The 144,179-nt window shown below is 29.9% G+C and overlaps 3 protein-coding genes across 8 annotated transcripts; all 3 read right to left on the reverse strand.

Annotated features, from left to right (window-relative positions):
- Window positions 1–7,447: 7,447 nt before the first annotated feature.
- Window positions 7,448–95,292, reverse strand: twz (BTB/POZ domain-containing protein twz). Its single transcript, XM_088188311.1, has 5 exons — window positions 95,049–95,292; window positions 36,122–36,235; window positions 34,265–34,483; window positions 15,871–16,076; window positions 7,448–8,115 (listed from the first exon to the last, which is right to left on the reverse strand). Exons 2-5 carry the CDS (start codon window positions 36,172–36,174, stop codon window positions 7,712–7,714), a joined length of 882 nt encoding a protein of 293 aa, XP_088044437.1. The 5' UTR covers window positions 36,175–36,235; window positions 95,049–95,292; the 3' UTR covers window positions 7,448–7,711.
- A 16,177-nt stretch (window positions 95,293–111,469) lies between these two features.
- Window positions 111,470–133,034, reverse strand: LOC148234550 (uncharacterized). Of its 6 annotated transcripts, none has more exons than XM_088187852.1 (18): window positions 132,818–133,034; window positions 125,371–125,559; window positions 121,371–121,512; window positions 121,224–121,301; window positions 120,810–121,153; window positions 120,558–120,731; window positions 120,142–120,393; window positions 119,827–120,069; window positions 118,262–118,414; window positions 116,858–117,028; window positions 116,563–116,795; window positions 116,389–116,490; window positions 116,164–116,318; window positions 115,894–115,977; window positions 115,649–115,827; window positions 114,765–114,926; window positions 114,270–114,330; window positions 111,470–113,303 (listed from the first exon to the last, which is right to left on the reverse strand). In XM_088187852.1, the coding sequence occupies exons 1-18, from the start codon at window positions 132,962–132,964 to the stop codon at window positions 113,278–113,280; spliced, it is 2,895 nt and encodes a 964-aa protein (XP_088043978.1). In that variant the 5' UTR covers window positions 132,965–133,034; the 3' UTR covers window positions 111,470–113,277. The 6 variants fall into 6 exon arrangements, with proteins under 6 accessions (XP_088043978.1, XP_088043977.1, XP_088043980.1 ...); XM_088187851.1 differs by having other exon boundaries at window positions 125,359–125,559; window positions 132,818–133,011; XM_088187854.1 differs by lacking the exon at window positions 118,262–118,414 and having other exon boundaries at window positions 125,359–125,559; window positions 132,818–133,011.
- A 2,893-nt stretch (window positions 133,035–135,927) lies between these two features.
- LOC148234551 (phospholipase A1 VesT1.02-like) lies at window positions 135,928–138,948 on the reverse strand. Its single transcript, XM_088188201.1, has 2 exons — window positions 138,727–138,948; window positions 135,928–137,765 (listed from the first exon to the last, which is right to left on the reverse strand). The coding sequence occupies exons 1-2, from the start codon at window positions 138,881–138,883 to the stop codon at window positions 136,876–136,878; spliced, it is 1,047 nt and encodes a 348-aa protein (XP_088044327.1). The 5' UTR covers window positions 138,884–138,948; the 3' UTR covers window positions 135,928–136,875.
- Window positions 138,949–144,179: the final 5,231 nt, after the last annotated feature.

The raw sequence follows: 144,179 nt of genomic DNA on the forward strand, positions 1-144,179 counted from the left end.
GTTTCATTACAATATTTTAATTTTTTTTTAAGAATAATTCATCAATTAAATGAATATTTATATTGTTAAAAATCAGGCGAATAATTTAAATAATCGAATATTTGATAGAAAACACTAATCGCAATCCAATAAAAGTTGGCCAGCCCTGGTGAATAATGTAGCATTTTTATATTTGTAAATATATTGACTGACTCTATTTTAAAAAACATTGGTTTTACAAATTCACTACAAAAATACCGATGATTCGATTTATTACGCTTTTAACACGTATTTGCGATCTTATTAGTAGCTGCAATTTAACAAACGTAATTATACAAAGATCATAAAATTTGTGGATTTGAACGTGTTGCCAAAATATTAGAAGGGTTTATTAATATAAGTAGTTGCAATAAGGGACAAGGATCTACTCAAAATGATCCTACTGATTTATTAAGAGCTTAAAAAAATTCGATAAATTAAAAACACAAAAAATAACTCTTTATATTAGGGCTAAAAATGTGAGTCACGGGTTTTTAAGTGAGCTTATATATTTATGATCACTTTTGACTATTAAAAGATATTTAATTTTAGACGCAATTAAGTTGTCGAAGATGCAACAAAAAATGGCCCTTAATTGGTTATAGAAACTTATATGCAACTAGGGATTGTAATACCGGTAATACCGGTATCAGAAAAAAAATATATTCGCTACTACCGGTACTACAAAAAAAAATATCGGTTGTATCGAATATATTTTTTTTATTAGCACATTTTATTTGCTGAAATATTTATAGCTTAGAACTACTGACGATACAAATTAAAAGCGTAAGTAGTTTTATCGGAGTAGGATATCAAAGTAGAAAGAAATTATTCATTTTAGTCCTAAAAAGCCAAATCGGCCTACTCCACCGGCAAAGTTTTAAGAAAAAAATTTAACACGAATGGAATACATTTGTTTTTTTGATCATTACCGGTATTGACTGTTTGAATACCGATATTATTGCAATCCATATATGCAACAGCATTTGAAATTTTTGCCAGTAATATTTTTAAGGGATAATTTTTATGCGCTATGAAGCTAAAATCATCTTTCCGGCTCAATTAATGATAAAAAAAAAATTAAATTAAAAATTATCTTTAAGCATATTTTGTTTGATTGTTTTTTGTGCAAAATGGCGTTAGACTTTACAAACGCTAGAAAATAACAGCATTTACTACCTAAATCCCTTTTTTTTATCGTATCTGGGAGATCATTATTGATTATTATATAATTATAGTTCTAAGTTGATCTTCACAGATTACATTTTTATAATTTCATGGATAAATATAATAATTAATTAAATTAAAATCGAGTTGAGTAATATTTTTTTAGTAATAAAATAAATGTTACTTATTTACAGACTACGATGCACTTAACAGAGAACCTGCGCCCTTCCAAAGACGTCAACCACCCCCAGAACATGCGCCGCTGGAGACTAAGCAGCTATATACAATAGCTATAAAATGGTTCTCCACAATAATGATTTATAAAAAATAAAATTGTATTTGTTGTAATAAAAATTAAATGGACTTTTGAAGATTGGTCTTTTAAAAAACCGATACAATATAATGAAATAAATTATCCTACAAATAGCGGCTCGCGTTCCTCCGGTTGCTTACCCCAGTTTCAACGCACTTGTTCAAACTACCAAACATTGCCACTGCAGTTGTTGCAAAAATGATAACATAAAAGTTGTATGTTTGTATTAATAATACTTATTAACCGAACTCGAAATCTGCTGAAAGTTTGCTATAAGTGCATTGACCCTCAAAAACCTTACCGGTTTTTAGGTAATAAACTGCACGTTTGTTATATGCAAGGCATTTATATATTTTAAATTTAATATGATTTATGATTCAACATAAATTTTTCTCACATTTCTCCCTGTGACAATATTTGAGTCAGTATTTATACAACTGTATACATATATACTCGCATAGGATAATATATCTCTTTATTCTAGCACACCTGAGATTTGTTAGTGGTTGCCAGCGCTGCTCAAGTAGCTTCGTAGAAATTCGACTAGGGTAGGGTGAAAGAGTGGTTGGAACTTGGAATATCCTCAGGCAGTCTTACAGCGCTTGTGATGACCTGAGGTGAGGAAGATAAACAACTTTTGTTACTAGAACTAAAACAGGACCAACAACCAACAATGCCTAATATAAAATTTAATATTTATTCATGCGCAAATTTCATATTTCTAAAATAAAATATAACATTTAGAGAATTATTTTAAATTATCATATTCATTTTAACAAGCACGAGAGATATTTGGGAAAAAATCTTATTAAAAATGGAAGCGATTTAATGAACAATATATACATACAGTGGCGGCCACCTAAATAAGACAACTTTTGTCCTGTTTATCAACAGGACAATGACAATATTTCACATAAGGCAAAAAAGTCGTTCATAGACATTATTATGGATGTTTTGGAATGGCAATCTTTCAGCCTTGATCTAAACCCTGTTGAACACTTATGGAGACATTTAAAACACAAAATTAAAAATTAATTTGTCACAAATTTTAAATAAATAAATTAAATTGTAAAAAACGAGTGGGAACTGATTCCTGCCGCAAATACCAACAATTAATCGAGTCAATGCCTAACCGTTGTAGGGATATTATAAGGACAAAAGGTCACTTTACAAAATATTAATGGTATTTTATTTTAGTTCATTATTTTTATTTGTTTTTGAATTTTTAGAATACACTCATATCTATCTCGCATATAGGTGAATTTGACTATCAATTTTATAAATTTAATTTTAAATTGAAAATAAATATTTATTACGACATAGTATTATTCACGATTATGTAGATTATCTAGATAAAAGATAAAAAGTTGAAAAGTTTTAACAATTTTATGTAAAATTTGCACTTTATATCGCATTTTTACAAAACTTCAAAAGTGTCTTATTTAGGTGGCCGTTACTGTATGTATATATGTATATAGTAGACCCCCCCAATAACACGGTACTTTTTGTGTGAGCAACTTATAGGGAGAGTATCTGAACACACATACGTATTGCAAACAATTGTTTGAGTATTTTATAGTCCCCCAACTACACGCATCCAAATAGCACGTTCCCAATTTACCGTGTTATTGGACGTTTTTGATAACAATTACACATACTAGGTATTTGATTAAGTAATTAATATTAATTCTATATTAAATTTAATAATATTTTTTTACATCTATATATTGTGTGTTCATGAATAGTTCAATCAAATTAAACACTAACAATTATACATCGGTTTTAATTTTATATTCCAACTTTTTTTTATTTTTTAATTAAATACTATTTAGGCAAAATACGAAATCCGATCCGTATCCGATTAAGTAATGAAAAATATTCGGGAACCGGGTCATGAACTTGACTGAGTATAAATATATATAATTAAAATGTAAAAAGAGGCGATTTCGCCATTGTGTATTATTTATGTAATATAAAAGGAAAAACTCACTTTTCGGCCTAGGAGCCCGGCGACGGGAATTCAAAATTTGAATATTTCGTTTCGAAGATTGTTTTATGATCTAGTTCAGGCCTCGGCAACCTTTTTTGACTGCTGGTAAGAATAATTAAAATGTGACTATTAAAAAAACTATTTGGGTCAGTGAATATTTTTGGTCCTAACAACCATATATGTGTTCTAGTCCTGACATCGTAACACGTTAAAAACAATCATATTTGCAGAACTGAAATGGGTCACTTGGTGACCCGCGGGTCATAGGTTGCCGAGCCCTGATCTAGTTTAATCAATGTATTCTTCTAATCAACACACACCTTGCAATCCGATTATTTGTATTCAGTCAAATGACGAATTAATGAAAATTATTGTCGCGTAGCAAAATTTTATTATTAAATAATAATTATTTAAAACTGTTGTCATTGTACTGACGGCCATCTTGTTTTATATTTGAATGCTTATTTTTTATTGGTCGAAACAACAGAACGCATTACCGGTGCCTCGGAAAGCAATGAAGTAAATTCAAATTTTATTTTTATTATTATTTATTATTATAATTAAATATATTTCTTTTGTTTACGTGTATTATTATTATACACCGTTCATACAAAGCGATATGATTTACAGAGTAGAGAATTGAACGGAGAATGATTCCGAGATCTATAGTGGAATTCCCTTCCCACCGAGATCGTATGAATAAACTGATGGCGAACGGGATCTAGAAGATGTCTAATATATTTTTGCCATAAAAAAATATTTATTTATGTGAGATATACATATATCGTTTAAGTAATGAAAAAACATTATTTTTTGATGTGATTTACAAAACATCATTATATTTTATTAATTTAATAGCTTTATAATCGGTTACAAGTTTTGTGAGTAAATATGCGCTCATTTTATAGTATATTACATATGGTTTTTGCTAATTAAGTTACAGTATTTAATTATTAAATGATATAATATAACAAGTTCGATACCACATTATAATATACAAATATTTTTGTTAAATAATAACATAATACATACATACATAGTATAATCTTATATAATTTATTTACAATGTCATAAATAAACCAAATATTTTAAAATCCGTATTATGAAAAAAAATATGTTACCTATTATTATTTTCTTTTACTTAATATTTAATTTCAAAGTTTAACTTAATTGTAATCAATTATTTACCATTGATTTATACTGAGCGTAAACTTAATAAATTCGCAAGGTAATGACTAAGCCGGAAATATGCTTAAAAGTACGATTAATATATTATATATGTTTTATATGTATTATAATTAGTGATTAGGATAAGTGGTCCACAAACCGTAAATACGGTTGCCGTTGTTATTAACGATTGACATTTTAAATTACTCACTAACAGCTAGAACGATAATATACAGTTTAAATTACGCAAAAATCTACAATTAATACTATAGAAAATATTTACAAATAATGTCACATTAAAGCATTTTCTTCATATTGTCTCGCATAAGTCTTACTTACACCCTCTTAACGTTGCAAAATTAACATACGTATATAAATAATTTTATTTATTCATATTTTATTAAATAAACAAATAATATGTTTTAAAATGGGAATCCTGCAAATTATTTCTAGAACAGTATGCTGATTTGATAGTAAGTAGTCGCAAAATTCAATGAAATTTATTTGATAAAAATTTAACTAAAATAATATAATTTATATTAAATAATATTTTTAAATTTATATTTATTTCTGTGAAGACAGCGGGGGCAAACATGTGACAGGCCATTTGGAGTGGCAAGCGGCGCGACGCAGATCGCGTACTCTCCCAGTCTCTCATCGACATACTGATGTGAAACCGTTTTTTTAAGTTAGTTGTCATTAAAACATCAAGAAGATGACTTAAAATATGCGATTTCTAATACAGTTTCAAACTTGAGTCCTTTGCAAGCGCATGCATTTGTATAAATAAAGTATTTTACTTAAAAAAAATTAAGCCCACGTACATAAATAAAAACATTGTTTCATAAAATAATATTCAATTATCGGAAGGTCGGAAATTAAACTAGTTTGCGCACCACTATTTTATGTTATTAATTTTTTTAGTTTTGACTAAGCCAGTAGATAAAGAGCTCTAGAATATTTTAAAAATATCTGTAAAAAAATTAAAATATTTTAACTTTCATTTATTATAATATTAATAAGATACATTTTCTGCTGAAAAACAACATGATGAGACTTTCGCGATTGACTGAAGTTAAATTTATGTAGTAAATAATACATTGTGTATTGTGAGGTTTTGGAATCTGATCAAATAATTACAATTGATCTCACGTATCAAAACATTCCTTTTCACTCGCTCGCGTGTTAAGTGATGAGAGTGAGAGAGAGTGATAAGGGATTGCTTTGCATGCGTTCCGCACGCTCACTTCTTCTCAGTCACACTCGTAAATTAGCACGCGAGCGAGCGAAAGGGAATGTATCGCGCCATACGCATCTGCATATAACGATGTGTCAGAAAAAATATAATTGTTTTATTGTAATCAAGCTAGAGCTTCTCTCTGGATTTAGATAAATACGTCAAAACATTTGCATCAGAATGACAAAGAGGAGAGCTTAAAAACTTCACAACTTGACACAGAGAACAGCTTTAAAAGTCAATAATTTCTGTGAGGTTATGTGAACTGTATTTAGTGTCACAAACTTTTTTTTGTTAATTTGTTAATCTATGGCTTTCGAAATAATGACACAGTGAACAAATACTAACATAAGAAAAGCGTAACACTGAAGCAAATTCATAAAAACAGGAACATCTTTTCCTTCAGAGACAATGGTCTGAAATTAAGCTTCTAAATATAGAATATGAAATGAAAAGCTTCAAAGGTTATCTGAGAAGTACGATATGGTTTGTACTAATATCTCCTGATTCTTTCGATATATAACCGTAAATGTTAAAGTTGATTTAGAAATAATCTAAGGGAAAACTACGATATCAAGAATAGTCCTGAATGTAGGAGTTCAGCATAGATTCACAAGACAGTAAAATTAGACTGTTCTTTTCAATATAAGGCAAATAATTCTAGAGCAAAACAATGCGCGTCCCTATGTGACAAAATTAAAAAACTTTTATCTCATCCACATCATTCTCCAGACCTTGCTCATTCCGACTACCATTTATTTCGACCAATGCAACTATTCCTAGCCGGGAAAAAAATAAAATGTAAATTATATGACTAGGAATAAAATGAATCAACCATGCATCTATCTTTGGCTTATCATGTGCCATAAAATGTGACATTTAAAATTATAAAAATTAACACTTTTATTATGGACCATCTTGTAGAGTAAACTGTACAAAAGATTTCTTTCGCAAAGATTAGAAATCTCGTAAAATTGACTACAATCTCTTTTTATACATTTTTTTCTGTAAGATTCGATTTTCGAGTATTTTTTGTATATTCCAGCGGTGGATTCTATTTAATAAAAAGCACATCTTAAGCGCAAAATAGCTGACATCTAAAGCGCAAAATAGCTTGAAATAAATCTAACACGTTTTATGTTGAAAAATAAGTGTATATACTTTTTACATTGAAAATTGCCTAATAATCTATTGTATGTATTTTGATAGAGTTCGATGAAAAATGTTTGGTAAAGATTAATGTATCACTAAATTAAATTTACTTATATATGTCTGATTGAGATGGGATTTGAAGACGAAGCGCTCTTAGATAAAGCTTAAATTGATCATGTTGTAAAAGTATTCAATCCAGAAGAAATTACTATAAACCAAAGAGAAGCTAAGAAAATCTCTGTTCAGATTTTTATTATATTACTCAAGAACTGGTAGAACATATAATACATGCAAAGTAAGAATATACTAAATGCAATTGTGTATAGAAGATAGCCTTATAATTTATGTTAGTTCTTCCATATTTTTGCCTTGGGACTTTTTAGATAAAAAAATTAACACATAATCCGTTTTGTAGTATATTTTAATCTTAAGATATCAAAAAGAGCTTAGAATCCAAATCACGAAAACGAGATTTAAATTCACTGCTTAATTTTACCTTATCTTTATGTCAAAAAAGTACAAATGTGCACAGTGCTATTAGTCTTTTTTGTGTCGCTAAATTAGCGCTTTTTGAATATAATTATTATTTTAACGTCCCCACATTTAGATAACAACCATGGACTAGAGATGTTGTTTATTTGACAGACGAGATTTACTCGAAGTGGCGTCAAATTTTGGGCGATACTTTGACGAATAGATATTCGGAGAACTGTTGACCTTCCACGCCCCCACCGTTGGAAGCCATCAGCTTGAAGCCGGCGTTCAAGAGCCTGGATACAGCTTGGAGAGAGTTGAGCTTGCAATATCCGTTCAAGGGAAACCTGATGACGTGTCTGGAGTCTTGCTGGTTCCACGCGACCGACGAACGGGAATCCATGACTGCCTGGTTCGTCTCCGGGAACACTTCGCTGAGGAGGACCCTGTCTCCGGAAAGCATGATGCGCTCGCCGAGGTCTGGACTGACGTGGAGGGCGACGCACTCGTGCTGTTCCCTTCCGAGAGCATTCTTCGCAGATAGGGTTGACGCTAGTGTGTTCTTTTCTTTGAGCTGCTCCAACTGTCTGATCATAGCTGTGAACAAATATATAAATATTTAATCAAAAACTACCTATTCATGATGCAGAATCAATTAGAATACATTAGAAGAATTTCGATCGTTCTGTAGTACTACAAAAAAACGCTTTGGACTAGGTGATAAGGTCTTCAATACCAAATAGGAATTACAAAGAAAAAAGATACATGAACGTTACAGTTAAATTGCAATGATCATACTATGTTTTTGCAGGTTTAAATCGCTTTTAAGCGGGAAGTTTGGTCCTTGGAAATTTAGTCGTGACGGTTCGCTTCTGTAGGGGCACAACAATATTTCTCCGTAACACAGTTTTACACTATATATATATTATTTATTATATGTATGTTTTAATTAAATCTGTTTAGTGTATAAACAATTAGCTATATTAGATAAATACAATAATAAAATTATTATTAATATTTGTAAAATACGTATTAAAAGGGTCATAAAAATATAATGAAGATTTATTTTTTCGTCGACTTTGTGTATGTATAAGTATTCAAACGAATTTCACCAAAACCGTTGGACATCACTTTAACAAAAAAAATCACTGTGCAGATGATTTTTTTGTTAATAAAAACATGTATTGAGCCTTTCAAATTGTTATTAAATTGGCTAAAATTGTTAAAAGCGTTATAAAAATATTATTTTAATTTGCGCCTCTCATTTTACTAACGATCAATACTTTTGTCGACACAGTTGTTTATTTATAGATATTAAAAATAATTGCACTAAAACCGTTGTACATCACTTTAACAAAAAAATAACACTGTGCAGGTATTTTTTTTTAAAGAAAAACAAATTGAGCCTTCCAGATGGTTCTTAAATTGGCTAAAATTATTAAAAGCGTTATAAAAATATTATTTTGATTTGCGCCTCTCATTTTCCTAACGATCAATACTTTTGTCGACACAGTTGTTTATTTATAGATATTATAATTAATTGCACTAAAACCGTTGTACATCACTTTAACAAAAAAAGGCACTGTGCAGGTGATTTTTTTTATAGAAAAACAAATTAAGCCTTCCAGATGGTTCTTAAATTAGCTAAAATTGTTAAAAGCGTTATAAAAATATAATTTTGATTTGCGCCTCTCATTTTACTAACGATCAATACTTTTGTCGACACAGTTGTTTATTTATAGATATTAAAAATTATTGCACTAAAACCGTTGTACATCACTTAAACAAAAAAAAGGCACTGTGCAGGTGATTTTTTTTAAAGAAAAACAAATTGAGCCTTCCAGATGGTTTTTAAATTGACTAAAATTGTTAAAAGCGTTATAAAAATATTATTTTGATTTGCACCTCTTATTTTACTAACGATCAATACTTTTGTCGACACAGTTGTTTATTTATAGATATTAAAAATAATTGCACTAAAACCGTTGTACATCACTTTAACAAAAAAATAACACTGTGCAGGTAATTTTTTTTAAAGAAAAACAAATTGAGCCTTCCAGATGGTTCTTAAATTGGCTAAAATTATTAAAAGCGTTATAAAAATATTATTTTGATTTGCGCCTCTCATTTTACTAACGATCAATACTTTTGTCGACACAGTTGTTTATTTATAGATATTATAATTAATTGCACTAAAACCGTTGTACATCACTTTAACAAAAAAAGGCACTGTGCAGGTGATTTTTTTTATAGAAAAACAAATTAAGCCTTCCAGATGGTTCTTATATTGGCTAAAATTGTTAAAAGCGTTATAAAAATATTATTTTAATTTGCGCCTCTCATTTTACTAACGATCAATACTTTTGTCGACACAGTTGTTTATTTATAGATATTAAAAATTATTGCACTAAAACCGTTGTACATCACTTTAACAAAAAAAAGGCACTGTGCAGGTTATTTTTTTAAAGAAAAACGAATTAAGCCTTCTATATGGTTCTTAAATTGGCTAAAATTGTTAAAAGCGTTATAAAAATATTATTTTGATTTGCGCCTCTCATTTTACTAGCGATCAATACTTTTGTCGTTACAGTAGTTTATTTATAGATATTTAAATTAATTGCACTAAAACCGTTGTACATCACTTTAACAAAAAAAGGCACTGTGCAGGTGATTTTTTTTAAAGAAAAACAAATTGAGCCTTTCATATGTTAACTAAATTGGCAAATGTACCGATTTTAGATCTACCGATAAGACGTTAGATGTGTTAAAGACAAAAAAGCAAAGAGTCTGGTTCCGCCCTAAATCATCGGCGTTGAGCAAAGGATCGAGGCAGTGATATATATAGCTTCCTATGCAAAATCTAAGCTGCTCCCACCGCTTACATATTATTAACGCATTACATTGAAGACATGCGCTGATATACATTTAATTATCATATACTGATACTACTCTAATTTTCTTTCGCAAATGATTTTGAAATTTATAGTAATTTAAATTAAAGCATTAAAATAACTACATAGTGGTTGTTTATTGTAAATATTATAAATATTTAATATATTTACGCCTTTAAGACCGAACAATAATATATTAAAGTTGAATAATAGAGGCGTAAACAACTGTATGGTAACCACAGAAGAAAGAATATAATTGTAGCTAACCAAAGTGTACATAAGAGAGCGATGAGGAGCAGAGAGTAATATACATGGTTGCCATGAAACTACCATTGAGTCGCTAAAAAAATATTTTTTAAACTTTTTCTGTGTTAACATTGAAATTATAATATTAAATTTTATTGCAATCCTATTTTAATGGGAGTAAAAAAATATTTGAAATAAATTTTATATAGTTTTGAAACATAAATACTTGATCTTTTATTTTAAACATGGGTCTTCAAATATTTTTTGTTACATAATAGGACATTTTTCTTGTGAAAGAGAGTAAAAACCGTTTGTCAAACATGCTTAAAATTCTGTTAATGATACAAATCTAGTGTTACAGTGGTTTAACAATTTATTATAATTGTTCTCTGCAAAGTCACAAAATCCATCCAATTCTTTAACTCAGACTGTATATATATATTTATATTTACTAGATTACATTCTATATCGAGTGGTAAACAGCCAACAGCATATTAAGTCAATTGTGTACCATATGTGTTCCACAAAAAATACCAATAATGTGTCTCTTCAATTCAGTTTGAAGTTTTCGCCATAATTTATTTTTGCCAAGCCTTTGGGGGGTACCAAAAATTGGTGTTTGTATTATCTGCACAAAAGGCAACTATTTTATTTCGTAAGAAAATTTGTCAAAAACTTTTAATAACATATCACACTGAAAATCAGATGTTTACACGCCACAATTGGTAAAAATATTGCACAACAACTGGGAGAAGTATTTTATTTGATCGATCTATTAGGTTAAATATATATATAAAAGGAAATATTAAGTAGATAAACGGAATATATAAAATATTTATTAGTGTTTTTTCTTTTTAGATGAGAACGAGGAAAATAATAATTTATTTGTACGTCCATTGCCATTCGAAAGAACATTGCAACAGACATTGCTGCTTAAACAAACAAACGACCAAAACGATGTTTACCTGCCTTGTGTGCACTACGAGACAATAGTCCTCTATATTAAAAAGCAAAACTATTGGAAACCAATAGCGAACGAAGCTCACAGATTTACCTCGATTCTGCCAAATTGTCCGTGAGCAAAAACACACAAGCAATTCATTACGCTTGTGTTTATTCGGATTGTGTGGTGGGCGGAAATGTAATAAATGTGCGGAAGCCACTGATATAAAATATATTTGTGCCGCCTCTAAGCTCAAAATATTTTAATTAATATAATTTATTTGAGAAATTTATGCAACTTTATAAAAAAAATCAGTAAAAATTTTAATTTATTTAAAAAAACAGATCTTACAAATTTAATTTTTTGGGGTGTATTATTAAAATGGTAATCATTATATACCTGACAATGATAGTGTCACACTTTTAAATCCAACCTTACGTTGTAATAAAAATATATGTTAAGAAACAAATAAGTTTCAGTCGTTAAATGTTAGTAGAGTATACTAAAAAAGTTTTTATTCCTAGATCTTTTCATAGCGAAATCATCTAAGAGTTTATCAAAATTTGCACTTTCGTTGTGCAGTTAAATTAATTTTTAATTATTTTAAGTCGTAAAAATACTTTTCTTCTTGACAGTTGTCATTGAGCTAAGAAACAGATGATTGCTTCCATTTTAAGAAAATCTGTTTTTTTTATTGTATATAATTTAATAAAGGTCTGAATGAAACAGAGAGTGGCTTATGGCTTTGTCTTATATATATATACATACATATAAAAGTGAAATATTTCATAAGTAGGTTTCAGGTTAACATATTTTGGGTATGCTACCATCAAAAGTTCAATAAAATTCAGAATATCTTGCTTCAAAAAAGAAAAACATGTTTGCAACTCTTTTTATTAAATTCGTATTAAGTGCATCTACTAAAGGAATTAAAGATTTTATCCTAAAAGAGTTTTGTTAATTTATTTTGCATGCTTTAATTTAAGGGTATTAGTTTTTTTATAAAAATCACTTACATTAAATATTATATAAATATATTGTTTTTAATTACTTATTTTTTCAGTTATAAAGGTAAATATATAACTATTTGGTGAGCTTCAAAATAGTGCAAGATCGACCACCGTACATGTACGGCGATACCGCTCAAAGGGTTAAATAACACAATTGCGTATCTCAACAGACCGTTATTAATAATTTTTATCATTTATTAATTTAATTAAACGTAATCGCTCAGGAAATCGGCTGCAAACAACCATAGCGAGGGAGCGGCTAAAGCCGACTGTAGCGCAGTCGATACGCGTGCGCCATGAATCGAATTGGTGGCGCATGCGCTCGTGTTAGGGTCGCCCGTCATCAACCGTTCATGCGGTTGACATTTTGAATCTGTCTATTTCTCCGGCCTTTCGGCTTTCATGTTTCGCAGTGGGAGCTGCCGGCTTACCATATCAATAGCCGGACAGGTGTGAAATCTCTCGTACACTTTACACCACAGGTGGCCAACCCAAATGATCCTGCGAGCCTCTTATTTATTTATTATTTATTTATTTATTAAAATTATAACCATCGTGACCTGACAGGCAAACCCAATGCGTCACGATAGTCAAAAGTACTAATACATCATAATACATACAAATATAAACAAGACAAAACAACAGACACAAATCACCTCAACAGGTGTGCATTGTCCCATACGAACTGAACCAAAACTCCATATGTGCAAGAGAAAATGTCAATATTTCTATGGACAGAATTGAGCAGATGAATAGCCTTAGCCAGAGAAGAGTTGGCAAGTGCTCCAGTTCTACACTTAACAGGCAAGAATAGTGGACGCGACCGAGAACTATAACCACCTTCAGGAGCCCACATTTGAAGCTGCTCGAGCACTGAAGGATTGTCTACGATGCCCTTGAGCAATTTCCAGAAGTGTTTAATTACATAAACACTTCTGCGAGTCGACAAAGAAACGTATCCCAGGGCTCCCAAAATAAAAGCACTAGGAAACAAAAACGGATAATACCCGTATTCCTTCAAGTATAAATATCGAAGAAATTTACGTTGTACTTTTTCCAGCTTCAATTCATTACATTGATTCATTACGCATGGGATCCAAATGATGGAGCTAGTTTCTAGTATGCTGCGGACTAGAGTATCATAAAGAGTGCGCAATACTAAAGTATTCCTGAAGTAACGCGCATTTCTCAAGATAAAACCGAGCATTTTTAAGGATTTGCTATGAGTCTCTGCAATGTGCTGGCTAAATTTCCAACGTTCTTCGAAAGTCACTCCTAAATCCTTAGTTGAAGAAAACCTTTCCAGAAAATATCCGCCTAGATGGTATGAATATTTTGCCGGCGTTAACGACATTGAAAATGAAATTGTGTGACATTTCTTTACACTGAAAGGCAATTGGTTATAGCAAGCCCATTTCCATATAGAGTTGAGATCCTCCTGTAGGTCGAGGGAATCAGAAATCGAATGCATTTTCTTGTAAATTTTCAAGTCATCTGCATATAATAAAAAATCTGAATGCTCTATTGCTGTTTCTATGTCATTAATGAACAATAAAAACAACAATGGACCCAAATTGGATCCTTGAGGTACTCCAGTAGGGGTCTTATATCGTTCTGAAAAGGAGTTATTATACTTGACGAATTGATATCTATTGGTCAAGTAATTTGAGAATAGATTTATGAGATCTTCAGAAAACCCGAAATTAGATAACTTTTTTACAAGTAAAGCATGGTTAACTTTATCAAATGCTTTTTCAAAATCTGTGTATATGACGTCCACTTGTACACCAGAGTCCAATGATTTTGAAACATAGTTAGACAAAACCATTAGATTAGTGACAGTGGATCGAGATTTACGGAAACCATGTTGTTGGTCGAGAAGCATACACCTGCAATGATTAAAAATGTATTTATGCAAAACAATTTCAAATAATTTTGCAGGTGATGAGATCAAAGCTATTGGCCTGTAATTGTCAATCTGAGATTTGGGACCCTTTTTATGAATCGGAGTGACTTTTGAACATTTCCACAATTCTGGAAAACAAGAGGATCTCAAAATTAAATTATGAGTTTGAAAAGTGAACTTATTTATATATATTCGTCACCAGAATTTCATTTAAGATCTATATACTGCATTAATAATATGATTATTAAAAATGAACTAAAATATATTTTAACGGAAGTATTCAATTTAATAAAATGAGTTTGTACCATACGCGCAAAGAGTGCTTCTGTAGAAAGAGCATTTGCTACAATGAAAATAATAAATACATTAACTAGAAATAGTCAAAGTCAGCTCTTGCATTAATATCAATCGAAAAATAACTTTTAGATAAATTAATGAAAAAGGAGCGTCGAATAAAATTGATTTTAAAAAATAAATTCATAATATGTTTATCAAATATTTTTTTATTTTAAATATATTTTTTGTCACCCCTCTCCTGCTGCATGCTCTGTTTCAAAAATCACCGCACGCTACTGATAGGTAGATTTTGGTTATGGTAGTAAAAAGGTATTTAATGGCAATTGGTTTTTACAGTGAATTTCCATACTGATTAATTTGAGCAATTAAAGAAAACTTTTGAAGGACTAATATAAAAATGTCCATTATGTGTCGGTTATAATGGTATTTTACTACTAAGAGTAGACATTAATGTCAACGTATCTAAAGTCAAATTAACTCTGAAGGATTTGTGTAGTGTATATTTTTTTATTTAACATGTCTTCTGCATTTACTCGTGAATGTAAATAAATGTATACATTTCATATTAATGATACACAATCTGCAGATAAATAAGCAATGAATGATAAAGTTGTAGACGTTTGAATGTCTCAATTAAACGACGTACACCCTGTTATGTCTCTTTTCCAACTGAATACCACCGATAAGGCGAAACAGACCGACAGAAGCCAATCTATCGACGTTAAAACTTTATACATGTCTACTACTTGTTGAGCGTCGGTTGTATGGATGTGACGTTTGCAAAACGAAACGCACAAATCTAGACTGCTTTTATTTAATGGTCGTGAACGTATGTACATACATTTGAGTTTTCAGGCTTTGGAATGTGTTTAAATGAGACTCTAAATTGAATTGAATAGTTATTTTTATCTACCATAGTACAGGGTTCTGCAAAATAATACTCATCAATCGCAGTGCGAAATATCTATTATTTAAATTTCAATATTTTTATTATGAACTAAATTATATTATTCGCTTAATCCGGATGCTTTATTGCCGTACAATGTATGCATTACTTACGACTGATTTCAAAGTAGCGGGATTCTTCAAGCAGCAGATCTAGGTCTTTGAAGTCCTCCGGTATGAGAAGTTTCGAGTTGCGCATAAAGTTGAGGATGTGTCTGAACATCCTGCCGTCTCTGTCGATGAAATAATGCTGCTTCAGCGAGTCCAGAACAATTGGAATGACTCCGTTGAAAAGCTTGGCCAGACGAGACTCGGGATATCTGCGGCGAGACAAATCAAAGTATAAAGTATTACTTTCACCTTACGTCTAGAATCAATATCATCTACATATATATATATTTGAACACCTAAAGCAAATGAGCATCTATAAGACTTGTATTTTATAATCAGATAAATATCACTTAAAATTCAGATGTGTCCCAAAACTGTTTTCCATTATTTGATTGATAAATAAAGTCATATAGATAAGCATTAAACAAGGATATTTATATATAATGATTGATATTGAATCTATTCTTCACACATTTTATATTTATGTGATTATATAAAACATATTTACAATATAATTGAAACGCTTCGAGCTAAAACGCAGTTGAATTAAAACGTAAAAAAATCATATAATGAATTATCAGTTGACAGCTCTTTTATAAATAAATATATAAAGTTAATGTTTCCTAAACTTTCTGATCCGATTTTTTAAAATACACTATAGAGCTCGTGCGAAAAAGTTATCGCCGTTCTTATTGGAAAAACAACATTTTAACGAAAAGTTTTAACTAGATATGAAAAGCGAAAAAAAGCAGTTTATCTAATACGAAAAGAAAAGTTTGCAGCTATAGTAACACATTCACCATTAGTGAACATGAAATGTATTTCCTCATCTCACAAATGTATACGTTTGCACGATGCAAAATAAATTGTACAGAGTAGGAATTTTTGCATTTTTAAAATCGCTTCTGAGCGGTAACCACGTAAAGGAGAAGCGCGTCCTTGGAAATTTAGTCGCGATGGTCCGCTTCTGGGGGGAACAATAATCCTTCGATTATTCGGCGCCTATTTCGCCCTGACTACCGATTATATATTATTTATTAAATATATGCTTTTATTAAATTTGTTTAGTGTATAAACAATTAGCAATATTAGATTAATACAATAATTAAATAAATTAATAGTCATAAAAATATTATGAAGATTTATTTTTTCGTCGACTTAATAACTAAAGAGTTGGTATATGTATCCACAAAAATTGTTTATGTATAAGTATTCTAACGAACTGCACTAAAACCGTTGGACATCACTTTAACAAAAAAAATCACTGTGCAGATGATTTTTTTTGTTAAGGAAAACATGTATTGAGCCTTCCAGCTGGTTTCTAAATTAGCTAAAATTGTTAAAAGCGTTATAAAATATTATTTTGATTTGTGCCTCCCATTTTACTAACGATAAAATGGGAGGCACAAATCAAAAAAAATCAGTACATTTAATAATTTAATTACTATCTGGAAGGCGCAATACGTAATTTTATTTGTAAAAAAAATTATCGGCACAGGGATTTTTTTTTGTTAAAGTGACGTCCAACGGTTTTATACTTGTATTTTTACCAGTTATTTAGTTATTGAGTAGACAAAAAAACAAATCTAAGTCATATTTACTAATTTATCATCTGGAAGGCTCAATACGTGTTTTCCTTTATAAAAAAATCACATGTGTGCATACATATGTATATCAAGACCAAGAGATGGGACTAGGTACATCCAACAGTTTTAAATTTATTAAAATTTTATGGGATAGAAATACTGCTGGTACTAGCACAGTGCAATGTAATTAAATAAATAACTGTCCAATAAAATATGACATGAATATGAAAAAATAAATTCATGGTGATTTTGATTATTGGATGATATTATGACAAGACAATAATTGTGTTATCTTAATCTTATTGATTTGTGAAGGTTTAGATTACATTATACAAAGTGAGTGCAGTAGACCCCCAATAACACGATAAATTGGCAACGTGCTATTTGGGTGCGTGTAATTAGGGGGCTAGAAAATGCTTATATATTTTTTGAATTAATATAAAATATCCTCTCTTTGGCTCGCTCATATATAAAAAACACGTCCTAATCTACCGTGTTATTGGGGGATCTACTGTAGATGATATAAAATTTTAATAAAAAATTATGGAACGCATCTCAATTTTTTCAAAATAAGCCGCGTTTTTTAATGTGATCCTAGTGAAAATCGTCATTTGTACAATAGACAAGTTAGGAAAGAAGCTGATCTGTTTGTTATATACATACATAAAATTAAACAGCAACCTTTTTCGTTAATAAATAAGCATCGGCGCACTAGTTCCGCATTACTTATAATATGCGCAAGAGATCGTTAACGCCGCATCGGATCTAATAGATCATCCGCACCCAGACAAGATACCCGGTGTAGATGCTGTATCTAGTGTATCTAAAATATAAAATTTCAAAGGCCGTTATCGCCGGTCGTAGATCCTGTCCTGAGGTCCTTCCTAGTCTCCGGTTTCCGAACCGGTATTGAATTATTGCGTCGGATAGCGTGCGGCTACCGTTCAAATGAGTTGTTTATTATTTGAAGGCGGCTAATCTATTTTAATTTAGCTTCGACATTTGCATACAGTGGGGACACGACTTTGTGCGCAAATGCCGGAATCGATCAATCCAAGAGGGAAATCGTGACGCGTTTGCTGTACCATCGACATATAAAGCGGAGATCGGAGTTAAAAACGGACGTTTGGAGATATGCAAACGGAAAATCAGAAGGCGGCAGAAACGAGCGATTGTATATATAGGCGGCCGTCGACTTTCGCACACTTGAAAAAAAAAAATTTTAAATTAATTTTTTTTTAAAAAAATTATAAACATGAGTAAGAAAAGGAAAAAAAATCAGTGTTGATACGAACAAAAAAAAAATCAAAGACTCATAAACTTCACACGATTAGAGATAAAGATGGAAATTATTAGACGTTCTGATAGCGGTGAATCTTTTTCAAAATAAAAATATAATTAAGGAATACGTTAAAAATTTTGGATTTGCAGATATATTTCCACAATCTTTAAAGATATGTTTCCAAAAAAACACGCCAAAAAAAAACATGGATGAAATGGAAAAATCTTTGTCATTATGGATCGATGACCAACATCAAAAAGATGTTCCTCTGAGCATTTAAATTATTCAAGCAAAAGCTCTTAATTTGCACAAAGATTAAAAAGATAGATTAAAAAAAATTAACACGGTTTCTCAAGCAAGTAACGGTTGGTTTTACAATTTTAAAATGAGGTATTCTTTTTATAATATTAAATTTACTGGAGAAACGGCTGATGCGGATAAAGATGCTGCAAAAATATTTATTTTCTAATTATCCAAAATTATTGAAGATGGAGAATATTCCTCTAGCTAAATATTTAATGTAGACAGGTTTATTTTGGAAAACTCTTTAACAATAAAAAATATGAATGAAGCCTTCACGCATCTGGACAAATTTTTAAATATTATGGAAGATTGTGGACCCAATGGAGAACGCATATCTCAAATGCGTAGGGTGATCAATAAAGACAGCATGTTATAAAATACTATATGAAGAAAAAAAAAAGGTGGAAAACAGTTAACTCTTGATAACTTTTCTAAGGAAACATCCGCAAACCCTACTTAAACATGTCTCTTAAGCGCCTCTTAAACATCTTATATTTACTTGATAAATAAATATTTTAAAATACACAAAATTTTACTTCCCTCTACTTTAGAACATTCAACATTCGCACACATTTTCAGGAACCAATTATGTGCGAAAGTCGAGGGCCGCCTGTATGTTGAAAAAATATATATTGAATAGGAAATTAGTAGACGTATTCAATTGTATAAATCTGTATAAATTACCTGAAAAGAAAAGGTGTAATTATTGTACAAATACAATAAAAAAACATTTTGGAATTCTGGATTACATATTTTGATTAATACATCTATTTCAATTAATTTAAAAATAATTAGTATGTTTGTAAAATTATTTATATTATTAAAATAAACGTATTAAAATAAATGATTGAAATATGTATAAAATATATAATTAAACTTTTATTAAATTGGTAAATTGTGAATCTTTGCAGATTTTTATATTAAAGAAGAACCGTTGGGTACAATTTCATTACGAGGGAGAACTAATTTTTACCGGAATCAAGAAAATCGTAACCAAGATACAGTTGATATTATTGAAACTTGTCTTAATTGGAAAGATACTTAACACAAAAGTATAATAGATAAATAAATGGTCTACCAAAGAATATATAAATAAAAAAAGTGCCATTGAATGTATTTTTATATGTTTTGACCAAGAAATAGATGCATGTATTATAAGAGTCACTAAAAAATAAATTAAGTAAATAACAATAGTTAAAAATTATAATATTTATTATCAAGATGCTCTTTGATTCGCGCTGAGAGTTTTAAAGCTCAACAGTGTGGTCCGCTCTATAACGCCGTCTCACTGTATCGCATCTTTCCGAGACAGATTTTATCTAGCCGCCGTTTCTCTAAAGATCCACGATTTAGATCTAATAGGTCTTCTAATTAAAACGATCCGTCGATCTCAAGCTAAGATTTCATTCCCATTACCAGTTAGCTTCGGCGTTTAATTTGCGTGTGTTGGAAGAAGCGTGGCTGTTAAACTTTAACGAACGTATATTACACAGCTTCTGGTACAAGTACCATACGCATGATTATATTTTTGCAAATCTTATCTCATTGACTTTGATAAAATCTGTTCTTGATCCATTACACCGTATAATTTTTCAGCCTCAGGTAAGCTAACTAAGTTTAAAAATCTGTTTTTATTATGGTATTATATGTTTACTTTAACTAATAATAAAAAGACCGTACACAATATTAAATAAGTCTATTATTGCTAAACGCAAACCATTAATTATCAAACAATAACTTAATACGGACTTGTCTCATTTTCAAAGACAACGGCTCATATATTCTTTTAAAACGAACAATACAAAATTATGAGCTCATAAATGTAACTAAAAACTAGCGCCATTTTACATTTCAATATTTGCATTTTATTAACACGGATCGCATTTTTGGCGTTGTTCCAGTTGTATTTTTGTATGCATGGACAAACTGCGCATATGAATTAATAATTCGGCAATAATTAAAACAATACCATACCTTTAGACAGAAACGTTGAAATGCATAACACGTGATTCACGGTTGGCTGCGGATAACGTGATACACCTTTGAACATATTTCGTTTTATTCAAATACACAGAACCAAAAGGATGCTATGAGCAGTAATTCATTATTGACGTTATGCAATATTTCAGATATTATTTAATTAAATAAACTGCTAATTAGGCTTGAGATAGCATTAAAAATAAATTAATATAGATTATTAAAAAAATTATATTAGTAAAAAAAGTGTTGCTTGGATGATTTAACTCGGTTATTCTAGAGTTTTTTTGAGCGATCGTAGACAGTTTGTAACCTATAGCGGCCGATTGTCTTAATAATATATTACCCCTTCGGGGGTTAGACGAATACTAACGGTAATAAATAGAAAGACGAAAATGATGATGCTCATATTGCTTAAAAGCAGAAGCGGAGAATAAAATGATACTCATTGTAAAGGATTAACCTAAGTAGTTTTATCGGGGTAGGATAGCAAAGTAATATTACACTTTTTACTCCCGGAGGGTGGAAATATCAGCACACATTACCTATGCGAAAAATTCTACCGGCTGATATTTTTGTAAAAGTGTCAGTATAAAAGGAATACATTTGCTTTATCTCAGGCAAGACTAACGGTACCTAAAAGTTCCGAATAATTATGTTATGTAACATAGAAATGACAGTGTCGCTGTAGCCTGGCGGCTTTTTATGATAGGGATGTCTGGTGAAATAAAAACTACAGCAGGCATTGCTGTAGTTTTTATTTCACCAGACTATTTGTACATTTTGATCTTCATTCAGATTTTACCCAAATCGTCCACGGAATATGTTTATGTGACAAATAGTAGTGATGTAACAGAGAAATGAAATTTTTGTGACGGTATAGAATTCCTAAGCATCCTGTATATGTTTGATAGCAAAATCCAATGTGTCAATTTTTTGCAAAATGGCGACAAGTATAAAAACTTAAACACTCGTAACTGTGTAGATTAAAATTTTAACGAAAAAATTGCTATGTATGATACGTTTAAAAGCATAAACTTCATCTAAATAAAATATAAAAAAAAATAGTTTTTTGCTTCAAAACAAGCGATGTATCAGTTCGATCGGACCCCCATACGAGCCATTTTGAGACTTACAGAAGAGTTAACGCTCTTAACTGCTTGGTTTTAAAGATTATAAATTAAATTTTTAGTATCGTATAGAACTACCAAGCACCCCCTATACGTTCTGTATAAAAAAAATATTTTTTTTTACAAAATGCCAGCCAATGTAAAAATTAAAAGTGTCATAACTTTGCAAAATAAAATCCAACTGAAAAATGTCGTATGCAAAAAGTGTTTATAAACTTAATTTGCATTTAAAAACAATTTTTAATTATTTTTTTTTTAATAAAAAACAAGACTTACGGTATATTGACCGGGCCCCCGAACGAGCTTTTATGCGACTCAGCAAATAGTTAACGCTCGTATTAGGTTCCTTTTAAAGATATAGACTTTAATTTTTGATACGAAATAGAGCTTTCGAATATACTTACGATACTGTTACGATTTTTAGTATCGTATAGAACTACCGTGCACCCCCTATACGTTTTGAATGAAAAAAATATATAAATTTATTTTACAAAATTGCAGCCAAAGTAAAAATTAAAAGTGTCATAACTTTGCAAAATAAAATCCTACTGAAAAATGTCGTATCCAAAAAGTGTTTAGAAGCTTAATTTACATTTAAAAAAAAATTTTAATTATTTTTTTTATTGAAAAACGAGTCTTACGGTAAATTGACCGGGACCTCATACAAGCTTTTATGCGACATGGCATATAGTTAACGCTTGTATTTGGTTCCTTTCAAAGATATAGACTTGAATTTTTGATACGAAATAGAGCTTTTAAATATACTTACGATACCGTTTAAAAAAAAAAAAAATTAAAAAAGAAAAGTTTTTTTTTCCAAAACACGTTTAGTGTTATGAGTCGATCGACCCACCATACATACGCTCATACGACTTGCAATATAGTTAAGGTCAGTGTAAGCTTGTTTATACATATTTAAAGTTTAATTTTAGTGACAGTATAGAATTCTTAAGCACCCTGTATATGTTTGCTAGCAAAATCCAATGTGTCAATTTTTTGCAAAATAACGACAAGTATAAAAACTTAAATACTCGTAACTCAGTAGGTTTGTATTTTAACAAAAAGATTGCTATACATGAAACGTTAACCAATCTAAACTACATCTAAATAAAATATAAAAAAAATAGTTTTTTGCTTCAAAACAAGTGATGTATCAGTTCGATCGGACCCCCATACGAGCCATTTTGAGACTTTCAGAAGAGTTAACGCTCTTAATTGCTTGGTTTTAAGGATTAAAAATTAAATTTTTAGTATCGTATAGAACTACCGAGCACCCCCTATACGTTCTGCATGAAATTTTTTTTTTTTTTTTATAAAATGGCAGTTCGCCGGCCTCTTTTTTATGATAGGGATGGCTGTCAAAGTGAAAACAAAAGCAGGTATTGCATACACGAAATTTTTACTACTATTTGTACATTTTTAACCCAAATAGTCAATAAAATATGCTTCACTAAACATATTAAATATTAACAATAAGTCTCAATAATTATATTTAATTAAAAATATATTTAAAAAATTGCTTTTTAAAAAAAATCTTTTCATTAAAAATAGGATTATGTTATTAATTTTTATCTTACTAACAAAAATTAGTTATACTAGACAATATAATTAAAGTGTTTGTACTGGTGTTTTTTTTAACATTAAACTTGATTTATCTTTTATTTTAAAAATAAAATAAATATGAAAAATATTTATTTTTTGCTGTAACAACTAGAGTACTCAAAAATGAGACCATAATTATAAAAGTGGTCTAAATCACACTGTTTTAACCTTTAAATGCACGGTGTTGCGAATTTGCAACAATTTATTTAAGCGCTTATAACTCAGTCTGCGTTCAATAAAGGAACACTTATGCATAGTGTTACATATGTGTAACAAATGCCGAGCGTGTGTTTTCAAATTATTCCGATAGATGTCTCTGTATGCGTGATAATGCAATTAAAAAAAAATCGTTGGGTGCAGGTGTGTTACATTTTTTGGAATTTCAACATTTGTTTTCATTGGTGCTAGTGGATATAAAACGAAATAAAATTAATTTATATACTCTAAAAAGGTTAGTCTACCATTGTTTATTTATTTTTTATTTATATTTTTTGTAATAGTAGCATTAAATAAATAAAACATGCAGTTGTAGATACTGGCCCATATTGACCAAGAGGAACAGATGCAAAATGCAGAAATGTAATGGAATTTCAAGAACAATGTGTGAAAAATGCGGTGTGGTCTTATGTTTTAATAAGAAGAAGAATTTCCACTTGTAAATATTTTTTTTGTATGTTTTTAATTTTAATATATTTTATTCGCGTTTTGCACGATGTTGCATATTTACAATTTTTTTATAAATATAATCCGAAAATAAGTCTAAATATTTTTAAATTATTTTTGCCGTCTAATTTTAGTACAAAAATATTTTTATTTTTGAATTTGGAAAAAATCATGCATTTAAGGGTTAAATAAATATAATATGATGCAAAATATGAGAATGTAAAAAAAATTATTGACTAAGTCAGATTTTTTAATATCGGGACAGATTTTTAATATGCAGTATTCATGTATTTTGTATTCTATAATATATACATGACCATTTACAACCCAAATTAAATTAATGTTGCTTTTACCATAAGTAAAAATAAATAGGAATATTGCGTAAAATAATATAATTGAGATACTTTAAAATAAATATTAAATGATTAAAATAAAATAATATACATAGATCACATAATCAAATCACAAAAATCCTGTGACATAATTTATGAAATTTTGTTTTAATAATCGTAGCTGATAAAAAATAATGAGTAATATATTTTTTTGGAATAAATTGACGAGTGGTGTTTTGGCCTCTGGTATAAAAATTTAAGATGCATTTAGAAGATCGTTCAACGACGATATTTTGTCATATACGACGTTGTTCTATATTTATTGTTCCAAAAGAAAAAAGATTTTCTAAAAAAATTTTCCACAAATATTTTTAGTGGTTAAAAGTTGAATTTTTATTTATTGAAGAATTGATCGTAGCGCATGTTTGCCTATTTTACATGTTGAAGAGGGTAAAAATATATTTGATTCACACATCAAAATATACAATGAAAAACCTACCATTTATGTTTGATTTAATTCAACTCTTTCGGTGAGTTGGACCGCCCCCTTAAAATCTGTCAAAAACAGAATTATACGCAACACAAGTACATCGCTCTATATTATGTGCCATGCAGACATGTCAATTTCGTATACGAAACAATGCACAATTTGCTACAGGCCCTCTTAGTTTGAGCGTTGAGATACACTTAAAATAAAAACCGTTGTAAGTTAAATATAATAAAATAAAATATAACATTGACCGAAAGAGCATATTATCTAGAAAAAGCTCAGTGTTTTAATTACGAGATTTATTGTTACTGATTTCATATATTATTTATAAATGACTAAATAACACATATTTATAAGAAATTTTAACATACGCTGATTTAGCTGTAGTATTTGGTTTATCTCATAAGATATGGTTTATTAACCCGGCGTAGCCAGACACTGGCATCTGAGCAGTTGCCAGGGGCACCGATAGTACGAAGCTGCCAACGGCAGTTTAGGTTCTAAATTGCAAGTTTCACTTATAGATAATAAAAATGATATCGACGAAAATTAAAATTCATGTCAACAAATTTTTATTTACGCATATGAAGCGGAAAAAAACACTGCATAAAGAATATTTTACTATAAATAAGCTAAACATATTGCAAAAATTTGTTATCATTTAATAAAAAAATAATTACATTTTTTTTAGGGAAATAAGACTTTATAAATAAAAAATCAATATCCAAAGCGTAAATTGGCAAACTCATTAGTATAGTATGTTTTGTGTTTTTCAATTTATAGAACATGGGCTCTTACTTGCTTTACTAGATAAAATTTAATTTTATATATTTATTATTAATTTTTTTTATTGTCATATTATAGTTTTATGGATTTTATAGAAATTGATTGATTTATTTTTAGTTGCTTCACCATTTTCATTTGACGTGAAAAAAGCTGTACCAAAAATTAATTTAATTGCAATGTGATATAAAAATAAATTTACATTCAATTCTTTAGCGACTTACAAACGATTGAAAAGGAACTCAGGGCTTCTTAAACGGGGTCGCGAGATTTTAATGTAAAATATTTAAATACATGAATTTAAATTGCATGTTATAAACCATATTTTCAAGCTGCTCATTATGGTCATATAACTTTTACTCACTACCTTATTCGTCGGGCCCTTATACCCTTGCATTAAAAAAACTAGCACCAGAATTGAACGATGTGCTTCAGGATGCTGTTAAGATTATATATTTTATTAAGAGCCATGCCCTTAACGGCCGCTTTTTTACAAATCTTTGTAAGGATACAGATTTCCACTATACAAATTTATTATTACATGCAGAAGTAAGATGAATATCAAAAGGGCAAAGTTTAAAAAGATTATTGTTATTAAAAGACGACATCGAAATATTTTTAACCGAACAAAAATGTGGTCTTGCAGCGTTTTTACAAAATAACCTATGGCTTTCCAAGCTGCGTTATCTGTCAGATATTTTTAAGAAATTAAATGATCTCAACTTGTCTTGTGAATGATAAAATTGAAAGTTGTATTAAAAAGATCAACATTTGGAAAAGTAGGGTAGAAAAGGATTCGTTCGAAATGTTTTCCAGTATCGAAAATTTTATAATCGAGAAAAATCATTATATCGCAAAAATTATTATATGTCACTTAAAAGCGCTAGAAACACAGTTTCGTAAATATTTTATATCAAATATTGATTTCAAAATGTTATCTTGGATTCAAAAACCATTTTTTATTGGCTTGAGTGAGATTGATCACCTGCAATATAAAGCTCAAGAGGAATTTGCTGAGCTTTCGAGTGACTCAAACTTAAAACTAGATTATCCAAAAAAGCTCTTGACTGAATTCTGGATCGTAACTAGAACTGAATTTCCCACAATCTCTGATATGGCATTAAGTGTTCTTCTGCCATTCAACGCCACATATTTATGTGAAATTATTTTTTCAGCTTTAACACATATTAAATCCCAATATCGTTCATCGCTAAAAAATGTTAAAGAGCAATGTCAAATATTGCACCAAAATTTAATTTGGTATGCAGTAAAAAAACAAGCACATCCGTCTCATTAAAAAACGATTTTTCCCTTTAATTTTTGTATACTTATAATATATACCAGCGACGATATATTTTGCTCAATATTGTCTTTAATTTATGTTATTGCAAAAAATGCAGTTTTAATGAAAAATAAGGCATATCATTTTTGTAATTATCTTAAATACAATTTTACAACTTTTTGTGCAATTTTTAATTTTATATTTTTGTACGTTTCTAACCAAATTCTAAAACTATATTTCTTCATATATATGTAATATTACATAAGCAATAAATCAGCACAAAATATTTATATATCTTTATTTTATATTTATTTGGGGTCGCGAAGGAACTCACAATCATAAATGGGGTCGTGAATGAAAAAAGTGTAAGAAGCCCTGATCTAAAGAATGTAAATTGTGTATAAATGTATCTTTTTAAATCAAATACATAAAGTTCTGTAAGTGTGTACATATGCTTAACCCATTTTTTTTATAAATATGTATTTGTGTTATTAAACCATAATGACAAATTAGGGAAACCTGTCAAATCATAGTGGGCAAATATATATTGTTAATTTTTTTATGTACATATGTTGAAGACAAATTAATAAACTTATTAATAATAATTACAATTTTTTATCAGAGAGAGACCAGGAGAATTTATATCCAATTCCTCGAAATTTTCGCAATATGATTACACCCATACCTCGATATACGGCCGCTCTTTATACGGCCTTTCGCTATAACGGCCCTCTTCAATTAAGGCACGTTTTCGATTTACGGCCTTAAATGTTTCGCTATAACGGCAAAAATACTTTTTTTCGATGTCAATTTAAAAAAAAAATTAAAAATAGATTTAATTTGCATAATTTTAAAATGAAAGGTGAAGCAGCTAGCGCCGATGAGGCCGCATCTAAGGAATATCTCAACATTTTAAAGGGAATTATTGAAAGAGGTGGTCATAAACCTGAACAAGCGTTTAACGTAGACGAAACAAGACTTTATTGGAAGCGAATGTCTGATTGCACGTACATTTCAAAAATCGAAAAATCTGAGCCTGGTTATAAGGTGTCTAAAGAACGATTAACTTGCTACTTGGTGCAAATGCCACAGGTGATTTTAAGCTAAAACCACTCTTAATATATTTGTCCGAAAATCCAAGGCCTCTTAAAGGACTAAATAAAAATCAATTACCCGTCGTATGGAGATCCAACAAGAAAGCTTGGATGACTCAATCTACTTTAGAGGATTGGTTCAAAAATCACTTTTGCACAGAAGTGAAAAAATATTTGCGAGACAATAACTTAAGCAACAAGGCTTTGTTAATTTTGGATAATGTACCAGGGCATCCTACTAATTTATCCGAATTATCTGAAGATGTCATGATTGAGTACCTTTCGAAAAATACAAAAGCTCTGATCCAACCAATGGATCAGGGTGCAATAGCCACTTTTAAGGCATATTATCTACGCCTAACTTTCCGACAACTTATAAGGAAAACTGATGGTAAATCTTCAATTAAAACATTTTGGGAAAACTATAACATCAAGGATGCTGTTGACAGCATCAGTGAATCATGGAAGGAATTAAAATTAACAACAATGGACCGTGTTTGGAAAAAAATATGGCCAGAATGTGTAAAAAGTACTGATGCAGAAGTTAATTGCCTTCCTGAAATTAGGCAAAACATTTTGGATCTAGCACATGATCTCGGCTTTGAAGGTTTGAACGAACGTGATGTGCTTGATCTACTTGAAGCTGATAGGGAACCCCTTTCATATGAGGAACTCATTCAGTTGCAAGCAGAACCGGCATTTGATGAAGAGACAGAGCCTGTTGTATTTAAACAGCTAACATCAAAAAAATTGCCAAAAGCTTTTTCCTATTTCGAACAAGGAATAAACATCTTCCTTGAAAACGATCCTGACGTCGAACGTAGCGCTAAAGTTTCTCGAGGAATTAACTCAGCCATTAGCTGTTATTAATCACTGAAGAACGAAAGAGACAAAAAGGCGAGACAAACAACGTTGGACAATTTTTTTAAGCCAGGCCCATCCTTACCAGCGAAAAATGAGAACGACACTGATCTGCAGGTTACCATTTCTTCATCGTCTTCAGATTAAAGCCATTTAAAAAAAAATATGTTTGTATTCATACACATATTTTATGTAACATGAAGTTGTTTCATTTTTGTTTATGGATTATTGTTGGTTTTTGGAGTCTGTTATTATTTTATGTACAAATGTATGTATTTTTGATTTAAATGAAATAAAAAGATAAAATGCATTTTAAATGATAAACCATGTTACATATTTTAACAAATTTGGAACCGATCACATTGAATTTGTATGTATTTGTATTAGAATAATTGATTCGTTATACGGCTTTTCGCTTTGCGGCCAAGTTTCGTGGAACGTATCTAGGCCGTATAGTGAGGTATGGGTGTACTTAGTGTATTACAGATTTTTTAATTTATAATTTATTTTAATCATTATTTTTTTATGATGATTTTCAAGTAATTTTGAAAAACATTTAAAATAAATCCTGTAGCGCTCATTATAAATTAATTTAACAATTGTGCAAATTTCGATAAAGTCAAACAGACTTTAAGAAACAGAACGGTCAAAAAGTTCTGCGGTAACTCTGTTCTTAGCGATCATTGTTTTAATGAAGATCATACAATTTACTTTAATAGCATAAGGACTGTAGCTTATATTAAAAATCCATTTGTTCGCACAAAATGCAAGGCAGTGGAAATAAAAATACGCATTAAAAAAAATAATTCATGGTTTCTGTTTATGTAATCGGCAAAAGCGACAAAATTAAATAAAATTGTCACCAATCTAATCACTATACATTTAAACAATCACATTACACGAACACCAAAAATGACCCACCGCAAGCGCGTCAATAAAAAAAATAACAAGATCCGTTGCTGAAAATTCGTGAGCATGCCGAAATTTCGAATGGTAAGTTTTCATCGCGATGAATCCCGAGATTGAAATAATAATAACATTCGCGAACTTAAAAAAATATATATATATTATTATATACATATATATAAAAAGGAGCGTTTGATTTGCTCCGAGAATCAAAACATATGTTGATTGTCTTAGAAGTGGGTCGTAAATTATTTTTATCTTTTGAGCCACTGCGAATATTGAATCGTGTTTTCAGTTTCGAGAACCGAGTAGCAAATATTATTTTTCTGTGCAGTGCACTGAGCTGAAATATTTTTTTGTGTTCATCGATAGATTTCCATGAATTATAATTCTAAATATAAACCTATCAGTGTTATTTTTGTATAAATTCAAAGTAAACCTACACATAATGCAAATATGAGAATATAATAAGAATTTAAAATCAACTGAAAATTAATTTTAAATACAAATTTCATTTACTAGAAAAGAAGATCATTTTAACGATTATTTCGAACAAATAAAAATATATACTAACTCGTCTCGAAAGAAAGAGAGCTATGACACATTAGTACACTGGAAAACTATTATTTTGTGTGAAAAGAATGCACGATAGATGTGCAAAAAGTACTATTATCATTTACTCTCTTTGTTAATGATCGCCATTTTTGATGTTTCATTTTTAAGTCTAAAAAACGATGCTTACCAACATCCTCAAAGCTGTCACGAATCAAAAATATGTGATATTTGTTCACAAGAGATAGGCAGACAGATGGGCACTTGATAGCAAGAGAGTGAGAGAAAGGCAGATGAAGGAAGACGCTTCATACAAAGAGTCTCAATCAGTGGATCATCCAGCACCATTACAAGAACACACCACAATATATCACAGACGACGATAATGCAACTCGACACTCCAACTTAGACTCTTCGACTATCAAGATCAGTTATACATATAGTCCAGTCAAATAAGGGTTTAACCTCTGAATGAAAGATAACAAGCTGAAATTTTGCACAGACCTTTGTTTTGGCGTTCTAAATATATGGTGAAAAGTCTCAAAAGATATCGTGTCTGCTAATCAAGATATTAAAGGTCAAAGGTCATAAAAATCGTTTTTTTGCAAATATCTCGCCTCTTTTGCGTCGCATGTCATTAAATGTTCAACAAAACTTATAGAAAATAAAATTTTCTACAAGTTTGTTACGCATCCGTTTATAGGATAACGCTATGTAAACTACGGAGCCAGAGTTAGCTGTACATTCTTCCACAGTTTCGTAGAAAACATCGCAAATTGTTATCTGCTAAATGAACCCATCTAAAGCATTATAACTTTCAATCTCCATATCTTCAAAAATCATCATCGATAATGCAAGAAGTAATAGCGTATGGCCTCTGATACTTCTTGCAAAAGCGTGACCATCCAACATTTTGTCGACAGAATTCGAAGCATATATTGTACTGAGAGCTTCCATTCATTATATACTCTATGCATCCAAGAAAAGACATAAGCATATGAAAGCCTCCTAGTTTCACAACTACTCTGGACAAGTCTGAGTTAGCATCTGAAGCAGCTACGATTTCACGTGCTTTTATGTACAACGGCTGATCAAAAGTTATTAAGCATGTTCTTTGTTCATGTTTCTTGGCAGTGTTTGTAGTACACTGTAATGTGTTGTCCATATTACTCGCAGGATGATGAATAAAAGTAAGAAACAGAATCCGAGAAGCTACAAAGTTCTCATTGTTTTTGTAAGTTGTTCAATAAATCCATTCCACCCTGGCAACGGTGAGATATTTTTCCACTTTCCGTACTTTCACAACAAATCAACTACATTAAATATTTGTTCGGTTAGTTCTTCTACATCATTAAAATTTTGAACTTGAATCTTTTGCTCAATCCGGGTACGACATGATTTTCATACACTAGAAGGGGTATATGTGATAGTGCTGCTAACTCCTTTGCACTTGGTTTTGTTGTAAATTTCTTTATGCGGTCATCAGATATAACTTCAGATTTTGGAGTTATTATTTTTATCATTCCCATTATATGAACAGTATTATAGCCATCAAGAGTATAAATATTTTTCTGCATTATCTGCTGCATACTGTACTAAGGCACTTGACTATGATGGTTGATTACGAGGATGTGGGTGATAAACAGCTGAAATTTAACATTTTACAGTATCACTATAGAAAGCGAAAAAACTTAAACTTGACAAAACATCCAAAAGTCTTTTTGGATGTTTGGCCTATCTGTATTTTTTCTATGAAGAAATACAGATAGGCCTATTAATAACTGCGAAGAAAAGGACCGTTTTCGTATGGAAGTCATTATAGCTGTGTATTTCGTTTTAAAATGCCCCGTCTTTCCTTTTCTGTTCATTATAATAACTTATTGCAGAAAATGTAATAAAGTTTTCGGAATTTCTTCATTAATATTTTACTCGGGGCGGGATAAGACTTGGTCTCAACAACAGAAGATCGAATATCTTCTCTAATAATCGCCGCAGCAGCTTCCACTACGCGCAAGTGTTCTTCTTCCGAAGTGCCTTTTTTATTTTCATACCAAGCTATGGATAAAACTTAAGCTTGAGCATCGCGAAAAGAAAAAATAGGGAGTGATCCAATCTTCGTTATAACTATAATATCAGTTAAATATTTTTCTCCTAATTTGGAAATAATCTTCTTATCATCTGGTACATACTCCGTAAAAACATCTCTCAACTCTTTCGATTTTTTCGCACAAATTTCTTGTCGAGCAATATTTCATTTTTAATTCCTAATAATACAATGAAGAAAGTAATAAAATTATGGTTCAAACGACTTGCCGAGACCACTTTTTTCACGATTGTTTACTTTTTCAAAGCTTATACCAAGTTAAGCAGGTAGAAATACTCGCTGGATTCTATAAACGGATGTACGCCTCCCACTCTTCGCGCTATATCTCAAAAACGGTTAATGATACAAAACAAATACTATAACTAAACTTGTAGATAATTTTATGCTTTACAAGTTTTGTGAAGCATTTAATGACGTGCAACGCATAAAACGCGAGATATTTGTAAAAAAAGAAATTTTGTGACCTTTGACCTTTGATATCTTGATTAGCAGACACGATATTTTATGAGACTTTGCACCCTGTCCTTAGAACATCAAAACAAAGGTCTGTGCAAAATTTCAGCTTGGTATCTTTCATTCCGAGGTTTAGCCTTTATTTCGCCTTATTTGACTGGACTAATAGTATATGAGATATTTTATATACGCTTAATTAAATTAAGAAAGTAAAAAAAGGATTAATTTTATATATAGGAATAAATTTATTAATGTGCTTTTATTGTGGCGATTGAAAAAATGTTCAATGTAATCATTTGTATGCAAAAAGTATTTTGATATAAATATATGTACATATTACGTATGCTCTATACTCAATATCCGTCACTTCTGAATATACGATAGTCTGCATATAAAACACAGGGAATTTTACCATTTCAGATATATTCACTTTGATGCATATACAATAATATGTTCAACATAACTGCAAGAAGTTGCTTGCATGTTTGAATATTTTCCCAAGGCTTTACAGTTTTCTTGTATATTTCGCGAAACTAAATTTAGCAATGTCCAAAAACATTGCTCCTGTAGTCATAATACTATTAAAAAGACAAGTTTGGAAAACACTATCTTAAATATCACTCAAATTTATAATTAAAGCAGTTGTTCTTTGCCATTTTTACTATATGTTACATAAATACATATAAAAATATCATTTTAAATATAATTTTGTATGATTTTATAGTTAAAAATTTGGCTGTTTTACTGCAATTCATTATATATATAAAAAAAAAACAGTATTATTATCGCACATGTTAAATTTTGAATAGTACACTTAAATAGCATATACAATATACTGACTCGTTGAAGAGGATGGTGTAATGATTTGGATATATTTTTAAGGATAAGCGGAATTATATAGAATAGCTTATCGCAAGCAATGCTATTGTTGCGATTCTATAATGGTCTATTAAAAAACTGCTGGCAATACAAATGTATGAAATTATTCTACACTAACTTCGTGAGAGTTTCCAGCGAAGACGTGTAGATTGTTCCTCCGACGTCTATGTGCACCGGTGCTGTGTATCTGGAAGATGCTGCCACAAGTGGAATTCCAACGATTGATTTGTGATTAGCCGTGTTCGAATGCAAGCCTATCGACGGCGGTGTAGGGCTCGAAGATGTAGACATGGTTGTTGTGGGTGAAGTGGCAGGAGAGGCGGACGGCGAAATCATTCTGTGAATTAGGTAAAAATATTTTTTTTATAATACTTTAAGTGAAAATAAATATGTGGTGTATGAAAAGCTCTGTTATTTTTAGTATAGATTTATTTTAATTGCAATGATGCTTTGTTGTTCAAGCGTATTATGAGAATAACCGTTTTGTAATAATGGCGCAGATAGCGTATTTAATCTTATAAATTTACAATATATTGAACATAAAATGGACGTAGCTCACAGTTAGTTTCGCAAGCTGAATCACGATTTTCGAAATAAATTTGCAAGCGTTGTTTTGGCGTAAGTCTATTCATGGTAAATTGGCAAAGCAAACTGAACACAAATCAGCTATTGCTTTCGTTACAAAAATTATCAACATTTTACATCTACTTGTATTATATATAACTTTCTGTTGCATATTAGTCATGTTAAATTAAATAACGCGAATTTTGAAGTACGAAGTCAAGAAGCTAACTGATGCAATATATATGATTTTTGGCATAACAAGATTTTTTCTTGTTATAACAAGCTTTTTGGCATAACAAGATTTTTTCTATTTTATGTTTTATACGGTTTGGTGATTATTGCGCAAATGAAAATTGGGCACAGTGAAAATTTCAAATTAAAAATTCTGATCATAGATGATCAATATACACATACATATATGTATATTTAAGAATACGTCAATATATGTCTATAAAACAATAATATCTGTATATATATATATATATATATAAAATCATGATTATATTAAAAAATATTATGTTGTAAAAATATTTTACGATCATATTAGTAATTTTCATTCATATGATTCACTTACAAACGTTTCCTATAATTACACAAATTTTTACTTAAAAATTAAAAAATATATTTCGCAGCTATTTAAATACAATTGACAATCAAACAATCACCTATGTTCAAAATTTTTTCTGTGTGAAATTTTTACGTGCGCAATAATCATTTTATACAGTTTTCGATTATATAAAAAACTTGAGACAATGCTAGCAATGCATTTAAGCATTTGAGCGGTATCGCCGTACATGTACGGCGATCGATCTTTCACTGTTTTGAGGTACCCCATGTATTTATTTATTTATTTAGATTAAACCATTGTAACCTAACAGGTTACCTCAATATAATACAAAAAAAGATATTTACATATATAACAGAAAAATATTAAATTTATAAAATATATTTTTTAATTTGATTTAATGTAAAAGATTTTTATAGAAAATAATACTGGTAAATTAAAGAGTGTAACAAAAAATATTTTATATTAATTTTATAAAAGCCCTTTAATTGATATAAAAAAATTATATAAAATATATGCGAAATAAATTTAATAAAAATGTTTTCAACCATACTAATACAAAAAAGTAGTAAAATAAATTGACTATAAATGTAATATAAAATATTATTAAATAAATAATAATGCAAAAATACGTAAAATAACTCACTGCCATGTGTATACTAATAGATTAACAATTATGTATAAACTAACTCACTACTTAAACGGTTAACAGTAAAAAAAAATTGTCTGTTTAACTCATATAATTTTCTTTGAAATAATATATAGATTTATCCATATATTATATTTATAATACAGGGTTGCAATAAATCGCTTTAACCTACAAATATATACTTATAAGCAAATTACCTCATTTTCATTGGATTTGGCGTTGAATACAAGGGTGGTCTTGGTAAAGCCATTTCTCTGATAGTGCATTCGCTGATTTTCGGCTCAGCATCTGGCCGAATGTCGTTTTTTCTTCTGAAACAATAAAATTTTATTCATTACTATATATAATTATAAATATTATTAAAATAAACGTATTAAAAAAACACGTTTTGAAACTTTGCTTGCTGCCATTGAAAATTAATTTTATTCGACGCTTCTTCAATGCAAAATGTTTTTTTAGTATATTTTTCTATAAAGCATAAAATATACAATTTGTGTATGTATGACTTGATCTAATGTATGTATAATATATATATGTATTTATGTATAGTCGACTATTGTTTACGGAGAAACTCAATCTTGTGTGCTTTTTGCATATGTCGCGACATGCTTTGCATCTAGCGACGCGATGTTACGAATACAAAATCGCTTGATATGCTAATGTCGAAAGTATGCAATATTTTATTTGAACATTTCGAAGTATATGTTATTATATATTTGATTTCACATAATAGATTTAATAGCATATGCAGACTGATTAGATGAACAAGATGTCAGATTATCTTGTCTGAGAAGCGTATGTGTATTAATTATTTAGTGTAAATTGATATTCGATTCATTGTTCATATGAATATAATATTCAGAATAATCATATTAAAATACAACGCCTGTGGGGTACTACATATTATGAAACGATGACCGCAAATAACGTAACATAAAATTTAATAATATATATGAATGCAAATGTTGAGCTACTGTTTAATGAGATTATTCTTTGTTAAAAAATATTGGTAATAGTATAAAATAGACTATTTAATTCAATACCAAGGATTAGTAATTTAGTACAATATAATAATAAAGCAATAATTGTAAAATTTAGTAAATTTAAATCAGTATCATTAGATGAAATTCATAACATAATATGTAAATTTAAAAAAGGAACTAGTACTGATGAACTAGATATAAATATAATTAAAGAAACATGGGAAATAATACGAACTAAATTAAATTATTTAATAAATAAAGCGCTCTCCTTAGGAGAAATGCCTGAAAATTTAAAGATTGCTTCTATTGTACCTATACCTAAAATAAAAAATAGTAAAAAAGTTGAAGAAATGAGACCAATCAACATGCTACCGTGTATAGAAAAAATAATAGAAGAAGTAGTAATCAAACAATTAAAGGAATTTATTACTTCTCAAAACATAATATGTGAACAACAATCGGGATTCAGAGAAAAGCATTCCACTGAAACTGCATTACAAGTAGTGATAAATGATTGGCTCTTGGCTAAGGATACAAACAAAATCATTAGAGCAGTTTTCTTGGATTTCAAGAGAGCCTTCGAAACAATAGACAGAAAAATAATGTTAAAGAAATTGGAGAGTATAGGTATAAGTGATATAGTTTTAAGATGGTTTAATAATTACTTATATAAAAGAAAACAAAAAGTTAAAATAAATAATGTATATTCTGAAGAGAAATTAGTGTCTTATGGAGTACCACAAGGGTCTAAATTGGGACCATTGTTATTTGTTTTGTATATTAATGATATAGTTAATAACGTGAAAAAATGTAAAATTCATCTATTTGCGGATGACACATTAATGTATTGCATAGGTGATAACATTAAAGAAATTCTAAATAATTTAAATAATGAATTAAGTATATTAGAAATATGGTTAAAGAATAATGTACTTAAATTAAATGAGAATAAAACTAAATGTATGTTTATTAATTATAAAAATGTGTTAGATAATAGTACGAAAATAGTAATAAATAACTCTAGTATAGAAATAGTGGATAATATAAAATATTTAGGAGTAATTGTTGATACAAAATTAAATTTTAAAGAACATTGTAATTACATATTAAAAAAAAATAGTAGAAAAATAGGTTTATTATCTAGATTAAGAAATATATTAAGTATAAATACAAAAAAAATAATTTACAATAGTATAATATTGCCCCATTTTAATTATTGTGCAACACTATTAAATATGTTAAATAAATTAGACAAACAAATGTTGCAATGAGAGTAATCTTAAATAAAAATAGATTAACTAATTGTAAAAGTATGATTGATAGATTAGAATGGTTGAATGTTCAAGAAATATTGAGTATGAATGTTTTAGTATTTATATATAAGTTAGAAAATAATATGTTACCAGAATATTTTAATAAGTATTTAATAAGAAATAAAGATGTACATAAATATAATACTAGAAATAGAGAAAATTTAAAGATAATTAAGTATAAGAAAACGAGTACGGCTAGGGGAATTATGTACGGAGGTTTTGATTTATATAATAGTCTTCCAAGAGAAATCCGAAACAGCAAAAATATAACGGGTTTCATAAATGGAATAAAAAAACACCTTCGTACATATAGAAATAAATTATAATATTAAGTCTTTATTATTGTATATTTCTATTTTTTCTTTCTGTTATGTATTTTTTATATATTTTTTATATATGTTTACTAAATTTGTTAGATGTAAATATTAGCTATTAAGCTAAATAAATTGATAAAATAAATAAAATAAATAATAATAAATGTTGTGAAGAACCGAATTAATGTAAAGAGAGATACTGAGTAAGAGATTTATGAGGGTTGAAAACTAAGGATTAACGACAAAGAAGAATAAATGATTTACTTACTATGTCATATACATTGAGATTTATTTTTATGTATAAAAAATATCACATAAAAAAACACGACTTACATTGAAAAATAAGGGATACTTTTCATTATTTTAAAAAACATCGTAACTCTAAACCGTACATTTTATTTGTTGAAAACCATATCTCTATGGCTTAGAATTACGGAAACGACGATGCTCATATTGATTGAAAGCAAAAGCGTGGAATAAAATAATAGAAGTAGTTTTATCGAAGTAGGATATAAAAGGGCCGAAATATCGGCCAACTATATATATACAAAAAATCTGATTACCAAATTTTTAAAATTTGATTAAAATGTCGAGCAGTTTCTAGGAATTACTTTATGTAACAAAGAAATAACCGCGCTTTTTTTTATGATAGGGATGGCTGGCGAAATGAAAATAAAAGTAAGTATTGCATAATAAAGTAAGAATTTGTTTCTACTATTTATACATTTTTCTTTCCATTCACATTTTTAAACTCAAAAATTTCAGCTTCACTAAACTGGTAAGTAATTTTTTTATATATGCGCGCCGTGTCACTATAGCGAAATATAGTGACATAAATATATAATTAGCAGTTATGTAACACAAAAATAACAGCGCTTTTTATCATAGGGATGGCTGGCGAAGTGAAAATAAAAACAGGTATTGCCGCAATTCATATTTTTACCCAAAATGTTGGTGTTAAATATTAGCAAAAAGTATTTTTTGTATTTTTGTATATGCTATGTTAATATAAAAATGAATACATTTTCTTTAGCTGCGGTAAATATAACGATAACTGCCATTTTAAGTGATTTTCTTTTGTAATAGAGAAACGACTGTGCCCTTTTTATGATAGGGATGGCTGGTGAAGTGAATACAAAAGCAGTTTTGCTACTATTTGTGTATCGTTAAATATTAGCAATGAGTAAGTCACATATGTTTTTAAAAAAAAAATCATTGGAAAATAATGCAATGGTTTTTACTGTTACTAACTAGAGATAGGTGTTTTTTTAATCAAACTTGATATATGTTTGTATATATTATTTTTTCAAGTAAATAAAATGAAAAATACATAAACAACTAAATAATAACATCAGGGGTATACAAACATTTTAGCTGCCGAGCCACATTAAAATATGCTAAAAGTTTGGAAGGTAATTTAAAATTTTTTATAGAAATATTTTTAAACCAAAACTAGTATTTATTGTACTTAAACAATATTAAAAAAATGAAAAAAAAATATATTCGGATAATTATCAAAATGTAAATTTCTTATATAACACAAAGCAAAAGGATGAATAAGAAATTAGAGAAAATACTTTAACATAAAACATCCTTTTTTCAAAACGTAAAAACGTTCCAAATAAAATAAAAATGCAATTGAAAAAATATTTACATATATACTTAACTTAAAACTGCATAAATATAGTTTGTACTGTATGTATATATTTCTTCATCACTAACTATAAACACAAAGCGAAAAGTTTAAGATAAATTTTAATCGGTTGAAAGGTTGCCAATATTCTATTAAGCGATGCGGATAATCGTGTTTTGATTCTATTAATTTTCTAATTATCTGAATAACAAGAACGAAAATGGTTTATGTCACTCTTGAGAATAATAAATTGCATGTATCAGTGCATTAATTAAAACTAATTAGTTTATTTGCTGAGGTTGATAAAATCAGACGTTTTAATTTCTGCAGTTGTCAGTTTATTTGAGCTGCATTGAACTTTCTATATTTAATTTTGACAGAATTTGGAATTACTTTTGCTCGTACAATATTTCAACGTAGACTACCCTTTACCAACCCTTGCTTACTTTGAAAAGTTTTACGTCAACTATGCGTATGTACTTTCAATATCAAAGTATATTTAGGTATATATTAAATTTAAAATCGGGTATTAGATTTTTTATAACATGATAGAAATTTAATATTATATTTACTTTTTATTGAACCACCTACACTGTTAAAAATCTCTACAAATCCAATTAATGACTAGGAAAAAGCAGTAAAAAGAGGATTATTTACAATTATTATAGAAAACTACAGATGCTTTAATCATGGAATATATATTGTGGCTCATTTTTGTGTAAAATATATATTTTTTTACATTATTTAGTATATTGTTACTTATAATTGTAAGCCTCCTTAATTAAACTACATTATTTTCATCCAATTAATTAATTAGTAGCAATCTAAAGTACCGTAACAATATATTCTATAACACTGTTGCATTTTCGCTTTGTTGTCTCGGTTATGAATAGACTTAAACCAAGGAGTTAAAATTAGATGATTCAAAATTTATTAGTAATACAAAATAAGCAACGTCAGAAATAATATTAATAAATGCTTCGTTATATGTATAAATAAATGAGATATACATATAAAATCGTAGTTAGTTGTTGTTGAGAAAAATACAGTGAATATGAAGCTTCTGATTAATATTTCATAAATAAATATAGCACAAAATCTTAGATTTTTGTAATTAAATAATAAAAAATAGATTTCTATGACTTTAGGAAAATTTAAATACAACAACTGAAAATTTTAACATTTTAACACAAATGTATGGTTGTAAAAATTGAAAGCTGTGGCGTACACTGCACTGAATTGAATTACATATTTTTTTATACAAAAAAAAAATTATTTTGTGCCCTCCGCCCAAATTTTTATCTTCAATGTGGCTTGATATCCAAAAGATTTTCTCACCCCTGATATAATGGGTATTTCGTTACATAAATAAATATGTAAGTGAACTTTTCAAATGCGCCACGCATATAAATCGATTTTGGTGTCTATTTTTTACTCGTAACTTCAGAATTGTCGTACGAAGGATAGCGATTCTTAATCGCACGTTTCAGTGGTTAACAAGAGAGCAAATCTGTATCTTGCTCCGAGGATCGCGAGCCAATAACTCAACAGGTTGTCGCCGGATAGCTGCGAGTCGAATGTAACGACGTTCGTAATAAGTGAGAGACGGTCATACATCTCCCGTGACGTAAGCGACGAAGGGGGTTAATCCGCGAGTCGCGGTTTGAGAAACCGAAGCCCGAGGCAAAGTCCCGGCCGGGCCATCGAGCGCCCCCCGCTTTGAGTCGCCGGAAGGGTGACCCCTCCCGGGCGTGCGCCCCCTGCCAATTCAAGACCCCACCCACCTGGTGGGTACCATTAAAAACAGACGCCCCGGGCAAAATTCCTCCGTCGGCTTAAATATCATTCTCTGCGCATACAAAACGAAACGGCCTCGGGCCTTTCGCCAGCGCCATCTCACCTCGATACACTCATATGTATAATACGTATGTACGAATACACACACACACTCCCCCATAAAATGAGAATATTATAATATTATTCGGGTCTCATAAAAAAGTTAATTGTATTTAATTTTTCATGTGAAACGTCTTCACCAAAGTTCCCAAAACGTTTGTATTGCGATTGAAACTATGCCAGGAGAACTTTGTAACTATGCACACACATAACTTCTGTTAACTAAAATATTATTATAGTTTGATATGGCAGACGCTTGCCTAATTCGCAACTTTAGGTAATAGTCAACACCGAGAAATAATTTTGGAAATCTCTGATTTTTTTAATAGACATTCTCTATTGTTTTGCGCACCCCAACAAAGGGGGAGAGGTGAGGTGGTGGCGGCCCCAGGCGCCAAAATCGTCATTACAAATTTAAACTTTAAACATAAGTTTTAAACGAATACTAGACTCAAAATGCGACATTTTTCCTTAAACTAATAATTAAATTAAAAAATATTGTCATGTCGAAGCTGTAAAACACCCAAGAAGAAATATAACATTCAAAATTAAATAAGAATAATAAAATCATATGAATATTCGAATAATTAATCGAATTTTATTTTATATTAAAATTTTTCTGCTTCGCTTTCGCTTCAAAATTAAAACGCTCTACGTTAAAATTGTTAAGCGCCATGTAAATGATTAGAATTTTTTAAATTTGAAACGAATCTCAGTTGTCGTCTTGACATCATAGAGGGCAACCTGAAAGTGAATTTTAAGTGGCGATGTGGAATTCGGCATTCATAGAACAAGGACAAATGACAGAAAAATTCATAAATAAAATACTTTGTGAAGGAAATCTTCATAGACATTCAGTAGTAATTAATTACACCACCACACATACACCATGGTCTAATTCAGTGTACGCCACAGCTTCCAATTTTTACACAAATACATTCGTGCGTGCTAGAGCCGAGTCACAAGAAAAAAGGCGTATACGTCGCACGAAAATACAATTATGTGTTGTTTTTGTTTAAAAAATGCAGTGTTATGAAAATAACAGTGGTTGTAAATCTTTTAAAAATATTCATACACATTAAATTTTAAATAATAAAAAAATGCAATATATATTTTTTTTTGAGAAATAATAATTCTAGATTTGACACGTGTTCACCAAAGCTTCCAATTTTTATACACATACATTCGCACATGCTAAAATAAAGCCGCATACATCGCACGAAAATACGATTGTTTGTTGTTTTTGTTTCTACCTGCGTCGCAATAACGGTTATTATCGGGAAATAGCAGCGTATCGGCATACTTTAGCTAGTTATTTATAAAATGCAATTAAAAACAAATAATATTTTTTTATATAGTGATATAGTAATAGAATATATATATATATATATATAGAAACTATACATATTTTAAAATACAATTAATTTAATTAAAAAATCTTATAAAATCACGGTTAAGTTGAAGAAAAAATACAATTTTTTTTATGGCATATATTTATGAAAATCTACAAAAAATATTAAACAAACAATGAAGATAGTAGCTTCAATGTTTTCGGTTGCGTTAGTTAATGAATGGCGGAGAACGTTTATACAGCGAACTGTACAAAGTGATATTTATGAATATCTCCTTATGGAAGGCGTCAGTGCTTGTCCTTGAGCGCGTGCCTTGAGGTGATTGCTAGTACAGGAAGCGAGGTCAAAGGTGACTTCACTTACAACACATTCACAGCCAAAACCTTATATGCAGTCCAACCACAACTTTAAGCTAACAATCATCAATAATTAAAGAGCCAAAAAATCTAGGAACACCAAAAAAACATCAAAATCAAGGATAAAGACAGGACCTCAAATTCGTGTTTGATGCATAGAAGTCGCTACAAAATTAACCTCCTTTTGTACAGAATTAATCAATATCCTCTTTACACATCAGATGCATTATTATATCATTAATTTGAAGGGCAAATAATCGACTTGCTTTTAATCTATCGATTAATTGACTTTCAATGTCAAATGAAAGAGTTTTAACGCGTCGTTTTAACTGTAGAAGCCAAAAGGGCAAGACAAAAAATTGCTGTCTTAAAGAAGGTTCTCCAAAAGCTTCACCCATAGCGTCTAAAATTTTAAGAATTATTTGAGAACATCTGATGAAAATTGATGCACATGGAAAGGAATACTCTTATATCTTAAAATGAATAATTAGCAAATTTTAGCTAATAAGAAGAAAATAATCCAGACAAATTATAATTAAAAAATGACGTTCTAACAAGAATATCACTTTCTAATGATGTAGAAAAATAAGATTATTTTTTAAAAAGGCACTATGAAAACTTGTGAGAGTACCGAATCCTAAGACAGTTTGCTGTTAATTGATACATTAAAAATTCATACTGTAATAGTGCATCTGCATTATTTTTATGAATGCATTGTTTATATATACAAATGCGAAAGAGTAGCGATACATGCGCGTAAGAATAATCGTTGTCTCGCTTGTTCCTATAGAAGCGGCAATGCTAATTTCAAGGTTTTTCGTCTATGTCACATCCGGCTATAAATTAATATTTTGCCCATTTCGCAAAAAATAATATGTATGTAATATCATTGTGTTAGTTTAGCGTGCGTGTGTTTTGGATAAAAAGTGGAAGCATTCACACAGTCAATACACTACCTCACCTACTTCATACACTCCATCTCCTATTTAAGATGAGACAGAACAAGCAACTCTATCGGATACCGGGCATTCTGTGGCGATTTATATTCCAGAATCGCAAACAAGCGAACATGATTTAGCAACGGAACGAGCTACTTCAGCAGCATAATTTTTAAATAATTTTTATTCACATTGAAATGAACGTTTTGCGACTTTTAAATTAAAAGCTTACCTGAATATTGCTTAATTTTTCATTTATTGCTTCATAAGTTCCATTATTAATGCCGCTCAGTGTACAAGGTGCAATGCAGAATTGAAATTTCAAGTCTTCAGTCAGCTCCACTTGCCGAAAATCTCGAAGTTATTGATATCCTTGAAGGTTTTCTTCTAGGGGTTTTATTGTCCATTCGTCTTTTGATTCTGTGCGTAATATGTTCTATAGCAAATATTCATTGGTATATGTATCTCTTGATTTCAACCATTGTCTGGACCAACGTCAACCTCTTTTTTTTTAATACACTTTGTCTGTGTTAGTATTATCATTGTAGTGCGACTGTGACGACACGGTGACGACACATGCAGAGAGGTTCGACGAATTTGCTTGATTATTTGCGAACTTTTTTTGCCGAAAACGTGAAATTTGCCAAATCAATTTGATCGTTTAAATGGCGCTTTACTCCGTAAATCGTATCAATTTATAATCGTAACGGTTTATAATAATATAAATAAACAAAAGAAAATTATTTAATTATTTTTAATTAAAATACAAATATAGTTTATTTGAATAATATCCGAGTGTTGAATTCTTTTGTTTTTGATTGAGGCTCTGACTGTCGACCAATTAAAATTAACGTTTAAATATAAAATAAAATGGCCGCTAGCAACGTGACAGTTTAATATAAAAATAATTTTCGTTAATATTTTAAGTGCATTTTTCGATTAGACTGAATATTTATAAATATACGGATTGAAAATTAACTACACCCTATTTGCGTTAACGCAATTAGTTTGAAAGCTATTCATTTCATCATTATTCATAACATAGAAAGAGATGGTAAATATATTTTTGGCGAAGTTTTAATTAGTGAAGCTCAAATACATTTTCATCAATTGATATTTGTACTAGCAAAAATTTAATTTGATTGATAGGCGATATGCTGCTGTAAAATGTCTATGAAATTCAATTTGACAGTTGCGAAACGTATGCTGTTCAAACCCAAACCTAACCTAATGAAGTCTAAAATACAAACTAAGCCAACTCATCTCTCAAAATAAGCTGAAGAATAAGTACAGACAGACATCACAACTCACATATTATTCCATAGTTTGTCAGCATTTAGATGTTACACTATGTTTTAAAAATATGAAAACTGATATTACTATGAATTTATAATTAAATAGGGCTGATCAAAGTATACTCAAACTGAATTTTGGTCAATAGGAGAGCGCAAGTGCGACGGCGACGGCACGATTTTATTGCTTTTGACGTGGATTTTTGACTTCTGAGAAGTGATAATTGTTTTTTGCGCTCTTCTATTGGGCAAAATTCGGTTTAGATGTACTATATTCGATTCTCACTTGTAATATTGTTATAAAAAAAGCGTTTTCACCGCGATGGCACGATTTTAGTGCTTTTGCTCTGGACCAAAAATTTACTTTATGGCAACACTGAGCAGCAAAGAAAATCAAATAAATATTATGAGTAGATTTTTTAATGTCTTATTAAATATTTGTATTATTAAATCTGGCAATTATAATTAACAAATTTTATCAAAGCGTCATGATTGCCATTATACAATTAAACATTTAAAATAGATTAGCACCATTTCCTTTGAGTTCAGTAAGCTCATTAAGAAGCTGGATTGCGACTCTATAGGGCACTCGCAGCGTATTGACGGATTGTCGACACCTCCCTCAAGTACTCATATGCCACTTACAACAATTTATCTGGTACGTGAACAATTTCATTTATTTTTCTAATACATAACTCATGGATAAAGACTCTTCATTTTATATTTAATTTTTTTTGGACACAAATATTAAGCAGTATTATTAATAGTTGGTCATTAAACGTACATACTTTTGTATATATAAAATAGTACACTTTTAAAAATATTAATTGGTGCAAATAATCAATTATTAGTCTCTAAAATAATTATTTTAATTAATCACTTTTTATATTAATTTATAAAATACTGTGAAAATTATTCATCAGTGGGTACATTAAAATGCGTAATTTATAATTTTAGATACTTTTTTTTATCAGTGACGTAATTTCAGCTTTTTTTGCATATTTATATATAAAAAAACAACATATCTTTATTTTAAAAATTAAGTTTTTATTTAATTCTGTGAGTAATATTATGCATTAGATTAATATTTTGATTACGGCAAAGAACTAAACTTATATACTTGAATCGTCCATTTATATATCTTAATTGGTATAATTAACTTTATTGTTTTTATTGTATATAATAAAATCTTTATCGTATCTGCGTTAAGGATTTAATATTCAGTCATTTTTCTTATAGAACATCCAAAAGCACAATATTCGGTGGTAGTAGTAAATTTATATATTTATGTTCTTTATAAAACAAAATACTTGCAGGTAATATAATAAATAATAGTGTAGTAGATATTAAGAACACAATTAAAATAGTTAAATTATCCATTGGCAATTTAAATTAGGTTTAGGGAAACGAGTACGGCCAGGGGAATATTGTACGGAAGTGTGAATTTGTATAATATTTTTAGGACAATCCACAAAAATAAAAATGTAGCGGTTTTCTTTAATGTAATAATGAAACAGTGCAGTAAGAAATATTTTTTATTTATTTTCTGTTAATCTTTATATTATGTATTAGATGTATTTTTAATTAAAATTTATTTAGTGTAAAAATTTGCTATATTTATAAAAAAAAATACAAAAATTCAGAAAAATAGATTGAAATAAAAAGATGGTATAATAATATTATATTCATATTTAGAACACGTTATTAAAAATCAGTTCTAATTTTATGATAAACTTTGTCGTAGTGAAGTTGTGAAGTCGTAGTGTTATTACTATTATTTTATGATATACTTATTTAACACATCAGTAAAAATCATAATATATGTGATGTTCGATTCAAGAAACAGTAGTTGCAGTTATATTCGTGTTAACATGTTCAGTCTCGAAGATTGAGCGTAGTTTATAATCAATAAAATATTACTCCCGAGTGTTCTTGTTAAGAAATAATATATCGATCCCCTGCATCCAGATACTTACATCTAATCGAGAATCTATCACACGTTCGAGATTCTCAACTAGTCTTGCATTGGAACATTCGCAAGATACTGTATGTATTAAGTATGCATAATAAATTGCACTGATTTGAACAGCATGAGTTGTGCAATGTTAGGCTATTTATAAATTGTAGGTTTTTCAATAATAAATATTTATGATTTATATATAAATTAATGCATGCCTAATGTATTTCAGTCTATCATCGTAAACTTTAAAATGGTTATAAAGCAAATTATGGCATATCGTGCCTGTTTATTTACGTGTGATTTATGGTTGATTTGACCATCACCTTCATCGGTAATTATGGGATTTTTTCGTCGTGGAGGTCAGGAGACTTCCCGAGGATATGCCACATCGGTGACACGACGAGCTGATGGCCCAAGGCCTCGGGACATAGACCCTCGTCGGAGGTTCGAGCGTGGGAAGGGTATTCGAGAATTGTTCCGCGGAGTCCTCGGGCTACATAAAAGTCTCGTTAACCGCGGTCTCCATCGAGCGCGAATCGCTGTATCGATTTTAAGATGGAAAATTGGACTAATTATATATTCCATATGTTGAAATAGGAGTCAGTAATATATCGGTTACATATGTAATAAGCCATCCCAAAATAAATATATTTTTTAATGAAAATGAAAAAATCACTTTTAAATATTTATTTAAAATATATATTTTTTTATTGATTCCCCTACTCCTTAATTATTTTTTTGATCCATTGGTATAAAATATGCATTTTTTTTTGTAAGAAGCGATTTGAAAGGAGCATGGTCTAAAGAATATGGTGGATGATTTTATTTTTATTTATTTATGTAATTCTGTATGAGTAAGATATAATTGATTCTGAGGATAAAATTGCTGCACTAAAATATTATAAATAAAATAAAAATAAGAAGCACGTTAATCATTACAATATTTAATATGGAATCTGTTTTAAATTAACTTATTTTTGTATATATATATATATATATATATATTTATTTTTATATTTTGTAATGTGAAAACCCTGGCTTGGGAGGAAAAAAATGTTTTTTCGGGTAAATGACACATTTTATATTTTGTTTATACATTTTCAAAAAAAAAAGTTTCATTAAATTTTGTTGTTGCTAGAAAATTTCCAACCTATAGTTTGCGGCATTTAAGCGGTTAAAACATTTGTAATTACTATTATTTTTAGCGAGTATTTGACATTTTAATTCGCGTTCAGATTTGATTTGATTCGCCAAAGAATCTGCAAAAGAACCAATTACTAAATAATACTATTTAATAATATCCTGGCTATAGAGATGGAAACAAACAATACTAAATTAATTCACCAGCCAGCTGCGACGCTAAACAGTCTGATTCAACAGTGCATAGACACATTAGGTATGTTGGTAAGGATTGGAGACGGTGTGTATGTGCTCTATATGAAATGAGCAAATAAAACAAGTTGGGTCGTATATGCATATCCCAAGAGCTTCTGGATTTTTAAGCTGAGTCGCTTTGTCTCGATCATTTGATAGCCAAAGAAGAAACATATTGTACAAAAACATCGTCTTATATTATAGTGGTTATCCAAAGTTTCAAAGTTTCAAGTATGGTGGCATTGCAAAAATATTGTGCATTACGTAACTTTTAAATCTGGCCAAACAATAGCAACAAGCATCTATTGCGATCAGCTGATTCGCACAAGGAAGAAAAATAATGGTCTTTACTTGTCAATAAAAGTTGAATAGTTCTAAAACATGCTAGTGCACAAAATTGACTCTCAATAAAATCAAGGAACTTTATTTTCTAGAACATGCTCTTTTCGACAATCATTTATTTTGATCGATAAAACACTTCTTAGATAGAAAAAAATGCAGACAATGTCAAAATGAGGCTATCGAAATATTAAAAAAAATAACTGAGAGGTGGGAAAAGAATATATCTTTAGAGGGAAACTATATTTTGAAGCATAATTTATATAAAAGTAAAATAATTTTACAAAAATATTATGATAATATTTTTGACGAGATTTCCTATTGCATATAATGAGAGTTTTATGGTTTTTAATTAAAGCCCATTGCAGGCAATACTCTATCTTACTATTAAAGTGAGATTTTTTTTATAAATGTAAGTGTAGTAGAGGTACACATACATATGTATAATACATGTATGCACAAAAGGAACGAATAGATTTGATATAGTTCCTCTGTGTTCGACGCCCTCGAGCCAAACGAAAATGGCAACCGAGTGGGTAGATATATCCGTGCAAGCGTCGTTAGCTCTTTTACAAAACACAATGCAGTTTGGTTCTATTCATTAATTAAATTTCAACCGAAAACGTGGGTAATCCAGTTTGAAATCAAATGTTATAATGTATAACCCTTAACAATGCTTGGATGCACATAATAGCAGTAATTAATAAAATAAATACATTTACTATAAATATCATACAATATTTGTAAACATTACTACACAGATTTCAGATTCATGGTTTTAAAATGTCGCAGAAATTTCATGTAATCGTGTAGCGCTTCAATTAAAATAAATTTCAATTTAATAGTCCAATAGGTAAAAAGTTGTGATTTTCTTTAAAATTTAATGTAAGGTTTTGTAAATAAATATAAATTTAAATAAATGAAGATATAATTATAATAAATCTAATATGGGGTTTATGATACACATTTTAATATGACAATGTTATATGACAATGAATGTTTATTTCATTGAATTAAATTCACAAAATACAGTCGAAAGAACCTAACCTCAAAATTTGTATGGCTGCCTAGTCCCCTATAACGTAGTACTCTTATAATAATCCCAATCTCTACGCTATATTGCGTAATTTATAAGCGTTTTTAATTGCGATAATGTGTGTTTTTTCGGTGACAAAATTAAATATTCGATGTGCCTTAGTCTCAACTCTTCGGTTGAGTCGGTGATTTACGAGCGGGTGACCGTTTCATTGCCTAGAGATGACTTCGGTGTCCATAATTTGTCTTAAAAAAACATTTATTTAGCTTAATTGCTAATTTTTACACTAAACATACATATAATATATAACATACAAAAAAATAAAAAAATCGTAATTTTATAATTTATTTCTAAATGCACGAAAGTGTTTTTTTTATTCCATTTAGGAATAAAAAAAAAAGTTTTATGTATTATTATACAAATTAGCACCTCCGTACCTAATTCCCCTGGCCGTACTCATTTTCTTATGAATAACCATAATTTTTCTCTATTAAAATGTATGCAAGATAGTTGTAAATATTTAAAGAGTCCGATTTTTTTTAAATATTTTTGATGTTGCATTTCAATAAAAACGAATCAAATAATGATCAGAGAAACAGAATTGAAAAAATCAAAACATTTGGATCATAACTTTTGTAAATATTATGTTGTCATTGATGAATCGATTGTGAAAATTAATGATAAAATCTGTTTCATTGCCTATAATCCAAAGAAACCCTAAAAAAAACGATTTTGTGGGTTTTTAAATATAATAAAATAAAATGATTGTGAAATAAGCTATTTATTAAATTAAACTATGTTAAAGTCTATAATTATTATGTTGAGATTTTCTTAAATTTAATACTTTTAAAATAACGTGGTGAACAAAATATTCATCCAGAAACAAGGAAACGGAATGGACCACTTACATAAACCCTCGTTACGACCAGAAAAAATCTCATAAATAACACGAGCTTTGTTCTTACAGTAAAGCTTCTCTGTCATTAAGAGAAGATTCCTTTGTTGCGAAACAAAGTAAAAAATAAATCACCAGATCCACAAGATTCCCGTGGCAATTCAATACGATCTTAGACAATGCCCATCAAGCGAATGCCGCTTTCTAAAGACGTATACTTATTTCGCCGTTCTAAGAAGCGACTGCAGCAATTGGCTGGATGACCGCTGCATAATTGTGACTGGACTCATCAGCAGGCACCCAAAAAACTTGAAGAGACCACAGATTCACCCCGCCTGGAAAATGCGCTCTCACCAAGAGACTCCCGAACACGATCATCGCAACAAGAGGTACTCCTTCCAACCTACAAGACCTTCCAGGACCTCTCATGGACATCTCCACCACCGCTCGGAGAAAACATCTCGCCATTTATCGTCTGTCGCAACATAGGTAAATATGATATAAGTCATTTTATTGCACCATAAATATATTGAATTAAATAGTCACACAAATGTATTAGCATGTTGTCACTGATCGTCAACAAACGATACACGAAATAACTACGAAATTTTAACTTTTAATATAAAATGCTCATTTTAATTTTTTATCGAATATTTGAATTATTTTCCTGAATTTCAATTATATCAATATTCGAGTATTTGTAAAATATTCATTTATATTATCTCAACTGAAATTAAAAAAAAACTTATTTTTCAATATAACCCCTCCCCTCTCCCCCGCCAGTGACTAGTGCCGCTCTAAAATCCATTAAGCGCCTTTATTTCATTTCGAAATGGAAGACAAACAGACACTTCTTAAAAAAATGGTACGGGGTATGTCTACTATGACCGAAATTCGCAGAATTAGTTCGTTGAACGAATTTAAATATTGGAAAGGCTCATCCTTTATTATTGTTGAATATCATAAAAACGTTCGTATTATGTTTTTGTATATGTATATTTAATTTATATGCAAATTAGTTCTAAACATTATTAGCTTATGTTCGATACAATTATGTATGTAAATTGTTTCTTAATTAATTTAATTAATTTATAAAATCTGAAATTTATATTTTGAGCCCCTCACTGATCAGTAATTTGCACAGCATTGTGTTATGCGTCTTATATTAAATAATTAATGATTAGTCAAAATAATTCTTACTAATCAATAACGATTTTTTAATGAAACAACATTTTACAAGCAATTAAATTTTTTTCACTAATTTGATAAATAAATTAATATCAGTAAAAAATGAGAAAAAAATTACTTTTCAATATTCGAATAGTTGCAAACAATGAATAATTGAGAACCTTACTATTTACTTAGTATAAAAGCACTTTTGAGTGGAAAGTTATGTCATATTAAAAAACGAAGTATTTTCTCTGGAATTTAAAAACTACAGCCTGACATATAATATTGCAAATCAAAGCTTGTTTACTTCTTGTACTGAAACTATCCTTAAGCATATAACACAATTGTATTGCATATGGATTTTATTTTATTTTTTTTAATAAATATAATTAACATTTATAACATTTCCGCGTCCATAGGTCGACAACCCACAATCGTTTTATAATTGAATTGTTTTATATTTTTCGGTGGGCGGTGATACGATACCTACACATATTTTTTGCGAAACCAATATCTACATCAGTTACATACTTTAAAGTTCTCTAGTTAAGTAATAAAATACAACGTGACTCGTGGGCATTGTGCATTTATTGTCGAACAGGAAGTCGCGAAAGGAAACAATAATAATTAATCGTGGTAATGACCTACTATAAAATCCATGTCAATGTTACTAGTTGCTACATAATGTAGACCATACTTCATAGTTTTACTTAAATTCTTAAAAATAAATACTATGTATATCGAAATAATATCTGCTCATTTTCTATAATAAAAAAAATAAATCGAACCGATATTTTTGATAAAGACCTGACAATGTAACGTAAGCTTATATCGTGCTATGTAGTTGATTGACTAGAAGTTGAAGTGAGAACGGCGTAGCAGCCACAAAGATGCGAAACGTCGCTTTTGCGACCCTCAAACGCAGACAATGACAACAAAAGCCATCACTAGAAACCGAGAGGGAAAAAGTTAGATTTAACCACCCGCAGATTCCCCGAGGCGGTCATCAACCATACCTAGGTATGATATTACCTTATTTTTTTTTAAACTTGAACAGTGAATTCACACTGATTAGCACGTTTTCACAAATTAATGACACATGCTAAAATTATTTACAATCAAATGCAATCCAGAGAAATTGGCACATTGAAAATTAAAAAAAATTGTAATGATATTTTATTTTTTTCTAGTCCCCAATTACACGCACCCAAATAGCACGTTCACATTTTACTGTATTCGAATATTTAAATTAATTTGCATTTTTGTTTTTAATATAATAATTAAATCGTGCAAAGTACCATTAAAATATTATGTTATTAAAAAATAAATATTTATTAATAATAATTATTTTAATTATTATATTTTTATAATATATGCATAACACAATTCCGTGCGAATTGCATCACAAGTAAAATGCCTAATTTATTATTGTGTCACATTCACATAATTAGTTTTTAACTATATTCAATTTTGTGATTAAAACGATTTAGTGATTTAATGACACGACCGAGTTCGACTAGTGCTTTAACGCGACTAATAAACGAAAAATAAAAGTTGAAATAAAAAATGGGTATCAAAAGCAAATTCCAATATTATGTCCAGGCATATGGGAAGCGAAAAAGTTTTATATTGCATTCCCATCAGCATATTGAGCCAAAGGGGATTTAATCTGGTCAATAATCTATTACAAAAAAAGAAACATGATTAATAGTGAAACGCTTATGACAAAAATGGCATTAAATATCGAAAAATTAGTGTCATCACACAAAACGGCGGCATAAGTTGGCCAGTCAGTGATTGTTTTTTTAATAAATCAATTGCATTTTTCTATCTAAATTCAAGAAGGTGCCAATAAAATCGTGCCGCCGCAGTGAATTCATATTAAAACAATGTTCATACGATATATATTTTATAGTAAGATATACAGTCGACCCCCCTATAGCGTAGATATTAGGATTTTGTTATAGGAATGCTACGTTATAGGGGTCCAGACACTCACAACACAAAACTTGAGGTTAGATTATTTCAATTGTATTTTATGAATTTATTGAAATCAGCAAATAAAACTTATTTTTGTTTTTATTTTAAATTTGTTTTCAGGTTAAAAATTGCAACTGCTTAACTCTGTTGCTCATTTCGTTATAGCGCATACTTTGAAATCGCTCCCGGATTAAAACATGCAGCGTGCCGGATTTGGCCCGCGGGCCGTAGCTTGCTAATAAAGCATAGTCTAATCCTTAAGACCCAACAAAAAATTTTAGTCAAGATATATTACTGATCTAGCATTTTTTATTTGACTCTCAGCTCTGCTATTATGGATGATAAAATATTTCAAATTTAAAAAATGTTAATTTAATAAAATCGCATAAGTACTCAACTTGGAGCCAATCCAGAGATGTCGATTTAAGAGTTCATGGTGTAGCATTCAGAGAACATTAAAAAATACTGTAAGGCGTGTGGGTAACACACGCTCTAAGCGACGAGAACAATGCGACGCGCCTGTCTCATACTGCGAGAATCATGCGAGAAAAATTAATGCTCTCAGATATTCATATTACCGTTTTAACTCACAGCTATTTTTACAAAAATGGGATTGAAAACTTGTCTGATCGATGGAGATTATTGATAGATTAGACACTGTTTTTTTAGATTTTCTTTGAGGGAAACCCGAGAATTTCTAATTTAGAATAAAAAATCGGCTTTGAGCCAAAAAAGCGTCCAATGTTTTTTTATTGAAGTTCATCACAAGAAGCGCGTTTAGTGTTGCATTGTGATCATTAATAATTTAAAGAGGGTCAAGAATGGACCATTGAGGAACACCCAAAGGAGAGGAACGAAATTCATAGTACGAATTGTATTCGCTTCAGTCTCAGTTAAATGAATCTACATATTTGTGCAACAGTATAATTACAAATATAAAGCAAAAATACATATTTACAGAGCAATTACTAGCTACAAAAATATTTGACATAAAACTTTGAAAAGTACAATACCAAAAAAGACATATAATAAGGTGATTCTAATGATTGAATCCTATGCTTTATTATTTTTTTTAAATAAATTACAAAAATACTCGCTGTGCTTTTCAGCAATAAAAATAATAATATACTTTCGAAGAAGTACAATGAATCAGGAGAGATTGACAGCTTTGACAAATTATAGCATAGCTTGTTGACAATGGATATAAGGGTGTTTAAAAAACGACAACGAGATATTTTTTTCACCAGCCTCTAGAAAAACTTTTGACCCGGCCAGAGCAGGGCTTTGGAAAGGGCTCGCGCTCGCGGGCAGCGGCAGAGGTCCTCAATCGAGAGCACGGTCTCCCGGAGGTAATCCCGTTGACCGCGGGCGTTTTCCAGAACAACTGTGAAGCACTCGGTCCAGATAAGAATGTGCGATCGATCTCCTCTCAAGGTTCAGTCTACGTGGGCCGGGGGCTAATCGAGATAAGTCCCGGCCCGACTTGCCGGGCCGTTGTGGTCACAGCCAAATGCCTGCGGCCATTTTAACATCTGGCCATAAATATTCACATTTTTTACACCCAAGGCTTTTTACTTGTTTATTATTATTATATATATATATATATATAATAATGTATCTGACTGTGTGTGCATAAATATATTTTAGCGTATGAAAACAGAAACGCCTGTGTCCACAGATGACATTTTAGCAAAACACAAAATTAAATCAGTTGTTTCAAAACTATAAAACAAGTCACATAATCAAAGTTTACAGGAATTGAATAAAGACTGCATAGCATAAGTAACTTTCTTTAATGAGAATCTGAATACAAGAACTTGATACTTAATATAAAAAAGTCACTTATTATCTATACTTTACATCGGTGACAGGATTTTTGCACACACGAAAATTCTGAACATAGATGATTATATGCAAATTTATTTCATTTTAATTCCAACTGCTTCTTATTTTTCTTTATTTTTAAGTAAAAAAGTGTATCATTAATTTAAATTAAAATCATATTGCCATATTTTTTAATACATATTTTTAAATATACATATATTTGTATATTGATCATCAATGACCGGAATTTTCGCTGTGTGCAATTTTTGTTGGCGCAGTAATCATCGAACCGTAATAGTGTATCTAAAACAGGGTATAGACCATACGCTTCATTTTAGTTGTCGGCTTATAAGTTTACTGCCTATAAAAATAAAATTTACGAAAAAATATTTCTAAATAAAATACTAGAACATGTTAATAATAATAATAAATATATTGGCTATTAAAATTTTTTTTTTTAAAATTTATTTTAACTTTTGCCTTTCTCAAATCAAACCACGTAAAAACTATTTCACTATTATTAATTGATCTTATGTCCTCAACCGTTTTACTATGTTTTATTTTAAATTCTCATTCAAAATTTTATTTTTATTAAATAATGTAATTTAGTTACTATTATTTTTACATGTTTCTTTAATTATATTTACATCTAATTTTACATTAAATGTTATTATATTGTATACTAATTTATTAAACTGAGATATCTCTTCTATATGTATTTATTTTTTTACTATCATATTATGATTTTTATATCACAGTTGATCCCCCAGGATTTCGTTATAAGAATACTACGTTATAGGGGACTAGACACTAATTTAGGTTAGGTTCTTTATTTTAATAAAATCACAATTTTGTGTTAAATGACTTTGTATTTATTATGTAAACAAGAGCACATGTTTTATGTTCTTACTGCAACACGGAGGAATTATATATATTTTCAGTACCTTTAGTTAAATTATTAAACACGTTTTTAAACGGTAGAATTTTTCGAATTAAAATTAAAAATTATTTAGCAATTTTCAGATCCTCTCAATGTTTAATTTTAACACCCTAATCATATTTACTCAACTAAACCTCACTTTAGTAATAATACTGCTTTATTTAAAGTTCTTATAAAAATCCCCATCGTGCAGTGAATAGACTTTAAAACATAAAAATGGTTCGACTATGCCGCAGATTATTTTTTGTGAAATAATAAAATCCTTTAATTAGTAAATTAATAATTTTTACCAAGACAACATATTAATTTCTCTTATGTCATAATGTAATTTAGGTTCTCCTTCGAAAAGCTTTTTATTTACTAAATAATGTAATTTAGTTTCTAGTATTTCACATGAAAATAAAAAGCTTCTATTGTATCTAGGTCTCACATTAGATATTTTTGCGTAAATCTCATATAGATAAACCATGGTTTGTCCGCAATTCAAGGTTACACAGTGATTTAAAAATGAATCAAGTAAAAACGTATTTTTTCTTGGTAAGAGACCATGGTAAATTAAAATAAAAAATACAAAGGTTCATATGGTATTATAATCTATTATATCTAAGAAATTATTATCTTGAATAAATATATATATATATATATATTTATGTCATTTACAGCTTTGACGTAATACTTTAATTACGAGAAATGGTGTCATAAATTAATCGTCAAAGGAAGTCTGGAAGGAAAAGCAAGTAATAAGATCCGTAGCTTTTCTTTGTAAAATCAAAAGCACACTTGTTGAGAATTTTAATAATATAAATTTAAAAATACACTAGTTGCTTAGTAATATTTTTTTTATTCAAGTTATCCTTAGGCGTTTAATTAATTTATACACAGCTTCTCAAAATATTAGATTTTATACCAAATCTATTAAAAATGTTAATTTAATAAAATAAATCACATGGATTTCAATTATCACACTAGTGATTTAAAAAAAAATATTAACATTTTCAGAATAAATTTATAAACAACAAATCATATAACCTTCCCCTATGTAGCATTTCAAAATTGAAACGTCACATACATGTACATATATTCAATACTTTTTGCTTCGCAACAGTTTTTCAGACAGCTTATGAGGGTTGTTATGGTAGATATCAAAAAGGGAAGCAAACCATGGGGGAAATTCCCCGTACGATGGACCGACGAAATCATTTGCACACCTTTTTTTGACAGGCTTCGGACAGTCGAATAAAGCTTGGAATGGAAATTTGGTTTTGACGGAAACATAATATTCATACGATGCATACTTTATAGTAAAATTCAAGATACTGTGCTACAACCAATCTTTTTTGTGAGTATGATTTTGACTATGGATTGCAAAGAGTATTTGCATTAGAATAATTTTCTTGCGTCAAACAGTTGCTGTCATTTTTTTAATAAATAGCGCCGTTTTGGGATAAGTAATGTTATTATCACGCGTTCAGCGAGAATATCCACAAACTGCGAACGGTAAACGTGGCAATCGCTAATTGCAAATGAGAGACTAGCGTTGGCCTCAGGGCTGCTTGTTCGTTCGCATACAGTCGTCCGCTATTTATTCTTACATCCAGTACAGCCGGCCCTAAGGGAAATCATTCCGATGGCAGATTTGCAAGCGACCGGATGGAAAACTGTCGCATGGGGCGCTTTGCTTGTATCTAAGAAATATGCCACAACATTCCGAACACACAGGAATTCCTGTAAATCATATTGACGTATGTAAAAATCATTATGCACCTTGTTGATTTTTTTTATAAATAATTACTCGGCCGAGTACTACTAAATGCGTTCACCCAATTAGTGTACTCGGCCGAGTGAATTGAAAATATAATTTCAATTCGCATTATTTTTAACATCAACAAGTGAGTCGGTTAGGAGTATAAATTAATTCATATGAACAGCTTAACGCCCGTGGACTCGTTTACGAGTCTTGAAAGAACATTGTTTAGTGACTGTGGACTCAAGTATGAGTCATACGTCATGCGTGTTCTTTCATTAAAAAATACTGGGTTATATCAAATTTTATTTTACTGCTATTAAATGTATGAACCGTAATTATTTATTTAATCCAAAAAACATTTTTTTATGTTACACTCCATGAACATAAATAAATTTCATTCAAGCAATGTTTTTAAGAAAAGTCTATTCTTAAAAATAATACACATAAACCCACACATTCCAAAATAAAACCGAGCGAATTGGACACATATATAAATCACCGTCTTACTTAGAATCGAATGCCTCAATAACACTTATCGCCATTTAGAGATTAACATTATTAGAGTCATTATATGTGGACGCCGGCGCTAAGCTATTACACATTTATATATGTTTATGCATGTAAATAGACCGGAAAGAAAATTGTATAATTTTTTTTCAATCCAGATAGTAAAAACAATTATACTTGGTTTTAATTTTCCTACAAAATTATTATAATAATAATAAATCTTATGCTATGAGTTTTAAATCAATTTTTGAAATCCTAAATAAATATTTCCGGAGGTGAAAAATTGAGATAAAGCAAAGTAAAGCAGAGTCAATTATGTTTTCGAAACGCAGGCAAACTTTGCCAACATCTCTTCAAAGTAAACAGGGCAGTAATGTAGAATGGAATAGGCTTACACCTGATAGCAAAGCTTTAATGTAATATTGTAATTTTGATCTAAAGGGCTTGCCACTATTGCGAACTTTAAACCGATATTAAATAAAAAGAGCGCGCTTACCACAAAAAAATCTTGATCATTCTGTGTGGAATATTATTTTTGTCTAACTTGCAAGTCAAATAAAATAAATCAAAAAAAATATCTTTTAAATAAATTAAAAAAAAACTCATTTTCACACTAACCCAATAATATAGTTTATCGGAGAATATGATAAGAACAACCTTAAATTGAAATATAAGCACAAAATGACAAATCACATATTGCTTTAGAAGCTAAATCGATGGTACAGATCTTTGGCTAAATGTACTTTAATTAGCAGTTAATCCATTGTTTTCTTATTTTTTCTTCAACCTTAATTTTGAACAATTTTTCCCATAAATTGTAACCACAAACGTTTCATTTTTTATTATATAACTAATAACAAAATTGTTAGCATAAAAGTGGTTATAAGCCAGTAACATGTATTGTACAGGCTGATCCATAAGTGAAATAAAATTGCTCACAGATAATTTCAAAATATTAACGCATTCATAGAAAAAGTCAGTTGAAATTAAAAAACATTTTTCTAAATATGCGCAAGAAGTTACTAATTTATTAAGAGTTTAAAAACAACTATATGTTCATTTGACATTACTGTGGAATCAGTCTCTAGTCATCCTCTGAATTAAAATATATTTTAAGGACAATGAGAAAATTCAGATAAGAAATGTGCTGGTAATGATAAATTCACTAACTTAAAAAAAATGGCAATGAGCATTAAAGTTGCAATTATAGCTGATGAAAAGTATAAATCTTTTCTCACAAAATTAAAAATAATTTAATATAAGAGTCTAACATATTGACAATTTAAGAATTCAATTATTGTGTACGACCTTGAAAGTACAGGTGAATATTAAAAACATAAGTGAGAAGATTAAAAAACATAATAAATGTTATAATATTATTGTATTATAAATGTTTTTTTTTATATAATTTAGATATAATATTTTGTATTATATAAATAAATGTATGCGGTCCAAAACCATTTCAGTTGGACATCACCATGGTTTTCCAATAGTGTTTTTTCAGTGAAATAAACATTTAATATCATACGACCTGTATTTTTTTAACGAATTTAAAAAAATGAAAAAACTTATGGTCCACACTGTATATAATGGTGTGTTTGTAAAATTATGTATAATATTGAAATAACGCTTTATAAAAAAACGGTGCTAATTTAAAATTAAAAATCTTGAACCAATGCCAGTTCTCTGTCTAACAATACACTCACTAGATCCCAAATTGATATTTATTGTGGCATATGCTGCATCGTGATTCAGTTTTAACTGGTACAAAAATGGATATATGAATGCATAAATGAAACGGAGAACATAGCACTTTTTCACTAAAAATCAGCCACTTAAAGAGAAAGATTAAGTTATTTTGCTTTATTAAAAATTCATTAAATACATAGAATATAAAAAATAATTGTTTCTTTTTTTATAAAGAAAAACGCGAAACTTATTAATATATTTTAGTAAAACTTAATATCACTATCTTTGAATAAAATATATTTCATAAAGCTTACTGTATGTCTTTTTTATATTTCATGTAATTAATCATATACAATATATTAGGTAAACCAAAAAAAATGACGATTTTTTAAATTTAGCTTTTAATAGTCAGTCTGAGTAAGTTTTTTAAAATCTCTCTGTTAGTCCGATATTTAAAAAAAATCGGATGTGTAGTTTATGACGGAAAAATATTTACTAAGTGAATCACTAAATATTCATAAATGTTAAAGATAATAAAAAAAATTTTAAATGGGATATTTTTTTTTATTTTACGTATGTAATGAAATACAGGACAGTGGTACATAACCATTTTCTTGTTTAGAAATAGTTATACAAATAAGTAAAATACAAGTAGTTTTTAATTTGTTTTTTTTTTTAAGGATAATAGATAACCTTTTGAAAATGCAATAAAAATACAATACAATATACAAATAGCGAAATTAAGCTATTATTGTTTGAGTTTAAATGTCTTAAAGCAAGATGTGGTTTAGAATTTTGTCAATATATTTAAATTTAAGTCATTTTTTGTTGTAGTTAGCAATACTAGATATTAATGGGTTAGTATTATATGTTCTCGCGAAATTTTTTATAATATTTATTTGTGTGATAAGTACTTTTATAGTTGAAATTTTTTATTTTTTTTGTAGATTGTGGAATTAATTGAAATATTAAAAAACCGTTCTTTATTGCTTGAATAATCTAAGAATTTTTGTATTCAGAAAATATTTTAATCAGTAAAAAAAAAACATTAATTTTGAAAGTCATTCGACATTTATTACCTGATTATAGTTTTCAACGACTTTTTTTATTAAATACTTTATTAATACATTCAACGTACAGGTTAAAAACTTATTTTTTCAAATTAAAAACCGGTTGACAGATTTTAACCGTCTTTGAAAAATTAAAATATTTGCGATTTTGCATTTTTTTTATTTAAAATATTTGTTTTAAATTATACAAAAATGCTTATAAATGTAGTATTCATGTTAAAATAACCAGAAATAGTTATTGAAATGTATGAAAAGAAGTATGTATAATATTTGAGAATATACATACATTACTATTTTTTTATTATTTTTGCATAGTGGATGTGCAAAATAGATTATAAATTGTGAAAAATTAATTAAAAAATTGTTTGATAAATACAAAAAATATAGTAATGAATTGAATTTATAAATATATCAAACGTATATCATTATCATGTGCTTTAGAGATAATAGTAGGAACGTAAACTCAAACTTGCTGTCTTTTTCTAAATTAAAAATACTTGTATGCAGAATTACGTATTTAAAAATATATAGTTGAATCAGTGTATACTTCTAAACTTTACCTGTATTATGTATTTTATTTTCATAGTTAAAACATACCTGTAACTATATTTTCTTTAGCACAGTCAGTTCAAGAGCTATCCATTTCATCATTATACATAATTTAGAAAGAGATGGCGATATATTATATTTATACGAGATATTTTTTGAACACATTTATAGAAAAAAAACATCTAATATAATTGTATTACAAAAATAAATCGTATCGTGTGCTTTAGATCTAATATTAGGGACATAAACCGAAACTTGCCATCTCTTTCTAAATTATGAATAATGATGAAATAAATAGCTATCGAACTGACTGTGTTAACGCAAATAGAGTATAGTGCTTTATTGCCATTGTTAATCAATCCATCTTTGAAAGTCTCATTCTAATGTTTTTCTTATTATTTTTACTAGTCATGTTAAATAGAATTTATTAAATATTTTTTATATACTTTTTTAATAATTTAAAGTTAATCAATTAATAAAGCAAAAATAAATCATAACTTTTTTTGATCAGAAGAATTAGTGTATTATTTTACATACACAAAACTATGTACGTATAATTGTCATCATAACATCAAATGATAACAAATGTCAAAAACAATGCTTCCAGCATTAATATTTGTTTACAATATAAAATGAAGAGTCTGGATATTTAATCCATGAGTTATATATTGGAAGAAATAATCTGTAAATCGCTCAAGTGCCAGATACATTTTTATATGTGTCATATTTAGATTCGCCACCACGGATTTGGGGGAGGTGTCGACAACCCGTCCATGCTCAGATGCGAGTGCCCTAGAGAGTCGCAATTCAGCTTCTTAACGAGCTTGCCGAACTCAAGGGGGGTGGCGCTAATCTATTTTAAATGTTTAATTGTATGATGGCAATCATGATGTATTGATAAAATTTGTCAAATCATGATTATCAGATTTGTAATAAAAATAAAAAAATAAATTGACGATGCAACACGATGTGAAAAGATGGCCATCGGAATATTTTGAATCAAAGCCTCCAAAAATGTATAATAATAAATTTTAAAAATGATTGAGAAGTAGGAGGTTATGTTTAAAAGGAAATTATATTTTAATCATTAAAATTAATATTTTTTTTTTTAAAAACAAATTTTTGCCTCATTAAAAAAAAGTAAAAATCAATACTAGTCTTGACTTTTCACTTCTTATAAAAACATAAAAAAATCTTGGCGGAGAACCCGAAGACGTAGAAATGGTTTTCATCGTTTTTTTTTGTGTACCGACAAACACTTGGGTGGAACGTGCCGACACTTTTGACCAACATTTGGACGTGCTAAACACGTAGATCGTGTCGATTTGATCTTAGTGTGTTTGTGGTCAAGTAACCAAATACGGTTAAACACATCCGACTTAGACAAGGTTCGATAAGTTGTGTTGGCGGCACGCGCGCCAGTGGCGCTAAAGTGATGTATAGATTGGCTCATTTGTCAAACATCTCGAACAGCATATATTATAGTAAAAACGAGTAGGCGATTATGTCTGTGAGGTTTTTTTTTCGTCGCCGTCGCGATGCACCGAGACATATAATTCGTTGCAATTCCGGTCCTAACTGTTAATCACGCCGGATAAGATCTTAGGCCACTTAGCCATAAGTCGATTTTATACCGTTGTACGAACGACATAATATTTATAAATGTGTATTATAATATTGTAATATTTCGCGAAAACATATCGCTAATTGAAATTCTGAGAATTTGAGATGTTCAATGGGATTAAATTGACTCCCATTTGGATGATTAATCTGATAGGTAGGATTTATACATCGCACTGTAGGGACAATAACGCAAATGCACTGTTTATTGATTGTGAGAGCTAGCGGAGGATGATTGTATCCAGACTTAATCCTCGGATCATTGCTTTGTGTTTTGGAGAATGGCATAGATGCAATATATGTATGTGTAATAATAATAAATTTCAAGAGAACTGAATAAAACCATTTTGCTGCTCATATAACACATTGGTCCATTGCTTGAATTAAACTTAAGCCATATGCTTTCGTGTGAATGAGAGAAACGTTATCTATTAACAACAATTCTTTCTGCGTAAACCTTTTTTTTTAATCTCTCACATCAGGAACCCATTTGGTTTTAAACATTTTTATAATAATCAAGATGAAGATTTTACATTTTAGTGTCCTTAATCTACGTTTTTTACTTTTACAATCAACACCAGCTGCATTTTTGAAACACATGATTAGGGATTGCAATATAGGTAATACAGAATTTAAGGCAAAAGTTGACTTACATACTTTTTATATATGGAAAATAATACACTGTTATATATAATTCTTTTGACCAAAAAACGATGTGAAAAATTAGGCTGTGATTTGTTTTTGCTTGAGATGTGACAATACAATCTTTTTTTAATAAACTTGAAATTATTAAAAAGTACATTCAGTTTTAAATCTAAATAAGAAAAATATTTAATAAATTCTATTTTACATAAATAGTGACAATAAAAAAAATAAAAATTATTATAATTAAACTTTCAAAGCTTAACAAAGACAATGGCCCACTATGAGATAGTTATATGCAGAAACTCGTCAGTATGTATTGCAATACCGGTATTAAGTCAAAAATTGACCGAAAAATGTTTTTTCATATGTACATTTTATTTATTAAAAATAATGTATAAAAAGGACGATGTGCATATTGCTTGAAAGCAAAAGCGTAAAATAAAATACACTAAAATTAGTATTATTGCGATCAAAGAAGAATAATATTAACCCTTAAAGTAATATATCAGTCTACCATACTTATATAAAAAATCTCACCGGCCGATATTTCATTTCAAATTCAATAAAAAAAATATGTTAGATAGCTTTTTTGTGTTAACATAAAAGCAATTTTATGATAGGGATGGCTGGCGAAGTGTATTGCATACACTATTTGTACATTTTTATCTACATTAATATTTTATATAAAAATTCTACGCAATATGCTTCACTAAACATATATAAATAAATAAAAAAATAATTATTTAAAAAAAATAATATAAATAAATTCCACTATTATAAATATTTTTTTTTTAAATATGTCGCATTTTGAACAAAAAGGTTACTGGTCTTCAACATAAAAACTTAGGAGACATTTAAAAGCAGTCGATCAAAGACCAGATTTATTGTTTAAAAGAGAGAGAGAGATTTTTCGCAAGAATTTTGAATGAATTAATATTTAATACATTGAAACAATAGTTGCCGGGATATTTCAATGCTTTCGTTACATGGTGAATCATGTGAGCGGTAAATGTCAATACCGGTATTAAGTGTTTTTTTCTCTTGGTAATACCGTTATTTAAAATGCATGTATTATTGTAATCCCTATTTATGATACGTATTTAAGATGATTAATTAATTTGATTTAAATACTGATAATCAATAAAATAAAAATATTTCTCGATTATTAAAATAAAAAATAAATAGCATTAAGAGGTATTTTTAAACTTGATATTTTAAACATAATATATAAGCATAAAAATATTTAAAAATATATATATATATATAGAGATATAGATTCTTTTATAAATTAATTATCAACATTAAATTTTTTTAAAATTAATATGTAAGTACAGAAAAGATGGTTCAAACATCATTTAGCGGTCTGATAAGCAATATTATAGCACACATTTATAATAATTTAAAGCAAACATTGATATTCCTTAATGCAGCATAAAAAGCACAGCTTAAGAAGCAACCAGTCATAGTAATGCTATTATAAAAAAAAATAAAAAATGAAAAATATTTAAATGCTATTATATAAAAAATAAAAAAATGCTAGGGAGGGAGTACCCACGTTAATTTAAAATATATATATATTAGAAACGTATTAAACAATATTGCATTTCGTGTGTTTAATTAAATAAAAAAGTGCTGAAAAATATGTCAAATAATTATTTTTAAGACCTCAAAGAATCTCCTAAAGCTCCTAAATTTCATTGATTTAAAAAGAGTGCAATTTTTTTAATGTTCACATGCACCATATATAAGGAAATAAATGTTTATTATGTAAAGTACTTCGAGGTGCTTGTAAAGGTTCTAGGAACTCTCTGTTTTTGAATGCCACTTAATAAAAAAGTGCAAACACAAAGTCTGTATTTTATTAGCAAAGAATTAGGTAATTTAAAAAGTAAGCGCTTTCATAAATACCGTATATGATTTAATGTGCATATGTATATGTAGTTCATCTCACTTTGCGATATTCAATTCGCATAAATTTTCAGAAATAGTATTAATGATAAGTTGGCGTTAAATGCGTGCGACATCTTCGCGTTGAACAGGCGCCGGTCCATTTTAAAACCGGTTCCTGACCAGCACTTCCCAACATGCGATAATTACGACCGCTCTTAAACGCGTCAACGGGCATAATTTATCTCCATAGTTACACTTCGTTTTTCCGCAAAACCACCTCGAGCGCTAGTGAAATTTTCTTCACTTGTAATTATGATGTTGAATAATTACACTGCATGACAAGATTTTTGCCATTAAATTAAAAAAATATTTTAAACTGTTCAAATGTTGATCAATCTTTAAATGCATATCAAAAAAAATTTCTATCCTAATTCAATTTTGCAAATGAGTTCTAATCAGCAATCACCTTTTCTAACCTTAAGCTCTTACAATAGCAGGAATTGATGCAGCTGTTTCAAACACAAGCTATACAATAAATAATTGCTCATTACCGTCTCTAATAATAAAATATGTTATAAGATATATTGGTTTATTTTTAAAGGTTATGGCATAGATCACATTGATTTAAGCATTTTTTCTCTGACAAAATTTTAATTCGAAGGTTTTTAATCGAATATTCGAATAATTGAAATCGAATAAAATAATTTGTATACTTGAGAAACACAAGTAGACAATTTTTTCTTAATATAACTGAGTGACTAGAGCCGCTCCAAAATCCATAGTCCTTAATGCATTTATTTTGTTTCAAAATGCGAGACAATTAGACGCACTTTCCAACTTTTACACCTTCGAAAACATTTGTGAATATAATGTTTTTTGGCGGAGTCTACTATGACCGAAATACGCAGAATTGATTCGTTGAACAAAACAATATGTTGAAAAGGTCCATTATCGTTTAACGCTTATCTCAAATACAGGTGTGCGTCACAATTTTTTTTTGATATTCATGTTACGTTTTTATAAATATTTTTTTTTAATCAGTTCAATAATTTATTTCTAGTTATTAAATTTATATGCAAATCAGCATAAACAAACGCCGACACAGATCTGATCTTTATGTATTATATATTAAATTTTGTATATTCAATAAATTCTATAAAATTAAACATTTAAATTGATCCATTAATTTTGCTGAATTAATTCAATCGCAGGTGATCTTAATTTTGATGATTTATAAAACTTGAAATGGCGTTTCTGATCAAAAATTATTTAATAATAAATTAAGCACTTTTATTGTAACGCCATTCAGCAATTTTTTATAAGATAAAAATCTAAGCGACGCGAACAAGGCGACGCGCCTGCCTCATATTGCGAAAATAACACAAAAATAAATGGAAAACTGTTGCTCATCCTCCATATTCTCCCGATATAGCACCATCAGATTAACATTTATTTAATTATCTACAACATAATTTTAAAAAATATTAGTTTTAGTAAAGATAAGATAAGTATTTTTCACTATAAATGGTTATCTAATGCCCAAGTTGATTTTTATTTTTTTATTTTTCTGTGTGTATTATTTTATTTAAAACATAACATAAATTTATTATATTTCAATATTTAAAACATATTATACTAAGTATTTCGTTGTAATTAAAGAATAAAATTAGTTTTTAATCTCACCAGTAAAAAATATGTTTGTAACTTTGGAAGAAGAGGTTGGATGTTAAGGTTGGAGTGAGAAAATTAATGACCACGTCGATATCTAAATTATGCAGCACGGTGGCTGCTGCCGAGACACGTGCCAAGCGGTTTTCTGCAACAGGTGCTCACACGATACACAGGGTCGGATTAGATTGGTATTAAATAACGGCCCAGTATAATTTTCATGGTAAAATCAAACAATGCACAATTTTTATTTGGCGATTTATATTTTTATAGATTAATTAAAAACATGGTCTAGCAGTGGCGTAGCAAAGAGGGGTATCCGGGAAGGTCTGCTTTTTAACGGAGCATCTAAAAAATGTCCAGCACTATCCATTTCGAGAATAAAACAAATTTCTAAAAAAAGTGGATATTGTCAATTTTTCATATATCATTGTTTCACAGAAGTTGTGATTTTTTACATCAGTGGTATTACTATTACAAAAGCATAATTTGTAATGTTTTCATACATTACACATTAAAACAATTTTTTTTTTGGAGTACAGCTTATATGGTTTTAATATTTTCACAGTCAAAAAAATGTATTGATTCGTATTTGGTGCGTTATTAAAGTACAATGTATGTAAGTTCCTAAAATAATTACAAATAATCAACAAAATAAAAGATAAACATATTTTAATGAACAGAAAATTACTTCTATTATTTCACTTAAATTCGGCAAAGATACACAAAAAAATACTTGTATTTAATTAGATTGTTATTAAGCACTACATCTCACTATTTTCAATATGAAATATGCAACTGGTTTTTTAAACTATCATGAAGGTGTAAATGTAACAGACTGAAAAATAAGTTAATGTGACACAGATTAAACAAACATTTAAAAAAAATCTGTAAGCTCGACGTTAAACAATTTGCCAGTTTTTTTGTATTAACATTGTAGTAAATTTATTAAATTAAACTGGAGTACTTAGTTTAAATTGCAAAGTTATAAAAACTTGCTTCTACTAAGAATCGATTACCATAATTGAGCTTTGATGCAAATTCGTATCGTTTCAATTTGTAAGAAAATCATACTATACATTTTAACTTAATTTTTATTCAATTGCGAATGAAAGCTCAGAATAATTAAGCTTACTAACACTGAGTGAAATAGTGGCATTTCTAGAGATCTATATGTAAAGTGGATCAACATAGCTGATTTTACAATCAACGAACGACACATTGATGTATTTTTTAAAGCAGAAGCTTAGCGTTTTCTAGAAAGAATTTTTAATGAAGATTTATTTATTGTGGCAGTGCATAGGAGCTGCAACACCCCCAAAAATTTTAAGAAAAAAATATTTATTAGAAATTTAGAATTTACAACTTGTTAAATAAATAAAATATGTAAGAATAAATATTTAATAAAATAGAAATAATTAAATTGTCATTTAAGCAAAGGATGAAATCATATTTTGTGACGCTGCTGCTGTTGGCAGCGTCGACAATACACGACCGTTTTGGGAGCTGCTCCTTCAGGCAGCGTCGCTTCTTATTCCACGTTGTTTATTTATTTATTAAAATTATGAAAGCCGTGACCTGACAGGTACACTTAATGCGTCATGACTGCCAAAAGTATAAAATATATACATATATTCGTATGCATATGCAAAAACACGAAAACAAGATAAAATAACAGGCACAAATCACCTCAACACATGAATTGAAATGTCAATATCTCTATGCACAGTAATGAGCAGACGAATGGTCTTTGCCAGAGAAGAGTTGGCAAGTGCTCCAGTTCTAGACTTTACAGCTAAGAACAGTGGAAGTGACCAAGAACAATAACCACCTTCCGGAGCCCACATCTGGAGCTGCTCAAGCACTGAATGATTGTCTACGATACCTTTGAGCAATTTCCAGAAGTGTTTAATTATATAAACACAATGAAACGTATCTTAGCGCTTCCAAAATAAAAGCACTGGGAAACAAGAACGGATAATACCTGTATTCATTCAAGTATAAATATCGAAGGAATTTACGCTGCACTTCCAGCTTCAATTCATTACGCTTGGAATTAAAATAATAGAGCTAGTTACTAGTATGCTGCGGACTAGAGCATCATAAAGAGTGCGCAATACTGAAGTAGCGCGCATTCCTTAAGATAAAACCGAGCATTTTTAACGATCTGCTAGGTGCTGGATAAATTTCCAACGTGTCTAGAATATATCCGTCGAGATGGTAGGAATATTTTGTCGGCATCCGAAATTGTGTGACATTTTTGTACACTGAAAGACAGTTGGTTATAGCAAGCCCACTTCCATAAAGAATTGAGTTCGTTCTGCAGGTAAAGTGAATCCGAAATCGACTACACTTTCTTGAAAATGATTAAGTCATGTGCATATAATAAAAAAATGATCGATGCATTGCTGAACAATCGAAACAGCAATGGACCCAAGATGGATCATTGAGGTACTCCACCGTCTCCATCTTATATAGTTCTAAAAAAGAGTTTTTATACTTGAACTAATATCTATTGCGCAATTAATTTGAGAATAGCTTTATGAAATCTGCAAAAACCCCGAAATAAGATCGTTTTTTCACAAGTAAAGCATGATTAACTTTATCGAATGCCTTTTCAAAATCTGTCTAAAGTTAAAAAAGCATTAGATTAGTTACAGTGAATCGAGATTGACTACATATACCAATGTATTTATGCAATACAATTTCAAATAACTTTGCAGGTGCTGAAAGCAACGCTATTGGCCTGTAATTGTCAATGTGAGACTTGACACACTTTTTATGAATTGTGGTGACCTTAGAGCATTTCCACAACTCTGGAAAACAGGAGGATCTCAAAATTAAATTAAATATAAATCGAAGAGGGTTTAAAACTGCAGACTTTCCTCCTTTAAGGATGTAGTCTGAAGAAAAATGGACTTCAGCTTGGTAAATTGATATTTCATATCAACCAAACTAAAAGTTTTGATTTATAGCAAAGATGTTTTAAATCAAAATTTTTATTGTTTTTCTTATTATGATTACAATTGAGATAAATACTTAAATAAAATAAATTTAATTTCTGATATTTATCATGGCGCACATTAAAAAAATACAGTTTTATTCATATAGTAAATTCCTGTATTATGTAAAAAAAAAACTGGTGAAAGAGAAACACAGGAGATGTTTAAAAACGTAATTTAAAATCATCTTCATATGGAAAATCGCTTCAAGAAATATCATACGATTGATAAATATAAACATTGGGTATGTGCAAAACTTAACATGGATCGCTTATGTTTTTAAGATAAAATTATTAAAATTGTCAGACATACATATTTGAAGCAGGGCAGAGTTTGTACAGGTAAGTGTGTTTGGCATGGTTCTAATGTTCGAAACCGGAAAGCCCGGAAGGGGAGTGTTGAGGTAGCAAGTAGCGAGAGTGGGGTACTAAATGGAGATTGGGAGTTAGGTCTTTTTCCCTGCGAAGGTAAATTAGACAGCGTAGTAAGCCTTAAGAGCGAAGTTTTTAATAAACCAAGCATTATTTGGCAGCCGGAACAAGAGTAGTGGATATATACCGAATAAAGGCCTGAGGCCCTGCCCTTCATAATTAAACGACTCCGCTGTTTGATTTACAGAATACAGACATTAATAACTCGCCCTCGACGGTAGCCCCGTGGGCGCGTAAACTCCACCCGACCGCCCCCTTATCCGAGCCCACCCCCTCTAAAATTTTCAACCTACTTTTCAATCCCTTCTCGAGTTTTATTTAATACAGGGCCGCTATTTAACTTATAACTTTTTTGTACATCATTACAACTCAGATATACCGTTGCAAGCGTCCAAAAAGAGCATAAATAATTTAGCTCAAAATAACTATGAAACAGTAGTTTTTCTGGAAGTCTCTTTAAATACAAAAATAAGGATCAGTGTCATTTTGAAAATAGTTTCATTGAGACTAACCGAAATGATTATTCTTGAATAAAAATAAACGTAGTGTATGGGTGGCTTTAAAGGTGTGGGAGAGTTGGCTTTATAGGGCGTAGACAAAATAGTCACGAAGACAATTTCGTCACACGAAGACCTTCGGGCTATCTTGACGTAGCGTAGTGATTTTTCATGAATAATATCAAATGATTATTATTTACATTTTATTTATAATGTAACCTAATACCATTTGCAATATTCCAATGCCTAAAGTAACTTTATATTGAACCATACAATAGGTACATAAACGATTAAAAAAAATGATTATAAATTATATAAATTAAATTAAAAATATTATATTATAAATACAAAAACGTATTGATTTTTATATCACTGTTTCAAAAGTCTGGAAAAATAATTTATTTAATTTAATAAAAATAAATATTTTGAAAATTGATAAAAGTTAAAAAAAAACATTTTTTTTTGTGTCAATTTAATATTTTTATGTATATGATTGTTTTTTTTTTATTTTAACTATGACACAAATAAAGAATTAAATTAGCGTTGACATGAATGGTTCTTTTACAAACTATTGTGATTTAGTAGCAGTTGTGAAAGTAATTTTTTTTATTCGTTACAAATTAATTGCAGTATTACAAAAATATATCATTTATTGTAAATTTGTTTAATCAATGACTTGAACAATCGTTATCAAAAATTTAAAATAAAAAACTAAAAGAAACCCTATTTATGTATTAGTTAAGAATAAAGTGGATAATTTTTTTAAGCATTATTTTCAACAAACGCATTATTTTCAACAAACACTAAAATTAAGCGACATTAAAACTAAAATAAAATTAAGAATACATTAAATAATATTTTAAAGAAATTTGCTCTATTAAATATATAATAAGACATTACATTTTTTAACAAAATCTAGAGAATAAAAGATATGTATTAGTTAAAAATAAAGTCGACAATATTAATATGAAAGTGAAATAAAATACTAAATAAGAACCCGTATATTAATTAAAAATATATTTAATAATATTTTGAAGAGATTCGCTCTATAAAATATACAATAAGACATCGCATTTCTATAATCAAGACTTGACGAAGCAGTTTGAAGAAGATAAAAAAACACTTAAAAATAACCATATATGTATTAGTTGAAAATAAAGTGGATAATATGTTTAAAAATTCGTTTTATATAATGTGTTATAAGACATCACATTTTTTTAGCATAGACTTGAAAAATCGATATCAAAATAAAATAAAAAACTAAATAATAATATATAATAAGACATCACATTTTTTAACAAAAACTAGACAAATTCATACAAAAAAATTGAGAAAATATTAAAAGAAACCCCATATATGTATTAGATAAAAATTAAGTAAATAATATTTTTTAATGTGTTATAGGATATCACAATAATTTCAACAAAAACTTACAAAATCGATATTAAAATAAAATAAAATACAAAATAAATACATGTATATTAGTTAAAAATACATTAAATAATATTTTGAAGACATTTGCTCTATAAAATATATAATAACACATCCCTTTTTTTAGCAAAAATTATATATTATTCATATATTTTTTTTAGAAAATACTAAAAGAAACTCCATATATGCATTAGTTAAAAATAAATTAGACAATATTGAAAAAAAATGGGCATTGTAAAATGTAATCACATTTTTTCAACATAGAAGTAAAATAAAATACTAAATAAAAACCTGTATATTAATTAAAAATATATTAAATAATATTTTGAAGAAATCCGCTCTATAAAATATATAATAAGATTTTTTTAACAAAGACTGGACCAATCAATGTGAAATAGATAATGAACATACTGTAAAAAGTCCTATTAATTTAATAGTATATAAAATATTTTATAAAGGGCCTTTTAAAATGACATTACATTTTTTTAACATAGACTAAAATATTAATTAGAACACGTATAATAGTTTAAAATACAGTTGATAATATTTATAAAAAAAATCTCTCAATAAAATATATGTAATAAAATATTTTTTAAGCAAAACTGGAAGAATTTATATTAAAAGGAAAATAATGTAATAAGAAAAAATTCGCTAATTAGATAAGAATACGTGCAAAATATTTTTAAGAAATGCTTTTTATAAAATATATTATGTAGGATTTGACATTTTTTAATGAGGACTTCAAGATTCAATATTAAAGTCTAATAAAATACTAAATAAGAAAGTTGCAAATACAATGGATAATATTTTAAAGAAACGCTCCTTAAAAAAAATTGTGAGACAACACGATTTTTTAACATAAATTTGCTAAAGCAATATTGAAAGTAAAATAAAATACTAAATAAGAACATGTATATTGATGCACATTTTTAATCAAAACTGGAAAAATCGATATCAAAGAGATACGAAAATAATGAGAAAAAACCTTATATATTTCAACGAAGACTCAAAAACTTTATATCAAAATTAAAATATAATAATAAATAAGAACCAGTAAATTGTTAAAAAATACAGTGCATAATATTAAAAAAAAAATGTTTTTTTATATTTAATATTTTTTAGAAATGCTTTATATAAAATATATAATATAGAATATCACATTTTTTAGCAAAGATTTCAAGAATCGATATCAAAAATAAAATAAAATGCTAATAAGAACCTGTATAATGAAAAAAATTCTTTTTATAAATTATACTGTACAGCATATCACATTTTTAACAAATACTTATTTTTAAGAAATATTTTTTATAAAATATATTATGAAAGACATCACATTTTTCAACAGAGACGTTAAGAATTGATATAAAAAATAAAATAAATTACTAAGTGAGTGTAAATTGGTTAAAAATACAGTGGAAAAAGATATTCTCTTAAAAAAAATATCATTAGATAGCATATTTTTTAACTAAGACTTGAAGAATCGATATCAAACATATACGTATATAGGATAATATTATATTAAAAAAAAATGTGCTTTATAAAATATATTATAGTACAGTTAATATAATAATAAAAGGGATTTTTTCATTATTTGGTTCAAGTTTGAGTCGCAGCTATGTCGTGTTTAAAAGTGCGATTTATTTCTGTTTAAAAATATATTGAATTTCTCTTAATGGCAAAGGAATTATGAACAGGCGTTCAATAATAATGTTAATGGACATTTAAAGAACAGAATGCTTATAACTGTTCTTTATTTTAAATTAGGATATCTGATGTACAAATGATCTCATCAAATTTATTAAGATAAAAAATAAATAATGGGGTGTTCTTAGGCAATAAGTCAGTTTTTGTATTGCACTATAATTATTAAATCATACGTCGATATAAAATTATTAAATTGAGTTGTATTTTATATGACAAGTTTTTTTTGCTACTCTGTAGAAGAGATTCACATATATTCAGTAGAACAAAAAATATAATAAATTTTCCGCTGATTAGGATTTTGTAAACACACGCTTACTTCTCTCAATACGTTTAATTATCCATTATTTATACATCAGTGGTTTCCAAACGATTTTTATTTATTTTAGTAGATATTCGCATGCGTGTTTGTTAGGAACAGGACGACGATTCGTCAATCGTTTCGAATAGGTGATGGGATAGACGTAGGCGTCGGGGTCGGGCCGCGACCCCGCGTTCTAAATACCTGCTCACCTTCCCACAACCCTGGCGTGGCCTGAGGCAATCATATCGGGCATCGTCCCACCGGCGCGCCGAAGGTAACAATAAAACAAAACCGAATTCCCCCGTGCGAATAAATCACGACGATTCCTCGCGTCATGATCGAGATCTGCAAAGGTCGACGCGACCGACGCCTTAAATCAAAAAGAAAAGATCGGCACATGGTGAGGCATTCGCTCACTTAGTAAAAGTATAAACAAATAAAATACGTCACTCGTTTATGTAATAGTTATTCGCAAACCGGGTACAGACCCTACGCTTAATAAATAATTAAAAATATAACGCTACAATAATATCTTGACCATTACAAAAAAAAATAGATTAAGATATTCTCCTTTCTCCACAGATTAATTACATCGAGTTGTGAAATATATCAGATAAATAACTACAGGAGAACTGTTTTTGAATATTGCTAAAGCTTTCGATCAAGTTTGGCACGCAAGAATAATATATAAATTAATTAAATTAAATGTCACAGTAGCTTCAGTTAAATTAATAAACTATACCTGGTCAAGCCCCATTAACCAGATATTGTATATTGTGTACTTTTAGAACACAAACAAACAATTGTAGATAAACGTAATTATGATCAATTAACATAAACGCCGCTTTTAAAAAGCTTAGACCTCAATTGGAAAGCAGAAGGGGGTAGTTTTTCAATATGACAATTCACGATTTCATTTGATGACTAAAATAAATTAATTTGGATGATATTATGCACCCACCATACTCTCAAGACCTTGCTCCTTTTGATTATAATTTATTCAGGACATTAAAAAATGCTTAGATAATAAAAAAAAGCTCCTATTTTTTTGTATTAAAGTCATTGACATAATATTTTAATTGCATAAATAAGCTTTTAAAAAAAGAAGAAGGAATAAATATATAACCATCAACAGCAATTAAAATTTTTTGGCGTGTTATTTTTGTGGGAGACTATCACAAAATCAGTTTTTTACACGCATCCATCTTAATTCTCAATGTAAAAATATTTGTGGCAAATTCCTAGAAAGAAATTTTATTAACATTTAATGTGCCAAAGTAACTTTCGTGAAACGTCACCTCAGTGCCACATATTTTATCAATAAAAAAAATACATCTCAAAGTGCCGTTTTCAGTCTTTTGAACAGAATTTGGGGCATTTAAAATTGGAAGCACTATAAAATTAATTTTATTTTATTATAAAATTAAAGTTTTAATATAAATTAATAATACAACAAATATTGCATCATAAAAATTAAATCATATTTTACAATGATGCAAGTAGTTAGTGACACCCATGTTCACGCATTTTAAATGGTAATAATTTTAAACATTTTTTCATTATTTTTTTAGAGTGTTTGTGCGAGCCCCGTGCGTTGCTCTACGCAACACAGTGGCGAACCGACTCAGCCCCGTATGTGGCTCGTGCCATTAGACTGAGAATGTCTGCAATATATGCAAGTTTAACCATCAATTCATCATCTAAAAAAAACCGAGATTTTCACTGTCATATTTTTATCTTTACTCTCTCAATTTATAAAATTGTAAGAAAATAAATAGTCCAAACTGCGTATAGAAAAAGATGTTAATGTTGCGAATATATCAACAACTTAGAGTTCATTGCTCGACCAAAATTTTCATGTGTTTCGTTTTCAGAAAAAAGCTTTTTGCTTTACATATGTGAATTAAACAGTGAGTGATAGGATATCCTATGATGTTTTGCAGCACCGAATTAACGCCATATTTTCAGCTATATGATCTAATATTATTCAAATATTCATTTGAACTATCTCGAATGAAATTTTAAAAAGCTCCAAAACATATATCGGAACTTCGCTCTAAATGCCCTGCCGCTATTGCGGCTCATAGACCGATAAATCAAAATCACGATCATTTGGCAAAAACGAATGTCCCGATATTAAAAACTTGTGATTATTATTAGAAGATTGAAACATTTTTAACTACTTAAGTGCCATTTTGGTGTTACGATTTTGATCTGAACAAGCATCGCTGCGTGTTTTTGGGTAATCACATTTAAAATACATTGAAGCATTGTTGTGAAAACTACGGTAGCCTAAATTGTTTATAATACATACATATTTCGCACTAAAGATAACTTTAGTATTATGTATAATAATTATAAATTATATGGCCTAATATATTAACATTAAAAATATATCGTTTTATAAGTTTTAATTTAAAAATATTATATATAAGCCATACTTAACGACACGTCGCCGTTAAAGCATCACAGACGATAGTATTACGGCACGAGAATATGCCCACGCTTTTATGGGAATTGTATGGGAATTCACCGACGATACTGGGCGGAGATCAGACCTTCGGGCTATGGCTTTGGCGATAACCACGAAGATGCATCAGGTCATCGATGTCTTTCACTAAACATATACACACTCGAATGAATAAAAAAATCTAGCCCAGCGCATTTCAAACCATTGACAATGTGGGAAATTATTTTATTTTACAATATTATCTGATTATATTCGCACTATTTTACGACATAAATTTCCTATGGTACTAGAATATAATGATAACATCGAACGGAGGTTGATGCGATAAATTCCCCATACAATCAGACAAATGCAGAAATATGAGTGCCAGTTTGCGCTATCCGACAGATTTCATCTGTAGCGATTATTCACTACGGCATTAATCGAAACGAATTGATTTCTCAACTCTGATATTTTACATAATGCAGAAACCAAGCTTGATAAACAGTAATATAATTTTTTATATTTATTTGCAAGCAGTTAAAGCGAATCAATAATATATTAAATAATTTTGCTCTTATTTTTTTTATAAGTTGCGATAGATAAGTATAATAATAAATTATAATTACTATTTAATTTGCACAATAATTAATGATACGAAATATTTAAAAATTAAATAGAATCTGAAACAATCGTTTTATCTGAAAAACACTACATCAGAGATATTGTAAATAGAGTGAGAAAAATATATAATATAATATAATATTTTTACAAAAATAAATTAGAAATGAGCATCGAAAAAAATATCTGGAGCGATTTATTTTTTTAAAAATAAGTATACAAAAAACACAAATAGACTTGAGCAATTTATCGGTAACGTTCAATGAAAATGACTGGAAGAAAATTGCGGAAATTATAGAAGTTTTGAAACCTCTAAAATTAGCCGTCGAAGCACTTTGCCGACATGATTCCAACTTCTGCTCAACAGACGCATAATTTAAATTCTGTTTCAGGAAATTGGCAGAGCTTAAATCTGCATTAAGCTCATATATGTTAATAACTCCTTGCACTATTTTTTTAAGTTGGGCTAGTACCAGCTCGTATTTAATTTAAGAATTTTTAAAGTTCAATTTTTGCAAAATAAAATTAATACATATGATAGTTTGTCTGTATTTTAATTAAAAAACAATAAATTAAATTTGATATATATTAAATACTTTACTTTGTACATTTTCGATTTATTTGTAAAACGTTAACCATAAAACTTAGATTTATTTATTGAAATGTGTTAAGGAAGAATCATATTTACTATTCATAGAAAAAAAATTAAATAGTATATAGAAAGATAAATATAAATATAATGCGCAATAAAACAAATAAATTGCAATTTATAAATAACTAGAGTATTGGCAAGCCGATATTTTTTTGCCCTTCCCGCTCATTTTATGGCGTTTTCGCTCATAACATCACGATATGCGTTCATACAAAAAAACATTTTTTTAATTATTGTTTTTTTTGTCAGTGTAACCATTCTTTTTTAATTTTAATTTATTGCCTTTTTTAATGTACTTATTGAACTGCCATATATTTTGTCAGTTAAATAAGTACACTAAAAGAGTAAAATTTTGCACTTTTTAAGTAATCAAAAAACCATAAATGATATTGTCAGGTTAATTAAATCTGTGAAATATATAATAATTGCAATAAAAAATATGCGTCATATTCACATTAGCACATACACATTGTTTCGGGTGAAAGCACTCTTTTATTAACCCTTTGCACTCGTATTTTTTTTTGGTTGGGGTAGTGCCAGCTCGTATTTAATTTCAAGATTTTTTTTAAGTTCAATTTTTGGAAGTAAAAATGAAATAAAACATGTTTTGATTAAACTTTTTACAAATTAAAATTAACACAGCGAAAGATTGATAGTTTGTCAGTATTTTAGTTAAAAAACAATAAATTAAATATTAAAAATAGATTATAATTTAAATACTTTAATCGGAAAATAACTTTTTTTATTGTACTTTTTTAAATAATTTGTAAAACGTTAACCATGAAACTTAGAAAAGAATAATTTATTGAAATGTGTTCACGAAGAATTGTACTTACTATTCACAAAAAAAAATGACATAGTATTAGGTATACACAGTATAGGAAGGTAAATGTAATGATGTTTTTAGATGATTTTTCGTCCATCGCAATCAAATGCGCGGTAAAACAAATAAATGAATTATTTAAAAAAAACAGCTGAGTGATGTAGCGGCAGGGGTTTATAACCATTAAGAAATTTGTAAATAGCTAGATGTCATATGAATTCTGAATTTTTAAAATATTGGACTGCTTGTATTTTTTTACACCTATCGTTTATTATCTTGCGAAATGCGTTTATTATCTTGCGCAATGCGCTTATTATCTTGCGCATCGCGCTCGTTCTATAGCGTTTAGCGCTCATAAAATTGATCAACAATTTGCGTTCATACAAAAAATAATGGTTACAATATAATTTAATCAAGATTAAAATTACAAAGAGCACAAGTTTTTAACTTGTTGTTTTTTTTCTTAGTAAAACCTTAAATTTTAGTTTTTTTAATTGTTGGTTTTTCTTGTTAAATAGAAAAATAACATAATAATAATAATAAAAAATAAAAAAATATACTGTTAGTTAAATAAAACATATAATACATTTTTTAAAACATAGATAATACGAAAAATTGTTATGCACCTTACAATAAATAAAACACAAACAATATGCACATCAGTACATATGTTTTAAGCAAAAGGATACATTTTGACGATATAACCAATGATTTTTAAAAGAAAATATAACACTTTTGACGCTAAGTTGCCGATAATGAGATTCCGAATAAAGTAAAGCGAAGGTCCATATATAAAGGAGAATTTAGATTAGTAAATATGGTTCTAGGACACTAACCGCCTGGAAACATATTTCTTGGACAATAACCCCCCGTCAAAACCCCCCTGGACATTGACCCCTCGTGCAAATAACCCCCTGACAATTAACCCACCATGCAAATAACCCCCCTGACAATTAACCCCCGCCACGTATAAAGATAAGTATTTTATATAAGTTGTTAGTATTTATAATAAATGGTCATTATTTTAATAATATAATGTTTAATACGAATAATCAGTATCAATACTAATTATTTGCACAGGGGATTATTTGTACGGGGGGGCTAATGTCCAGGGCGGTTTTGATGGGGGATATATGTCTAGGGGGGGTATTTGTCCTGCGTTTACGTGCACTTAGGATAGGAATATTTAAAATACGAAAAAGAAGGCCAAATTAAATTAGATATTTTTTTAATATATTCACTGTCTATGGCAGAGGTCAGATTACGGCCAAATCCAGCCCTCTGCTTATTTTAATCCGGCTTGCAAGTAATTGATAGATTTGACATTTAAAAAAATCAAAGTATGTGCTATAATAGAGCGGCCAACCGTCGAGTTAAGGAGCTAGCTAGGTATCACCTTATAAGGTGCTCCTATTGCTTTGGATTTCACTGTGACGTTATGCAGTTTAAATTTGACAGCATCTTCAGTGCCCACGTAACGCCTTTTGCAATAGATTTGTTCGTCTACCAGTTTTTCGGCGAGAACAGTTGCTAAAAGATAAGCACATTGTGTGTAACATCAATAGACAACTAAATAGCAGATTTTTTAACTCAATTCGGTGAATTTAAATTATTTTCGACTCTTAACACCATTGCTAAATTCAGGCTTTCGCATGGCTCTTTAGGTCAAAATATTACATGTAGCCTTTGCCAAATAGTTAATATTTTGTATAAGTAAAGGGTTATGTATAAATAGTAGCAGTATTTATCCATTTTTAAAGGCTTCTGCAAACAGTAAGTTACTGGTTTGCACTAAATTATTTATTCAAGCAGTCAATGCTATGTTTAAGTGACTGAAAAATTAGTTTTGATGAATAGTTTGCATGGAACAACTACAAATGAAAATATTATTAATAAAGTTGAAAAACGTTAACAAAGTACATTTTAAAGCGAATTTCGAATAAAATGTGTAACATCTGATATTAAATAGATTTGAGAATTAGCCTTTGCTGAAGATATCATGAGATTTCTTAACAGATTGAACTTTGAGCTAAAAAGAAAAACAGTGCTTATATTTAAAATTTACACCACATTTGAATTTTTGAGAGAAATGATAAAGCTCATTTTAATTTTGCTTCCTGGCCCGCTGAGCTTAAAATATTTACAATCTGGTCCTTCACAAAAAAGGTTTGCCGACCCCTGGTCTATGGTATTAGACGAGTAAAATAACCTTGTCTATATTCTTCAGTCATATTTTTTACAGAGAGACTTTCAAAGTGTGTCATGGCGATTTTACAACTTTATATTTAGATTGTCTTGTATAACCGGAATGTCGCAGTCCTGAAGGCGTTGAACTATCGGTTCAGGAGGCTATCGGTTCAGGTCACCACAGCAAACTAAACATTTTAATAATAGGAATGCGCTATTATTAAAATTAGGCCCTAGCTGCTAAGCGACATCTATTGATTGTAAGCTGTAATTATAGTTAACAATATATAATAGATATCACTAATTTACAAACTGTGTTTTAAATCTTATTCAATTAAATGTGTAAGTATTGATTATGTTGTGCATAAACGGCTTTTAACAATAGTTTTTCAATGACGCATAATTGAGTCATCCACCAGTAGAGTGTTAAATATGGATAAATTTATATAAGTACAATACAATCCTAAAACTCACTGAAAACATATGTCTTACAAGACTTTTAACCCTTTCACCGCGAATGACTTCTATGGGTGTCATAAAGAAAATCGCCAGTACTCATTAGACATTTAAAGGTTCCGTAAACATTTGAGCCTAATAAAATGGCTTTTTAGTATAATTTAAGGCTGTAAATCACTAGAATTATTTGAACCATAATATTTTTAAAAATATGGCATGAATAGTTGCCCCCACATATTACCAAAATTTCGAAATGGCGCTCAAAAATATCAGCTGTGGTGATAATCTAAATGCAATCGGAGCCAGGCCCCACCCAATTTTTTTGTACATAAAAAATATTAGGTGGGGCCGGTAAAGTTTTATTATATTTCGTGAAAATGATCAAATTTTCTATTTAGACAAATATTCTACAAGTTTTTTGTATGTATTTGCCCATTTGAGGCAGAAATGATAAATATTACATTGTTTTTTTTTTGGGGATCTGTTTTGGATTGGCAGGCGTTCTTACACCTAGAGCGAACCAGCGTAGTTTGGCCTCGTGGATTTATTTTTGAATTTTTAAGTTTTAAATTTATTAAAACAGTTTTTAATAGTATAAATAAATTGATCATAAAAAAATATTACATTAAAAGATTATCCTAAAACTTGAAACTTTAAATACTTGGACAAGATTTAAAATTGGTAGATATAGTCTTAGCATAAACGCATACTATTACTGTCACAGTAATAATATCACGGCTAATATCAAATTCATCGTCACGTCCTTAAAATTCCATTATTATATCGTCATTCGTAATTATATGGATAATTTTTAAAATAAAATCAATATATGTATTTATAAATAATTAAAACACAGATTACTAATTCTGTTTTACATAATTTAGTAATTTACTAGCTCGAAAATAAATTAAATGTGTCGAGACCAATATTATCATTTGAGTTGAGTACCCAGGTCGATAGTTGTCAATCGCTCATTTTATTAGTGCGAGCGAGTAAGCGAGCTCTGCTTGCATAACGGCATCTCGCTCTTTTTTCCGTCTTACAAATTTTATTTTTATTTCATAGCAGACACACAGTATAAAGTAATAATTATGCACAATTAGAGCATATGATCCCGTTTCATTCCATATCATAAAAATATAGATGCCCTTTGAAGGAAAAAATCAGTTTTTGAGCAATAATTGACAACCTAAATCTGTCAGTCTAGCGCGATGCCGTCATAACACCGCGCGCTTTGACCATGTTCCGATGAAAAATTTTACAATAAACTTACACTTGTAAATTTAAAATTATTGAGTTATTTGCATAAGTTAAAAATTCAATATTACTGAAATGTGTTTAACAGAAGTCTTTTTAATATTAATAAATTTAAATATTCAAAATTCGCTTGAACACAAAGCCAATAAATGCATTCAAAGTTTTGTCGACATATTGTCGACGTTCGAGTGCAACGCTTGAAATACAATGTCGACACATAGTCGACTTACGAGCGCAAAGGGTTAATACGTAAACTTATGTAGAAATACAGTACTAGTTAATTAGAACAGCGCAACGCGCAAAAACTACTGGTTTTATACCTCGCGCGTATTTGACAGCAAACTAGGGCATCCAAATACCCGGCCATATTCATAACCTGGCTCTCAGATATTTTCCCATTAACATTATTAGATATAATTTATATTATATACGTAAATTCAAAATTTAAATATTTAATTTACGTATTTTGCTTAAATAGTATTTAATTGAAAAAAATTAAAATAATTAAATATAAAATTAAAACCAATGTATAATTGTTAATATTTAATTTAATCGAAATATTTATGTACACACAATATTCTGTTCGCATCTATCAACAGATAGATAACAAATAAAAATAAATAATTGACGGTAAATAATAATGTGTACAACCGTCCTCCGATTATGCCGTGTGTATTTTTTGCAAATATTCGCATTTCATTTTTTAGTCAAACAGCAAATGTTTAAGGATGCCGAATCGAAATGTGTCATAAAACAATATTTTTGGACTGTTAAATAGAGATTAACTACCTCTTTTCAACACACCGCTCTCACTAACCACTCAGCTCTAAATGAGTTTCGGGAAATAGAAGAATAGCCGGAGATTTTTTAATCTTAAAATTGTGTGAGATATTTACTTCATATGGATAAATTAAATATTATATTGAAATTAAAATAGATGGGCACTAAAAAAACAGGTTCCGGTTCTACCCTACCCATGTAGCACTTTTAACAATATATTTATTTTAATCTATCAGAATCTTGACGCCCTTGCTAAATCTATGATGAAAATATCTACCAGTTTATATTTTGTATTAATAAAAAGCTAGGTATAAATAGTAACATTATGTACTAATTTTTAAATGCTTCTACAAACAGTGAGTTACTGGTTTGCATCAAATATTTATTGGCTATGTTTGATGTGACTGAATGGAACAACTACAGATGAAAATATTATTAATAAAATATAGAAAATGTTAAAAAAACACGACTTCGACTTAAATGTGTAACACCAGATTGTGTAAAATATAAAAGCAAGACAGATCAAGGCTTAGTTACAAAAAATATGATGTTTGTAAAAATGCACTTTTCACCAATGGGTACTATGGAAAACATTTCAACTTAAAGTGTGTTATTGAACCAGTTGCGTCAGCAGTAAATTTGATTCGCTCTCGTGAATTTAACTACCGTCAATTCTGTGAATCTTTTTTTATCATATTAGAAGCTGAATATTTTACCATACAGTAGTCTGATGGCTCAGGCAAATTAAAATGTAATAAACGTTGTACTAAATATTTATTTGTTGCACAAAAAATTAAAATCACAGCCAGGCTTCCTATATAGGAAACTCTTGCTCATAAATACAGATAATCTAGGACAAATCGTTACAGACTTAAAAACAATTCCTTAATTTATTTTAATTAAGCAATGAACATGTTTTTGAAGAGAAGCTAAAGAAGACTTCTGGGATTTCTTGACATACAAAGTGACCGATCATTGTCGCATCAAAGAACCTAGAAAGATACGTTTCGGTATGACCCTGATGAGGTACCTGAAAAAGCGGCCCAAGGTTGCCCCGGCGACAGATGCTCATGATCTTATTTTACCCGCAGGCCGTTCAACACAAAAAAAAACATGTTTAAATCGACCGTCTTTATAGCCCGCGGGCGATCTGGCCCGCGTTTCATAAATGCTCGGTGCCGTTTTTTGGTAGAATCAAACCAAAATGTTGCATCGTTACTGTATATTTATATTCGTTTTCCTAGAAGATTCTAAGATTCCATTGCAATGCATCACATTTAAAGATTGCAATAGTACCGGTATTACCGAGAGAGAAAGCAGTCAATTCCGGTATTCATATTATTTTGATTAATTACGGAATAAATTGTGTGAAATTTAGTAAAAGTAGCAATGAAGCAGAAGAAAATTTTTTATATATAAATAATAACTATTTGTACATGCAGTGCTAATAATATAATTATTGTTAATATTAGCAACATTTAGCCAATTAGATTTCTGATCCTCAACTTTTCCCACATTTTATTAAACCGCAATATTGAAAAAATAGTAGAGAGCAATGTAATTTTTTAAGGTAAAATACATCTACAAACAATACATTACCAATGTGTCTGATTTGCCACAATGATTTATTCGAAGAATACATAAAGATTTAAAATAAGTTCACGATGATTAAAAAATATTTTTAACATTATATAAAATAAAATGCGAAATTCAGGTAAATAGTGAAGTACTAATTTTGATAGGTACAAAAGAGATAATACGCACTATTCTACACAAGATGACAGGTCAAGACTTATATTATTTTTTAGAGCCTAAGAAGAAGAATATATTTGCTATCATTATTAAAAACGATCATTGATATCTTGCTGTTAAAAATATATTAATGAGAAATCAATATTAAAATAAAGTCTTTAACTTATGTGAGTCAGTCCTTTATTGAGGTGCAACATTTAAAAGTATTATTTGGATAAAAAGCATTTTAATCGAAGAAAACAGTAAGGAGAATCATGATTTTTGATATGATTTGACGTGCTTTTTTCTTGTATGCATCCAATTTTTTATTTTTTTTATTATGACCATGACGGAAAATATAGATAAACAACACAATTATGCAATATATCGATGAGTAACACTGTAATTGAATTACAAATTTACGGCCCGTTGAATATCTACATTCGTCGGCTAGACGCAAATTGATAATAATCGGATTTGAGGCGTAGTAACAAGCTTCGCAGCTCGTTCGTTTGCTTACGGTCAAGCAACGAAATCATTCGGTAGGAATGATTTAAAAATATATAAAAAATACTCATAGCATCATAAATATAAATAGAAGAGGCGCAATTAATTTTGTGTATGTAATATTCTTTTAAACTTGAAATTTTCATTGAAAAGTGAGCCATGTCATATTTATAGGGTATAATATTTTATTTCACTAATCGACAAATTTTGCATTTAAAAACAATTTGCTAACAATAACCAGAAATTTGAGATATGTTCTTTGTACAATTGTACAACAATAGAATAATTTTGCAAACTTCGTTCATTAAAAAATATAATTATAGTTATTTTTATAAGAATCTGACTCAAAGTTTTAGGTGTGAAATTTAGACATTTATGTCACGATCATAACACACATATTATCTGCTAAAAAGATGAAGAACTAAAATAAGTTTTGTTTATTGTCAATTGTAATAATAAAAAGCCATATCTGAAAAATCCAAATAAAAAAGTTTGGAGGAACTTTTCATGTAGCTTTAATTAAAAACATAATAAATATGAACCAAGTCATAGCACAATTAAATCGAGCCGGTTACAATTATTCAGACGTATGATAACGATTTTTTAAAGTTCATTAAATATTAGAAAAATAATAGCAACTAACCCCCCCCCCCTTAAAAAAATTAAACTAATAAATATTTTGTTATATGTATAATAAAATGTGATATAAATACATATGTTCATATGAAATTCATACATACATAAATTGCTTAGTCTGGCATATTAAAGATCTTAATTAATTTTTGCCCAGTTTAACTCTTTGAATAGTGAGTTAATTAAAACACATTTGTTATTTTCTAGTATACACCTGGGAGTGAGTGAGTTAATTTGCAGTATTTTATAATAATTATTTTTATTATTATTATTTTATATTACATTTATACTAAATTATAGAAAAAATAGGTGATTAGTATGTTTCAATAATTTATTTCAATACTTTTCTATTATTAAATTTCGTTAATTTATATCACATATTTTTTTATATATCATACGGCTTATGTGATTTTTTTTTAAAATAATTCAGAGGCTCCCAATATTTTTTTTTAATTAAATAAAATGTATTTTTTATTATGTTCATTTATTTCGTACTCTTTAATTTATTGCTATTATTTTCTATGAAAATAATTTATAATAAATCAAATTAAAAATAGATTATATAAATATATGTAAATATAATATAATATATAACTATCTGGGGTAAGATTGACTACCGTACTTGTACGGCGATGCCGTTTAAGCGGCAGTTCCTGAAATACTAAAGTCCAAAACCTTAAATAATATTTTGCACTAACTATCTGATCCATTTAAGTATTTTTATATATTTGATAGTAAGATCCATAATATAGCTATTAAACTGATTTTCATCTGGCGATATTATACTTATTAAAACAAATTTTAGCCGCAATTTTGTGAAACCTTCTAAAGTATTCCGAATCTCTAATTTAGTGGCTCGATTAATATGTCAAAAGCATCGATGCCTTAATGCAAAATTTATTAGCTTCATTTAAATTACCATATTCATAAAAAGCTTTATATTATTATTATTTTTATTATTTTCTTAAATATTGGATCCTTATCCAACGACTTAAATCCAAAAAATAATAACCCTGTTTATTTCCGGCAAGATTATTTTAAATAAAGTGGAAATATTTTTCTCATAAACTTTATCCAATATTCTATTCCACACTATTAAGTTGCAGATAAAAATTTGCTCATGCTTTCGTCATTTTTTCTTCATTAATACAAAGTCCTGTAAATCTTTCGCAACTGTTTGTATAATTTAATAACCACAAAAGACTTGCAAGGACTTTTAAAGGCACAGGTAAATTTGACATCAGTATTTCCTATAAAAACAAATCAATTTTGCACTGTATCATTTTTAATAATACTGCTAGCAGAATAAACTGCAAAAATACGCAAATATTTGTTTACCATATTTACGCCCGCAAAATTTATCGCCCGCATTTCACCGCCAGCAATTAATCACCGCGTCAATTGCTCACATAAATAATTTATATCATGCAAAAGACGCTTGCATATTTTATCGCCAAGCAATACATATAATTTATTAATCATTATAAACTGAAAATAAGGATATTTTTACTATCAGCGCAGTGAATAAATACAGTTCAAATAAATTATTTAATACGATTTTTGCATATTATTGAAAATATAACACTGCAGCAGTTGCGAAACGTCCATTTGCTGTTCAAACCCAAAACATAAGTTTGAACTTACATTAGATTAGGTTTTGGATTGAACAATAAATGAAGGTTTCGTATCTGATAAATAAGGTTTAATAGACATTTTATAACAGCATATAATACGCTTTGGTATAAAAACAATTATTAGATTAATCACATCAATCAATTATTGAAAAAGCATGTTTGTATAAACTCATTTTTTATTAATACTTCTGTTGTAACCTGACAGGTGTAAGTCCAATGCGTTACAAGGAAGTAAATCTGTAGCAAGTAAGTCAGGCAATCAAATATAATGAATACTTACAAGTAAGTATTAACCACTAGACTAGAAGTCTGGAATTCAGTAACATCTATATTAATAATTATAAATTACTATATATAATATAATTTATAACTAGGTCTAGTTTTTTATAATAGCGCATTTTTTATAAATAAAAATCTGAGTACCACTCCCAAGGCTCGAGCCCGCATCCTCAGAGTTACTAGTCTGAGACGTTAAGGGCTACTCTATTTGTTTTAGACTGAAATATAGACGCGGCGGTAAACTGCTAGCGATTAATTGCTGGCGGTGAAGTGCCAGCGATAATTTTTTCTACATTCATAGTTGTCAGTATAAAATCAATGGAACAATTTTCATATCAATTTGAGTCATTTGCGTACTGTAAGTACTATGTGACACAATCAAAAGATATGTAAAAGAACTTTGCCTTATGAATTTTATTTTCGGAAATTCACTGACAATAAGAGATATTACTTAATTTTTACTTTTCTTCCTTGATGCTTTACGCCTTTGACACGACAGTGTCATTAATTATAAAATTATTAGTTTTAAAACAATGTCGCATTTAAATTGTTTTTGGGACAATAAAAAATGATTAAATTTAAAATAAATATTTGCCGCCCCGCGATTTTTCTATAAAAAATAAAGAACAGTTCTGGACACGTATTGACCAGGCGCGTACGGTAATATACCGTATCTTTCGCTCGCTCGCGTGTTAAGTGACGAGAGTGAGTGAGAGGAAGTGTGCGTGCGGAGCCAATGTAACGCACGCCTTTAACTCTCACTCTCGTCATTTAACACGCGAGCGAGCGAATGGGAATGTATCTCACCGTACGCACCTGTTATTGATATTGATTAAATATTTTTTCAACCGGATAATGTTAAAAATCTATCTTTTCGTTTTCTCAGAATTTATAGCAAAATGTTACCGTATTAAAATATACTTTTAATGGTATTTTACAAAAATACATAGTTTTGATGTTAACATAAAGGTGTTTAATTAGCAAAGTAGCACTAAGAAAATTTCGATAGCTCTCGATGATAGATTATAAATATTTTAGCTGTGTAGCAAATTTAATAACACATGATATCAGTCTCATACGAAAGATTGTATATTTGTACATTTTAATTATATAAATTTAGTGTGTGGCCATTTTTGTGGACAAACTAATGTGGCCCGTGGTGCAAAACGAGTTTAACACGCCTGCCCTAAAGGTATATATCTACACATACATACATGCATATGAAGAATAATAAGAATAAACCAACATTAGGCCGGAGGGGGTCTCGTTTCTGAGTTACAATAACCCCGGGGCGTTTAGCTTCGGGTTAAAATTTTCATATTGCATCCGCTCGCTCTTAGTACTATATGTTCACAATGTAGGCGTTTGTACACATATACTATATATGTATGTACATACATGTTTTTAATTTCGTAATTAAAATTCGTTTATTAAATATATTCAGGATTCGGTATCACAATGTTTATATAGGTGCTTTAGTTAGCGCCGAATAAAAATTATAATATATTGCCTACCTGTAGATATAATATTAAAGGACGAAGGGATGATTTAAAATAATAATATAATATCATATTTATTTCACGATACATATAATTTGACAAAGAGACAGTTATTCATTTTCATAGTAATACTATACTGCGATTAAAAAATATATATATATTACATAAAAATGTAATATATCGAAAATAAACGACTCATATCACTCCCAAAAAGTTAATAATATGTGGTATGTGTTATTAACCCATTGAATTATAAATAGCACGCAAAAATCATAGTTTCTCTAAATAAATAAATAAAAAAACTGTATTTTAATAAATAAATATTTATTCTAAATCTAAAGTATACTGTTTTTAAAAATACAACATAAAAATATAGAACATACTGAGATTTTTATATGCTTATATTTATAAATAAAAATATATTAAAAGCTGGTTTTAGTATTTTAAATTAATATATTATGATAAAAACTCGTTTTGAAATAAATTGTATACTATAAAATAATGCAATATCAAGCTTTTTTCTGTGATACATCACACATAACCTATAATCCGTTTGAAGAAGTATATCACAAAAAAATATATAAAAGTCGCTTTGCCTCGGGCTCTAACTCTCATAACGCGAATTTTTTAATGAAATATGGATAAATGGCGTCGATGAGTGTTCTAAATATATTTTCTATAACGTGATACTTTATTTCAAAGCACTTGAAATGAGCTATCACGTAGCTTTTCTTATTTATTTTTAAACAATAATTATGAGAGTGAAATTAAATAAGATTTAATTTTATTTATACTTTCACTAGTTAAGTCCAAATACATTTTGACCAGTAGATATATATAATTTTATTGATGGGCGATATGCTGCTTTAAAATGTCTATGAAACTCAATTTGACAGTTGCGAAACGTACATTTGCTGTTCAAACCCAAACCTAACCTAATGAACGTTCTAAAACAAATGATAATTTTAGAACTTATATTAGGTCAAGTCCAAAATATAAACTCAGAGGAAAATAAGCGGAAGAATAAGTACAGACAGACATCGTATCTCACATATTGCTCCATAGTTTGTCTGCATTTCCATATTATACTATGTTTTAAAAATATGATAGGTATCCTTACCAACATTATTATGGACTTTTAAAATAAGAGGTATGATCAAAGTATATTCAAACCGAATTTTGGTCAATAGGAGAGTGCAAAAACAATTATCACTTCTCAGAAGGCAAAAATTCACGTCAAAAGCAATAAAATCGTGTCGGCGCCGTCGCAGTGGGAACGCTCGGTAACGAGCGTTCCCACTGCGACGGCTCCAACACGATTTTATTGCTTTTGACGTGAATTTTTGACTTCTGAGAAGTGATAATTGTTTTTTGCGCTCTCCTATTGGTCAAAATTTGGTTTAGATGTGCTTTATTTGATTCTCACTCGTAATAAAAAATCTTAATATAAAATCAAGGGTTTTCACCGCAATAGCATGATTTTATTGCTTTTGACTTGGACTGGAAATTCACTTATGGCAACACTGATCAGCAAAGAAAACACGACTGATGATTAGATAAATATTATGGGCATAATAAATTTCCGAGCCTTCCAACTGCAACGGAATTGTAATATTGTAAAAATGTGTTATTATGAACGCTAGAAAGCAGAGCGTTTCCACTGTGACGGTGACGGCACGATTTTATTGCTTTTGACGTGGATTTTTGACTTCTGAGAAGTGATAATTGTTTTTTGCATACTTCCATTGTACTCTACAAGCAGATCGATAACAGATGAAAAATTTAAAGATATGACAAATTTGCTATATGTATTATATTCCACCACTTTACCATGAATATTTTAAGAATCTTAAAACCCAAAATCCTGCTTCCAGAGAATAAAAAAAGATATGCTATAATCAAATACTTGAAGCATTATTAAAAATGATAATTGACAAGGCTAAATAAAAATTTATTTTAAATGAAAAAAAAACCTTTTTATTGTGTTAAATCAATTTTGAAAACGGTCTAAGTCATTTCATAGTTTCCTTATTAGCTACATGCAAAGTTTATATGTCAAAATAAATTATAAATTTAGCAGATTATATAAATTTAAAAACATTTTGTTGCGCAACATAAAAATATTTTTTAATCAAATCAAACGCAAACCTTTAAATATATCGAAAGGAGAGAAACATTACTTAGTCCATGTACATTATATTTTGAACTCTTAATACAGATTTTCTTGGATATATTATTATATCCGCTGTATATATTCGCTAGCAAAATCCAATGTGTCAAATTTTTGCAAAATGGCGACAAGTATAAAAACTTAAGCACTCGTAACTCAGTAGGCTTAAATTTTAACGAAAAGATTGCAATATATGAAACGTTTAAAAGCCTAAGATTCATCTAAATAAAATATAAAAAAAATAGTTTTTTGCTTCAAAATAAGCGATGTATCAGTTCGATCGGACCTCCATACGAGCCATTTTGAGACTTTCATAAGAGTTAACGCTCTTAACTGCTTGGTTTTAAAGATTAAAAATTACATTTTTAGTATCGTATAGAACTACCGAGCACCACCTATACGTTCTGTATGAAAAAAATATATAATTTTTTTTTACAAAATGGCGGCTAATGTAAAAATTCAAAGTGTCATAACTTTGCAAAATAAAATCTTACTGAAAAATATCGTATGGAAAAAGTGTTCAGAAGTTTAATTTACATTTAAAAATAATTTTTAATTCTTTGTTTTTTAAAAAAGAACGAGTCTTATGGTAAATTGACCGGGCCCCCATACGAGATTTTATGCGACTTGGCATATAGTTAACGCTTGTATTTGGTTCCTTTTAAAGATATTAACTTGAATTTTTGATACATAGCATTTTAATATCATTGCCGTTTAACAGTTATGATTAAATACAATAATACTGAAAAGTATACGATTCACAGTATATAATATTTATAATAAATTTATATAATATCATAAAGATAAAGAATAGATTATCGCTTTAAAAATGAATGGTACTACATATAATAATTGAATGCAACTTTTTCAAAATCATCTGTGGGAGTGATTTTATCACATTTTTCGTGAATAAATGTCAAATAAGTAGTACTTCAATTATGTATTTCGAAATTAAAACTTTTTTCAAACAGTTACCGTGCTAATTTTGAAAGTATTATTAGTGGCAATAGCTTTGACAGTCATTAGATTATAAGGTGTTTTATTTTTTTTATATTATTTTATTTTTTTAAATTTAATTATATTCATTTAAAAAGTGTTACCTCTTCGGGCAAGGGACCTCCAGCGCTGCAGCCCCGCGGGTTTCCAGGGCTGAAGGAACACGCAGCAGGTCGTGTGGGAAAATTTTGGTGTTTTTCGAGTAAATCTTGAGCGAATCCGACGCCGAGGGGCGTTTGACAGCGAGCGCGCCAAAAGTTTCCAAACGCTTTTGACAGGTTTGACAGGTGTGGCGGAGTTTGGAGCGCGAACGAGGGGACCGCGTGCGCGCTTCGCCGATGGTGTACGACGACTGAGCTCGAGTCGAGGCTTGGTCCCCGGGGCCGATTTCGAGTACCCCCTGCTGCACTACGATAGACCGCGGATTGTCAGACAAAAAAAGTCAGGTATCTGCACGTGAAACGTCCAATTTTGATGGATAGGGACAGTAGAATGAGAGGGGTGGTATCAAGGTTAGAAAAATCACGGGAACTTTTTCCGTTCAAAAATAAAAGTGGTCATCTGCCATGTTAAACGAAATTGAGTTAGGTGTAAAAATTAAATCAGCGGCTTCCAAACTAAAAAAATATATTTACGTATTTTTTAATATATAATATTTAATCTAAACATGTATAGCTGAGGTAAGGTATAAACATAACTGGTGAACCAATCTATTGACTCACGGATCCATAAAAAATGTGAGACCCCCCTTGACTTATTACCTATTTCCTGAAAAGTGGCAAACAGCTATAGCCTGTCCAAGATGTTAACGCTCATCATCGTTGTGTTGGAAACAAGGGTGCGTGTACGCATGCATGCATACATATACAGTTTTCCGCGAATTTGTTTACGCCGATAGGAGAACGTTACCAGTACTAAATCAGGGCTGTTTTAAGTGTAGGGTGACCATGGTTGGAAATTTAATTAAAAAATTTAATATGTTATATTTTAAATTATTGTCATGTTGTGTTATTTTGTAATCAATAGAACAATTCCTGTAATATTCTATTGGTATTTTAAAAAAATATTATATTAAACAGATATTCAATATTATATTAAACAGATGTTTTAGAATTAAATATGTATATAAATAAATAAAATAAGTAAGAAAGTGCTATTTTACATTATTTTCAACAAATTAAATTAAAATAGGAAAAATTAATTGAACGTTAAATTTCACATGTTCACCCTATTATATTCTCTCACCAATACTGTAGCAATGAGCGTTCATATCTTGGACGGACTATACCTATATCTATAGAAGAGAGCCTTGAGTTGAGTACTGATCAATCAGCAGTGATTTTAATCTTTAGTGAAGAAATAACTAAGAGAGAAATTAGATCAGCTCTCAATAACTTCCAGCAACAAAGCTACCGAGTAGAACTGAAAAATAACATTAAATTGAATGTACAAATAATTAAAAATTAAACAACAGTTCGAGGAAGCAGCTGAATACTACTTTAATGATATAGAAAAAGCAACTTGAAACAATAAGGCAGTGTGTAATAATTACACAATAGAGATAAGAAATCTGGTAAATGAAAAAAAAAGGACAAGAAGAATATGGCATTAAACATAAGACACTAATGATAAAAATATTGTAAATAATAAAACAAAAATTCAGAAAATAAAGTAATATTAAATTAATAATTACTTGAATAATGAAATATCAGATAAAGATTCATAATATTTTTTTATGAAATGCAAGAAATGGATAAAAACCAAAGCATTAAAATAATATTTTCATTAAAGCACTTTTATTAATTATAAAATAAAAATCGTAAATTTGGGCACCAAATCTTATGTTGGAATAATTAATCTAAAACAACGTCATCTTTGACAGAATATTATCTTTGATCGACCGCCTCTGGAAGCCTCCTAAATTTTTATAACATGGGCCAGAGTATTCTAGTAAAATATATTACTATTTTTTTTCAGTTACGATTATCCGAAAAAAACTTTATTATAAAAAAGTGCATAGAAAACTGTAAATCTGTTTGTTTAAAATGAGATATATTTTAGGAGAAAAAACGTATTTATATGATTGATGATTGTGATATTTTTGAGATTGAGATGAGATTTATTTATATTATTCTATTTTAATTTTTGCGCATTTAATATTTATTTTCGAAAGATTTACCTCATTAAAGTAGTATTAACTAATTCTGAGCTATAAATGTTTTTGTTAATATTATAGAATAAAAAATACATAAATACTATATAAAAAAAAACATAAAATTTATTTGCATTTTTAAATAAATTATGTTATACATGTGTTTTAAAAATTTGAATTTTTTTTTCTGTATTTAGTTGTTACAACAACAAAAATAAATTTAATTTTTATATTTATTTGATTAAAAAAAATAAAATTTAAATCTAGCTTGATTTAAAAAAATACCCGTCAACACATTTTAATTAACTAATAACAGAAAAAAATATCACTGATTTATTTTCCATTAAAAAAGATTTTTTTTAAATATATTTTGCGCAATTTTATCAAATTATATTGCGACTTACTTATTGAAAATATTTAACACCAATGTTTAGTGAAGCATATTCCATATAAGTTGTTACAACAATAAAAAATATAAATCAAGTTTAATTTGAAAAAAAACTGTCAACACGGAATGGCATGTACAGCAGCAAAAATCTAATTTAGAAATAACTTAGTTTATTTTTATGAAACTTAAGCTAAATTTTAATTAATTTTTTAAATTCTAAAAACTTCTTTTTAATATTTTTCTCCATTAAAAACTGCTTGGCACGTCAGACAATCAATAAGCGATGTTTGTGAATCACGCGCACATAAAATGGTTCGCTATCGCTGGTAGCACAATATAAAATTGCATTCTTTTCCAATGAAAAATGTTTTTTTTTCTAAAATATACATTTTTTTCAAATAATTTAATATAATTATTGAGACTTTATTGCTAATATTTAACACCAATGTACATAAAAATAAAAATGTACAAATAGTAAAAAAAAATCGTGTATGCAATATCTGCTTTTATTTTCACTTCGCCAGCCATCCCTAGCATAAAAAAGGGCGCGGGTTTTTCTCCGTTACATAACAGTAGTACTGTGAACTGTTAGGTACCGTAAGATTAACCTAAGATAAAGCAAATATATTCCTTTTATATTGACAATATATCAAGCATGTTAAATTAAATTGTAAAAATTTGAGCCGAAATATCGGACTGTAGTGTCAACTGATATTTCGTCTCTCTATGTGCTTAAAAGGGATAATATTATTTTACTTTGATATCCTATCACGATAAAACTACTTAGGATAATACCCTACAATGAACACAATTTTATTCTATGCTTTTGCATTCAAGCAATATGGACATCTCAATAATTTTCCTGGTAATTTACCACACAACTGAAGCGTCATCTACGTGAGTAACTAAAAATAATTTCCAAACCTGAGGCAAGGTTCGGACCTAGAGGCAAAAAATTCTGAACCGCTATGGCAATTTGCTTTGGGTACTTTTGACGAGTTTCTCCCGAGGCGAAGCGACGAGTACCTACCACACGAGTGTGGGCGGTAAGAGAGTATATCCTCAGGCGAGGATATTCTCCCGCAGCTTCAGGCACTTTGGGCCGAAACTGTCCACCCAAACCTCTTCGTTGTTCTTTAGAAAAATCTTCCCTTCCCTTCGCTGTTTCTTAGCCTTATTCACCCAATTGTCGATCTTTCAGTCTACATCGAAACGCTTCCTTGTCAAGTGCAGCTATTTATAGGGTGTACAATAATCAGAGAGCTTAAATTAAAAATATATTTTTCAAATAAGATAACATTAATTCAAAGAATTATTTTTTCTATGAAGAAAGGAACAAAAAATTGATTTTCCATACATGTATTCAATGACGAATAAAGCACAGGATTATTAATGCTAGATATAGAAAAAGCATTCGATACGGTATGAGTTCAGCGCGTTTTTAGACACTTAACTTTAGTTCTTTCACGACAACTTATGAAGTCGCTTCAGGCGGTTGAATGATGCGAAATCAAAAAGAAAGGTTTCGTTTCATTACAGATAAAAATGTATACTACATGCATTGCAATTCAAACACAGATACACAGCTTCCATATGTACACCTAATGTTGTTCATTTGTATGTTTTTAATTATACAACTGTCAGATTCACCGTCAGCTCGATAGCCAATTTTAAACATTCATACTGCACCTGAAACCCTTTTACCGGGTGGTTAATTTATTACGCATATGTGGTAAAAATTGCGATTTGGATTAAAATAATTCCATTGAAACCTGACATGTGTTATAAATTGTGTAAACCACAGTGAAATTTAAATTTAAATAAATTATTTTACAGTGAATTATCAAAAACTTTTATTTCAATCTAAGGTATTTTTTAAAATTCATCCCGATAATAACCGTTATTGCAGCGCATGTAGAAACAAAAACATCACACAATCGTTTCGTGCGACGTGTACGACTTTATTCTTGTGACTCGGCTCTAGTACGCGCGAATGTATGTGTAAAAAAATTAGATAGTGTGACATTCACTGCTCTAAATGGCTTGCCGCTATTGCGTCTCTCAGATCTCAAATTAAATATAAAACATAAAGTTTTAAAGAAAATTTTATAAAAATATTTCGCAAAACCACGCCAACACTACGATAAAAACAACATTAAATTTAAATACAAGCAAAAATTGCCAATAATTACAGTTCTCCAATGATATATACTCAAATTATTAGTAAATTTATTGTTTCCTGCATTTCTTTTAAATTGTAAAACTTTTTTTTTACCTAAAACTAAAACCACGAGCGTTTTATTTTATATGCTTATTTTTTATTGAATTCAGCTAATAACTAATTGTAAATATATATACTAGTAACATATGTATTATATATAATTATTATGACTGTAAAATTATTTATATTATTGAAATAAAAATATTTAAATAATAGTAAACAATGACATGTCCAATCTTGCACGTGTTCGCAAAGCGTGTCGAATCTTGCACGTGTTCGCAAAGCTGATCGTTAGTCAGTTAGTATTGTGGGCCAAATAAAAACGTCACGTGCATTGATCTTTGAACAAAGAATTATATATTTTTTTAAATAAATTAAATTATATTTATTGTAATTTTCTAAAATTAATGTACAATAATTCAAAATCAAAATACTTTTTTAAATAACTAGTAGTGCACTTAAGAAAAAACATCGATTATCTTGACCATATATTTTTTTATTTATGCATAACAAACGATAACATGCGACTATGCAAGCTACGAAAACATTTGGAAACCCTACACAAAAATACTTTAAAATACTTGAAAACGATTTTCGAGCAAGAAAACAGCACTACAAGCATTTAATGAAGGATCAGGAAAAATTGCTTCCTATAACATTTCAGAGTTATTTGCAAAATTCAGAAGAGAACATACTATTGCAGATTTTCCAGTAGTGTCTATTTTTATTTCAAAGTGCATGAATCAGAGTTCAAATGCAATTATTCCAGTACTTAGTATCGAAGCGTATCGATGAAATATCAGATGATGTATAAAAACAGCTAATTTCTCAATGATGAATCGTCTATTCGTGATAATGAATCTCTACTAATGACATATATAAGATTTCGAGATAACGACAAACTAATTGAAAAAAATGCTCTTTACTATAAAATTTAAAACTGTCACTAACTGTGAAACGATATGTCAATATAAATATATAATAATAAAAAAACATTAAAAATATATCTCGCTTGAAAATATTCTATCTTGTGCAACCGATGAGGCTGCTTCGGTAGTTTGCAAATATCGAGGATTTATCGCATATCTGAAAAATGATACGCACAATATATTTTGCATAAACTGCGTAATCCATCGTAAGCATTTGGTTGGAAAAAAGTTGGGAAGCTGTTTACATGCCTCTCTTGATATTGTAATACAAACAATAAATTTCATTATATCAAATCCATAATGTTCTCTTACGAAAACTTTGTGAAGAAAACGAGATTTTGAGCGCATTCTATAGAATTGTATTATGGAATAGTACCGTATTTTTTATAAGTGACAAAAAATGTGATATATTTGCAAAACTTAATTTTTTATGCAAAAAGTTACAAGGAAAAATATGTAATCTCATAACGAATAAAAAAAAGTTAATATTGCTTTTTCTAGAAAGCTCAATCTTTTCATAATTAATATTGGACGTAGTAAAATACCACAATTTTCATAATTGGCGACTATTGACAATGAAATATAAGATGATGATAATTTTATATATATATATATTGCAACATTTGAAACAGCTTCATGAGGATATGCTAGTTCGAATTAATGTATTATTATATAAATATAAATATTTCAGATTTAGTGTGAATGCAATTTTATATATAAGATATCAAACAGTATGAAAGTCATATAGATATTAGCACTCGAGTTAGATTTAAACTAAATAAAGATAAGCCCTAAAATGGCGAGTATATTTCCACAGCTCTGGAAGTTTGTATTTCATTGCATTTCCTACACCTCAACTCGTTGAATATGGATTTATGCATCTACTCTCAAAAGCTCATAACTGTATTGATGTAAATAGAGGCGATCTTTGTTTGTCGCTGACAATATTGCAACCAAATATCAATAAACTTGTTTGCATCAGGCACAAGGATCGCATCTAATAAAGTATACTTTTCATTTATTACTTGTTTCGTCTCAATTAAATAATATATTAAATAAGTTTATAGGAAATATATTTTGTAATTTTAAACTAAACAGTATAATTTGTAAAATGTACTTTTTCATTAATTTGTGGATATTTAATGATGAAATCTGTATTAAAAAAACCGAACCCATGAACCTAATGCAATGAAAAGTAGAATTTTTAAATATTTCTTAGCCCATTAGTAGTAAAATATGATAATAATCTACGTTTCACAATTGCAATGGTAGAAGGATTTAAAGCTTTAGAATTCTAAGAAGAATTAATTACAATGGTAATTGAAGCCAATAAAATCTTTATTGATGATTATGAACTCACATCCAAAAATATTGCTAAAGCTCTACAATTGACCGTTAAATTAGAATCTATGGTTTTAAATATCAAACGTGCTGTTAAATATTAGCGAGATTAAAAAAACATTTGGGGGCAGTATCAAGAAATTAAAAATAATTATAAAAAAACAGATTATATAAAAGGGGTAAATCAAGATATAATTTTGTTGTTTGAGTTTTAACCGAATTTATTCAAAACGTATCTTACCTTTTTCAGATGTGAGAGCTTTCGTGTCGCGCCTTTTCTTACTCGTTCTCGTTGACGTTTCGAGCACCGATGTTGGGGTCATCATCTTGCGCGTAGTTTTGAGCTCATCTCAGCCATCGCAGACTCTTGAACGGTTTCGTCTTTGATTCGATCTTGTGTTTTTTTATAATTGTTTGCTTGTTACTAAGGGAAAAACAAGAGCATTAATATTCGAATTGTTTTGTTAAAATTTATTTTAGCTTGGTAACTGGTAACCATGGTCGTCACTATTATTTATTGCTATTTTTATTTTGTTTTAGATTTACCTTGCTCTGTATATTTTTTTACGATTGATTTTTCATTAATTTTCAGCGTTTTATCGCGCTAAATTTCTTTGTGAAATCCTACGATTTGTTTGATCAATGTATTTGTCACAATCATTATAAGAAATTTGGTATACTTTTGTAAAATGCTTTCTATTATATTTTGGAATTTAAAAATTGTCATAACACCTTCTTCGGAAAGTATTCGTCCTATATTCTCTGAAATCTCTTGAATATATGGTATATGTGAAATACCATTCAATATTTCATTTATATCTACCATATTATTATTTTTTTCTTTAATTTTATTGCTTCTTTTGAATCAAAGACGATGCAGCGATTGAGATGAAGTCAAATTTACGCCCAAGCTGATGGCCCCAACATCGGTGCTCGAAACGTCAACGAGAACGAGTAAGAAAAGGCGCGATACGAAAGCTATCACATCTGAAAAAAGTAAGTTACGTTTTGAATAAATCCGGTTAAACTCAAACAACGAAATAATACTAAAAAATAATATATATACATACATATCAGTGGCGTGTGGTCCAAACACGAGGTAGAAATTAAATATCTTATCATTTATCCATTTTTATCAGCTACAGACAACCATACCGAGGGAGCGGCTAAAGCTGACTGCAACGCGGACGCGTGCACCAGCCAGTAAAACGCAGAAGAAATCTGGTGAGAATTTTATTAAATTATATTACATATTGACAGACTATGAATGTCGAGATGTTTTTTTTTCAGAACAGTGGTGAAGAAGTTGGCGCAAAGATATTGTACGTGGAAGATCCTTAGAGTTCTGGTTGATGTGGCAGTGACGGTATTGCAAGCGTCTACGACAGTGTGTTGTCCGCGGGCGGGCATCTACTAGTCTCTTGAGTGTCTGCCGGAGTCTGCCAAGTGACTGCTATGTGTCTGCGAGTCTCTGCCGGAGTCTGCCAGGTGACTTCCCTCTCTTCATTGGAGTCCAGGCTTAAGTATTTAGAGCTGCGAAGCTTGCTAATCATATAGCGATCATCCAGCCAATCGTTGCACTCGTTTCTTATTATCGAATGTGACATTTGTTTGATGGATATCTCCGAGGTTGAATTGTGTAACGGGAGTATTGTGGCGTTACTAAACTACTGGTGGTTATAGCTCTCCACCATTCTGTGTTTAACATTTTACAGAATATAAACAATATTTTTATATTTTAAAATGATTTTTAATACTTGTTTAAAATGACGGAGCACAGTCAAAAAGTATTTAGTACAATAGAGATTGACAATAGTTTGGCCCTAACAGCAACGAAAGCGGTCAACAACGTTTTGCTACATTAATACATTTTAAAATTTAAACGCGTTGGTATAAATATTTAAACCATTTATATGAGGTAAATCTTGTTTTCAATGTATACGATACTCTTTTAAGTAGATTCTTTGCAGAGAGTTATTCATGGGATCTTCGCTGTTCTGACCAACCGCTGAGCCGCTCACTCGCATTTAACCAGTTTAAATTTTAAAAATTATCTATGTAGAAAAACATTATTGGCCGCTTTCGTAGCCATTAGGACCAAACCAGCAAGTGACGCAGCGGAGAGTGCATATTATTTTTGTGTATTAGTTTTTATTTACAATAAATTTGCTTTGAAAAAATAGGTGGTGCCCGCCACCCTACCAATATTTTATAATGTGCTCTAGGGTACAAAAAGGTTAGGAACCCCTGCTCTACAACTATATTTCGAATTATATTTTCGTAGATGTTACTCATGACCGGTAATAAATTTATTTATCTACATAATAAATTAGGGCAGACCGCCCCAGGCGGCAATTGCTTAGGGGCGGCATTTTCGCGATAGAAAACCGTTAATTTATTAATCGCTTCTTCGCTAATTTTACGCTGAAACTTTTCCACCGGATACTAAGCTTAACATACGGCAACTATGGGATTTGATTTGGACTGTGACGTGGATTTTATTTAACAATTTTACGATTTTCGCATTTAAAGCGAAATTTCTGTTGTTTTGAAACTCAATGTTGATAATCTAATATTTATTTTGATTTAAGTGATGCTTAATTGGTTAATCAATGACTTCTACGTCTGAGTTATCATAGTATAAAGTATAAGGGTAAGAAAAATATAATAATGTATATATATATATATAGGTAATTAGCTGCGCGTGCGCGTTCAAAGGAAAAATTATAAATTATAATGCGGCTCTTTGAACAAAGAGTCCTTGTTGCGCTCGTTACGTATTCATTCAGGTTATTTGCCTTCCACGTCGGCTATCAGCGAACTTGGCGAACAGGCGACTCTGCATACCCGGGGCTGTTTTCAGATTCTGTCATAAATTAACCACACCGTTCGCTCGCAAATTCACATGCCGGCCCTGTCGAAGTGCCCAACTTTCGGACGGAAATTTCAGCGCCGACCACTGGTCACTTATAGTCTGAGGCACAAGTATCTACATACGAAACAACATTTTGTAATATACTATTTTGTCTATTGCACGGTAGTCAATTTTGTGATTAATGTATTATTTTTGATCTGGTAAACATGTAAATCATTAGGAATAATGTTATGATACATATAAAACTCATATAGGAGAGGACATTGAATTAAGAAAGATTTTAGTTTCCAGTTTAAAACTAAGCCAAGACTGTCAAAGAGCAAATAAATTGTATAAACTCAGTTCTCATTACAAACATCTCAAGTAATATATCAAGTTTAAGAATTCAAATATCCATAATAGGCATTGTGCAAATAAGAAGCCAATAGAAATGGCAAAAATAATTTTAAAACAATGTTCACAGTTAGGGAAAAGAATGATATTTATGTGCGTAGTATACACTATTTCATTATTTACGTAAACTTCTAATTAATTACTATCTGCATGTAGGTGAATACAATACAGCTATTTTATCGAGTACTTACAGTCTTAAACCAATCGCAAATAAATAACAAAAATATTTTTAAATTTCAAAAGATTGAAAATTAAAATTAAGTAAAATAAAACTGGTGCTATTTAACAGATAATTATTTTGAGAGATATGAGCATTTAAATAAATACTTTTTTAGCGCCTGATTTTCGTGTCGAGATCACGTCGGTGGTCACCATTATAGCGTCCGCCCTCCCGGGGGGCGCTGAGATAGTGGAAGCCAAGAATAAGTGAGGCGCGTGCTCCATAAATAATAGTACTGTCTTACGACTCTCTTTATCTGCTTAAGTACTTTATATTTATAGTTAATATTTAATTCGACTCACGTGTGAATAACGATAATGACATATTAATGCGCAACACGTGTAAATAATTAAATACATACATTTTAAAATACGATTATTTCACACGATTTCTTGGCACGCATACATAGTCAATAATTTGCCGATATAATTACAATGTATTGTAATTTAATCGTATATTTTAAATTTTAGCATAGCAAATAAATAAATAATGATACATAGCATATAAATAAATAATTATATGAATGTAAATGTATATATTTATAATTATATTAGCACCTGTCAGATAAATTAGTCAGTATCAAAATTGGATTGGAGTATTAAAAAAAATCTGTTCCCATCTTTTACTTGAGAGCTAATCATCAACCGATAGATAACGAGCGAGCAAGACTCTAACGATCATAAATCACTGACTGTAAATAATAGCAATAGAATTGAAATCTCGAGATCATAATTTAGTAATTTATTTTAACGTGTTTTAAAAACTAATATTTCTTATTAAAATGAGATTGAATAGGGTCTAATCAGCGATTGACGAGCAGTTTGAACTTAGTAGGTATAAATGCGGCCCTGCACGCTTTTTGGGCGTTTCCCGGGGTGATAAATCATTATTGCTCCGAAACCAGTTTTGTGTCAGATATCGCTTTGGGCGTCCTTTTCGAAATTTTCTCATCGCCGCCGGCGTCCATTGTTCGCTTCATTCGCAGAATACTTAACGAAATGCCCGCGGCGTCTCGACGCAGGACGCCCTCGGCTGACGAACGCTTCCATCACACCTGAGCACCCTCAACACCGCAACCCCTCCGACCACCCACCCGCAACTTCTCAAACTTTCGACGAAGCGAATCTCCGCGTGCATATATACATACAGAACCATAGATAACGACTCGAAAAATAAGGGTCGTTAATATGAAAAACATCCCTTACTTTGACAGTAACAGTCCGGGTGGTTCAAATAAATTTATTTGTACTATGATTAGTCTCATACAATAGCGATACAATTATTATTTATTTATCAGATTTACGATCATTATTATTTTATGCAATACCTTATATATATAACATCGGATGTCGATTATTTTCATTTCCGATTGCACTTGACTATTTTTATTTCTCAGAGGTTAAAACGTAGTTAGTTTTCAGCAAATCTTACGTGTTAGATAATGGGGTTTCAGAAAATATTTTTTATTATTGTTATATTGCTGGTTCATATTTTATAAAAATATGTATATTTTATTTTGAATAAAAATGTTATTTTGCTAATAAAGCAAAAATTATAATACTGTTTATTTGTGACAGCCCTAGCACTTCCATTTGTAACAGCATTTTTCCGGTGCAAATCCACCGGGAAAAATGGGTTATAAGAACACTTGCCATATATATATTTTATCAATTATAAACATAGCTGGCATTGGGGTCGTGTACTACAAAATATATCATGGCACGAAAAGGTTAAATAAATCCCAGCATTTTTTTTATCCTTATACAAAAATTAACTATAGATGTTATAGTTTAAATTATATCTTTAATTAAACAAAGCGTCAAGGTGTATTAAAAAAATTTAACTTTTTAATAAGAGTTCTTTTAAGATAGTCGGAAAATATTTATTTTAATTTTTTGTTGAGTTAAACTTTCTATAAAATTTTACAACATTAGCTTAAGCTTTGACAAATTTAAATTATCTTGTTGATATGATTTTATAATTCAATATATTTTTATATATATTTAATTTGTGATTTTTTAAAAAGCAATGTTAGACCTTTGAGAAGTATTAGGTATCGGATTCGTCGTATTAATATATTAATAATGATAATACCATTTGATTGTATATTATGTATAATTATAAACACTGCTTTATTATGTATGCATATTAACACACCCTCCGTCTCCATTTTTGTTAAATGTTTAAACACGCTCAAATTTCAACGCTCTTACCCTAGCGAATGCAATGTAAACGAGGCTCGTCTGACCAGAAAAGCTAATGTATGGCCCGTGTGCAATATGGCCTAGGGTTAAACGAAGACAAAGGCCAAATGCGGCTAGAATAATGGAACGAAAATATGAAAGGAAACCACGTGGAGCGAGAGAGAAAAGTGGCATCGTAATGAGCTACAAAAATTCGGACAGAATAGAGTAACTTTTCAAACAAAACTTTGCTAGGTGTAAAAATGTGCAGATTTCAATTAAGTACCGTAGAACGCTATATACTATACTTAAGAAAAAATCTTTTAAAAACTCAAATAAACTAGAATAAAACAGTGTCAATTATATTTACGAAACGTAGATAAACGTTGCAGATAGAATGTAAATCTAGCATTAAATACATGGAATCACACCTAGAATGCAAACTTAAATATAATAAACACGTTTTGAAATTTCGCTCCAAAGAGCTTGTTGCAATTGCGGCGTTTAGACCGATATTTAATACAAAGAGCGCGCTTGCCAAAAAAATAAAATCTTAATTCACGAATAATTAATCTGGACCATATTAATATATGCCTGTCCAGTAATACTGTTTTTTTTTTTAAATTGCAAGTCATCCAAAATAATATATAATACACATTTTTAAAATAATATAAAAAACTAGTCTTTAAATAATATTGTCATAACAAAAAATATTAGCGTAGTGTTAAATTAAATAGTGCTGGAGTGCTAATTTTGACCTAACTCTTACCCCTCCCTCCCCCGTTATGCATGTATATTATGATTTTAAAAATAAGGAAAATTCTAAATGTGTTTATATTTTATTATTTATTGTTTTTATGATAAATAAAATATTCAATTTTGGGGGGCTATTTATTCATTATAGCTAAACTTAGGCGACACTCTGGTAGCACTGACGTAATGGCGACATAGGGCAACCCATTCCTTAGCAGATCTCGACGGCCATTATGTGTACAAATGTATTGACACGAACGGGTCTATGAGTCTCGCGGCAACAGGAGCGCATGTTGATCGAGCAAGTCGCATTAATCTGTCAGTGAAGCTGTCAAATAATTTATCATTTTAAAGTTATGTTTTTTATTCCTGTAAGTTGTGCTCGGATACGAATCTTAAGAGTTGCGTCAAAGCATCAAAACTACCATTTTTTGCACAAATTTATCAATACGAATCTGTTCATTGTCCTTTTTGACACGCGGTAGCAAGAGCGCATACTGATTGAGCAGGTAGCATTACTCAGTCGGTGAAGTTGACAATTAATTTATTATTTTAATTACTAGCTGAGCTATTTTTTTATTCATGCTAACTGTCTTTTACTTTTTATTAATTTTATTACGAACAAATTAATAAGCTTATATCAAATTTAAATTAAAAGTACTCTCTTTGGCTAGCGAAGCAATTATCCCAAAGTTGATTCCATAATTGGAAGCATTTCTCGAAGGCTTTTTTCGGAAGGGCTTTCAGCTGCTTCGTCGTGGCACTCTCAATATCGGAAATCGTGGCAAAATGTTTTATTTTTGGGAGGAACCAGAAATAGGATGGTGCTAAATCCGGAGAGTAAGGTGGATGTGGATTGACAGTAACCTTTTTTTGCCAAAAAATTGCGGATCAGAAGCGAGGTTTGATACGGCGCGTTGTCGTGATGAAGGAGGAATCCATTGATCCATTTTTCTAGTCTCTTTCATCGTTTTTCAAACGTCGAAGTACGCCCTTGTATAATTCGGAGTTTACAGTGATTTCCCTTGGAACGAACTTTGATCGCACTATAACCTCACTATCGAATAAAATAATTAGCATGACCATAACGTTTGACTTTGACTGACGTGACTTCTTATGGCGAGGAGAGTCACTCGTTTTCCATTGGGAACCCTGCATTTTTGTCTCAGGATCATAGCAAAAATTCACGTCAAAAGCAATAAAATCGTGTCGCAGTGGGAGCGCTCGGTAACGAGCGTTGAGGTATAAGTGTTTTTGCGTTCTCCTATTGGTCAAAATTTGGTTTAGATGTACTTTATTCGATTCTCAACAATCGAGCGTTTTCACAGCAAATGTACAAGTTTATTGCTTTTGAACTGTATTGGAAATTCACTATATGGCAACACTAAACAGCAAAGTAGATTAATTATCAGGTAAATATTATGAGCAGATATTTTTAATGCCTAATTAAAATATTTTGCATATAATATGATTTCAGAAAATATGTCGCAACGGTTGCTAATTTTAATATTTATTTGTAGCACAGAAAGGGTCAACTCGTACCTATTATTATTTATTCAAGAAATTATGTTACGATGTTAAAAAATATATAAAATGCCATCATTGTTTTCCCAGACCCCGGGTTCGCTCTTGGCGGCCCTGTTCAGGATAATACTTCCAGACCATTGACACATTGGTAAACATAGGGATGGCTTTATTAGAAAATGGTGGTTCAAGAGTAAAATATCTAGAAATTGCGCATGATAGCTTAAGGTCTATTCCTCCAACCAGTGTAGAGTCTGAGCGGGTGCTCTCGTCATCTAGTTACTTTTGTAACCATTTGCGCTCAAAATTAAGCGACCAAACATTAGACATGCTGTGATTTTTACGATCTCATTATTTAAATTTGACCAAAAATTAAAAAAAACACAAATTATTTTATTATTTGAATAATAAAACTATTTAAATTAAAAAGTTAGGAATATTATTTTTGTTCATTTGATTAAAATCTGAAGTTAGACATTTGTGTTATTTTTAAACCACCTTTGAGGTAAAATGCAAGGTGCGTTTTGATTTAGACAGGGTAGGCCTAGTCCATGTTGTACCGATGTAATTGTTTGAACAACATCCTAGTGAATGGTATCAGAAGCTAATAGGTCCACCTCTGAATATCATCACCAATCGGCATGCGTCTCAAGATTCTTATTTTTCATTGTCGTCCTCTTCTTCTGATTGCCCAAATTCAATTTCCGGATCATTATCGTCATCCTCGTTTCTCGTCACATTTGATTCAAAGACCACAGGAACAAGTTCACTTCCTCCATAAAAACCATCTGATTTTGACGAAGCGATGAAGCATACTTGTCCTTGACACTGGTCATAAACTTTAGAGCGTTGTAACCCTACTTTCCACAGTTCGCACCACAACCTTTCTTGCAATTGCAGAAAATTGTATTCAATAGTTCGTTCGGTGCTTGTGGCAATATTGTCGACTCCAAAATCTTGTTCGGTAAAACCCATCTGCATTTCTCAGGTTGTAAATCCTTTCCTAACCAAGTTTGGATCTAGAAGTAAATCCTATTGATATATGCTAACGAGCTGCTTCACTTGTAGGTGGAAGAGATGATAATTGCACCGGTCTGTTGAGTCTCGTTGATTTGATGAATTGTGTGTACCTCAAATTTTCAATACTATGTTCTAATTTTGTAGCATTATACATTGATAAAAAGAATACGTATTACATTTTCAAATAATATATTTGAAGCACAGTTATCCAGTTGAAATAATTCAGCTGATTGCTACAAAACGGGGTGCTTCTCGAACATTTCAGAAAATTTCATGCCGACGTGAGGTTCTTCATATTAAAATAACTATACGATCAATATCTTCTTCAACGATGATGGTAGTCTTTTGTTATTCAGATGCTCCTCTATTGCCTTAATGTTTTTACTGCACATTTCTTACAGTATTACGGCTCTAATGACAACAAAACATTTCCACAATCTCACATTGACAGGTTTACAATGATTGATGCAAAAATAACTTATTTATATTTTTAGGGTAATTTTTTTAATAAATAATAAGAATTAAATGATTTTTCTCATTACATAGCTATATTTAAAAAAAGAAATTGTAAATACAACTAGTACAAAAATATCTTAAATAAAAAAACATTAATTGTCAATAAAATAAGTGTTGCATATATAGAAGTGACGTATATTAACACTTAAAGCACCGCACTTTTGCGCCAAAAAAGACACGTACAGCCGGCATATTAGCGCGTGATCGAAAAGAGTGCGAAATAATCGCGATTTTTAAATTGTCATATTACTAAAATTACGCTACTGATAATTATAAAAGTTTGTGTGGGCACTCACCAAATGCAATATCAATGACAAATTTTTGATTTGTAAATATTCAATTTATGCAAAATCTTTGTCGGTTTTTGCAAAATGGCATAAGGAATAAAATGATTAAGAATACGAACACAACATGTGTGACTATCCTAGAATTTGTCGGCATCTATTCTAAATGAGATCGTGTGACATTTATATTAGCCGATTCGAAAAAAAAAATTTCAATTAATTATTTAATTTTGTATGTAAAGAATTAAAATAATGACATCTGCTACTATTTAAAATATAATTAATCTCTTTTGGTGCCCTAAAATAATCAAAGATGTCAGTAAGAGCCTGTTAAAAGATCGAGTTTCATAAAAACATGTTAACATGCGTTTGGCTGTAGGATCAAATCCCCAAAAAGCATGTTAATCGGATTCCGGCGCTTTAAGTGTTAAGAAATATAAGTGTACATTAAAATAAATTACATACAACACATACATGAATACAATTCAAACTGAAGTGTTATCAACGTAATAACTGAGATGATCAACGGAACTTCAGATATCAGTCAAAATAAATTAACAAGTATGCTTGTAGAAATATACACATATAGAATTTCGATGAATGGACGTTTTACAAAATGTAATATTTTTTCTTCTTATATATCTATACGTCACAAAATCTTAATTCTATGATTATTTTATTATATAAAACTTTATGACACTTAACTCTAGAATTATGGAACAAATATGGTTTCATGTGTATTAAAAAAATATATGTTTGCATGTACATATATATAAAATGTGCCGGCAATACAGTGGCACAATGGTAACGTTCAAACGATGGTAAACCCGCCACAATCGGTTATAATATAAAATATATAATAATTTTATTTTGTTTACCTCTTTTTGTATTTATATTTTAATAATAATTAGATTTTATAATCATATAGTTTGTGTCTCAAATAAAATATAGATATAATTGATAAATTTTTGGTACTTTTTAGTTCAATTTGATGAATATTAATCGATAACATGTCAATATTGGGAAATAAATGCCACTATTTGAAAAAATAATATAATAATAATAATAAAAATGATCTATATACACAGCGATAAATGTACCACATTTTCCCATGAAGCTCAAAAAGTTTTCCAACTGCGTAGTGCGTCAATGCTATGGTGTAATAACATAATTCTTTTTTGCACTACTCATGAGCTTACTAATGTATCAACCCTTTGAAGAGGGGAACTCTATATTATTGTAAATAACTAGAGAAAAAAATAAAAATTGTAAGGTTCGAAAACTTTTTGAAGAGCCCTTTATGTGTAGTTTATGACAAAAATATATTTATGGGAGAAGACAAGTGGCGCACTATTTTTGGAATTTTACAAAAAAAATTTAAATTTAAACGTTTCAACAATTGTCAACAATGGCGGCATAGTTCTCCACTTGCATATATAACTCTAACTTTTTGGTACACATTCGGAACGACGGTGATGTTCTTTGGTGTCTCGTTTGATTCTTCTTCTCGTTCCGAAACAGGAATGTTCGTCGATCATGGCACTTGTGCATCCGTCAATCCTGTCGATATAAAATGAGCATTTAGAATATATATCAAATAAAATATATTTTTACACAGTAGTGTTCCAAAAAATACTTCTACAATAGAAAAATTTAAGATATATTTTATGGTTATGACACTCAGTAGTTAGGGAGTGATTTAACCTTTCAAATACCGCGCGAGCATTTAGTCGCTCGATGCTTTTTTCTCTCTCGCAAGAAATTACTACTAACCATGTTGAGTTTATAAGAAGCATTAAAAATTATGATAGCGAGTTTTAAAACCGTGAAAACATTTTTTATTTGCGTGAGCGGCTACGTTCATACATAAAAATCAAGCGCTTGACTAAATGATTTACGTCATTCAGACCTTTTAGGGATGTGAAGAGGATCAACATGTGCTTTTTATTAAAACTAAAAATACGCAGCACTGAGCGCGTAAATACATAATAAACATTGCAGCACAAAAACAGTTGAAGAAGAATATTGTTTTCGAGTAGTTACTTAGCCGATTGCTCGAAAGCTTTCTTAGTGAAAATATGTATTAAAACTAAATCGTCAATCGGTTCAAAGACATTTAAAAAAAAAGGCAGAAATGGGTGCAATAAATCAGGTTAAATATAAAAATAACTATTGGTGAATAATGATACTAAACTGTGAATAATAATATCAGTGAGTATCTGCAAAACATTAGTTAAATACATAAATAAATGTGGACAACCCCTATATGTGGATTATATCTGGCAAAAAAAAACGTTTATAAATGAAGAAAATCAATACAAAAGCTGGGTTGTTATGGAAGAGTGACGCTCTGACGAGTAAAATAAATTTATACGGATCAGATGGAGTACACAATGTACGATTGCAAGGTAGCGAAAAATGTATCCAGGCAACTGTGAATCTGGGGGGGTGCTTTTTATATTCCGAAATGGAAGTTATCCAGTGAAGACGGTGGGATATAAAACTGTCCTGAAATATTTTTCATACCTTCGACGGAAAAGCTCGTGGACTCAAATTTGGACTGCAACATTGTGGATGTTTCTGCACCCTGTCATCGGGCAAAAAGAGTATGTTTTTTTTATCAATACGATCAATGGATAATGCATAAAGAAAAATGTGGAAAAAATCTAATCTGGCCGTAGAATAATCCTTAATTAAATCAGAATATATTTGGAGTATAATCAACAAAAAAATCTACTGCAGAATTAAACATATAGAAGTGATTGAGAGTATGCCAACAAGAATTAGAATTGTTGATTAATTCCATGTTTTTTCTGTTTTAGCAGTATTGAATGCTAAAGGGGGTACAACAAAATAATAACATTTTACGTAACTACTGTTTATTAGTAATAATATACTATATTAAAATAATGTTTTAAAATTGGCAATTTTTTTCTGTTTTATTATTTATTAGTTTGAAAAAAAAATATATTAAATCTGATGATTTCGAAGGTGATGCCATTTTGCACGCTATGTACATACCTCAGTTTTTATGGTGACTTCCGCCTCAGGCATGACAACATCGTTGTTGCGGTTCACGTCGTATTCGTTCACAACGATGCTGGAGGGAAACTGTGCGACTTGAGGAGTCACTGGCTCGTCGTAATGTTTACGTGTCCTCCTGTGAGCGTGTAACGCAGTACCCTAAATAAAAAAATTAATAAAATTATAGCAAATATCACTCGCAAGACGACAATCGTCATACAAAACATAAAAATATCTAATATGTATAAACACAAACTCTTGATAACGCCAAATATAGCAGGATTAAAAGCAATCACTACTCTTTGCGCTCTAGTTACAAGAATTTTAATAAACAAATATTCAACAACTATTTATATACATACATATATATTTTTAGTAATTTAAATAGTGTGTAAATAAATACATAGTCTAATATTATCCTGCTTGAGAATTGGGAATATGTTAAAAATGAACTGTATCAATAGATTGTGATGGCCGAAAGTGCAACAACCACAACATTCATAAACGAAAAATCGTTCAAAAATAATGCTCTGTACGTCAGACATTAACGTGAGAGAACAAGACAATTTGAGGAATAAGTCTGATCATATAAGAGAGGAAAATCACAATCCACAGCAATGAGGATAATGACATAGAAGAAAAAAATCACATTGTTTCATATATACAAGTCTAAATCAATCGCTTTTAAAAGTTTGGTAGCAAATTGCAATAAGTACTTTCTTTAAATAAAAAAAAAAACACTTTTGCAAAATAATGACTCACCATCTTTTATCATAAAAGCGTTATGTAATCATTTAAAACACATATATTTTAAAACACATATATTTAAAAAATCGCAAGCAATACAATCATAAGTTTATAGTTGAAAAGTAAAAACGTACATTGATGAAGCGGTCACCACACACGCCACAAACATACGGTCTGTCTCCAGTGTGCCTTCTGATGTGCAACGTCAAGTCGTTGGATTGAGTGAAAGCTCTCTCGCAGTATGTGCATTTGTACGGTCTTTGTCCAGTGTGGATCCTCATATGCCTGGTCAGCTTGTTCGACCGCGAGAAACCTGAGAATATATTTTTACAGTTGAATCATATATACATAACATTATTTTTTTTTTAAATAAGCTTACCTTTCCCGCATATGGTGCAAAGGCACGGTTTTTCACCAGTATGCGTCCTCAAATGGCATCGAAGATCGGAAGATCGCGGAAAACCTGCAGTAAAATATTGTATATAAATAATGATTTTATTAATAAAAAAAGTAACACTATGAAGTTTCATTTTTTAATTGATTAATTAATTTTATTTTAAATAAAAGGAAATAGTATAATACATTTATAACAATTTTATAAAATACAGCAATTTATGTTGATTTTTTAACAAGCACGAAAAGTACATACCTTTAGAACAAACGTCACACTTGAAAGGCTTTTCTCCCGTGTGCCTCCTCATATGCACGATCAGATTGGACGTATTGGAAAAGGAACGTTCACAATACACACAATGATATCTCGAATCTATGCCTTTCTTAAGGTCATGGACAACCGAATGCGATCTAAAAAAATACAATAAAAATAAAAACAGAGCTTTAATAAATAAAAATGATCGATATTAACGAATCTCACATAAGATTGTCTTTTTCTTTGAATTTTCTGAGGCATATTGTGCATTGATACTTCCTTCCCTTCTTCGCGTGGCTCTTGATGTGCTTCTCGAGATGATCTTTCCTAATTATCAATCGCATACGTTTAATAATAATCAACAAATACAGTTTATATGACACAAAGGATTATACATACCGATAGAAAGACTTATCGCAGTGCTCGCATCCGTAAGACTTTTCATTTCTCTGGCACAACGGACCCATGAAGTTGACCGAGACCGACTCGCCTTTGTGCCTCTTGGCAATGTGATCGTTGAACAACACTTCATCGATGAACTTCATGTCGCATGTTCCGCAGCGATACGTTTTAGGAACGTTTTCGCATCTAATGAAGCTATGCTTCAGCAACATTTCTTTGTTGGGGAAAATCTGAGACAAAAAATATTATTATACCATGATATACCGATATACGACCCTAAATTGTTTGTTACCTTGTGACATATTTTACACTTGTCAGGATAGTCGTAGTTGTGCGTGGACATGTGCCTCATGAGATGATTGGACCTCGTAAACAAACGCTCGCACAATGAGCATTCATGAAGTTTGTATTTACCCAGTCTTTTTACGCCATGTTTTACAGTCATGTCTAACAAAACACTTTGCTAAAAAGAACGATTAAAGTAAGTCGGTCATGAGAGTAATTATAAATGTTTTTAAGCTAAATTATAAAATAAAAATAATACATAGTTATTTCCATGAGTCATAATCATATCAATAAGCAGTTCATAAATATTTATAAGATTATTATACTTTGAATAAGTGATATTTAATATTTTAAAAACCATTAACATAATCAAACATAAAAATCTTATAATCAAGCGAATTACATGCTAATGTCTGCCACACTAAATATTAACCTTTTGCGATTAGAGAATTTCGCCATACAGTTTGAAAACAATGAAGGTAATTCCTACATTAAATATTTTTGTCGAAAATTTATTTATATTTTATGTAAATTATTATAAAGATTATGATTTAACATTTCCAACTAGTATTTATAGATATTTTTAAATAGTAAAATATAATCTCCAATGCGTAATCAAATAAAAACTATTGACAGGAAATATTATTAGCTATTAAGATTAAAATTAGTGATTATAAAAATAATAATGTTAATTTTCTAGTTTTTTTAGAAAATTCATCATTACTTAGAAAACGGGATTTTAACTTTAATAACAATTTATTAATACTGAATATCTTTTATAACCTCAATATGAAGGATTAAATTAATTCATTATTGTAATAACGATAAGTAATTTAATGATTTAAGACAATGAATAAAGTAAAAATGTATCGTATATCGCTGCATCCGATCGCAAAAGGTTAAATAATTAACATTACTGCAAAAATCACCATACAATGTGGTAGGTGATTCACAATCACAATCATACAAGGCCAAAAAAGTGACTAAATAACTGCATAAAAGAAAAGCAGTGGCAATGAATGAATGTAAATATGAGATTAGCTATACAAACAGAACAGACATCATCGCTAGATTTGAAAATGAGCTCATTACAGCGTCCAACCTTTTAGGTACATATATTTAAAAAGTACAAAAGAGCTCCTAATATTCCTATAGTTGTAATTTAAAGTTTTTTACATTGAAGGCATCAATTAGAATCACTATAAAAAGGAAAAGAAAGTTAACTTGTATGTATTTAATTTTAACGTAATTTTAATTTAACGTTTTATAGATCAGTCTTATAAGATGATTGATTGCTATTAAGGTTCTCAATCGAATATTCGAATTTTTCGCCTGATTTTCAACTATATGAATATTCGTATAATATTCGTTTGAAATTTGAAAAAATCTTGGAATGAAATAATTTTTATACTTGAGTAGCACGTTTAGCCGTTTTTTCTCTCAATATTCCAGAACTTTTGCGAATAGAATGTTTATCGGCAGTCTCTACTATGACCAGGTCAGTCGAGAGGGGAGGAGAGAGTGGACAAATTCCCGGGCCCCGTTCTCCTTGAGGGGCCAGACTCTGGAAAAAATCATAGCATGAATATATAAAAATGGTAAAAACCGATCTCAAATAATGAATCTGAGCTAAGCTAGTCGTTTGAGATGTATGTACTGATGTATTTCAGGTATAAGTTCCTACAGCCTTTTTTTATACATACAAAAAATAAAAAGAGCGGAACATTGCCTTCAAAAGCACCCACATTCTAGGTAGTACTTTGCAATAAACATTATTATTCAAAGGGACAGATGTAATTTTTTGACGCAGCTCCGTTTGTGTTAAAATTTGTTTGCAAATTATTGTTGACTCTATTGCTTTTTGAACGTTTAAAAAATATTAGACAAGAGAGGAAATATTCAATGAATGTAGATTAGTAGCAGTAAATTTAGGTATTTGATCTGAAAATTTTGATCAAATACCTAAGAAGCAAATAAATAACGAAAAATCAACAACAACGCCAGCTGAATTATATAAATTAAATGTTTTTGTAGATTGTATTATCGGTAATTTGACAACTGGATTTAATGCAGCAAAATAAATAAATAATACATTCAGTTTCAAATGGTTATTCATAAAAGAAAATCTAGAAAAAACAGTCTCGAATCTATATATATTTTTACTAATATAAATTATCTGGCAGGTGCTAGTAAAATAATATGATTTCAACTTTTCTATATGTACTAATATATATATATATATTTACATACTTATCATTATTTATTTATATCCGATGTATAAATGTTACAGTGAATATGTATTTTTTAGTGAAGTTTTATTTGCACTAGTCAAGTCAAAATACATTTTCACCAGTAGATATATATTTCTACTAGCGAATATGTAATTTAACTGATAGGCGCTAATTTGCTGCTCTAAAATATCTATGAAACTCAATTTGACAGTTGCGAAACGTCCATTTGCTGTTCAAACCCAAACCTAACCTACAAATACAAATCTGTACAAAACAAACTCCGATAAAGATCTGATCTTTATGTATATTAAAAATTCGTTCTGATGATTTGAAAAAGCTGAGCAAAAAGTATGTAATAATAAATTAAGCATTTTTCTTTTCGCGCCATCACTTCTCAATAATTCGCACAGCATTGTATTGTACATATTTTATAAAATTAAAATAATTATTTTTGAAATAAATAATATTTTACAGGCAATTAATTGATTTTTTGCACTAATTGGTTAAATAAATTAATATCAAAACCGAGAAAAAAATTAAGAATATACTCAAATACTTCATATTTGAATAGTTGAAAACTACGAATAAATAAGAACCCTAATTTCTGCGTACATATAGTAAGGAAACCATAAAAACAGACATCTCTTTTTGATTTTAAATATCAAAATCATGTTTTTTCAGTACATTCCATAGACATTTTCAAATCACTCAATATAAGTATGCTTTAATAATTTCAGTAAAATACCCTCTTTTCTTTTACACGACTGTCTTCTTCTTGTGAGTGATCGTCGTCATCATCGTCGTCGTCGTCTATGTTTTCGCACGCTTCGCCCGTGAAATCGTCGATTTTTTCTGTCTTTAATCCGGCGACGTCGACCAAACTGTACGTCACGTTGTCGCCATTATGGATTGTTATCAAATGTTGGGTGAACGAATCGTCGTTAACGAACTTCATGTCGCATCCGCTGCACCCGTACAACTTCGATATCTGCAACACGTCGAATGAGTTGAATTAATGTTGAAAAGCGAGCAATAACAGCATGATATTCAATTTGCGAACGTTCTCCGCAGTCAGTTCTGTGTCGTCTTCTTTCAACTCGACGATGTATTGATTCAACTTTTCTTCTATTATGTCCTCTAGCTGGATGAAATTAGCGGACACGGACTCTCCTTTGTGACGCTTGAGCGTGTGGTCATTGAACGACACTTCGTCAACGAACTTCATATCACATGTCGCGCACCTAAAGGGCTTGACAGTGTTCTCGCATTGTATTTTATTATGCTTCAAAAGCATGTCTTTGTTGGGGAACACCTTTGTTTAAGGAACAATAAAAAATACATAACATTGAACAATGATCTGATAAAATTAATCAACGACAAGAACATATTAACTGACGACGACGTATCATTTGCAATTTGCCAATAATATGATGCAGTCAGTGAATATATTCTTGCAGTACTCAAACTGCTATCAACCTTATTACAAATCTCACACTTGTCAGGATAATCGTAATTGTGAGTGGACATGTGCCTGATCAAATGGTTCGACCTTGTGAACACCCGTTCACACACCGAACATTTGTGAAACTTGTGCTTACGGATTTTTTTAATACCCCTCTTGATCTTCGACTTTATCGTGTACAATTTAGCCTAAAATTAAAATCAAATCAGATTCGTCCAAGAGCAGTACATAACGCAAAAGTTGTATCAATCCATCACTGCCGTTACTTTTTTAATGCTCGATGTCGATTTAGCCACGGTCAAAATTTGCACCGGTTTTATGAATGGCAATTCTTCGCTATTGTCTTGAGGCACGTCGTCAGCCTCGCCGATATACAGCTCATACTTCCCCTCTTTTATATCTTCAATTATCAGTTTGATGATGTAGTCGTCTGAAATATTTTCCGAATTCATCCCTGCAAACTGTCCCATGTTCTCCAGCAGAGCTTTCTTCGATTTCAGATCTATAGTGGCGAACGGCTCTTGTATGATGTGATTTTGTAAATGCTTCTTCAGACAGTTGATGTATTTGAATTTCTTATCGCACAGTTTACACATGAGCGTTTTACGGTCTGAAAATATTTAAGCATAATTAATATATAGTACATAATTAATAAATACAAACACAAAAAAATACATTACTATTATCAGATCGCTGTCTGTGCATCTTATGATTTTCATCACCGTTATTAGCACTGGACTTATTAGCGTTTTTTAATTCTGAAATCACACAAAGTTAGCAATGAGCCTATTCAATTGAAATAAACTTAAAATGTATTAAAATACAACCTTGCAACGGTCTAAAATCATCCGAGTCGTCCGACTGTGTATTGTTATCTGAACCTTGATAACCATCACTAGGCTGATAATCATCAGAATAACTCTCTAACTCAGTCTTTATCATTGTGTCTTCATTTTCATCAAATGATTCCTAAAATAAAGTTATACAAATCTATGCTATATATAACACTTACAGTTACTGGTTTGTCAGCACAATTAACAATAAAACTAATGATATTATTTTTTTACAGAACGTTTTACAAATTTCTACATGAGAATAACTTATTTTAAATATTGATGACAATATAGAATAGATTCTGTAGCCTTCCAAACATACATGATTTTATTTAGTTTCACTACACACAACAGATCAATACTTGCACAAATAAATTTAAAAGTCAATGAAAAGAATTTCTCAGTGCATTTTCTCAATTGACAATATAAGGTACGAAGCTCTTTAATTCTCTGAATCAAAAAAGATTATTACAACACAAATTAACCCTCAAGGTAACCCTATTATGTTGCTGAAGAAATCGGATCAAGCGTAACTGTACAATAGAATGCAATTCGTAGTAGACTATTCACAGTGAATCTGTAATTACTATCAGTACCCTATTTATCCCTAGCGATATGTCAATTCATTGATCGCCTTTGCGTTGATAATAAATATACAGAATTAACTTGAGTGAAGAAAGCTTCTCTCGCGGTCAATTTAATTATGTCACAATCTCACAAGCGGAGCATCCGGAACGGAGATAAAAATAATTTAACACAAAACAGCACCAATCGTCAAGCGTGTTTCGTATGAGAAATATTCGTATGAGCGATCGATTTGTGACCAATTTTCGTGTCAGCAATAATCCGCGTGACGAATCTTCCTGCAACCAGTTGCCATGTGAGCAATATTCCATTCACCACCAAACTTGCATCCTTTCAGAATGTAGTATGGGATAAAATCTGGTCCTTAATAAATCCGTAGTCTATATCAACCAAATTTAAGGTTTTGATTGACAAAAAGATGAACGCAGTGTCTCATCGTGCTATATGGTTTGAAAATATTTAGCAAAACCCGTTCTAAATTTATGTTGTTCAACTCATCGACGACAATGACAATTTTTCACAATCCGTAATATAGTTTCTATGGCAATCGCAAATCGTGAACTTTGCGCGCAATTCTTCTTAGACGAAAGAGTTACATATTCGTTTCCAGATTTTATGTGTGACATATTTCTTTCTAAGAACTGCAATTACTTCTTTAGAGAACCATATTGGATAAATTCTGTTAGCTGCTGAATATCTTCTGGAAAAACATTCATCAAAAATACCATAAATTATTTTATAAAAAACATCGAGAGCAGAACCAACATCAGTATATGTAGTATCTATCGGCAAAAACTAAAGCTTATTAACTTTCACGCGCCCATACTATACCGCTTTGTCAGAGAATTTGGCAATAGTGAAATGGGTGAGTATATCGGAGTATATGACACAGCGAGGTGCTTCACGCTCTGATGCACGCATCAGATGGCGTTTCAATCGTGCGACAGTATTTGTTTCTATCATTGGGAGAGTACATCGAAGCGCAGAATACTCCTGCGCTTCTCAATTATTTTTCGACTTAACAAGTATATTTTTTTAATGAACTAAAATTTAAGACCATCGTAACCTAACAGGTAATGTGTGATGATGGTCGAAAACAATAATTGTATTATTTTAATATACAAAAAAATATGAAGCAAACAAAAAATTATATATCCAAATTAAATGATACGAACCGTACCAGCTCCTTGTAGTTGACATTAAGCAGGTCAATGTGCAATGCCAGCGTATTAAAGAGCCAGATGACCATAGGCATAAGCGAGTCGGCAAGTGCAGACGTCCTAGCCCCAATGTCCATCAAAAGAGGACGCGATCGTGGTTTTCGAAGTCGTTCTGGAACCCAAAACTGGAATTCCTCGAACTAGCACCCTTCAGTAATTTGAAGAAATGCTTAGTGATATACATCTTTCTGCGAGAACTCAGCGAATCGTATCCCAACGGCGCTGGGATATAAGAACCATGTATCCTTTTATAAAGGTATCTTAAAAAGCTTTTTTGAATCATTTCGATTAAAATGGAGTATTTGGTTATTCGGGGATTGCAAATTACAGATCCCATAACAAAGCCGAGCATCTTGGAAGATTTATCACAGACGTCGTGTATGTGTAGAGAGAACCTCCACTTACTCTTAAAAATGATTCCGAGATCTTCAGTGGAAGTTTCTCTAGTCAAAATGTTCCACCGAGATCGTAGCAATAAACTGATGGTGAACGGGATCGATAAAATGACACAGTATGGCACTTTCAGACGATTAACGGAAGCCCATTTCCACAGTCTAAATCAAATAAATGTAGAGAGGAGTGCACAACAGATCGAATGCATCTGCGTACAGAAGAAAACCTTAATTTATAACTGCCATATTTATGTCATTAATAAATAACATATAGAGCAGAAAGCTCAGGCTGATCCTTGAAGAACCCCCAAATATATTTACTTCCTTAAATAATTTTAGTATAAACTAACTTTAGTTTAAATAATATTTATATGTTAGCAGTGGCAGAAACATATAATGATTCCCACGAGTCGAAGGTGTAGATTTTCTCTCAAATAACGATGACGTGATTGAAATGTTTGAATCCAATTACGAAGTACATAAGTACTTTTCACATTTGCATTTGAAATTATTATTTATCATAAAAGCAGTAATAACAAATTTTCATTATATATACTTCATATCAAATTTCAGTTTCATAATGAAAACGCGGAACATCCATATAATGTAAGTATGATATCAATTTTATAACAATGAAAGGTGAGATTGATATATGAGACAAAATGACTCATGAATATGATTGTCTACAGGCGATAAGAGGGTGGTCAGACTATTTATGTAGCTCATTGATATTATGGCTTTCAAGGCTTATAAGAAATGGATCAATAAATATTATGAGTGACGAAGAATATTTATAGAGCTCATTGATATTATGGCATTCAAGGATTATAAGATGAGTGACGATATGCATGGAGCTCATTGATATTATGACTTTCAAGGCTTATAAGATATGGATCAATAAATATTATGAGTGACAAATCAATGGCGTCAAAAATATTTCATACACCTCCTATCGGTAGATATAGTAAAAAAAACTGTAATTTAAAGACAGAACATTTATTTGCAGTAATAGAATTATTTGTCTTCGCCCAGTAGTACTCTTAAAATATTGGACGAAGACTTTTGAAACGTGAAACTTTTTTTTAGTAATAAAATTACACACGTATAGTGTTTTGTTTGTCACAGAGCAATTACATAAAGTAATAAAATGACCGAATTGCTAGGCATTTAGAATTTTTGTATGGTATATGTATATAGATGTATGTTTTATTTTAAGTAATTTAGATTTAATTTTTATGGATATGTTTATAATATATTTTTTATTATTATTATTTGTAAATAAGAAATGTAAAGAATTATAGTGTTTTATTGTGAACGTTTGAGAATCCGCGTGTGCTTGACGTCATTGTGTCTGAGTAGGAAATGCGTTTGTGTGCATGCATAAACAATGACAAAAAGGTATAGCATGGTCTCATTCTACGCTCGATTAAAAATATTTCGGTCCCTCGACCGTTAAAGCAATCTTAGAAATGAATATTCAAACTATATGAAACAAATATTACGACTTTATTTTTCTCTTTAATAGAGATCAAAGAGTATTTTATATACTGTAATTATTTTTGGCAAGAAAAAGACAAAGATACCTCGTTCATTTTTCCATCTTACATCAATATAGTTTGTTCTAAATACAGATTTTAGACAATATCTTATAAGCATTTTATAATACCGTTATTATTTAACATCGATCGTCATTTAATTTGATTAGTATTATTGAACGTGTAGTATTTTATAATAATCATGAATTAGGAAGATTCTAGTTAAAATAAATAAGCAATGTATACAAACCGTATGCCTTACCTGAAGATCGAGTTCCTCTTGTTTAATCTGAGACGATGTAGGCATCTGATCCATTTTGTGCTTCTCTGCAATGTAACTTCTCAAACGCTGATCGGATTTTTCCGCTTTCATCTTAAAAGTGAAAGCATTCACTATGGAATTTAAGCAACTGCAGCAAATGCGTATCGGTAGACCATCTCCTTGTTTCAACTGAAATTAAAAAGTAATAATGTTAATTATGAAAGCATTCATTAAATTGAAGACATAAAATTTCAACCTATAAAGGATGTTTACAAAGTACTAGGAATTGACCTAACAAGGAAAAAGCTTCAAAAACATTAGTCGAGATGAATCAGTCAAGAAGCAGAATTTTATTTCCTCTCAAGCGTTTATATAGAATCACACGAATCTTTTATAGAACTGATTCCAATCTCACTAGAGATCTTCCAGATAGTTTAACCTTTACGTTTAAAATTGAAAAATAACTTATAATGCATATAATTACCTCATATAATAATATAGATATATTTACCCTTTGAGTATTGAGCTAATTTATACACATTTGTTAATTTGTTAATATACACCTGGGAGTGAATTAATTTTACGTATTATTTTATATTGCATTAATAGCAGTGGCGGAGGGGGCGGGCCGCCCCGGGCGGTACTTGCTTGGGGGCGGCATATTCGCGATGGAATCGTCTAGTGTGATTCTTAACCCTAAATAAAGTAAAATTTATGTAAATCTAAGAATGAATAGCATGAGCTTAACAATAATCAATTTATTATTTTAAGAAATGCTGATTTTATGAACCTGAAAAAAAATGTATGGGGGGACAGCAATTTTAAGGATTGCCCCGGGCAGCACATACCCTAGCTACGCCACTGATTAATAGTAAATTATTGATATAAATCAGTGATTCTCAACGTTTTATTGCTTTGATTAATTTTACATTTTTGAATTAGTATGTTAATAATATATTTCAACACATTTTTATTATTAAATTTCATTATATCAATTCAGAGGCTCTCAATATTTTTTATAAAATTAATATAAAATATTTTGTGTTATACTCATTAATTTATTAATATTATTTTCTATAAAAATCATTTATATTTAATCAAATTAAGAAATACATTATACAAATATTTATTAATTATTCAGTTACATATGTAAATATATAACTATCTGGGGCTATGACGCGCGGGTCACCAAGTGACCCATTTGATGATTTGAAGTGACCCATTTCAGTTCTGCAAATATCATTTTTTTAACGTGTTACGATGTCACGACTAGACCACATATGTATATGGTTGTTAAGACCAAAAATATTCACCGACCCAAATAGTCTTTTTAATAGTCATATTTTAATTATTTTGACCCACAGTCAAAAAAGGTTGCCGAGGCCTGATCTGGGGTACCTCAAAACAGTGAAAGATCGCTCACTGTACATGTACAGTGATACCGCTCAAAGGGTTAAATTTAAAGCTATAAAACATTAAAATAATCCAAAAACATTGAGATGTACCATATACAGTGGCGTGACAAAATAATTGGACCACTCCAACATTTCATATATTTTGATATTAACAAAACATGAAAACGTGTTACTAAACCAAAAAAAAAAACTATAATAGCGAGTATAGAGTATGCCTATAAGAGTACTCAATGTAATAAAAGATAAAGGTGGTGTTAAATATTGATGAAAAATGTGTAAAAATATTGTTTTTTACTTTTTTAAATTACATAAAAGTGTGTTAGAAACTACAAAAATATGAAAAATAATGTCTGGTCTTCAAGTATTAAACTATTCCCTCAAATTCAAATATCACTGGAATATATATTTGTATCTGATCCAAAAGTAAGGTATAATTCATGGTACAGGTAATACCGATCCATATTAAAATATGCTAAGAACCAACGGTTCATATACAATTCAAAGTCTGAATACATTGTTGATGTGCCTCGTGTTGAAATACAAGTATCTCTGCATCCATTCTATGTATATAATATAAATTTCAAGGTACTGGGATAACCTATGCACGTCCTAATACGTTAACCCCTTGGTTACCTAAATTCGATACATCGACATTTGCTACTTTGGCGAAAATTGCCAATTTCGATGTCAACTTTAAATTTTTAATGGGCTGTAGGGAATTTGCCAAGCATTTTTTTTGAGCATGTACTTTTTTATATATATCAATATCTAAATAGTAATGTCAATGAGCTCGGCAGCACAGGGTTAAGGACTACATTGTTGAGGTGCAACTTTCGAGAATTTTATTGCTTTTTTAACCGCAAATCACATTTTTACGACCTCAAGCCTGTTTCTCATTTAAAGGAGTAGCAAACCTTTGTCATCGTTTTCACATGCTTTTTGATAATGTGTATGCAATATAATATTGCATATGTATATGTGCACTTATTTTTTTTTATATCAGCTACCCTATCGCCAGATTAAAGGTCAAAAAAATAAAATAAATATTTACGTCACTCCTTAAAATATCGATTGAATAATTGTGTCAATTATTTTTTTATTTAATCATTAAAATTAAACACTTCATGGTATTTTCTTTCTACACTTTATAATTTACTCAAGATTAAATTTGCAGGTATTTTAATGATTTTTTTACATCTTAGTTTGAGTTATCGACTACTGCCATCATACTCATTTTATGGAAGGAATTGTTATATGTTTTTTTATATTAAATTTAGACCATCGATATTTTGTATGGCGTGTTATTTAAAAAAAATTATATTTACCGGAACAGCTCCTCGTAGATGTCATTAAAAAATGTGCAATGCCAGCGTATTAATGAGCTGGATTAGTGCAAACTTTCTGACTCTTAACGAGCATCAGAAGAGAACGCAATTATGAATCTTAACCATATATCTTCACATTAAGGTAAATCAAAATATTAATTAAAAATTTTCTGAACTTTATTGATTAAGTATATAATTAACCCTTTCACCGCGGATGGCTTGATGGCATTTGACGGAAGGAAAGCCATGCTGTTGATCCATCAAATTTTGATGGATCTTGTTTACTTATTTAGAACAGTTAAACATGACATGAATTGACAATACTGCGATTGGTCTATAATTCTTTATACCCAATTCATCGCCTTTTTATGAATAGGAGTGACTTATGCGTTTAGAAGAGCAGCTAGACTGACTTCGCAACCCTTCAAAATGAAATCGGGAACCAAATTAGGTCTAAAAGACTCGTCCTCAACTTCTTGTTCCTATTTAATATCTGAGCGGTAAAAGATTCCTCGAAAGTGGAAATATTGCATGATACCCTCAGAAATAATTTGTGAAACATCCAGGTTTATGAATTCACACATCTTTAAACAAGTCGGTAGCTGCAGACCCCATCAGTAACGTGATAAGTGCTCTTTATATTGTGAATCATAAACAACAAATTGTCGATGATTCTCCAAGTAGTTACGGAAGAACCTCGTTAGGGCATCAGAAAACCAGATTGATCAATTTGTCGATTAAGTTGCATTATCAGTTCTCTTTATCAATTTGTGCATTTTATTATTCCAGTATTTATTACGAGAGATGTTACCAACTTTTTCGTGAATGACAAATGATCCTCCAAAAAGTTTAATCATTGAAAAACCCGAGTTCGATAATCGTCTTGATTAGCATTGAATAGTTAACTTATATCATAATTACGGTATGTGTCGTTGATCAATTAGAAACTGATTACAGTGATTGAAAATTTATTAGAAATCTATGTAGAAGCCTTGAATTTGTTCCAGTATTTGGGGTACGCAAAGACGGGCGAATATCACACGAATTCACAAAACATGTAAAGGCGTATTACAATATTTATCTGGCCTATAATTATCATAAAATCAAAAGCAATAAAAGGTGGCTTTAAATAAGAAGCATACCCTTCCTTGTCGTAAAAATCTGATTTACGGCTGAAAAGCAATAAATTTTACGAATGCAGCGCACAAAGAAATTTCCAGTGATGATCTTCCAACGTTACCTTTTCAATGTCGGAAACCAATCAATTTATTTAAATTGCTTTTTACTTTGTAAATTTTTTTATAAACAGGAATCATTATCTGAGCTAAAAAAGAATCTGAACCACAATAATTAAATTTTACCACAAAAAGTTAATGATGAAAGACAAGATAAGAATAGAGGCGCAAACCAAGTAACGCAAATCTAGGTTTATGGAATATTAAAAACAATAACGCTTTCTTTAAATATGACAGACAATATTTCCGTCTTTTGCATTTCTGAATGATTATTATATTAATTTTGCATAGCAGAAAAAGTTGATTTATAACAACTGATCCAGGGATCATCAAATAAATTTATATATTTATACTATCATAGCATTTATTAGGTCAGGTAACTGGATATTTTGTGGGTGATCTTTTAAATATTGACACAATTTTTTTCACTCTATTAACTATAATATATTGCTGATACAGTAATTTTTAAATAAAAAAATATTTTCAGTTTCACTATGAAATATTGAAACTGAAAACTTCTTTAGAGTAATTTTGAGAGTTAAACTGGAATCATTTTGTAAATTATTTCAGAAATTATAAGGTGAATTTTAAAGTGGTAAGTTTACTAACGCATCTAAAACAATATAAATTATATTGATACTCAATGATAAATATCATTCTTATATCCCAATGCCTTTCTTTTAGGAGCGCTGGGATACGATTCGCTGAGTTCTCACAGAAAGTTGGATGTCTCTAAGCATTTCTTCTTTCAATTTTAGAATCACGGTCGAGTCCTCTATTGAAGCTCGTTAGGGCTAGGATGTTTGCACAAGCCGACCCCGTTGTAATGCATTGGGCTTACGCCTGTCAGGTTACAACGTAAGATTAAATATAAAAATATTTAATTACTTCATAACTGAAATATTTTTCAAAAGTTGCTCAAAAAAACCTATATTTTATAAAACAGAAAAAATCGACGATACGATCGTTGATATCCTCTTTTTTATAAAACAGAAAAATAAAAAAATAAAATTTCGGAACATTTACTCAAAAAACACGTTTTTATATGACAATATATAAAATAATTGTTCTATAAAACGAATTGTTTGTACATTACTGTTGATCAGAATAGTGAACACCCCATGACTAGCTCCGCAACGAATCCTTTTACCTTACATAAATGTACAAAGAATTTTTTTTATGGAACAAGATATTTATTTAAATGCACATATTTGCCAGATTGTTTTAAATACTAAGGAATAAAACAAAATACGCGTTAGAATAATAAAACATTAATAAACGCAAGGGGTCATATGAAAAATGCGCACATATGCAGGCGCCGGTCTAGCACTAAATTCGAAAATCCCATACATGTGCGAGACCTGTCCTTAATCGGTTAAAGGGAACTCGTTTAGAAGCTTGACTTTCTTTGTTGTTACGGCATAAGAACGAACTATTTCGTATTGTTAACGTGTAATAAAATATTGATTATTTTTAACAATCGCAAGCATTCGAAACAATGGTTAGATAAAACAGCAAAAAAGCTAACGGTGTCGGCGTAAAGGCCCAGTGTTTGTAATACCGACACAGCTTGTCAATCGATTACAGTGGATGTTTACTGCAATTGATCTTCAACGCTCGACCTCATGTCATACAAACAATGTTGTTTAAATTATGAGACCTTACAACAACCAAATACAACTTCTTTTAGACTTTGGACCACTTCTTGCAAAGCAAAATATCTGATTGTCAACAAGCGAACAAACGATTGTGGATAACGTCTTTTCGATTTCATCATCATTTGCTCTCCAGGCTTCTTCGCTACCATCATAAAAAATCAATCATTGTAAGATCTACAACCGTGAAAATTACATTCAATTGCTTGATTAGAAGTACAGTTTGAGCAACATATTTCGGACCTAGCAAGAATTGCTTTCAGTTTGTTCCAGCTTCTCTTGTGAAAATTGACAATGATAAACTATCCCAATACATCATAGATTTTTTTTACGAATATTAGAATTTTATCAGAAACGGAGTTGATAGATTCTTGTTGTGATTTGTCGCTGAAGGGCATTTTTCAGTTACAGGGAAGTATCTATTATCGGTTCGAATTGCGCTTTGATTGAATTTTGCTCTACTTATCATCGCAAATCTGTTTTGAAATATTAACGTGATGAAAAATAATTATTTTATCAGTGATTTTCAATCTGTGGATCGCATAAGATCAAAATTAAAATCATGAAATTTGTTTTATCCAACTGTGTATTTTAGAGTGGAAAGTATACACTTTATCAATGAAACGGTAAAGACGGTGGATTACAAAATCATCCTGAATTATTTTAATCACTTCGAAAGAAGAAGATAGATAGATTATGTCTAATAAAAATTATAAATTTATTTAAACTATAATATGTTTTTAGCTGCATATGAAATATGATGATTTTGAAGATGATGCACTTTTTTTGCATGCTATTGTATACTGAAAATTAATATTTTTCCAAGAATTATTAGTGTTTCTAATTCTCGCTACCGCAGCGCTGACATTGATTTATCATAGAATTATATGGAGCGCGTGAATAAATCCTCGTCTTATGTATGGCAGAACAATTTTTTACAATTTATACCGAATGTTCAACACATATTTTAACTTTTTTGAATTGAATTGAATATAAATATAAATTGACATGTTCATTATCTTTTGTGAAGTAACAGGATAAATTTATGTATATGTAACTCAATAGCACCATGTACCGATGTTGTATAAAGACGTTGTATGAAGATATTGTCTTACAATGACGCATATTTGAGTCATCAGTCTGTAGTGTTAATATTAAATTAACTAAATGCAATACTAAACACGCAAAATGAAATACTGTGTATAAAGTATACATAATGTAGCTTTCATGTTTGTTAAGACTATGGATCGGTGATGAATTTTATAGTGTAGAGCAGTGGTACACATGTGACCCATTGACTAGATTTACATCTATGCAACCCCACGCACAATTATAAAATGTATAAATTGGCTTTACTAATAAAAAAGTAGTACATCACTGGTGTAAAAGTAAAAAAAGCGTGTTTTTGTCATATGTAGCACCAATTAAGAAACGTTTTAAAGGCTTATTTATGTTTCGCCGCATTAATAAGAACAAGAGATCTAAATCTAAGGTAGTGAAGGTGATACGTTTCATTCATGGACAATAAAAATTCCCGTTTGAAATATACAAGTAAATAAGAATAAACGGCTAAGCATGGCAGACCCGCACAGCAGATTATAGCGCTAATTAAACGCGTACTACTAATAATATTAAAGAAAAATATGTATATAAAATAACAACACAACACAATAAGATTATGTTTACATGAAGTATAAACATATAATATAGTTGGAATGTTAAACATATATAGCATTTAGATACGTGGGGATGTCGGATTTTGGGCTGTCAGGAGAGATGTGGAGTGACAAGAGCTGAAGTTAAATATAACACTGCACCTGTAGCTCTGTGCAGGAAGAGAGCATGCCACTTATGGCCGCCCGGCCTCCGTCGTGGTCCGCTTCGAGGAACACATCGCGCATGTCGCCGTCATCGCATAGGCAAGTGCGGCACACCCGTTCCAAGTTTATCTCCTCCGACTCCATCGTCAGCGGCGCGAGTTCCTTTCGACGCGCGGTCCGAAGCAATACTGAGTCGGCTATGTCCACTGCGAGTACACAAACACGGTCGCGGGGTAATATCGAACGCCGCTAAAAACATAATGCCCAAAATAATTTTAATGAAATAATAAATTAATTTTAAAATATAAAATGTTACTTCAAAAGAGAAGAATTATTATTACCACAATTTACTCTCAATAAATATTTCCAGTGGCCATAAATCTGTATATTATTTACAATCACTACACGTTCGGAAAACTTTTGCTATACAATTATCTTTTACAATCTGTTGAACGTGCAAATGACTAATTTGGCACAATTTGAACAAAAACAGGATTTTTTCAATCGAAATATAAATAATTATTAGTAGTAATTTGTATTTGAGTCGATGTCTAAAATAATTATACTGGATTTTAATCTAAACATGAATATATGGTCATGGTCGACATCTAGTCGATTAGGACTATTTTACGATTTTGTATCTTGTTATGACCTGCGCGATGATGATCGCGTGTGACGTATTTTGCTGTATAAAAAAAGCGTTTGTATTGAACGTGGCTAGTGGGGAGAACCATGGGGGGCCTATTTATATATGTATGTATTTATTTTATTATTGCCAAATCTGACGGCACTTTGATAACACTAACGTGACGGCAGCGGATGACAGCAGATTATTTTCATGGACTTCCATGAAGGACCGCGGTCGGTGTTGCCTGGTTTACCATGTATATAATATACACTATATATACTCAATATAGTACTGCAGCAGCTCAATCATCTCATACGTCCGCCATAGGTCACATAGCAATTTTTCTTTCTTTATCCTCCTGGAACATAAAAATCCGTGATGACATTCTTTTAGCACCCACAGCAGCTTATCTTTCTCGGGAAAAATCCGACATGGCCTTTTTATTTTTGGTATCAAAATCTGGTCACCTTATCTAGCCTACACCAAAAATAAGATTAAAACTATTACCCTGGATAACAGAAAGTACTAAAATTATTCATGTATGCTTTATAGCCAATATTTAGTCGACCATGATCAATTTTCTGTTGAGTTATCACCTGAGAGCTGTAGATCGCGCATGCGCGTGTACCGTTTCGGTGTGTATATGAATGCGTTTGTACATGGGTTCCCCCCTCCCTCCCATGGGCGCTGAAGAGATTTATGTTGGCCTTTTTGGTTCAAGACATATCAAGGGGCGATGAAGACTAGCCGCCGCCCCATTGGACAATACTTGCAGGAATGCAGTGAAAAATTGTACATTGTGTATTTTTAGTAGTAATCAAAATTTTCGTTGCGTTTCTGTTCAGATTAAATAGTAGGTAATGGTACATATATTCAAGTTTCTACACGTTATGCATTCTTAGATCATGCACGTGCACGCTCAGGGGACCGAATCTATGCATGTTTTGACAGGTTCACCAAGTATTACTACGCGAAAAACTTTTTATTAATACCGGTTTGTTTCGGAGTTTTTTCAGAGCAAGTGTTAATGTTATATACTCTGATGTATAATACATATATGTATTTATATAATTGAATATGATTAATTGAGACGCAATTACTTTGCTGCGACGTAGTTTGTTAATTGCAGAAATTGAGTTATTAGAGTGAAGCACTCAGAGCAAACAAGATCTTTATTGTATATCATTCGTTTGAATGAAACAATTTATTTGATACCGAAAACAGTTATACCTTGTGAAGTGCATCACATGTTGAATGTATACAGGAAGGAAATAAAGAGATAGCTCTTGAACTTGCGCTCGGAGAGAGAGAGAGAAATCAGAACCGATACAAAGTTTACTCATTTTACAAGTCGTTTGTCCATTTGATTCCTCCTCCTGGTCCCTAACATTAACTTAAAATCCAGTGCGATACTTACAAGTCACGTTCAAATCACAGAAATGTACCCAAGTATCTTTCCGATGATGTGAGAGGTTCCTACCAATGCGATTTTTTGTACTTCACTTATCAATTGATATCAATGAAATCTTTTAAGATGTTCAAGTCGTTTTTTAGCGTTCCTAACGCTCCAACTACATATTACCAGCACGGTATTAGTTTTGCAGTCCCACATTTTGATAATTTGGGAAGGTGTGTGACGCGAGAAAAAATTAATGCTCTCATATGGAAAAATATTGCTCACCTCTATATTCTTCCGATATAGCACCACCAGATTACCTTTTATTTATCTCTCTTCAGCATAATTTAGATGGAAAAAAATAATATTATAAATAATGCTAAATATTTTTTTAATCCTTTTGACGTCAACATTAGATGTTCTACCAGTGCTATAGACGTCTACTGACGTCAACCGTGTTTTTAGCGTTTTATGATACTTAGAGAGGTCGTATTTAAAAAATAATTAATGCAAATATATTGCCATTAACTTCGCGCATCAGTGTTGCCACGTGTGAAAAAACTCCCGGATCGCGATTTTTTTATCACTTTACCACAATGAATAAGATTAGTTTTAATCACATGTGTTTGCAATACACTATAAGGAATTCAGCGAAAAAATAAATAGATTCAGTCCTTTATTGTGACGTTTTTGTAACAAACTGCTAGTTTTTTTTTCAATTGTTTTAAACTATAGTTGTATATATTAAGAGGTAATTTCTCTAAGAATGCACATTACATTATCACTTATTTTAAACTTAGATTTTGAGACGTTTGAATTTTGAATTTTTGAATTTTGTGACTTCAGCTTCAATTGAAACTGATTTGGAAAATGGCGATGATTTTAATGAAGCTGTGAATAGATTTGGTCAATTTTTAAGTTTAGTTTTAAAATAAATTATTTTATATGGCGATGTCCTGATATGTCGATAATAATCCTCATCTTCGTATTTAGTATGTCACTGCAAATTCTCTTTGAGAATAATGCAATTAAAATATTAATAGTTAATAAGACATGATTCATAACATAATAAAAATGCAGCTGTCCAAATTCTTACTTTTTTTATTTTTATTAAAACACGTTAGTTTACAAATACAATAATTAATCTATAGCTCGAACCACTCTTATTCTTTTATTTGTGTGAATGCAGAGCAAAACCACTAAACACTCAATTTTTTATCCCTTATATCCTGATAGTTGCTACTACTTAATATTTGTTTATAAATAATCATAGCTTGCAAAAGTAAATATTTAAATTTTATTACTAATTTCTGATAATTTCGCACGCAAAAACACGTTATCTATATTGTTTAAGAATAACTAAAAACAAACATTTATTAAATTCGTAATGCTGATAAATAATGGCAAACACAACAAGCTATAATAATCGATATTATTCAACAAAAAATGCTAATGCAATTAATAACTATCGCTAACGCAAAAAAACATTTTTTGATATATACCGCCAAGGCAATCATTGTATTTATTACCGTTTAAATTATAGATATGTTTGTGGTTTCCATTCTGAATTTCCTTGCATTCTGAAGATGATAAAACATAGCATGAAACAACCCCTTGGATCCTAATGCTGACTGATTATTTATAAAAAAAAAATGCGATTCACCTTAATACATAGGATAAAATGTTATTTATGAGTAATAATATTATAATAGCCTTCTGGCTATATGATGAGAAAACAGAACAGATGCTTCTAAGCTCCAGCTTGGATTAGATAAAAATATGTATCTAGTCATATAGGCTTTTAAATATGAAACAATTTTAGTCTGATTCAAGGGTTGGAAATGTTTTCTTGAGAACTTTTGTTTCAAAGTCTCAAGTCTTGTAGAGAAATTAAATGAGAAGGTTGATATCTTCAGCGGTGTCACTTTATTGCCTTTGTAATAGAAAGTATTAAATCGCTATGCTTGAATAAGTATGTTGATTTTACATATTGACTAAAAACTACTTTATACAAAACAAACATTACTCAGATTACAACAATAGTCCGAACATTCCCTTGGAGTACGGTGAACTCCTTTTTGTCTTCAAAATATAATCGCCTTTTGTAATGGGCGACGAAGGGAAGCCCATGAGTGATATTTTGTAAATTTTGCACTTGTATTTGATGACGATCTTGCACTTCTTGGCAAAAAAGGCTATCAAGTTCTTGGTTGATTCGGCATACAAAGAAATCGCTCTGGCGTGAGAGCACTTAATATCACCGAAACAACCCGGTTGCTTGCCCAACCAGTTGTTCACATAATAATCGGCGTGTCCCGTTGAATTTCCTCTGAAACTGTAGGTGCTGGTGTGGATAACGTCAACGTAGTTAGCATCATCGCGGTTCAAAGCCTTTTCAGTTTTCAAAGTACACGGCACGGCTGGATCCAAAGCTGTGATTCTCCCCATCTTCAGACCATATTTACTTTGGCACTTCTTCGATGTAAGTCCTGCCAGCTGTGCTCCCAATCCGTGACCCACTAAGTACAGCTTCTTTATGGGCAATCCTTTTTGAGCTAAACCGGATATGAAGTCAGCTAGAATTTCGCCGATAGGCGGTGCAAACCCAGCTGCAAGAGTGTAGCTTACAACATTGAAGTACTTCGTGTTGTCCATCGTCAGCATATTGTAGCCCTTATATTTCTTTACCTGTCTGCCGATGGTATGTATGTCATCAGAGATTGGCTCTCCCTTGAATCCGTGCAAATATATCAACGTCTTGGCTTGTGGGTTGAATAGGGAATTATTGACCGTAAGCTTCTCTAACGCAGTGTCCATTGTGTAATTCATGAAGCCGTTGTCCGTATACAGCTTCATTTGTAATTTGCTAGTCTTTATCATAGATTGAAGTAGCAGTTTCTTAGGATAGTTCACAGCAGCACCTAAAAGATAAAGAATAAATGTGAGGATAAATTACACCTATTAGAAATCGGTTGTCATAAGGTTGTCAATTTGTATTCAACTCAAAATTTAGCTTATTAAGTTAGCGGCCAAACTAAACGATGTATTTCATTATTACTAATCAGTCTTGAATTAATTTCTGCAGCAAAATTATTACAAATATTATAGGTGCATTGATGCTGCAAAATATATTTTTTAAGCAATGTAGATGATGTTAAACTAAATTTTGGAGACGTTTAAATGCTGTTATGACAACTACCGCGTAAATATAAACAACCATATAAATTAATATGAATAAAATAATAAACGCCAGTGGTGCAATAGTTCAATGGATTCTATGTAGTTATACCTCTGCCCCTTAGCAAATTTAAAATGCAATAAATTGGATCCCAACTCTTTCAATTCTCTCTAATATTTTGATTTTGATGAAGGATTTTGTCACAGCCTTCGAAAGGAAAGTGACCATGAAACGACACTGACGAAACCCGTGTTGTTGGTTTCATTATTTTATATACAAAAATGATAGTTTAATGTTAAATATTAAGTTAGTGTAATTATATTTATGGCTCACTACTTTTATTGTACTTTAAAATAAATTATATATAGTATTTACATAAATGAAATATAAGCATAATTATTATTATTATGTATATATTAATAACCTAGATTGTGAAAAATCAACCAGAAAGATGTATTGAAAATATGGTGAAAATAACATAAAAATAATTGATATTCTAATGAATTTTGATTGAAGAATGACAGCTGAAAAATCTATATTTGGAAAATGTATATGAATTGTTCATGTATAGAACAACTTATTCTGATTGTATAAAAATAGCTTACTCAGGACTTTGCTATGAATTATAAATTGTATCAAATATTTTTCAGTTGTGTCACTTTTCTTTCAAATGAATAATGTGTTAAAATATTGATTGACGTTACATTTCGCCGAATAGATTCCAAAAGTAGTCTTTATGACTGGTATTAATGTCATATGCTTTTTGTTAATCAACTTCTTGATTTTAAGAGCGACTTTAAAACCGTCACAACATGTATGACATAAGAGTAACAACACAAGACACAGAATCGCGGGCTTCATTTTTCGTATTGTAATAATAAACCAATAAACTTCACTTAAATCTCTGATAGATTTGAGTCTGAAATGACTTTGAGTGCTGCAAAATTACTTTTATATGCGAAGCTAGGCAAAGCTAAATCAACGACTTTGAACTTTATACGGCATATAATAATATTCAATGACAATATAATTGTTTTTCTATTTTTAATAAATTCCACACATATTATCACCTTGTTTGTGTTGTTGTTGCAACACAAAATAGTATAGAATAAATTGATAATTGCCAAGTTTTTTATAATATTGATATTAAAAACAACAATTAGTATAATGTTGAGCATTTTTTATAGCACCAAAATTATACTATTAATAATAAATGTATAATACATAACAAATATTGCATTGTATTTCATATAAAAAAATATATTGTCTTATTGCATTTAAATGTTTTTTTTTTGCATGAGAGGAAATTGCTTTTTTTGTAGATATATTAACAATTTCAGTTATGTAATTTATTTATTATGATAAAATGTTAATGTATGCAAAATACTTTTAATTTAAATTTTTAAACCCTTTGAAAATTGAATGTAGGATATATTTATTAACCGTGTCATAAAATGAAGACATTAAATAAAAACAATTTTGGTTTTATTTTTTGTAGAGAAATTAAAGTTTACCATTTGATGACGTCCTTAATAATTTCGACATAATTACATTAGCAATGCGTTAATAATATTTATTATAAAAAAATCACATAAATAATACTTTTTTAATAAATTTTATATGCAATATTTTTTTTATCAAGTTTTTTGTGTCGGTTTAAAATATAAAATTTTTCTTTTTTTATAATTATAATATAGAGTCCAAAACTTTGTGTTTCAGTATTGATCTATTTTTTCTCGGTGGAGTAATATTAAACACTGCTCATGGGCATTATAATATTTTTTATAAATAATACAATGTTTTTATTATGTATAGTTTTTTACTGCATATGTTTATATGTTCCATGAGACGACGTACAACACCTCTGCATTAAATTAAAAAATAAATACTGAGCCGCATATGAGCCATTGATTTTGAAAGTGAAGCAAGTCCATATCATGTTATTGTTTTTATATTATGATTTAAAAATATTAGTAAGCAATAATACTTATTTTATATTGTATACGGCCTTTTTTCATAAAAATTTAATATTAATTATATTAGCGTTATTGAAACAAAAAACATGTTTTTAATAGACCCAATGGACTTACCTCACTTTCAAAAGCAATGATTTTATGAAAATGTTGATTTTCTGTTTTAATTGTAATAAGAAAAAATATAATAATTTCTTTACTTTTTTATTTTATTTCAACACTTCATATTTTTTTAATAAGTTGTCTCCAGATATCAACTAAATTAAAAAACAAATCTTCACAAAATAAGTGATAAACACAAACACTGATAGATTCATAAATTTACTTCTTAAAATTCACAAATTTAGCCCACGTTTTTTCTTTACCTGAAATAATGACTCTTTTTTCAAAAAAATTACTTGAATGTAAGACAAAGATAGATAATAAAAACACTGAAAATGTCCAAACACATGCAACTAAATTAACATTTAATACAACTTCTGAATCCAATTGGTGTTGTAATCTTGTATTTTCAGCATTTAAATTTAATTAATTTAAAATTACAAGGAAAAGTTCAATTAAGGTAATTCCTTCATAAAATATTATTAACGAAAATATATTATATGCATACGGATTATGATAGTACATATCATTTTCTATTTATGGATTTTAAATAGTAGAATATAATATCAAATGGGAATTCAAGTAAAAAGTATTATTATTAGCTATTATAATTAAAAAGTGTGAATATTATAAAAAAATGTTAATTTTCTAGTATCTTTAGAAAGTTCATGGTTACTTGAAAAACGTGATTTTTTACTTTATTGACAATTTAGTTAATTAAATATCTTTTTAAATCTCAATATGTTGGATTAAATTAATTCATAATTATAATAACGATAAATAAGATTGATGTATATGTAATATTATATAATACCAGATATTTTGAGTTTCATGTCTATAAATACGGTTTTTATGTATTAATTTAATTTGCTTATAATATTATATTTAGTTGCTTACTAAATTGTACATTGATTTAATTTATTTTTTATTTATTATAATATATCGCAATATAAAATGGCAAACCAATAAATTAAATACGTTAAATGACGTTTTATGATTTTTTATAAATAAATCGTTTTATTGGTAATCGTAGATAACATATTAAAGGAGCAGCGTATAAAGTATTTTTAAAAGTACCTGAATGTAAGGAAGATTGTTTAAGCGCGTCCCATTTTTTGAAACACGAAAGTGTTGCGTTAAATTTAATCAAAAACCTTGTCATGAAATAGCTGATCTAAATGTTCATTTTAAGTGGTTATTTATCTTATATTTTCAAAACATCTGTATTTCATTTTCATTAAATTTTATTGAATTTATACTTTTATTGGACGTGACTACAAATGCAACAATACTAACTGAAAATTAAAAACCGATATAGCTTCGATGGCGCTAAATTAAAATGGCAAGTTGAATAATATAAAGTGGCAATAACTAACATTTACAGTATCTACTTTTTGGTTTTTTATATTCTGATTCGGATCGAGTTTAAATAAATAATTTATGAAATTAAATAAAAATACTTGCCATGTTCTAAAAATAGTTTTTCTATACAATAAGAAAAATAACTCCGATAAAAAAGTTTTAGGTAGACGAAAAAAAAGTATTATAAAGTCATTAATAAACATATGACTTTTGAATAATTTTGAAAAAAATTTCATAGTAACAGATTTAAAATTTTATTTCAGAGGATTGTCAAATTTTTAACTACAGAGTGCAATGCCAGTTGGGTGATTTTTCCGGACAGAATTATTTCGGACACGAATTTTGAGGACAGAAACTTTCCGGACAATAATTTTGCAGACACTGATTATTTCAGACACAGATTATTCTGGACAAAAATATATTTTTAATATTATATAAAAAAATTAAGAATGTCTCAATAAGTGCATCGCGAATCTTAATTGATATTTTAACGATTTAAGATATGCGATACGATTTTAGCAACGCGTTTCTCAAATATGTTTTAAAGTAAAGTTTGTTAAATTATCTATCAATATTTTCCTGCAAATAATATATAAATCTTATTCCAAATAGATTCCAAAAATATATATTTATTCTATACAAAACATTGCTAAATCTAAGATAATTAAATTAAAAGAACAGCAACCACAAGGCAAAAAAAAATTCCGGACATTATTATTCTGGACACGAATTTTTAACTACAGAGTGCAATGCCGGGTCGATGATTTTTCCGGACAGGATTATCCCGGACACGAATTTTGTGGACGAGAATTTTCTTGACACTGATTATTCTCGACAGGATTTTTGCAGACACTGATTATTCCGGACAAAAATATATTTTTAATATTATATAAAAAAATTAAGGTAAATATTTGGATTGTTTATTGTTTATTACAGAGTGCAATGCCGATTCGATAAAGACCATAAAAACAGGCATTTTCAATAGAAAAATAATTAAATCTCAAAAATTTCTTTTTAGGCCCCTTGCATAGCCCGGAGCCCGGGCGCCTTGCAACCGTTGCACCGTATGGTCGTGCTTGCAAGATTTTTCTGCAGCAGCTCGCTGCATCCTCGAGTGTCTGATGTGCATCTGAACACCAGGAGCATATGTCTTATAGGTAGTAAAAGTGCACTATATATCCCGGATGCAGAATTTCTCAACGGAAAGCGAATTCGGTTTCCGTTATTCCGGACAAAAATATATTTTTAATATTATATTTAAAAAAATTAAGGTAAACATCTAGATTATTGAATTTTTTACTACATAGTGCAATGATTTTTTTTTTTAATACAATAATGAAAATATATTTTTGTCCGGAATAATCTATGTCTGAAATAATCAGTGTCCGGAAAAATCATCGAACCGGCATTGCACTATGTAGTTAAAAATTCGTGTCCAGAATAATCCTGTCCGGAAAATATTTTTGCCTTGTGGTTGCTATTCTTTTAATTTAATTATCTGCGATTCAGCAATGTTTTGTATAGAATGAATATATATTTTTGGAATAGGCTTTATACATTATTTGCAGCATCAACGGAAAGGTGAAAAATATTGATAGATAATTTAACAATTTTGGTGATTTTTCCGGACAGGACTATTCCGGAAACGAATTTTGTCGACAGGAACTTTCCGGACAGGATTGCAGACACTAATTATTTCGGACATAGATTATTCCGGATATAAATATTTTTTCATTATTATATTAAAAAAATGAAGTAAACATTTGGATTGTTGAATTTTTAACTACAGTGTGCAATGTCGGTTCTGTGATTTTTCCGGACAATAATAAATGTTTCTTGATGCTTACTAATATTAATTCATCGATACGAATGAGCAATGTTTTTTATGGTTAGGTTTACTATAACTATAATAAGTAAGACTTTTAGCTGTAAAGCATAAATACTTCAAAAAATAATTCATATATGAAAGACCTCTTTTAAATATTCGCTGCAGTTCCTGATAGTAACAATGTGCTATACAGTGCATTGGTAGCTATGTGCAATATGTGCTGCTGTATTGATCGTTCCCGTTCTACGAGATTCGCTTTCCGTTGATATATTTTGCATCCGGGATATATAGTGCACTTTTACTACCTATCAGACATTCGCTCCTGGTATTCAGATGCACATCAGACATTCGAGGATAGACATTTGGATGATGCAGCGAGCTGGTGCAGGAAAAATCTGGCAAACACGACCATACGGTGCAACGGTTGCAAGGCGCCCGGGTTCCGGACTATGCAAGGGGCCTAAAAAGTTATTTTTGAGATTCAATTATTTTGCTATAGAAAATGGCTGGTTCTGTTTCCAATTTTAAAGACCATAATGAGACGGAAAATAAATATGGAGCCTAACAATAAAATGTTGTTTTCAACTTATTATATTTTATAAATAGTCTTTTGTTTTAATATTTTTAAATAATCTTCTGTCATACTTCTGCCGTTACGTTTTCAAGTTCGATCAAGTCCAAAATTAAATTAATCAGTGAATTCTTTCCAACACTTTCAATACAGCATCGAACATATACGAGTATGTATATATATTTTAAAAGTAGAGAATGATTTTTATTTGTACTGTTTTTACATGTCACGAGATAATGATGTTAAAAAATTCAATCTTCTTTTTTTCAGCTTCAGCAATAACGCTGCTTTGGGTGCAGCAGGTTCTCTGTGATCAAAATT

The sequence above is a fragment of the Plectrocnemia conspersa genome, unplaced genomic scaffold (genome assembly GCF_051122295.1).
Source record: "Plectrocnemia conspersa isolate PC_06_02 unplaced genomic scaffold, ASM5112229v1 ptg000006l, whole genome shotgun sequence".
NCBI lineage: Eukaryota > Metazoa > Arthropoda > Insecta > Trichoptera > Polycentropodidae > Plectrocnemia > Plectrocnemia conspersa.

Bases quoted from the DNA above. Each gene is read 5' to 3' on its own strand.
- twz (XM_088188311.1), bottom strand. From the start codon at position 36,174: ATGGCTTTACCAAGACCACCCTTGTATTCAACGCCAAATCCAATGAAA. The intron at 34,484-36,121 runs GTAATTTGCTTA...CCTAATTCACAG, and splicing joins CCAAATCCAATGAAAATGAG to AATGATTTCGCCGTCCGCCT. The intron at 16,077-34,264 runs GTTAGTGTAGAA...GTCTCGCCGCAG, and splicing joins TCGCTGGAAACTCTCACGAA to ATATCCCGAGTCTCGTCTGG.
- LOC148234550 (XM_088187851.1), bottom strand. From the start codon at position 132,964: ATGGAGTCGGAGGAGATAAACTTGGAACGGGTGTGCCGCACTTGCCTA. The intron at 121,154-121,223 runs GTAATGTATTTT...AAATATTTTCAG, and splicing joins CAGACAGCGATCTGATAATA to ACCGTAAAACGCTCATGTGT. The intron at 116,491-116,562 runs GTATGTATAATC...ATTGATAATTAG, and splicing joins TGCGATAAGTCTTTCTATCG to GAAAGATCATCTCGAGAAGC.
- LOC148234551 (XM_088188201.1), bottom strand. From the start codon at position 138,883: ATGAAGCCCGCGATTCTGTGTCTTGTGTTGTTACTCTTATGTCATACA. The intron at 137,766-138,726 runs GTAACGTCAATC...TTTATCTTTTAG, and splicing joins TGGAATCTATTCGGCGAAAT to GTGCTGCTGTGAACTATCCT.